The 141932-nt window shown below is 47.2% G+C and overlaps 4 protein-coding genes across 6 annotated transcripts in view; 3 read left to right on the top strand and 1 right to left on the bottom strand.

Annotated features, from left to right (window-relative positions):
- Positions 1-32313: 32313 nt before the first annotated feature.
- On the top strand, positions 32314-67574 carry CCDC148 (coiled-coil domain containing 148; the record flags this gene model as incomplete). Its single annotated transcript, XM_079539292.1, has 14 exons — positions 32314-32344; positions 35743-35861; positions 36677-36780; positions 37510-37592; positions 37755-37918; positions 38185-38280; positions 38369-38550; positions 42010-42148; positions 44235-44441; positions 55624-55764; positions 60454-60572; positions 64494-64611; positions 65687-65827; positions 67428-67574. The coding sequence occupies 14 exons, from the start codon at positions 32314-32316 to the stop codon at positions 67572-67574; spliced, it is 1791 nt and encodes a 596-aa protein (XP_079395418.1).
- A 4294-nt stretch (positions 67575-71868) lies between these two features.
- Positions 71869-79188, bottom strand: UPP2 (uridine phosphorylase 2; the record flags this gene model as incomplete). Its single annotated transcript, XM_079539206.1, has 7 exons — positions 71869-72041; positions 72424-72570; positions 73914-74123; positions 74617-74731; positions 75607-75765; positions 76319-76436; positions 78941-79188. The coding sequence occupies 7 exons, from the start codon at positions 79186-79188 to the stop codon at positions 71869-71871; spliced, it is 1170 nt and encodes a 389-aa protein (XP_079395332.1).
- Positions 79189-91554: 12366 nt separating this feature from the next.
- ACVR1 (activin A receptor type 1) lies at positions 91555-121950 on the top strand (the record flags this gene model as incomplete). 3 transcript variants are annotated; one of them, XM_079538812.1, is made up of 10 exons in its annotated part: positions 91555-91776; positions 102177-102253; positions 105088-105342; positions 105535-105752; positions 108729-108828; positions 111372-111518; positions 113527-113802; positions 116540-116737; positions 120977-121107; positions 121816-121950. In XM_079538812.1, the coding sequence occupies exons 1-10, from the start codon at positions 91700-91702 to the stop codon at positions 121948-121950; spliced, it is 1614 nt and encodes a 537-aa protein (XP_079394938.1). In that variant the 5' UTR covers positions 91555-91699. The 3 variants fall into 3 exon arrangements, with proteins under 3 accessions (XP_079394938.1, XP_079394939.1, XP_079394940.1); XM_079538813.1 differs by lacking the exons at positions 91555-91776; positions 116540-116737 and having other exon boundaries at positions 102181-102253; XM_079538814.1 differs by lacking the exons at positions 91555-91776; positions 113527-113802; positions 116540-116737 and having other exon boundaries at positions 102181-102253.
- Positions 121951-130340: 8390 nt separating this feature from the next.
- The window catches only part of ACVR1C (activin A receptor type 1C), a gene marked incomplete at both ends in the record, with an annotated part of 15912 nt that continues 4320 nt past the window's right edge, over positions 130341-141932 (top strand). Inside the window, 2 exon segments of the mRNA XM_079539195.1 lie at positions 130341-130413; positions 135994-136224. Of these exon segments, the coding sequence (XP_079395321.1) occupies positions 130341-130413; positions 135994-136224 (304 nt within the window).

Consider the following 141932-nt stretch of genomic DNA (forward strand, 5'->3'; position numbering starts at 1 on the left):
AGCCACAGTGCCACCTCCAGGTGCCCAGGCAGGTTTACCCTGTGCTGAAATGCCTGTGGGTGAGTCTGAAGGTGACTTTCTCACAACTGGTGCCAAACTTACCCTTGGAGAAGACACGTAAAACGCTATCACACTGTTTGCACGCACTATGTTATACGTGATACTACAGACTACCTGCCTTGCCAAGTGTCACCAAATGAGCATCTGCCCACGCGTGTCTATTTTTGACAGAACATTGTTATCCATTATCCATTTCAATCTTTTAATACAAAGGCGGCCACACCAGAATCTAACCTTAACCCTGACACACATCTGAAGTGTCAAAGACCCTGTTTCTATAAGAAACAGTTCAACAGCATTACAGAAGGCGTAACATAAAAGTGCTCTGAGGGTTATACAGAAAGGTTTTGAAGAGCCAAAGCAACGGATTCTAGTTAAGATTCTGAAAAGAAAAAAGTAAGTTTTTAAGTAAGAGTCAACTCTTTCACTGAGCCATAGTGGCCCAAAGAATTGTGGAACATGTTTGGATTGCCCAGGTCCTACCTGAAATTTTAAATCACTTTTCACAGCTCTTTTATGACTACAACTCAGCACTGCAGCTTTCCAAATGGATTGTTAAGTTTGCAAGCATGTTATGAAGTAATGAAACTACAGAGTCAAGCTCTTCCTTAATTTAGAAGCATTTGTTAAGAGATCAGAAGGCCAAACCTCAAAAGCCCTCCTGAGTTACAACTGTGGGACGCATCCCAGTGCGTCCTGACCTGAACTGCAACCACGGGGCACCCACTGGGTGTCAGGAGAAACGCAAAGCACAGGCAACTAATACATAAAACCACATAATTTAGGAGATGCAGCACTACTTTCTCAATTGAACAGAGTTACACATGCCTGTAACTTTAGCTCAGTTAAATATTTAGTGATCACACTTTTACATCTTCAGCTCTTTCTGAAGGTTTACCTATAGGTCACCGGAGATAAGATATATCTTAAAGCATTAAATCAGTGTAATACTTATTCCATCAAACTAAAGAGATTTCTTGATTTTCTCCCCTTTAAGGCAGAAGGGGGAGAAAAGTGCAGTAAGTCTCTACGTCAAAAAAAAAAAAAAAAAAAAAAAAAAGAAAAAGAAAGAAGAGATGAGCATGACAAGGTCAAGCTATGAGCTATGATGTCCATGGCTTTCAAAGTACGGTGTCCAAATGAATACTTAACCAACTAAAAATCTCTACAAAAATACAGTGTAACATGCACTGGTTTTTCTCCTCTGTAATTTATTTGGTCGCTTCCCACTGTGACACTGAATTAGATACCCTGCCAACCGCCTGTAATAAACTCGTGTAGCAATGCAGTCAAGGAAACGGACACCCGGAAGGCACAGACATTTCCCTGATCAGGAAACATACATTGAGATCGTATTCATAAAAATCAGGTGAACAGGAATCAAATTAATTACTAATGACGATATCAGGGTTAAATGTACATCTGCCTCAGTGTTAAGAGTGTCATTAGAGAGATATACCTTACCAGACTGGCAGCTGTTTTAACTGCTGCCCTTTCAATTAATGCTTTCCTTGGCAAAGTTATCGACTTTCTAACCTCGATACAAAGATGAGCCATCTGCTGGCTCAGATCCTACACACAGCTGGGTGCACAGCTCACCTCACCCAGCAGAATGCTCACTGCCTGCTGGGGCAGCTGGGCAGCACAGAGCGGCACGGGGCCACGCTGCAGCACAGCCTGCAGAGCACAGCGCCGGAATGCTGCTGGAGGGAGGGACCTCACCTGGATTCCTAACGCCTGCTCCTAAGTTTGAAGTTCTGCACCTAAAAGTAAAAGAGAGAACAGAAATGGTGGCCATCTAGCTGTTGGCTGAATTTCCCAACTAGAAGCAAGCCAGAAAACAAGTAAAGCCATTCAGTTTGAAGTCTGTAGTCTGAAACACCCTGCACTGCTTTTGAAAAACGGCAGCCTTCCCTTCCTCTTCACTATGGAAGCTCCTTAAATGGTTTCATGAAACCATGCAGCAAGACGGATCGCTGCAAACGGAGCGGAGACAACTGCCTGGACTTGCTGGAGTAAACTGTCTCTGCAGAGGACGCCTATTGCCTCCACTGTGCACGGTTAGCTTGGTCACCCAACACACAGAAGCACTGAATCCCGACAACCTCCTAGGCATTCCCCTTGCCTACAAAAGCAGCAGACTCCTTGGCTCCCAGCATACAGCGGAGCAGATTCATCAGCTCTCTTTAGTAGCTTGCCAGTCCTGGTTTTCCCACTGGACCTCTGAGCATGCAGTTAAGTTCTAAGTTGCCAAAATGGGTATTTCTTTCTCTTGTGTCTGTTCGAATAGTTAAACAGCTGCAGAGCAAATAGGTCTATTGAACTGATCCAACACAAAGCTACGCTTGTTCTCTGTTCTTCCTTCCCCCCGCTCTCCCAAGGTGGGAGGAGTTGGGTGGTATTTTTCTGTCCCAGCTGATCTTGCAGCCATATAATCATTGACAAAAGGAAGGACCCAGAATGCATGATTGAAGAGAAAGAAGAGATATGAGAAATCACTGGACTGAGGGTAGGAACCCACACATCAAATCTTTCTCTCTAGTTTCTGCTCCCCACCTTTCACTGCCCCTCCTGCTATTTTCACAGCAATATCCAATATATTTGTGAGAGCAATCGCTGTCCTTGGGGTGCAGACAGGAGAACCCAGACCTTTCTATTTTCTCTGCAAGACAGTTAAAGTGGTACTTTTCCCCCACAGCTTCTTCCTTACTTCCTTTCATATTCCTCTTGCCTGCCTTATTCTCATGATTCTCTTGAATTTTCTCCTTGCCTTTGTTCCCTGTTTCTGAGCCTCCTACTGCTGACCTGAAGTCAAAGTACAATAAAAGCCAAAGCAATTCCTGCTGAAGAGGCAATGCAATTCTTACAAACAGCCAACTAGCACGGACTGACAGTATGTATCACATGGCAGAAACACAAGGAAAACAGCAAGCAACATCTCAGCACTAAAAATCCTCAACATTTCATCCACTTGCACAGATCACAAAAGCAACAAAAAAATGGATTATATAAAAGATAGCACTACAAAAAAAAGAAGGGCTTTAAAATTTCCAGACAGAGCAAGAGTCAATATACTTCAAATATCACACGGAAGGCTAAGCATTCTGTTAAGACATGACCTTTCTATACGGACACTGCTAGTGCATGAGTTTTGTGCAAATGGATTTAATTATCCGACGAAAACATGGAAGAAATTGACTTTGAAAATGACAGCATAAATGGTCGAACAATTGTACAAACTGAGGTCCTCATTAATAAAAGAGACCTCTGTGCAACTGAAACGCCACTTGAGAGATGTAGATAGTTTTACTATCTTATTATAAGTTAGCATTTTTTTCTTCTTTATCTTTTCAAGATATATTTTCTCTTTCAACCTTCTCTCTCTATGTCCATACAAGTTTAAAAGATATCTGGTGCTACATTCTTTTAGAAATATTAAAAGAGTCACCCCAGCTTTTGGGTAAACAAGTATTTGTTACAGCTCCTAGTAAAAGACAGTATTTTTTTTGCCGATGGCAACATACTTCATTCTAGTGAGCAGGCAAGATTCGACATCCACAAATATCCAGTTGTAACACGCTCACACCATGAGTGTTTTTACAGCTTTCAAACCAACCGTTCAAAAGAAGAGATCAGACAGGTACAGCGGGGCGGCCATTTTGAATGAGCGCCTGTTTACGATCGCATCTTTTGGGGCCTGAGGCACCATCTGTGGCTTGCCTTAAAAAAGAAGAATTCTTACATCTGAAGGATGTCTGAGGAGCACTCATGCTTCACACAAGCCACTTGGCAAAAAGTAGAGTTTCAGTAGGTTAAGCCATCAAGGCTCCTGTGCCTTTAAGATGACACAGACCTCGGATCTGAAGCCCTCCTCTGGACCTTCTCCGATCTGCGTTGCCCAGCACAGTTGGGGTTGATGATGTCTAGGACAGCATATTAGAGCACACTGCTCAAAACTGGTTACACAGGCTAGAAAAACAAAGAGGAAACTTATCTGGAGTGATGAAGGCCAGTCTTACCGTGGCACAGACGGAGGGGGAAAATGGCTATACGGTGGCACAGACAGATTTGTGCATTTTTTTTTCCGCAAACACTATCAAATGACACAGATATTCATCAATTATTAATTTAAAATTCTCAGTGTCGTGTTGGAACGTTCTCAGTCCTGGGTATGGAGCTGCTCAGAACGAACGCTGCACCACGTGTAACTAAAACACTTCTGGTTTTACCCGGATACATTTACAAGTTCCTTAAGGCGACCGATGGGTGCTCCTGCTCAAATGACTTCCATAACAACATCATATTCCTGAGTCCGTGTTGTCCAAGAATAACTGCCAAAAATCATGGCTATGATTAGCAAGAACCTTGAACAAAACAAATTTTTCATCAACTGCTGAACATTTTACTCTTAGTGTTTCTCTGAAACAGAACTACACAGCAAAACTCAGCGCTGCTAAGAAGGCTCCATGTGCAAACTTCTACGCACAAGTTAATTTGAAATTTTACACTTAAGGAAATTATTCTCTATTTTCCAAGCCTGAAACTTAAAAACTGTGCTCAACCATATCCATGTAGGCACACTCAGATCAAGAAGTTTTGCCATGCATGAAAACCTCTTTTCCTGATGGCACTTCTGCAAAAAGTCAGGTCAACGCTACATTAAATAGCACCAGTAATTCTAACCGCTCTCTGAACAGACATCCACGAGCGCCAGTTGTACACAGCAGTCAGAAAATTCATACTGAAGGAATTTCAGCCTTTCAAGTGGCCTTCCTGGTCTGCTAAGTTAAAGAAGCACACCCAGCTTTGCGCACTGCGCTCCAAGTTGAATGGATCGAAAAGTCACAAGAGTCCAATTGAGGCTACGCAAAAATATCTGTGGGAGTCGCCTGTTCTTGGATATAAAATAGAGACTGAGGGAGAAAACTGATTAAGAGCTGAAACATTGAAGTTACTGCATGAAAAGCAAAACAACCAACAAGGATAACATCTAGAAGCCACACTATCTTCTTACCAACGATAACAACTGTGTCAGTATCTTCTCAATAGGATACTGTGGTACTCTTTCTCCCTTCCAAATTCGGGCCAACTTCATGTTTATACTTTTTCATAATTACTCATAAAACAACATTTCCATACTCATAATTATGATTTAGACATCCCAGACAATTAATACAAATATATTTAAATAAGCAAATCTATTTACAACCAAAAAGGATACAAACACGACCAGTTAGTTTCACCACACTTCAACGTGAAGCTCAAAACGGGGGCCTTAAAACACAGCTATCAAAAGCAAATCCTCCCAGTAACATGAGGTAGTTGGAGAATTACACAATTCTTAGTCTTAGAATTCAACAACTAATTACTGGTCTAGGGGATTTCCACTTTCAAAACAGAAAAGCATAGTGCAAGCAGGAGCAGGCAAGTCCAGGACAACATCAGTATAATAACTCAGGAAATGCACTCATGGATGACAACAGCAGAAAAGAATGCACTTCCAGACTTTGCAAGATTGCTATTTCATATAATGTTTAAGCAGTAATTGCAGTTAGAGGCATACCTTTCCATTTTTAGAATGTCTTACTTTTGCTTTATAAAAATGCCTACAATTTCAGAGAGCTGATAGTGAACTAAACTGCAGACACCAAAGCAAGGAACAGCAAGCAGCTGACAGGGGCACCCCAAGCCAAACAAAGCCTGAATACCCTTCAGCAGAAAACAGTACTAAACCAACTCCTACTTTAAAGAGAAATAAACAAGAAACACATGTACTACAACGCCATAGGAGTTGAGAGTTTTACATGTACCATTTGTACCTGGCAAAAAAGGAAACATTTCACTTATGCCACTTATTAGTTATCTTTTCAGTACCATATGCAGCAGAACAAATTACAGGCATTAACAGGATCCACCTAATTGCATTTTTTGTTCCCCTTTTTGTAAGAGAGACTGTTTTGAATCCAAAATTTCTCAAATGAAGCCTTTCAAAGGCACGGAAGAGGAATGAGAAGGTTTCACCTCTCTTTCCTTTCTCTTTTAATGCTCACCTAATGAGTTCTCTGTTGGTTAAGTTTGCACAGGGCCAGATAGAAAAAGCTGCCAGCAAGAGAGCAAACGCTGTCTCAACATGCCCAGCAAAGGAGGGGCACAAACAGGGCTCAAAAATCTGCCATACGCTTCTTCCCTTTTACAGGAGTATATATAGTACCTCTTTTTTTTTTTGCCCAAGGGAAACACAACAACAAGTAAATGAAAAGTGTATCCATTACGTAGCTGGAACATAACATCTGCATATAAAAGATGTTACTTGAAGAAATAATTAAAAGGTTTCTTGCTCGCAACAGCAAGTACAGTTTGTAACTTGTTTCTCTACAGTATCTGCTAGTTAACTCCAAATAGCTCTCAACACACCTTCTGACAAACATTTTTAGAATTTTTTTTAATGTGCTTTAAAAATAGATTTCAGTGAGGCCAGTAATGCAAACTTCAGAACAACATATCCAAATACGGAGAGGTAAGCTCGTCACCACCTCGTCCCGTCTTTGCCCGGTTTTAATACTGATGCTGCTTGCCAACATCCTCCCGCTAAGGAACAGAAGGGCTCGTGCCGACAGTTCTGTTAACAGTTTTGTCGGACATGGAAACAAACAGACGTACCTCAACTTCCTGTTTACAGTCACCTGAAGAGGCGGCATTTGCTCGAGCTGAACTGATGGCAGAACACATCTGCGGTTTTCTGGGTCATTTCGGTCTCAGCCCAGCAAGGGGCCGTGGGGCCCAGAGCTCCACCAACACCTGGCAGCTGCCCGCTGCAGGATGGTGCTGCTGCTGCAGGCCCATCGCTGGAGGAGCTGCAAAGGCCTCCCCTGAGACGCCTGGTGCCACAGCACCTGCGAGGCCGCGCCGTGTGCCCAAGGCTGGCTATGGCCCAGGCTGGGGCAGCGCAAGGGAGCCAGGCCTCGTCTGGGAGAACAGAGCTTGTGGCTTCCAAAGCCTTCAAAGGCAAGGTTGCCACCACCACCACGTCTACTTTCAACAGCAATTAGAAGTATAAATGTTTACGCTAAGGAAAGGCTGGTAGTACTGTTATGTGAACATAACAGAATGAACCACGGCACCAGCTTGCGCACTTCGGAGAAGTCTTCACAAAAGAAAAATGTCATTCAGCAAGACAGCACGACGACCTTCAGCTTCCCACTGAATTCTGATGATCTGATGACCTAACTTCGGTGATGGCCTATTTGCAACAGATGGAAATACCTGGGGCCATGCCAAGTACAACAGGCTCTAAGCTAAAATTTCAACAGGAAAGTTCTCCTTAATAAGCTACTGATTCTGTGTCTCTACAAAAGATTGTGCCATCACATTTCCAACGTAGTAGTTATAAATTAATGAATAAATCAATCAGCTAATTTTAAGACACAGAGATGAAAGCTACATTCCAAGGACAGGAATAGTTGCGTTATCAGCCTTGAACCTTACAGAGATGTCACCTCTCTGGAGGCCGCACTGTAACCAGTCGTACAAATGCATTCCTTCACTTGGGAAAGGACAGAGCTTAGAGCACAACCATTAAGCACCTTCGTGAATCTGCAACAGCAGAGAAGAAGGATTCTTGTGGCAACCTCTCTAAAACTTCAGGCTGGAGTCTCTATCGGAAACAAATAGTACTGACAGCTTTTACTTTTTAAGATCCAGCTTCTCTAGACCCATTTGTGTGTGAATAATCAATCATCCTAATGGTGGAGTGCAGGTTTTTCATGCATATGGTAATTAAAGAGCAACTAAACCCACAAATAGGTTACTTAATTAACAAATTCAAGCCTGAAAGATTTAACAGAAAAATCAAGTTGCCTACAGAACTCTTCTCCTCAAATGAAGCTGTAGGGCCGCCCCATGGCATCCCCTCAGCCTCCTCTGCTCTGGGCTATCACACTGCTACCTCCAATTTATTTTTTCTTACGGCAAAAACGTACCTTAGTATATAAATAAAATAGCATCTACCATAAAGGAAGTCAGGCTACTTAAATCACATCAGTTAAAACAGCAAAAGGCAGCCAGCTCCTCTGAGATGTGTTTAATTTACAGTCAGTATAGTTTTGATTCATTTCCCACTGGAAAATATCAATATCATGGTGATCTGCTTGCCTTCACACTGTGGCAGGACCATTTTAATTAGAGCTCTTAAATAAAATATATACAAATAGCTTCACATAATAGCTAGGCCTATTAGCCTACATTCTTACATTTAGCATCCATCCATAGCATTACAACAATGACAAGTACATCTGGACAGACACAGAATTTTTAGAATCACACATTCAGGTCCCACACACAGTTGAGTACTTTATGCACAGAAAGTTTGCTGACATTTCTGCAGACAGAGGTGCACTCGTGCCATTCACAAACCATCAGGACGGACAGACCAAGTCACACACCCGCTGTCTGCGTCTGACAGGATACTGACGGCAAAAACAGCAACCACAACAAATTTAAACACAAAATCTTCACGGTTGATATCCTACAGGACCCAAACCTGTGACAGTGATATAAGGTAACGAGTTAGAATCATAGAAGGGACCTCAAAGGCCATCCAGTTCCAAGCCGCCTGTCACAGGCAGGGCTGCCAAGCGCTGTAGCAGGCACTGATCAGGCTGCCCAGGGCCCCATCCAACCTGGCCTTCAACACGTCCAGGGATGGGGATCCACAGCTTCTATGGGAAAACCAGAGATGCAAACCAAACTGAAGGTGACATTAACCTGCCTAACTTGAGACCTCGCCCCAGACCTCACAAGAGGTGAAATAATTTGTAGAGTTTTTAGTTAAATGGACAAGCCGGTTATCTTTCACTTACGACTTTCAGTTGACCTTACAAGCAGCACACTGATACTTCAAGATTAAAGGTGCAAACTGACGTTTGAAAATAATTAGTTCAAGCTACTGCAGCTCCCTCTTCTAGTCCTATGATAAGAATTCACATTTTACATTCATCTGGAATAAAAACGGGACCCCATCCTGTCAGTGTACAGCTAATTAAAATGGCTAAGTCCACAGCTACTGTAACCAACCCAAAATAAGCAACACAAGAGGAACACACAGCTGTAGCTCCCACAAGAACTGTTAGCTTATAGGGGTAGGCACTGAATGCCCATTAACAAAGTGCACACATAAATGCACACATACATTCATTCTATCTGAAGAGAAAGTACAAATCTACACAAGTTCTACACTGTGAAATGTTTGACATCCACACATTCTTTGGTCTAGATGAAATGAACTTGATGTTGGCCAGGTGAGATGCACAGCCACCAAATCTCCTAACACACACTCCTAGATAGAACAAGGAAACAAAGTCAGCCATTAGTGCTGCATCATACAGTGTTTTGGGGTCCCCTTCCAAAGTAATGGAAGGAATATACTATACCTGCAAGGAAAAGTAGAGTAGAAAGCTGATGTGCACTTAAAACCACAGAGCAGTTTCTATTTGTATACCATTTAAGATGCAACTCTTACAAATTTAACATACTACATTGTGAGACCCCACCACACCAAACTGCTTCATATTCACACACACACATAGAATCAATCAATGAAACAACACTAATGGGGAGTCTGAACTCTGGACCTCATTAGCCTGTTCAGCAAGGTCCTTTTCAAAGGAAAAGGCAAACGGAGTCACCGGTACTAACGAGAAAACATCTGCTTACCCCAGCACTGCACAAGAGATTATTCAATGCATTAAAATAGGAAAATATTACATATTAGGCAATACCATATCCTCACATATAGGCATTGTCTCAGCTTGGATTGTCTTCTTTCAAACAGAGCCTCAAAAAGTCTAAAATTAAATGCATAATGAGTAAACTTGTGTACCCATGAGAATGTAAGAGCTACAAGGGCACCAAGCCAGGGGTGCAGCCAGCACAGCAATCCCAGCCAGCAACGGCCTGGAGCAGAAGCTCAAGGAAAGTGGAGAAGTAGCAGCTCTGTAACCCAGGTTTATTTCCCAGTCATCAAGTATCGGATTCAGCTGAAGTAGAGGAACTTCATGCTAAAACAGATAAAAAGTTCTAATTTGCAGGATCCTTCTAAATGTTATGTTAAACAAAGGAAAAACATTCTGAAGGAACACAGAATTTAAGGTATTTCTCAGATATATATTTTTTTTAATATTCTGTAACAAATTTCATTTTACAACCTTTAAATATTACAAATGCCAGACTCTTGCAGCAAAGGATGCAGAAGAACAGCAGTTATTCATCTGTTGGCTGTAACCAACATTTGACTTTGAAATTATTGTTTTGAAATACACTTAAGTGCTTTGAATTTCAATGGACTACACAATTCCATGCAGATTTTGCTGCCTTAGTTAAAAAACAAAAAACAACCAAAAAAAAGCCTGTTGATGAATATAAATATAAAAGAGTACTATGTACGCTGGGAAGGTAATGAAATAAAAGTTGTAGTAAATAATCTGCTTTATTTTCTATTTAGTTATTTTTCCATCTTTGCTCTCCTGTTCAGTGCTGCTATAAATTGCCAAAGGTTTTGTAGCTGGTTGTAATTTAGTTAATGCCTGTTAGCAGAATGCCATTGCACAAGTCTCACAGTTAACAGTTTTCATACTGGGGGAGAAAAGCACTCACTACAGCTCAGTTTTTAGTATTAGAAGGCCTTTTTGCACTCAAGATAGAAAGCTCTAGCAAGGCTACAATTCTGTGCAACACACACCAAACTTCAGCAGGCTACAGACCATCTCTAAGTTAAGAGAGAGCAGCTAAGAGAGCCTGGACGAGGTGCTGGGCAAGGAGGGACACAGAAGAAGTGACGCCTGCTTATTTCAGTGCAGCGGGGTGGAAAACTTCGGTTAGGAACAACCTAGGATTAGCTCAAATTGAGGCATGGGAAACTGAAGGACTCGCACACCCAGCGTCAGCAGTTCTTGATTTTGTAAAGACCGCCATTCCATATAGGTAAAGGAAAGCATTCACCTGCTGGAGCACAAGATGAAGCGTTTCTGAACTGCTACCACAGTGACAAAATGCAGCTGGAAGGGGGCTGCCATAAGCTTTCATACAATGACATTTTTTTGTAGAACACTCAGACAATCTCAGCAGATGCAAACCGCCATTCCGAAGGAGCAGGTGACGTGGGGCAGGGCTGCAGAGTGTGGCCCTTCATCTTCACAGCCTCAATCATAACCTGCGTGCCCCAGAACAATCAGCACACAGGAGCATCTTCAGAGCTACCAGGAAAAAAGCCCCAGGCACTCATGAAGCAACTGAACACCAACCGCCCTAGAAATGCTCCACTGGTGACAGTATTTGTTCGTACTGATACATTCTGACACTGAAGTTACACCTAAGTGAACTTGTCTCCTAACCCGGTATCCCTGTCAACCACTTCAACTAGCGGAGACTCGTGCATGATGCTGTGTGACCAACAAGTGAAGTCCGACTCAGATTATCTTACTGGAACTCCTAAAATCTGAACGTGTTAGAATAACCTCAGAAATTATGTGATGCTATGCATAAAGCCTTCTTTCCTGTACAAAAATTACCTGGAGTATTACCAGAGTATAATACCCTTTTTCTGTTTTAATTCCAGAAACCAAAACATCAGGAAAACTTCAGAAACTGATACAGGAACACTTGGAATTCCAAAAAACAGCCTTATTGTTCTGCAAAGAACTCAAAACAATGCCTTTTTTTTTTTTTTTTTTTTTTTTTTTAAAGTAGCATCTTCTAGAGAAGAGCTGATTTAATTAGAGCAAAATTTCCCAAATCTCAAAGTAGGCTGTCACCATGATTTATGCTAAGAAACAATGGCAAAACCCATGGAAACTTACTTTTGTTTCTTTAACAGGTAATCTAAATAGCGTGGAGGAAATGGACACAGCTCACATGTCTGAGAGCCAACCTGAAACTTTTGGATTTAAGATTTTTCATCCCACGTACAAATACACTCCCAAAAGAGGATGCACATATCAACCACCCTAGAACATTATTTCCAAAACATACCACCTATTTCCATTATGTTACCAATCAGAGCAAAGCTCGACATGAAGCGTATACAGAAGAAACAGATGGAGGCACCTACAAATGCTGCCCGTAACTCAGAGGGAGGTTATGTCAAACAACAGGCCGACAGCTCAGTGTTACCGCCGGACACAAGCACCTGCGCTACCAAAAGCCCCTTACCTGGGACCTTCTCCCCTGCTTACTTCATCTAATTCTGTCCTTTGGTTTGTGAACTCTACAGCCACATCAGCGTGGTGTTTATGCTCTATGACAGTACAAACCTAATTTCATTTTACCATATGCTTAAACTTATTTCTCAACAACAAAGTCTGGTGGTTGTGTTCCCAAAGAACAACAAAGCAGGAACGTTAGCTCTGAGAGCCATCCCCGCATTTATCTTTAGATAGGTGCAACACTTGAGTAGGAATCTACAAAAGACGGTCGTTGAATGGTGCCATGTGTATGCAATACTTCTGCACACAGAACTCCTCCACTGATTCACTTGTTTGGAAGCCCTCAAAACTGACTGGAATGACATACAATATTTTGTTTTCATTTTTGTGAAAGATACAAAATACTTACATTTTTAAGCACATCACAATGAAATGGAATTCAAGGAGCTGTCACTGCTCCTAAATTCTTTCAGAGATCGTTGGGTTTGTTTTATTTTGCATCTTTATACTTCCACTGCCATATATGAAAGAGCTTAGTATGCTGTGTTCCACAGGAACAGGCTAACAGAAATGATTACAAGTTTATTACTTCTCACCATTTAGATTTACCTTTGTGATACACAAAGACACGAATATTCAATTCACGTGTTCCATGATAACAAAACTGCCAATGCGAGATGATGCAGACCACGTTGCTTAGGAATGAAAAGGTTTCCTTTAGGAAGGCTGCAGCCTTTTTTTTTTCTTTTTTTTTTTTTTTTAATTTATTTTGCAGGAAAAGAACAGCAATCAACAACAAATGGAAAGTCTCCTATTCACGTTATCTTTCCAGCAGAGATGGCATGAACAAATAGCATCAATTGAGATATAGATAATTTCTATTTGGACACATTTTGAGCACCTTTTTTCATTTTAAGTGCAGCATAGTGACAGCCTAAGACTTTTCAGACCACTTACATGCTGTAACAAGGCTTTGTTGAAAGTAAGATTTCTTAAGACTGTTTGCACGCAGGCAAACAGAAACCTAACCTTCCCCCCCCCCCCCAACAGCTTCTTCCCTGTTTCATAGCCGAACATCTCCTGAGCAAACAGCAACGCCTGGCACCGCGCAGCACGGCTCCTCCCTTCCCCTGACCTCTGCCACCTCTGACCCTGCTTGGCACAGAGCCGAGCAGCCCTACCTTCCTGCCTGCGGCGGCTCTCCCCTGCTCCCGTCCCCGCAGCCGGCTCCAGCGAAGCGCAGGACGCTCACCGACCCACCTGAGGCTGTGCAGGCTGCCGCCGTGCATCCTGAGCTGCTGCCAGCTGACAGACACGGCACTCCAAGCGAGCGCCGCAGAGCTCTCCCGCCGAGCGCTCTGATGCAAAGCACTGCTAAGGGAAGGGAGAGGTGCTCTGAGCTCCTATTTACAAATAGGACAAGCAGCAAAGGCTGGCCAATTATACAGCCTACACAGTATCTACGAAGCTTTTGCTTCGCGGATCCAATAGCTACAGGGTAAATTTCACTCACTGCCCATAATTATTAGCCTGTGGTTGCATAAACAGTAACTACATTAAAAATCCCCCCATTGAGCTGTGATGCAGACAACAAGTTTCAGCTCGTATGTCTTCAAAGGCCTTACAACAGATTTCTTTCTTCCCTTTAATAACAAATCACAATACTGATCAGAGTTAGGTTAGCCATGGTTTTGATTTAAGGTTCACAGAAACTCACTACGTTTCAGTTAAAGCACCCAGGTAACGTCTCATATAAAGAACAGATCCCACTAATGGAAGAGGAGAAGAGAAGAAGGGTTAACTTCAGTTCTTCGTAAGAACAGATCAATCCCTTTCAAAAAGTAATAACTCGTGGTTTTATTCTGTGCACTAAAATAAAGGCATAGTTATACTGACTGAAAAAGCCAATTAGCACAAGGTCGGCTGGTCTTTGTTTTCCTGTGCTATGCAAAATAAAGAACAAGGGGTGGGAAGGAAGATCCATGAGAGATGACCATGGAGGCATTCTGGAGAAAGAACAGTATTTAGCTATTTTCTCCTTCTGTAACTACAGAAGGTGATAGGAGTAGTTTATTAAGCTCTTCTGTTTGGAGGGAAGAAAACAATAATGGGGAAAAAGATGCACGCACATCAAAAGTACCTGAACTTAAAAACAAACAAAACCAACAACAAAACTGTTCAAAAGTCATCCTGTTTAAAAACACTAAGAGTGGATTTTCCCTCACTTTCCGATTTCCCTAGCTTGCTACTTTGCCTTCCTTTGCCTGTACGAGAGGGAAGCGACAAGGCCCGGGAAGGTGAAGGCGGCAGTGAGCTGCCCTCGGCTCGCTCCACCACGGCTCCCGGCAGCCGCAGCAAACCAGCCCGACTGGTTGGAGCCGCGGCCCTTCGGCAAGAGCTGACTCAGAGCAGAGCTGCACGTCACCTGCCGGGCTCCGGGCCTTGGAGCGCAGCTGAAGGGCTGCCAGTTGCCACGGAGGGAACTTCCACCTTAAGCCTCTCCTTTCCGTGATAGTTTCGGGGCCTTCGTTATTCAAAATGAAATAAACAAGCAAAACAACAACAAAAACGTCACATCAGTTGACTGAAAATGAAGCGGTACTTCCCTCTTCCTGAATAGCACGTGGCTCCCCTTCCTCGGGGGAAGGAGCGAGCTGCTAAGGGCGAAGACGAAGAGACAGCCAGCGGGAGAGGAGCTGAGGCCCGGAGGCCAAAGCTGGCCGCAGCTGACATGAAGCCATGCTTCGGTCTGCTCACAGCACAGCCCTGGAAGGTGACTGGGGGCAGCTCCTGGCTGCCCTCATTGCCCCCCACTCCTTCTGTGAGCTTCACCCAAAAGAGAACAGGCGGGCGTTCTGCCGCACAGCAGGGCACTGGAGGTCATTCCACACACCTCAGGCCAACAAGGCTGCTAGCAGCAGAAACCGACCCGCAGCCCTCTGTGCTGCACCCCAGCCACTCCCTGCCAGCAGGGCTCAGGGCATGGCAGAGCAGCAGAGCAGTGCCACGAGCCGTGCCCACACCGTGTCACACCCAGCTCCCCATCCCCGCACACACACTGCCGTGCTCGCTCAGCTCCACACCGCCGTAAGCCTCAAAGCAGTTCCCATTTCTCTTGGAGCGACAGTTCACATCCAATCCACAGGGAGTTGCTATCTTATTTTCAGTGAGGGTCGGGGGAAGGGAGGAATTAAAGAAAAAAAGAAAGAAAATCAGAAACTAAGGCAAACACTCCTGAAAATTCCAGAAGTTGGAGCCACTGCAGCAGGAGTTAATCACAGAGATGCACAGTGCTTTTCATACATGGCAACAAAGCCCTTTTTCTGCAGTAACTCTTACAAGATGTTTCCCATCAAATGTTTCTGTTCCCACTGCTGCTCCCAGCTCACCTTTCCAGCTGTCCTTCACCCCAGGGCACAGCCAGGGCCGCCCTCGGGTTCAGAGCAGCAGCCCGGCACAGCAGGTGACAAAGGGCCTCATCGCCCCAGGGCTGCTCTGCTCCAGGAGCCCTGGGAGGAATCAGAGTGAGAGAAGCTTCTGGCACACACAGGTGCTAACCTGGACACTGACTCGATTGAAAATACTAAGAACACAAATGGGAGATGAGAGCAGTACAAAACACAGCTGACATCAGGCTCACAAGGACCTCTTCTCAAGCACCAAGAGCTATGCCTGCTTTTCAGGAGACTTCTCTATGTGGTATCACAGTGATATCACTATATTCTGGTAACAAACCCAACCGTTGTTCATGCTTGTAACAACAGCCTCTTCCTGCTCACCCTAGAACAGGTGCTTTCTTGCACCCAATAAAGAAACAACCAGAGAAACACTTGCAGAAATTGCTCATTTTCAGCACAACTGAAAAAAATTAATGAATAAAGCCAACCAAAATCAAGGCAGTACTCACAAAGCCATTCGAAGTTGCTGAAGTTACCGTAGCCATCCAACCTCTGTGTGTATATTTTAAAGACATAAAGTAAAGCAGAGATGCAGAAATGCTTATTTATGCTTCCCATCGGTGGGAACACAGAGCAGCCCATTGCCAGCACCGACCACTCGACACCACTCACTAATGAAGGCCACTGGCATTTTCACAAAGCACACATCAACATTCAACCTACGAGATAACTCAAAACATGCTGTACTGATGCCCTGCTGGTAAATGAAGCTACTAGGAGCAAAATAACACATCAGACCACTCTCCTTGTTAACACTGCCTTACTGAACTCGCTCATCTATTATAACAGGATCCTGCACAGTATTATTAAAGTAGATAATAATAGCAATCAACAGCACAGCTTTCGGCTTTTCCTTTCCATGCTATTGTACGTACACACACATGCCCTAAGAAGAACTGGGAGGAGTTGGTTGGACTGGATGATCTTGCAGGTCTTTTCCAACCTTGGTGTTTCTGCGATTCTGCCTGCTTACAGGGGAATACAGCAGGACTTCCACTACCGATCCCACTACCAGCCTACAACACCTCACAAGACAGAAGGAAAAAAGACATTCGGGTCGGTGCTTAACGAGGTCCCACGGACAGCTGCTCCCCAAGCAGCAGGACGGACCCTGGCCAGCAGTACAACGCTAGCAGCCGAAGGGGAAACCGTAACTATCGCCGCGTTCTCTTGACCTCTAAAGTGCAAATCACCCCTAAAAAAAAAAAACAAAAAACACAACAACACAGAGAGAGAATGCCGAAACGTCACGGAAGCATGCAGCGCTACCGCAGAGCCGACCACACCTTTCGGCCAGCCCTCCATCCCGGCTCAAAGGTCCGCGCGCGGCGCCGCGCTCAGATGGCGCCCAACGCCCGCACGTGCCCGCGGCGCTCCGCCTCAGCGCCCGCCCAGGGCCTCGGGGCTCCGCGCTGCGACGGACGGAGCCGGGCGGGGGGCAGCGGAGCTCGGGGGCCGCGGCGGCCGGCCCGCCGCGGCCCCGAGCTCCGCCGCCTCCCGCCCGAGGCTCGCCTCTCCCCCGCCCGCCCGCCCGCCCGCCCGCTCACTCGCTCGCTCACTCACTCACTCACCGCGGGCGGCGGCGGGCGCGGCCGCCCCCTCAGCCGCGGCGGGCCCTAGCCCGGGGTCTCCATGGTGGCGGCGGCAGCAGCGCTGGTGGCGCCGCCGCCCGCTCCGCCTGGCCGCGCTCCGCCTCCCCGCCGTACGTCACGCGACGCCCCGCCCCCCGCCCCGCTCCTATTGGCCCGACTCGAGGCGGGGCGGCGGAGGATTGGTTGACGCATCGCGCCGAGCCGGCCAATGGCGAAAGGAGTTGAGGTTGCTATGGTTACCGATGCTGTTAGGCGGGTGAAGGAGAATGCCGGCAGTGCCCCGCGGAGGCGCGCGGCAGTGAGGACGGTTTGCGTGTGGCTGCTCTGACGTTCGGTCCGCGCTGCTGAAGGTGCCGCGAACCTCTGCTGGGAAAGGAAGGGCAGCTGAGGTGCCGCTGCTGCACTCGTAAGCCCGGAATTCATCTGCGTTACCCGCTTGGAAAATTGTCTCCTACCCCTGGAAGATTCTGGTGTGATGTCTGTGATAGCCGTTGCCATTTGCATGGATTAATACAGTAAGTGCTGCTGCTTGTGCTAAACGCAAAGCTCTTGGCGTATGTAAGTCTTGGTTCCTGGCTGCCCTGAGCATCCCATTATTCATACTGTGTTACACACAAAATGTTACCAAACCAGAATGGTGACCTCCTTCTAGGAAACAGAGTCCAGAGGAATAAAAGCTTAAGCTTTGTAAAGGAAGAATTAGCAAGGGTGGAATAAGAACATAGAATCATAGAATGGCCTGAGTTGAAAAGGACCACAATGCTCATCCACTTCCAACCCCTGCTATGTTCAGGGTCACCAACCACCAGGCCAGGCTGCCCAGAGCCACATCCAGCCTGGCCTTGAAGATAAAAAGTGGGGGGAAGGGTCAAAACAGAGAGAAGAGCAAAAGAGTAGGAGAAATAAGATGCAAGATCAGAAGAACAGACCTAGAATAAAGGGATGAGAGAGCACAGAACCTCTGAGAGTGATGACTTACATTGCCTGCAAGGTTGCTTCACCCAAAGGTGCACTGGATTAATTAGATCAACTTCCAGTCTAAACTGGATATAACCTATAATTTGGATGTTGCTACACTGGCCTGGCTTCTGCAGATGACAGCGTTTAGAAAATGAAAAAGCTTACTCGCCTCGCTTGGCAAACGGAACATTTCTGAGTGTTACTGTTGTGAATACAGAAGGCACAGTCTACTGGCAGGCTGTGAAAGGTGGCTTAATGCCATCTCTTGGCCTTTCAGATTCTGGGTGGCTCCAGGTGGACAGCTGCAACCTTCAGTGTTATTTGGAACAGGCTGTTCCATGTGCCCTGTCTCCCTGCAGAACCACTACACTCAGTTCTCTCTGTATTTTGGAATTTACAGCTGGGGCTAGATGGGAGTGAGGAACAACAGCAAGAATGAGAAAATGCTCTTCAGCCAGTTTATCTTGGCAAGATAGAAATACAAAGAGTTAAAAAATAGTTTTTTTGACATCCTATAAGATTTTCAAATATATTGAATGACTGTCAGTGAAGAACAGCAATTTCATTCTAATTGGTATTAGTCATACAGTCATAGCTTTTTCATATTTATTTTGGCACTCACAGCAGCCATTGCGTTATCTAATTTGACCACTGTGTATCACAAGTCATCAATTCCCACCCATCTATCCCTGTACTGAGCCCCGTAGGGACAAAATGTGTTGTGGAAAAGCATCTGAGTTTGACTTCCAGTAAAAAGAGCTTGATTCTCCTGATTCCATTCTTCTTATTCCATTAGCTAGTAGTTGCCTTTATTAAATACACATTTAAACTCTTACAGCAATTTTGGGATCAGCAACAAACAAGTACTGTTTCTTTTTATCTTTTTATTTTTCAGAATGTGACTTGGAAGTAAGATTTCTTTCTCATTCTCAGTATCATCTGGAAAGTGCCAATTCCATTATGTTTGCAAATCTTTTTAAAAAAATCTAATGGCATATTTTCCTTCTGAAACTTCCTTGTTTCTTATGAGCCTTAAATCTGTTCTCTTAAAAGGTTTATGCTTGTTCTCCAGCTTTTTAGGCACACAATTTACTTAACGGATATTTTGCTGCTGCTGTGCTCCTTCAGTCTTTCAAGTCATTAGTATGTTTTTCTGCTTCATTTAATCTATCCTGAAATTAATCCAATTTATCTTTTTTGTTTGTTTTTGTTTTTGTTTTCGTTTTTAGTTCTGCTGCTATGTCCTGTCTGGATGACCTGCAACATCCTCCCACCACAATATCTCTTGTGTGAACTTTTCATAGAATCGTAGTATTGCCAGGGTTGGAAAAGAGCTCCAAGGTCATCCAGACCAGCTATCCATCTACCACCAATTTTTCCCCACTAAATCATATCCCTTACTACAACATCTAAACGCTTCTTGAACACCTCCAGGGGCAGTGACTCAACCACCCACCCTGGGCAGCATTCCAGCACCTGAATGCTTTTTTGGAGAATAAATTGTTCCTAACATCCAACCTGAACCACCTGTGGTGCAACTTGAAGCCATTCCCTCTCATGCTGTTGCTAGTTAAGCTGGAGAAGAGACCGGCCTCCACCTCGCCACAACCTCCTTTCAGAAGTCGTAGAGAGCAATAAGGCCTCCCGTGAGCCTCCTCTTCTGCAGGCTGGACAATCCCAGTTCTTTCAACTGCTCCCCATAAACGTGCACAGCTCCATTGCTCTTCTCTGGACATGTTCCAGGGCCTCAATGTCTTTCTTGTAGTCAGAGGCCCAAAACTGAACACTGCACTCGAGGTGCAGCCCCACCAGAACTGAGTACAGAGGGACGATCACCTCCTGCTCTGCTGGCTGCCCTATTTCTGACACAAGCCAGGATAGCATTGGCCTTCTTGGTCACCTGGACACACTGCTGGTTCATGTTCAGCCGAGCATCAACCAACACCCCTGGGTTTGTTTCTTCCACATGGTCTTCCAGTCACTTTTGACCAACCCTCCCCTAGAGACACCACAGTCAGCTCCCTGCAGCTCAGACCTCCCCAGTACAGGGGCTCTTCTCCTGCCTGCCCATCTCTCCCGAGCAGCCTAAGCCACCAGTCTCAGCCCTGCAGCAGTGCGAGTTGTCCTGCTATCTCTCACTGAGCCTGTGGTATCATAACCCGAAGACTGGGCCAAAAATTCCAGTTTCCCTTGCTCATTTCCAATGCTACATGCACTTGTGTAGAGGAGCAGTATGAGGAGCAGTTCAGTTTGTTTGGCCCAGAGAAGAGGAGCCTGAGAAGCCCACAGCTCCTCACAGGGAGTGGAGAAGCAGTGCTGAGCTCTGCTCTCTGGTGACAGCAACAGGGCCAGAGGAAACAGCTCAGAGCTGCATGTGGAGGGTCAGGTGGGAGTGAGGGAAAGGCTTTGCTCCAGAGGGCAGTGGGCATGGCCCCGAGCTGCCGGAGCTCAGAGAACATTTGGACAGCACTCTCAGCCATAGGGTTGTGTTCAGGTGGTGCTATGTGGGGCCAGGAGTTGTGTTTGATGGTTCTTGAGGGTGCCTTCCTACTCAGGATACTCTGTGATTCTATGATGTTCACAGCCCTTGCAAAACATCATCATGCCTATCTTTAATTTGAGAGATAGTTTCTCTTTTTTCAAGATCACCCTTGCTTTCTCATTTGAGGTAAGCACACAGGAACCATGGCTTTGTTTAGAAAGTGGAAGCTGTTGCCACAGAAGTGGGAGCTGTTGCTCCTTGGAAATGGAGGACTGGGAAGATCAGTACTGGGCACAAAAACAGTGTTGTCTTTGTCTTTTTTTTTTTTTTTCTGGAAACTGTTTAGTGCTGTCTCTTATCTGTAATTTCTTACAGATGCTGAAATTACAAAGGTTTGGAAAAAAATTACTGCAGAAGAGTAATGTTCATGGCAAGGTTACTGAACAAATGAGCAGCTGCTTAGCATTCACAATGGAAATCATTCAGATGTGTGGGGCTTTTCCCCCTCATCACTAAAACCTATAATTTGATTTTAAAAGTTACTGCAAAGCATTGTGTTGATGTCACAACAGCTCAGTCATGATACAGTTGACTTTGGGTAGCTTCTAAACTGTATTTGCATCTGGTTTTAGAAAGCAGTGTGCATTCCCATGCTTCTTTTGTTGTAAACTAAGGAGATGTGGGAACTAATAGAAGATGTATTCCTGGAAGAGTCATGGAGTGACATCTTGCTGTTTCAGCGAGGGGTTTTTACAGAAATAGGTAGTCTTGTATGGAGACATATCACATCATTGCTCTGTCTTTGGTATGGATTTCTCCTTCTCCCTTTAAAAACAAGTAAATGAGGAAAGCTGTTTGGATGACACCAAGTTATTTGCGTTTCCGTTTTTCTTCTTCTTCTATTTCCGTGGCTTTGCAGGGTCTAGAATCAGAAGTTCATACCTGGTGCTTCAAGCACTCGTCATGATCATTAAGCTTCTCAAGGCACAGCCTCTTCAGTCTGGCTGAAGCCTAGGTGTGATGGAAAGGGGAAATGCTATCCTGTCATGTTACCTCTCTAGCTTTCATTGTGCCAGCAAGCATGATTGCACAGCTGTGCAGTCAGCTAGGTTGGAAAATTGATCCAGTTTTCCCCAAACTCTCCACAACATAGCTTCTTTTTCAGTTGTATCAATGTCCTCGTCCAGCTCGCTGTTCTGGCCTTCAGTGCCCACACTGAAGCAGTGGGCAAGTAGCCATGTGTAGAGTGGATGGGGGACCTTCTCTTCTGGCAGTGATGTGAAATGGGCTGCCCTGAGCATCTCTGCCAGCAGAACTGAGGTTTGAGGAATAACAGCTTGCTGGACTGCAATATAAACTCAGTTGCTGAGTTTAAGAAAAGTAACCTTTCTTTGGCAAAACAAAAGGTGTCCATATCAATATATTGTCCTGGTTTATAGGGTGAAACGGTGAGTGCTCATTTGGCAATGTGGAGGGTACAGCGTGCTGCACCACAGGGACATCTATAAATCAGGGCTGCTCTTGCGTGCTGCTGCATCTGACGAAACCGGGCAGCTCAGCAGCAGCTGAGTGGGCGATATGGGGAGGGAATGTGAGAATAAGCTGTGGGAATGTCCAATAAAGAAAAAAACGATTAGCAGTCACTGTTTGGTGGGTTTTCATGTTCTAAGCCTGTAAGCATTATCTGTGGAAACTAGCAACCTATTTTTAAAAAATCAAGACCAAAACCAAAAGCCCCAGCCAACAAAACAAAGCCACCAGCACTGACAGAAATGCCACAAAAACTCTGGAGGGTGCAAGCACCAAAATCTGTTCAAGGATAGGTGAAGGCCTGCTGGGATAATTTGCAGTTCCTATGGGACAAAACAGTGCTGGGCTTTATTTGTGGACTGGAAAAAAACTTGGGAAAGTTACCAAACTGTAATCTTTCTCATCAATCTAGGAATGCAGAATTTCAAACTGGAATTCAGGCAGCCTTACCAAGACAACAAAGAAAATACATAAGCAAGAAGGCTTTTGTTTATGGACTCTGCTTTTCTAAGTGTTGAAATAAGAGGCTTTCAGAAAAATATCTTTGTGTGTGACTCTGTATCTTTCCAATCGTTGGAAACAAAATCGAATCAGTGGGCTTACCTGGTGATCAGTGGGGCTGTGATCTGATGACAGCAGTCCAGATCCCCGTGCAGAAATTTATACTCAGTGATCAGTAAACGATTTCTTTCTCAGTGGATTGATGACTTCTGCACACTCTGAGTGACATCAGGTGTCTTCTGCTGAATTTCTGCTATTACTTGGTATTGATTTATTTCAGTATCAGATGGCAAGGTAAATGTGATGGTACTCAGAGTTCTGCTGCAGCTCCTTTAAGCCCAGCTCTCCAGCTATCCCTGCCTGTGAAATAACATCCTTTTCCCATTGGCCCTGTGTTGCTGTAGATGGAACATTGCTCCGAAGCACTGGCTGCTCTCACCCCAGTCTTTCATTCCATGTTGTTAAAGTAACGTGTTTTCTTTTCTCATTAAGCCACCCCTTTCTTCTACAAAATCTGTACAGAAGAGATGCTTCTTTTCTAAAACTTCACAGCTTTGGGCTTCTCTTCAGAAAGATATTGCTATCTTTGGATATAATAATGCTATTAGTCCTGTAAGACCTTTCTTCCTGGTTATTTCATGCAGCCTTAGGTTGGTTGGTTATTTTAAATGTATTCTAGTTCCCTTAGAAAAATGTTCTTTTACTTCCTGTTGTATATTTGTATAGTATCAAGAACGTGTGATACCAATTCAGACTTTTCTAAACTCCTTGTTTTGGTATGTTTAAGGTTATACATGCCGCTGTGTGGTCCTTTGGATCCTGACCAGGACGGCCATAGCCTTGCAGAGCAGAGTCCTCAAGAGTAAACCTAAGTCTTTAGGAAGGAGGATGGCACCAAAGCTTTTACAAATAAACAAACTGACATTTTTTTCTTCTACAGTTTGGAGTGATCTGTATGGATCATAAGTGTGGAAATAAGGAACTATGCAGTGTTTTCTTATAGATTCAGTTTGAAGTGCTGTGCCTTGTCTAGTTCTGGGAGCCACCTGTTAGAGAGGTAATGCATATTTTAGCTTGCCAAGGGAATTGATTTTGTTTTTAATCACAAAGTTAAATGTCCTTGTGACATAAAAGCATGAGAAGGGTTTACTTGGCTCACTTCAGTGTTTAGAAGGGAGGTTAAATTTTGGGCCAGGAGCATCATTTCATTAGTGCTCTTAAGCAAAGAAACCCTAAGTAAGAAGGCTGCTTTTCTTAGGGCTTCTCTGCTCTGTCTGCTATCTGTGTTTATATGACTCAAAAGTTTTCTGGTTTAAGAGAAAAATAAGACAGAATCAGTTTTGTGTGGGTGGCTGAAATGCTCTTTTTCCAAAACTGATGAGCCTGAAGAGATCATGAAATTGCAATATTTTGTTCCCCTAGTATCTCTCTCCTTGGAGTGCCTCAGACTTTGTTTTCCACTAGCAGAAAAAATGTGTCAGGCAACACCGAGATGCTGTGCTGTAATGCAGGGAATGCTGATTCCACTGCAGTTTTCTGTAACATCGTTTTAAGCTCTGTTATGTTAAATGAGTAATGTAGATCCACGTTTTTTATAGGAAGGACGCCAGAGCAGCATAGTATTATGCTGTTCTATGCACCATTGCAAATATGCTCCTTTCCACCTATGGTAGTGAATGAGCAGACATGCTTTGCAAGCCTGCTAATTAAGGGTCAATTTTACTGTACGTTTGTTGCTGCTTAAATAATGGAGGAAATTATAGGCTGCTGTGATGGATAAATTCACTTGCTTCTTCCAGCGAGTCTTTAAATAAATGTGTCACAGCATATGGTTTAATTTGTAATATTTTTAATGCTACACATGGAGGTAATGCTCTTAATTTCAATTATGCTTTGATATGGACAGGTGTGCTGCCTGCAGCTGGCTAACTTTAAATGCTGCCCTTGGTCAGTGCAGATGGCCTGTCCGTGTTTGCACAGAGCAGCACAGCCAAATGGCAGCTGGGTCCCTCAGCTCGTGGCTGCCTGGCAGGCATGGGTGACTCCATTTCCTACCTTCTTATGTCCTTTGTCCACTGTCAGACATTTGGTTTCCTTTCTTTTACGTCATCGTTGCACTGAAAACATTTTTTTTTCTACGTGAAATTTTCTTCATTTTATCTTGGGTTTGCTAATTAAGATATTTGAAGATACAAGAGGGAAATAGAAGTCCTCTTTCACGTATGGGTGTCCAGAAAGGTTTTATTTCACTTCTGTTCTGCTCCCTTGCAGCGTCACAGTCTTCCCACAGGCTGATTGCCCAAAGCGCTCCTCAAACTGATCTTCATATTCTGGATTAACATTTACTTAATGAGGAAATAACGAAGTTACGTCAGACAAAGAGGACTGTGTCACTTCTGGGAACATAAAGGTTCTGACACTTGACTATTTCAAACAGCTCCGCAGTCCTTTCATGAAGGAATGACGGTTTGATTGATAATCCATCTATGGGATTTCTCTAACAGCTGTTTTGACACTGAATGATGAAAGTATTATTGTGTGTTACTTTTGGTGGAGGACCGAGTGCTGCAAGATCTTTGAGATCAAAATGTTGTGAACGGGTTTTCAGCACTCAGTTTGCTGGTAGGAGGAAATGGGTCTGATTAAAGGGGGTTATTTTTAGTTTTTACTCCATCCTATACAGTGAGTGACTTTTCTGCCTCTTTTTGCTAACGGTGCTGAGGATCAGAGCGCTCAAACACCTGCATGTCAATATTCCTTTCCTTTGGATGGAAACATGCAGAAGCCAAGAAATTAATATTTCCTTCTAATATTTAGTGGGAGGTTTGGAGTTTTTTTTCCCCTTAGATTTTAAGAGATGTCTAGACATTAGAAAGTGAGAGCACTGACATGGAGGGACTTGAATGTTTGTTTTCTCCTGAGTTTGTCAGGAAACATCTGTCCTGCTCCTGTAATCAAAGCTGCTATTCATTCCTAACATTTTTCAATGGAGTCAGTGGTTCATTTCTGGTTTTTATTTTTAACTGTGTACGTCAGTAGTGATTTACTTGAACTGCCAACACCTGCTGCTGCAAAATTAAGAAACCCTTGTTTCCCCAAAATGCACCTATTAAACTGTCAGTGATTCTGCTGTTAAATTGTCTTTTGCATAGAGTTGATACGGCTTCATATTATTGATTTTACATTTATAATACATCTGATTTAAAACCTGCTTAAAAGTTTAATTTTAAATAGCATGTCCAGACCACTAAATGCCACCCCCACAATAATTTTACTCTTCTGTCAATTAGTATCACTTTAGCCAAGAAGGAAAAATGATGGCATCACCTCAATCTGCAAAGACTTTTGTATGTAAACGATGTGTTGAACGGAGGCAGGGAGATCCAGACTCCTTTGAAGTTAGTAGCTCAGTTCTTTGTGAAGTCTCATGCTTGTGGAATTGGGACCTTCGCAGAGGAAGAAGCACCAGAAGCTGTGATGTGTGACAGCCTCATTGGCCAGCTGTGCAGGCTTGGCTTGCTGCAGAAGTGCTGAGTAACACTTGTGGAGTTTAATTTCTATTTAAATGAAAGGGAACAGGATCTTGCCTTCATGTTTGGCATTCCCATTTAAGAATATGCTTAAGTCATGTGCTTGAAGCACAAGTACTTACATTAAGATAAGAACATTCTTAAACGTTTAGTGAAATTGGAGGCATAATCCTTCTTTTAAGAAGACATATTGGTATTACCTTGGAGAGTTCTGAGCTGCAGTGAAGCACTGACTTATCTGCAGGAGCAGAAAAGGACGACTGGTGTGCCCTGTGCTTCTCACTGTCACTAAAAGGTTTAGTCACGGCCGCTTGTAGACATGGCTGATTTAGCAGGCTGGGGGAACAGTTCTCTATGTAGCGATGGCTTCTGTTCAATGCCTCTTTCTTCTTTTGTACTTTTTGTTTCTAAGATGCATCGAGGCTTCCATCCTGGAGGCTGTATTGAAGTTAGAACAAAGCCTGAAAGTGTGGTGCCTGAATCAAGGCTTAGACGGACTTTCATAGCATTGAAGAGGTTTTAAAAACATCAGCATTACAGCAGAAATAAATGTAACTTGCAGTGCTTATGTAATTCTCCTTGCTACATTCTCTAGTTACCGAGGATTAAACATGGGTTTGAACAGATCCCGCCCTTTCCAAAACCATCTCAACATACTTATTTTCCATTCTGTAGCAGTCATAACATCGAATCTGTGGAATCAGAAAATGATTTCAGTTGAAAGTCTGAGATCAAATAGAAACGTATGACGTGATTGCAGAAGAGGTTGCAAGAGAATTTGTTCTTACTTAATAGTAAGTAATAACAGAATACAGTAGCCTTAAAATTGCAGAAAAATGGCCAGATTGCTGTGGGGTTTTGGTTTATTTTATTTTTTTGGATCAGTTCCCTCAGGCGTACTCCCCTACTTTCTGACCAAAAGGATGGAAGCTAATGGGAGTATGTGAAATTTTGCTGGACAAAAAGTTGTTGGCTGAAGGAAGAGCTGGAATGTTTGTCAAAGGGAAAATAAATAAATCCGGAGGGGTAGCTCTCTGCACCGCTGAGGTTACCAGGATCCACTGTTACTTTCTGAAAGGGACAGCATTCCTTGTGGTGGGGTTTGTCACTGAGGAGATGCTCTGTAGAAGGTGATCTTCACCTGCATAGGGCATAGCTCTGTGTCTGCTCAGTGCTCTCAGGTCTCTGAGCTGCTGCTCTCAGTCTGCCCTTGATGCTAAAAACAAGCCTGAGCTAAGACCTCATCGTGTCTAAACTTTTTGGAGACAAAGTCTCCCCCCACTGTAAGCTCTGGAGCACCTCGTAGACTGCAAGCTGAGGAGGAGGAAGGTCCTGGCTTGTGCTGCCTGCCGGCTGGGACTGGAGCTTGTGTCTGTGATGTGGGAGCACAGCCATCCGGCACGGCCGGCTCCACGTGCTGGAGCAGTGCTATCACCAGGCAGTCATCTAGCCACGTCCTGGAAGGACACTCACCTGACACAGATGCTGTCTGGGAAAGCATTAACAGTTGTGCAGGTACGGGCCAGGATCAGTGAGCAGCGCGTGGCACGGCCAAGCTGTTGGTCAGAGCCTTATGGGGCACTGGGGGCACTGGGGGCACTCAGCCACGCTGCTGTCCCAGGGCACTGCTGGAGCTGCTCTGCTCTGTGCTGCAACCAGCATGGGGCAGAGCCAAGAAAGGCAACGCAGGTGGATTTCTGTTCTCTTCGGTTTTTTGAGTGTGAAGGATTGGGTAAAGTGTTCTGGATTGAATGCTCAAGTGACACGACATCTCACCTTGGTTTAGGATGTTTGAGTGGTAGGCACTGCCTGACAGCAGCCAGAGGACGTTATCCCTTCAGATGTACAGACTGAAAGGACTGACCAAGTTTCTGGAGAGTGTGCTTGATCCCAGCTGTGTTTAACAGGCATTAATAAACTGCTGAAAAAGGCCACAGAAACAAACCTATTCCAGAAAAAATATACAATGACTCTAAAAGCAGGACAGCTTGCTGCACAGTGAAGTTACCCTTGTTCCAAGCTGTACTACGTACCAAATAGCTTTTCTTTACAGAAGAAGTGTGTGAATTGAAGTTACTCTGCTGTACAGATGAACAGATTTCTGAAGCGCTGCAGTCTTACAGAAACTGAGACTTTCAGTCTGAAATTTCTTTAGGTTCAAAAACAAGTATATGAAAAAAAGGAGGCAGATGAGATATCAGGAATAGTTTACTTGCTAGATCTAGTTCATTATCTCTGCTCAAGCAGCTGCAAAACTTTAAAATTAGTCATTTTCACCATGAAACACAAATTCTAGATAATAAGCTGAAATAGTTGCTACAGATTTCACCTGCAAGTTAGACAAGGCTGCAGGGTAGGCCTTGAGTGAGTGCTCCAAGAATTAACCCACAGTTATTAAATATATTTGTCATCTCTAGGTGCACAATAAATTCAGTCTTGGTGAGATTATCATTATGATGAGAATATTCCCAGCCCTGTTCCCCTTTACATGCAGACTCCACAGCTAGAAGTGCTAACAGGTCATAGAATTTAGTGAAGCAGGATCACAGTGGGAACTACTTTTTTAAGGTTATGAACTGAAAAAATTCTTATGGTCTCCTCAAGAGCGAAGGGAGGAGAGTGCTTAAGGACACTGTCACGTGTACCGAAATGCAATTAATATCCCTTGAATTCTTGCACTGCCTTTTGTGAACTGGAGTGGAAATGCAAGAGGAAGTAGACAATATTTCTGCTACTTATCACTGTCCATGGCTTATGCTTGTAAGCGCAAAAATGGAAGTGAGCTTTCTGCTCTCTGAAGCTGCACAGCTCATTCACTCGGCAGGGATTCCCTCGGGCAGCCGGCACTGCTCCATGTGCTGTGCGCAGTGCTGGCGTGCCCTGCCTGTGCTGGGTCGCTGCTGCACACACAGGTACGGCTGTGCAGCTCTGCTGGGTGCTCAGCGCTTCTCAGAACCCTGTGAAAACAGCCCAGCTGGAGAACCCTTGGAGGTACTGATTCCCTCTAACATCAGCACGGGGAATCGGGGTGCCAAGAATAGCGAGAGCAAAGAAAAGACATCCTGCTTTGTTACAGATCTCTCAGTTTGACTAGAACTTTGTAAGGAACTTTGGCGTCTCACTGCAGTTAGAACTAACCCATGCCCTTGTGGATGCATTATGCTGGGCTGGTACAAGTCTGAGAAGTCAGAATTCTGTTCTGTGACTTGTTCCACAAGGCACGTGCAGTCTGTGCTGTGTCCAATGGAGATAAATGTGTTTCTGCTTGCAGAATCTCTGAATATGGCATCCTTGCTGTTATCTCTGGCAAGGGAGACGAAAACTACTGTGTAAATATTAACCACAGCATGCAAATCCCTGAAGAGACATTGCCCAGTGTGCTGCTGGGCAGAGCTCGGGTGGCTCCGCCGACAGTGGTCACAGCCACATAGAATCATTTGGTTGGCTCTTGCCCTTCTTTTCTTGGCCTCAACCGATGCAGCACGTGTCTGGTGCTATTGGAAGAGGCCTGGGGCAGTTTTACCATGCTGTCATGTCAGGAGCAATGTCTGTAGGTGATGGTAATAACTGCTGAGCATCTCCCTGAATGAGGCTGGGGTTGTGATAGCTGGTGATTAAGTATTTCTTGTCCCAATTGTATTTCTGCTGATTCTTCCAAGAAGTAAAGGCTATTCTGTGCATAGCTGACCTTTTTAAGAAGCAGCAGAAAAATGTATTTTGTTTTAGAGGGGAAAGAAGAGACATTTCAACTTTGTGTGTCTTGACATACTAAGTAAGGGTGTAACTCTCATTCTGTACTGTTCTGCAAGTCTCTAAGTAGAGAATTTACATATAGAATGGATTTGATTTTAAAAAAAATCAATTCCAACTGAAATATATGTGCAGACGGAGAATGATGCAGAAACAGGTTGTTTTGTCCATAAAACATTACCATCACAAATAGGCCAAACAAAGCAGCTTCTTCTGGGCAGAATTACTCCTTTGGCTGGATGAATTTGGCCTTGTTACATGGTTACAGGTTAAACCCAAGCAATTGCTTTAAGGAGAGAAAATGCGATCAACAAAATGAATATGCTAATTCTTTTCTTTCTTTTTCCCTTGAGCAGTGTGTAGACTTTGGGATAGCACCGTGAATTTGTTTGCAAGTGACTACTAGACTGTAAAATAAACATTAATGTTTTATAATAAGAACAAACTCCCAAATGTATTATCATATTTTCTTCTTCAATTTCAGCCCCTGTGATCAGATGTTGGCCTTCAGAGCAGCTCCTGACCCACCGATACTGCCAATTTCTTCCTGAACAAATTTGGAAAGGTCCCTTTCTTGTTAATGTGGTTGCTCTTGAGTAAAGGTAGATGATGTTTAGACTTGTTGATTTTGGTTCATTGCAAGGCAGGGTTTCTTTCACTTAAATAACATAGAAGAATATGCACTGAGAAGCACTGGGAAATGTCATGCCATCAGTGAGCGTTTGCTATTATCTACTTGCTGCCATCATCCAATATTCTTTGTACAGCACCTGATAGCCGTGATTTTTCTTTGCTTTCTAACTTTCATCGTTAACTAAAATACAGTAGGAATATCAAACAGTGGTTTGGAGACACAGGAATGATTGTGTGCAGTTGTGGCTTAGTTTCAACTGCATTTGCTTTTTTTTTTTTTTTGCAGTGATAATGGTACTTCGTTCAATGAAACTTGTCCATCTCGGTCAGATTTTTACACTTAAGCTGTTTTTGATGATTCTGCAATGCAGAATGTTGTCAGGAAGAAATATAGCTCACAGGAACACACAATACTAAGTATCCTTGGTTGCAGTTGCAGAGTTTGGGTAGACTGAAATTAATAGCTCTCTGTCACAGTCATTCCCTTTCAATTGCTTCTGCTGCTCTTCTCTGCCTTTCTCTTTATGCGCTGGGCCATCCTCGGAATTTGTGTGGATAAGCTGGTTCAACTTGCTAGAACAGCAGAAAAATAACTCCACAAAATACAGATGAACAGACTTTGCTGGTCTGCTATTTACTGTGTTGCTACTTGCTGCAGGAGCAGCACGTGCCAAAGCTGCACCACATTAGGTGGAATTTGTGTCTAGGAAGCAACGGTGAGGTGAAGCTGGGAGTGAGGGGGAGGGTTTGGGGCAGACTGGCTGCATGCAGCCTTTCCCTTCTGCTGCGGTTCGGCCGTTCATCCAGATCTGCTGAAACACCCCACCTCTAGCTTTGCATGCATGTTTGCTTCACACGCGAAACCTGTGATAGTGCCTAACTGAAGTGGAAACACACTTTTAGGACATCAAAGTTGGTTTGTTTTTTAACTGCACTGTAGATGTTATTATTTATGGTTGGACTAGATGGCCTTGGAAGCCTTTTCCAACTTTGGTGATTCTATGACTGCAGTGTAAATGCGAGGCTGATCCCAGCGTGCTGTAGACCCTTGATGTACATTGTCTGTCCTCACTGCTTATTAAGAATTAAGCCAGTATTACTGAAACAGCTGGGTTGGATTGGCAGGTGTTAATGCAGAGGCTCTTGAAGGAGTACAAAGAGATCTAGATTTAAACTATAGTATGTAAGTACAAAATCAGAGAGGCCTTTCAGGCTTCATTTCTAAAAATCAAAGAGCAGCTCAAAAAGCAATCTTCCATTTGGACCAGTAGGACAGATACATTTCAAAAAGCATAAAGGATGAGTGATCTACTTGGTAACAGTGTCACAGATCCATCAAATGAATCACAGTTTGGTTTCCATTTCTCAGCTGCTCCGTAAATAACATGAGAGATTTTTTGAACGATAGCAAAAAAACTGAAATCTTTCTTAAAATGGAAGATGAACGTGTGTAATTTCTAATTACACATTCACTCTGATATGTGCTCTCCTCTTGGAAATCAATGTGTGTTTATTGTATGTGTATTTTTAGCACCCTCAGTGCTGGTGTTCTCAAGACATGCTTGTTTCTCAACAGATGCTAAACAACACGTAGAAAGAAGTGAAGCAGACCACAGAACAATGTCTGCAGCTCAGAGGATTGGTGATGTTGGTATGTACACTGTCGAGTATAAATTCAATTGTAAAAATAGAACAGTTTATACAATATGTGATTTAACTGTGACGTATGGAAGCTGCTCCAGTATTTTGATGTCTAATGCAAAATATGTTTCCACAAAGAGCTGTGGGGTCATTCTGTCAGATTTTCTGTAGGGCATGTAGCAAATGCGAATCCTTCGGAGAGGCTTGGAGGAGGGTTGTGAGATAGCTTTCAGGACTTGCCTTAGGATTTTATATGGGGTCCTTCTGCAGTGCTCTAGAAATATAGCTTCGAGCCATGGCGTGCTTGCTGATGAATGGGGAAAAAGTTTATAGTGATATTTAATGGCAAGTTTCACTATTAAAGATACCCCCCCCCCCCCCAAAAAAAAAAAAAGGGGAAGGAAAACCTCATTCTCTGATTCTATGAAAATTCCCAGCTTACACATGAAATTACTGAAGGTCTGAGTGCTGAGCCTTACATTACCTGGGCAAATGTTGAAGTATTTTTGTTCACTATTAAAACTGTATCTCAGGTTTAGCCAGTATTTATTACAGAGAATCGTGAAAAAATGTTAGCTTAGTATTTTTCACTAATGTGGATATGTATGTATATATTTTTGGATGTATATTACATATTAGGTACATAAAGGAATCTTTATATTTGTAGACGGAAGGCACATCCAACACAGAACATATTAAATGTAAAGTTTTCATCTGATATGCTAGCAACCTCATTTTGGAGTTAATTGTACATGAATAGATTTAATTGCCTTCAGAAATATCCTCGAAGAGGAAGGTCCTCAGTAAAAGAAGCTGATAAAGATTACGAGTGGAGATTCATAAGGTTCAGATGTACAAGGCAAAGCAAAAAGCATATCAAAAGCAAAGGCAAAAGTGAATGACATGGGGTGAGAGATTTGGGAATTGACCCTGTCTTCCATCCCTTCTGATTCTTGCAGATGTGAAGGAGCACCACCAAGTGTAACCTGTATGTGTTTCTCTGATGCACTTCTCTGTGGTCAGACTAAAAAAAAACAGGGCTTTTTTCTTTTTCTTTTTTTTTTAATAACATTCCAGTTTCTTTTCTGTTCATCCAGTGGGGTGACTCCTTCTCCTTTCCTCACTTTCTGCACTGAGCTCTGTTGCTTCCCCTACATCAGTATGTCCTTTTACATTTTTCTTCCTGTTCTTCCATTCTTTTTGCTGTCTACCCTTTTCACTCATTTAATATCATGAGAAAGAAAGAGAACAAAAAAGATGTGTTTGTTTTTTTGATCACACCCTTATCCTTGATACACCTCACTGAGGGATAAAGCTGGCATACAGAAAGCAGGGTTTCAAAAGCTGATGGTAAATGGCAGCTGTTAAACAGGGACACCAAGCTGTAATTTCATCAAGTGGCTTAAGGAGAATGACAGTGCTGTTATAGGCCAAGGAATACTGGTCAGGCTATTGCAGTTTTGACCGTGACACCCAGGTGGGTTCCTCACCCTGGATATCTGTACAGCAATTTGGAACAACTGGCGTGAGAGCTTCATGCTAGTGAAATGATTTCAGAATAACTTCTGATTCCTGATCAGAAGGTGACACTGTCAGCAGGTGAAGGTCAGCAGTGGCATGAGAACAGCAGCAGCTGTAACAGGCACTGCAGGGAGAGAGGCGGGTTGTAATATCCTCTGGAAGGTGGCTGTCCCAGCTTTGTTCTGACACTTACTTGCACCATAGTAGGCTATCCTGGAATTAAGTGAGGTTCAGGAATGCTGGAAGGCAGAAGATCACACTACTGTGTATTTCTGAGATCACGAGATTTATGCCATTTATGCTGTATTTGACTTCTGAGAGTAGTTAGTATCAGTTATTGATAACAGCAGCAGTTACTGATTCATTTCGGATGAGTATGACAGGATGAAATTGCAAACCTGGCTTATCTCCCAGGTGAAATGCCTGCAGGGAGCCTTAATTAGCTATGTTATGGAAATGCTCTGAGGCTCTTGCTGTGTCCTGCTGCTTCTGAGAGTGGACACCAATGCTGCTACTTGAAATGACTGCAGACTGGCAGTGATTTAAAGGTTCAGGAGCAGTAGTGAAGAATTAACAAGCTTAAGAGGAAGAACTGAACATGTACTTGTTCAAAGGGTTCGTCTGCTAAAATTTTCCTTCTTTGAATGCATAATGATGGTACACAGAATCACAAATCATTTGGGTCAGAAGCTTTGGGTCAGAAGGGACATTTGAGATCACCTCGTTCCAACCCCTGCTGCAGGCATGAACACCTCCCTGCAGCCCAGGCTGCTCACAGCCCCATCCAGCCTGGCCTTGAGTGCTTCCGGGGGGGGAACATCCACAGCCTCACTGGGCAGCCTGTTCTGTGTCACCCTCACAGTAAAGAATTTCTTCCTAATACCTAGTCTACACAATCTCTGATGGACAAAGTTGTAACCAATCTCAAAAGCAGGGAAAAAGTGTTCATGTAGAATCTTGCTAACTTAGGGAAGAGGATTTCAAATCTGGATCTAGGGGAACAAAAGACAGTAGATGAACAATGCTTCCTACAGGACTAAAAACCAGGGGAAAAGAGTTGTTCATACAAAGATTACAGGAAGGATAAAATGGAAGAAATTTTCCCTCTGAGATCTATTGAAGGGAGAAGCGTGAGTTAGCTTCACTGTGTGGTGAAAGACCAGCTTGATTAATCTTTATCAAATGCTTTTTCAGCTCAGCTGCCTCCTCTGGGTTTTTGGACAACAGACTTTCAGTACTGAGACAACCTTTCAAATAGTGATGGGGATAGACAAATCGGATAGGGATATGGGTAGAAGGTGGGCATTCTGAACCACACCAGTGTGACAGGAGCTAAGCGGAATGCTCTCCTTGCTTTTTTTAAGGAAGTTCTGTAGGAAAGTTTTGCTGTTCTTGTGGCTGGAGATTTGATGAGAAGAGTGTCTGAGACTGACCCAGTTTACATTCAAGTATTGATTTATAGAGCTTTTCTTTAAAAAAAAATCCTATTAATCAATTCATACAAGACAATACATGTTGAGGTGGTATTCCAGTTGGTGTAATAATTATGCCTATATTGAAGCTTAAATATTTCTGTGTTAGAAGTTACTGAAATTCCAGTAAACTCAATTTGAAGTGAATTATTCTTTTAGTTCACATAGAAAAAAAGAACTGCTTTTACTATTTATGAAAAGACAAATGGTTAATTTTTCTTACTGCTTCTATCTTATCTAGCTTATGTTTATATCAGATTCCTATTCAGCACCTACAAATCTCTGTTATGAAAACTTCTAATGTTTTTATTGTGCTGTCTCTAATTTCTATGCATAATGCTTTCATTTTTTGGCTCATACTTAAAATATTTCTTGAGAATTTGACATGGTTGTAAATGTTTTATGTGATAACTAGAAAATCTGGTGAATCCTATGAGAATGCTTTGCAGTCAGAAGTACAAACCCATTGACTACAAACGTCTGTGTGAACTCACTGCAGCAGAAAAAATGGCATCCAGAAAAATTCAATTAAAGGTATGTATTTTTTAATGTTAATGTTTTTGTGTTATCATGTTTTTAATACAGTGATCATATTTCTTTTCACTGTCTGCATGGGATCTGACAGCAAAGAGGAGAGTAGGGGGTTGGGTGAATCAGGGCATCCTCTGCAAACAGGGGGGGTTTTGAAGCAGCTGGCTGGGGAGTGCTGGGGTTGGGTGGTACAGAGGGAGCTGTGGTGGGAAGCAAGAAGAGAAGTAGCAGGAGAGGAGCAAATGTCTTCTGGGCGTTCCATTCCTTCTTTCTTCTCTGTCGATTAGCCAGAATGTCTGGCTGCTACTTCCTCCACTGTCCCATGATGGATTTTTAAGAAGTAACTCCATCTCTCTGAAAGCACTCCTTCCTGTTCTCCATGAAGTTGAAGCAATGCCTTTGTGAAATCTGCAGATAAATTCAGAGCATCTCTAATTGGACAGATTTAGAAAAGTCCCTTTTTCAGTAACCAATTTTTAAAGTAATTTTTCTTCAGAGATGTGCTTTCGTTCTTACATCTTCTTCCCACCTGTAAGAAAGTTTGTTGCTCTTTCTTTCTCTTACTCACTCACTCTCTTCATCCTCTAGGAAATAGGAATATCAAGGCAAAGAAGTAAACGGATTACACTTCTTTCATTTTTCATTTTAATTGCGACTTGAAGTGGAATAAAAATTTTCATGGAAATTAATTACCCCTCGTTCTTTAGAAAACAGCTTTGTAAAGAGCTGTTAGGTTTTCTGTTCTGTAATTCAGTTTCAATATGAAGAAATTCGATATTTACGTACCAAAAATACTGACACTCTTAATCGCCTTGCAGATCAAAAAAATGGAGCAAATTTCAAAGGTTAGCAAAGAGCAAATGCTGCAGAAACAGCACTGCCGAGTGTGGTGGCAAGAGTATAAGAGACTCAGTGAGAACAGGTAGGAGCTGAGGAATTCATTGTTAAATAAATACATCAGATGGCAGAGATTCTTGTGAGGCACATGGGATGAAAGGGACATTAGGAGGAGAAGACAGATCTTTGTGCAGGCAAAAGAGTTTGTGACTGCCATTGAAAGGGGACTGCAGGTGCAAAGAGAACAGATTAAAAATGGGCAGAGCGTGGTGGATGTTCTGCATGCACACAGGTCACTGCAAAAGTAAATGGAGAGACCTGGGGCTTTTCAACCTGGAGAAGAGAAGAGTGAGAGGGCCTCTGATCAGTGCTTGTGAATACGTGAAGTGTGAGAATCAAATGGGTGGTGCTGGGCTTTCTTCAGTGCTGGGCAGTGGCAGGACAAGAGGCAACAGGCTGCAGAAGCTGTTTTCGTGCCTTTTGAACGATGGCTATTATCCCAGAATTCTCAGGAAGAATACTTCTGGTATCCTGATGCAGTTCTTTTCTCAGAAAGAATTTGCTGCCCAAACCACAGCTTTGCTGCCGTATGTCCACCAGCTTGCATGCTATATAGCAGATCTCTTACAGCATGTTTTGCTGAAGGAAGAGTGGCTTCCATACCTCTCTCCCATCAAACTCCTGCCCTTAGTACCTTCACACGTGGAGAGTCCTTTTTGTTTAATGAATGAAATGTCTGAGGTTTATCATTCTTGCAAACTTAATAACTAAGAAATCAATCAAGTCTTCTGTCAAACTCATTCACATTTTGCAGGGAAAAAGCAGAAGCAGAAATACAGGCTCTTCTTGATGAAGGAAGTCATAAGTACGACTTTTTTTTGGATATATGGGACTTGGGTAAGAATTTTCAATTCATTTATTGATTATTTATTACAGTCAAAATTATCTTCATTGCTTGTTGAGTTTTTAAATACCGGTCATGACAGTTAATGGTTTAGGAAGCACAGTGCTGCATAATACTTTGTGTTTTAGAAAGCTTTATGTTCCATTTGCACATAGAGCATAAATTGTCCCAGGAGCGGGATGCTTACCAAACTGATGCTGTGGCTCCTATCTGGCAACTAAGAGAGAATCTGAAGTTCTGGCTGTCTGAAATGCAGCATTACGTCACGGAAGACTCATCTCTGAAAAACAAATTCAGTCTAGCTGAGAAGTTACAGCAGGTTGGCATTTTATCATCACTTGTCCGATTCCTGATCATGGGCTGCTTAGCATTTATTTTGTACGCAATGTTTTGAGGCTAAAGCTGACTTTCAGACTATTTAGTAAGTATTCAGTAAGTTCTGCACTTGCCACAGTGCAAATCTGTTTCACTGAAACCTGTAAGAGCATAGCAGAGTTAAACTGGAAATCAAGTTTTTGTTTCTAAATCAGAAATTTCGTATTCCAACAATATAAAGAAATAACAGTAATGTATTTCATGAAATAGATTGAATCTGTGAAGAAACAATGGAAAACAGTTTTGGAATTTCTTAACCTTGAAAGTCTGGCTTTGGAAAGAGAGCTTCAAGACTACAAAATAGAAGTAAGCTTTTCCTTATAAATGTAGTTAATGATGTTGGAGAAAAAATATAATGCAGAGTAGTGTGCTGAGTAGCATTTTTTCATCCCAGGCCATAGTGCATGGTTTTGAAGAGAAAAATGGACTTTTCCATGAAGTTCCTTCAGATCTCCTGTCTTTGAAGTTCCCTTATCCAGACTTGAGGAGCTTTGTTATCAATGAATACCGTAAGCTTGCAAATGAATACTGGTCTAAGCTGCAAGAGATTGATCAACAGCTAGACGTCATATATAGGTAATGATATCTGCTTCTGGATTTCTTTTGCAGAGGACAACATAGACTTCAGTGTATTTTGCAATTTACAGGTTCTGCAGTTTCCTTTACTATTTTATTCGGTGCAGAGAACAGTTGACTCACTGCCCAGCTTCTGGGGCTAACGTCAGCAGCTGTTTGCACAGAGCTGAAATGCTTTTGTCTATAAAGCTGATAAATAGGTCTCGTCTTTTAAAGAATTTTGGATCACTGCACTAATTATCATCATAAATAAATGTAAGAATATATATAGATAAAGAATGGTTTAAAGAAGGAGAGGTTTTTCTGTAAATGAAAAAGTTAGTAGAAAGAACACAAATATTCATAATGATCTGGAAATGTAACGTAACTAGAAATGTAATATGTAACCTAGAAATATAATATGCTAATGGGAGCAAAGATCAGCTTTCCTGCTCCAGCAGAGTCCAGGAGAGTGCTGAGTTGCATCTGTTGTACCAGCCTTGGCTTCTTTTTGTTCTTTACTGATATCACCCAGATTAAAATGATGTCAGGTTTTAAGAAGGAGGAGAGTGGGAAGGCCAGAGGAATTATTTGGAGCCTGGGAAGAATAAACTGGAGAGAGCAGAAAAAACACTGTTTTATTGGTAAAACAATCACAAACGTGATCTAAGCTCCCCCTTTTCCTACACACTCTTGCAGTGCAGCGCTTAAATATCCTGCCACTGCTGATAAATTAGTGTGGGAATGCTCAAACAGGTGTAAGATGTTGCATCCCCTAGAAAGTGATGTTATCTACATATCTTTTATATAAACTGCCTGGATATTTTGTAGGGCCTTCTCCTACCGTTATCTGAAACCAGTCTATTATTACTATACAGTCCTAGGTGTTATAACATGATACTTATTAAAAATTGTCCTGATCTTTCCAATTTTTATAGCATTTATAAAGCAGCAGGTGGCAAATTTATAGCAGTTTCAGTGTTCATTGCTTTTAGAAACTGAAGATTTTTTTTCAAGCATAATATAGGATGATGATGTTTGATCAGTCAAATTCACTTCCTTTATTTCTGCTGAAACACAGATTTTGTTTTTGGGAAAAATCCAACTTCTAAATTGTCCCATAAATCGTGGACTTGGAACTGATGCGTTATAGCTGATGATTCTCTAAGCACAACTATATTTTTGCCACAACTTCCAAGGATATCTCAATTATTTAAATAGCTGAAAGATGGGTTTCGTATTACATATTCAGCACCATATCCTCAGCAACATCCTTTCAATGAAAGGGATATTAGGACTGTGGTGAGTAAACGTGGTCCCTTTTTTAAGGCCCATTAACGGGATGTTTCTGGTGGAACAATCAGCAATGACATAATTGATGGCCAGGGGAGTTGACATCTCATTTGGTGGCACTGATCATATCATAGAATATAGAATCCTTGTTGCAGCCCATCTGCAGATTCCACAACACATCAGTGCCTCAAGTTTATGTTGTCCCAGCTATTGCAAAGGATGTGTGGGGATTATAGGGCAGCTTCTCTTCCGAGTCCCTTTGTGTTCTTTAAAAGCATAAGGCCAGGGATTAACCCTGGGTAAATTTGTTTCAAAGGAAGCAGCTGCCCAAGGCTTGCTGACTGTCAAACCATCTCCATGTTTCAGTTCTGGAACAGAAACAAGATTGAAATGTTTTCTGGAAACAGAATTACACAGAAGAAAAGCAAGAAGGATGTTTAAAAATTGGGTTGTGCCATCAGCTTTGTAAATGTTTGCCAACATCCTGGTGCTGAAGAAGCATACTACCTTAAATAGTGATGTAAAGAGGGATGTCAAATTTCATTTAGATGAGGTCTTGTTTTATGTAATTTTGCAGAAGTTTAATTAAGAAAATATCTTGCATTTATTGAAGCTAGATATTTTTCTAATTCTCTGTGCATGTAATGGTTGCAAATGCACCAGACTGATCATGTTTCCTTTAGCTATTTGTCTGTATACAGCTGACCAAATCTCTTCACAGCTGACAAACCAAGACTTCTGTGTTTCCCTGCTTCCAATAACCCACATGTGGCTCCAGCTGTTAGCTCCCTGGGCCATCTTCCACAACTCCCAATTTCTCTGTCATGCTCCTGAGCAGCACAGCATCCATCATTAGCTGGCCCTGCTCGTGAGCAGCACAGCACCCATCATCAGCTGCCATCACAGCAGCGGACTGTCAGAGGGATCCTTAGGGAGGTGAGAGGGCTGAGGCAAATGTGGGTGCAAGACCTCGCACGCCTTTGTGCCCTGCAGATGGGGGGCACCAGGCCGGCCTTCTGAGGCAGGGTCTGCGCCGGCCCCTGCTCTCAGGTGGGCAGTGCAGTGTCTGCTGGTCGGGATGTGCTTTACTGTAGGCAAAAGACCTCTAGATGTTCATCAACCTGCATGTTTGGAACGAATGCTATGTTATCTTAAGAAATGCAGTCAGTTAAGCCTCCATGGGAGCAGTTGCAGTTGAAGAGGTTTAAGTCATAGCAAAGGATAATTAATTTGTTCATTAAGGTTATTCTTCAGAATGCCTATACCTCAAAATACCAAATTATGACACAGATTCTAAAATTAATAACTGAACTGATTTCATTGAAAGCACTCTCTAGAGAAAAGAAGAGGGGGGTGATGTTTATAGCACTCATTTCTAAGGATCAGTTGCAAGGCAGCTTTCATAGAGGCTGCAGGAATAGCACAGCTTTCCATTGCCTTCTCTGTGGCAGCTCAGGAGCTCTTGGCTTGGAGACCCGCAGCCCAGCCTTGCAGTTACAGGACTGCAGCCATTCCCTTTTTGGTGGGTTCCTTAATTCCTTTTACTCTGTTGGGCACTATTTCTTCTTTGTTCCTAGAAAATGAAAGCACCATACGCTCAGCAATCTGCATTCATTGTCTTTCATGAAAAATTAAGGAGTAGCCTATAAGGAAGCACTTTAATTGCTAGACAATGTCTGCTATACTGAAGTTATTTCCTGTTTAATGCTGTCTCCAGCTTGCACAGTAGCTGTCAGTCATTGAAAATAAACTTTTTACAGGAGCTGGATCTTCTCTCCCTCCCATTTTGAAACCACCTCCATTTCTTTTCATGGTGCTGGATCTAAAATTAAACAGCTGCGTCTTGGAAATAGTTTGTCAGGTATTTCACACAGTTTATGAGAAGTTAAAAAAAAAAAATGAGTGGAGAATAAGAGAAACACAGGTCTATCTCAGGTAAAATTGCTGAGGGAAAGATTGCTCTGTCTACCATTTCATTAATTTTAATATTAATCAGTGTCCAAATCCATATTATTATTTCAGTATTCTTAGTCCTAAACCGGTATCTGCAGACGTATCTGCTAAGGCCCTTGTCCTTAGCAGCTCAGGCTGAGGTGTGTGAATGCATCCCGCGGGCAGTAGCTGAGGCACTGGGCAGCAGGACAGGCCTGGCTGGGCACAGTTACCAGTTGTTCTGGATTTCTGCAGGAACACTGACTGGAAGGAAGAGGATCGGTGGGTTTTTCAGACTGTCATCAATCAGTATCCGAGTGATCTCCAGCAGAGAAGGACTCTGTACCTTGATATGCTGCACAGATGTTTTCCTCACAAGTCTAGGCACGAACTGGTTAGTAGAGCTCAAATGTGTGCATTCCTACAGAAAGCTTCCGGTAGCGTTTGTATTAAAAATGCCTAGCAAAGGTTTTTCTTTCGTAAGTTCTTAATTATTGGTTTTATTCTGCACGGTGAAGATGAGATGTCCCTGTCTTTAAAATCCACGAACTTGAAAGCCGTTCACTTCTTGATCGCGGCTTCAAAATATGCACTGTGGGGATTTTATAGTTCCACAAGCCCTTGCTGCCAAGTTCACAAAATTAGTTTGCTAGCATTGCTTTGCTGTACCATTTTATAGCTATGTCACACTATTCAGCTTCTCTTGTTATTTTTATTTTTTATGAGGATGTATACCACTGTCACACCGTCTAGGAATAGTTATTTTAATTGGCTTGTGGCACACATACAGCAGGAAGAGCGAAAAGATATCTCCTGCTCTCAGGGAGAGGCTATTTTTATATTCATAATGTGCTTCAAATTGATTGCTGATTCCTTTTACACTCCACAGTGAATAAGCACATAGCGGGTAATGGAGAAACCCAGTTCAAGGCCAGAATACTTCAGGATGTCATAGGGAAAGCTGGAGTCTTTTTTTACCTCTGCATTTATTTTTAGACCATCTACTTTCTTGTATTTGAGGAGTGCCTGCTACAAAGCAGTGACAATGAAGTGATAGAGATTTATGGCATGCTCTCACTGACGGCGAAGTTCTTGTGGACTTCGGAACTTTTGCATGTGATAACTGGGCTAAATAATGATGTGCTTTGTACAGTGTTTGTGTGTTTTTCACCATAGACATTATTAATGGGCCTCTCTAATTCTTTGGGGGGGCATTTAAAATTTAAAAATCGTAATTCCGCATTGAATGCAGTGTTTATATTGTCATAACAGGTACAGAAACGTTAGAACAGTACTAAGAATCTATTCTTAGAACGTTTATTACATTAGCATAACTAACTAAACTTAGAACCTTGTCTACTTCCTTCTCTCTGAAGAAGAGTGGGTCACTGGACAAGCAGTGGGTGCTTGATTCAGCAGCAGGTCATCAGAGTGACCTGCTTTTAGATGAGCAACCTGCTCATTTCAGGAGTTTCTTAGTGTAGTTTAGCTGCTTGCTAGCAAGGCTCACCTGAGTTTGAGGCAGCAGTGATGGCTGTGTGAACCTCTGATGAGGTGACCATATAAACAGCTGAGCAGAGAAGAGCTCCAGAGGGAGGGATACATTTAATCTCCAACCAGCTGCAAGCCCATGGGAAACCTGTGAGCCAGGCACCAGCTGAGTCAGCATCCCCTTGTCTTCTGCTAAAAGCCTGGAAGGGAGCATCAGGAATGGGCCTCTAGAAGCTTGTGAGCAGAAGGCCATCTCTAGAATGTTCATCCTTGTAGTTCGTATTTTTGGGGGATGTAAGACAGGTCCAAGTTTCTAATGCCACAGTCCGTGCAGCCTCACCCATTACTGCTTCTGTCAACGGTATGAAGCATGAATGTTCTTTGGAACCTCACTGACTAAAATCAAAGAAGGAGTATTTAGGATGAAAAACTGTATTATTAATGGCAGTATGCTGCTTGGCAAGCTAAAAGTCTGTTTGTAAGTGTCCTATTGGGAAAGAAAAAGTGAAGCTAATTCTCATCTGTACTACATCAATGCAACTGCTTTACATGGTGTTCTGTTTCTCTATAGGAGGTCATAATTTGCTATGAAGAGCCTCATCTAACTAAAAGCGCTTGGTATTTTTGATGATGTATTGAAAAGACCTACTTGCATTTTATGTATTCTATGACAGCATTTGTATTCTAAGAAAGCATTCTGTTTATTTGTGTTCCAAAAGTACTGTTCAGAAAAGAACAGTGGGATATCAGAATACTGAAGTGCTGTGTGGTGGAGGAGACAACAGGAAGGATGGCAGTGCTAGGATGGCCTGCCAGTGTTGGAAGGCTGCTGCAGAGCTAGCATCAGGCAGAATGCTTTCAGGCTCTCGATTGTGATTCCATGCAGATATTGGAGATACAGTAATTATGCCAATGATACTCAAGATTTGCAAAACATTTTATTGATTTTAATTTTCAAGCTTGTCTGAAATGCATTACTTTTTTTTTAGGTTACTCATGAGAAAGCTTGGGATTGTTACAATTTCTTTAAGAATCAACGCAGAGTCTTGATATTAAGTTGGACTCAAGCTAGGAAAGCATTCATCCTGAAGGCGGTGATGGCTGTTGCTGAAGCCTCTGCTGCTCGGGAGGCAGAAGCGGAATCAGCTATTAACAGACAAAAGCAACAGGAGATCTGTGCTGAGCTGAAAGCCAAGGTAGGATCTGTTATAAAGATAGCTCATACAAGCTCGGTTTTTACTGCCAAATTCAAAATGAATAGAAGCAAAAAGTGTTCTAAAAGTTACTGGTTTTAGATGAAAAAACTAAGATGACCATCCTGTTTTCACCAGTGTTATTGAATCACTTCGGCCAATTTAAAAAAAACAAAAACAAAAACAAACAACAAACCAAAACAGAGAACAGGGTGAACCGCAGTCTGTTGGTGCAGGTCAGTGCGTTTGTGAGGCTTGACTTGAAAATGGTTTTGAAGATTCTCCATTTCATTACCCATAGGGATCCTTGTTAGCATTGTATTCCTTCTACCAGCTCTTGAAATTAGTTTGTCTTTTATTGATTAAGAATTTGATCATCTAGCTCAGTTTAGGCCTTACTATGAGTTTCGTGCTGTGGGTATAATCTCTGTATAAACAGGAATCACATTTGTTTTGGTGGATTTTTAGCACCACCTCAGAGTCTGATGAACTACTATTTCTGAACTATTGGAAGAACAAGATCTATTCTGCTGTTTAGAATATGAGAGGCTGCAAGCAAGCCACCAGGCGTGGAGGTCTGCCACCATAGTCTGTTTCTTTTTAACCCTGACAAGCCACAAAATATTTTAGTTTTAGTTAAACCTCATGCACTTTGAGGAACAATGTCATAATTGCTTTCAACACTAGAATCTTCTGAAGTGGTAGTGAAGCATCACTTTCACCAGTCTTTTAAATGAACACTGGTTTGTTTTCAGAGGCATAACAAGTACGTGCCTTCCCTTCTGTTTACTTTTCAGGTTGTAGAAAGAATTCTTAAAAATTGGCTCCATCACTTTTGCCCCTGTTGTGAAACAGAGGTTTCGCAGTATTCTGAAAGGTGATTTGCTGTGTGAAGAGGTGAGAAAGACTTATAGGGCAAAAGGGCATTTATTCCAGAATTTTGCATTTTATGAGCCAGTCTTCTTTTTCCTCCTCAAAAAGTAACAAAGTGTTATGTTACCTCCACCTAGCTGAAGATTTTCACCCATGCGTTGAACATTGCCTCCAAGTCCTTAGGTTCTGACCTCCTGTTTCCGTAACCAGGAACTGTTTGAAACTTAAGCCTATTAGTGCTATGCTTCTCAAAAGCTGCTTTCAAAGGTGACTTTGTTTTAAAAAAATAAAAGAGGGTGAAAGTCTGATCAAAAACAATTCACCCCTTTCCCAGAAGAAAGGAATCGAAACGGCGCAGCGTTTCCGCTAAAGAAGAACATCATTGTGACCTGCAGCTGAAGGGCTGCAGGATGGAAGGAGAAATTGGGCAGCTGTTCTGAGGGAAATCATTCCGAACGTATGCATCTGTGTGTTTTGTCTGGATTTGAGGCTATATGCATCTGAAAGTTTACACATTACCTAGTGGCAATTCCTTCAGCTGGCTTCTGCTTGTAGTGTGAAGTGTGCAGCTAAGGAAGGGGTGCCACAGAAAGGGGCTACTAAGAAGTAACTCTGGGAGTTAAATATTCATAGAGGAAAATCCATCCTGATGAGCATCGTTGAGGTGAGATTAAAAATAAATTTGTCTCTGCAAAGGAAGGCCTGTAGAGCTGAAAACCAGGTGTAGGATTGTTCTAATCCTTATTGTCATTAGCTGGCTTACTGTTCTGCATTTCAGTGAGTTCAGCATAAGGAGGTCTCACGCATACCACTTTCCCAGAGGGAAAAAATGTACTTTCTGAATGATTTATCTGTCTACATATTTTTTTTATTATTGTCAGTAATAGCCACATAACATCACCCAACATTTATGCATATTCTGTGGCAGTAACAAACCAAGGCATAGCAAACGACCTAATGAACACATGATTTAAAGCTGGTTTAAATGCACAAGAGGCAACTGTGCCATCGATGAGACTCAGCCTCGTGGATGACTGTAGATGGCACAATGATTAAAAAGTAAAGCAGCAGAGAAGTTACGTTCTTTCTTGCAGCAGTTCTTACTTGGGAATGGGTTGTTAAGTTTGTATCCCATATTTCATTTCCCAGAAAATCTCTGAATGTCCTCACCAGAACTCGGGAACTTCTGGTGTAATAAATCATGAGAGCCATTCATCCAAGTGAAATACGGTGTGAAATGAGCAATGCTAATGAGGATAAACTCTCTTGTCCTTAAAGATCCTTAAGTTTCTGATATCTGTCTTTAACATCTCCATTTGTCCTGGGGAAGGGAGACAGCAGAGCCGTGGGGGGAAATGTACCCTAAATGAGCAGTAGGGTTACATTTCATGTTCTTTACAGTGTGTGCATTTGGGTTCTGTAGAAGACGCTGTGTTTCAGTAAAATCTCTCTTCCTAAACAACATAAAGAGAAGCAAATTGTTCTGTCAAAAGGCAGGTAGGCAATGAGGTGAGAGTGACCTTTTAGGAGGATTGGCAGAGTGCTCCTCACAGTTGGTGCTTGATGGCCTGAACTACTCACTGTTCTGCATCTACAGATTGCATCCAGGTGTTGTGCAGGTATTCAGAATGTTATATTCTATTGAACTTATTTTAAAATATTTTAATCCAGTTCTCTGCACCTTCATATAATGCAAGTTATAAAGGACAGTCAGCAGAGGACCTGCAGAAGTGCACAAAAGGGCAGCTCAGTCTCAAGTGAATGGTGCACAGGGTGAACTTGTTCTTCCTTAGCATAAAGCAGAGCGTCAGTTTTCCTTTGTATCTTTTCTCTCTTTGTGCTCTGGGGTTAATCCCCACTCTAGTGCTAGAATCTTTTACAACAGGCTTTTAATTTTTGGAGAACAATTTATGCATTCCTTATCCTAACAGAAACTAAGATAATAAATTGATTGAAAAAGGAGTCTAGTTAGGTGGAATTAATGGGAGTATTAAAATCATGTAAAGCGTGTTGAATATTGGCTTTCTTCTTTTCCTTTCCTGTATAATAAGAAGGGATTTTATTTATTTTTTAATAAAATATCAGTAAACTTAGAGAGAAGTGTTGTACCTCCTTATTCAGTCAAATCACTGATTTGAATGAATGACTACCAAATGAGGTCAGATTATGCAACAGAATGTTTGTCTGCTTTTAAATTCTGGATATCTGTCAGTTGTAATGCTTTGTCTGTAATTTGATAATTTTGCAGGAAACAATTTTTAAAATAAGTAGTGGGACATCTGTAATTCATAACTTATTATTATTTATTGATTGATGAAAGTGTAGGGTCTGAGTCCCAAACCAAACACATCTGGCTTCTACAACTGGGAACCTTTCCTGGCATAAGAAGAGACTGAATGCTGGATGCAGCTCATGTTAGCCAGAATGATCTCATTAAGATCTATAAAGATTGGCTATTTTGCACCAGTTCAGGACTTTTTGCTTGTCAAATTTATTATTATTGTTATTTCTGTGCAGTATGTACAGTACATAAACCACTTATAGGCTTTGTCGGTGACTTCTTAGTTCCGCAGTGTAATGACTGGAGTTTACAGACATCTATGTTATGTCCAGGACTCCATGATCCCTGTGGGTCCCTTCCAACTCGGAGTGTTCCGTTGTTCTGTGATTCTGTGGATCCAGAGTTTTCTTTCTCGGCAGGATGGAGCAATGGCCGTTGATGCACCCAGTTCCCTTCCTAGAAATGATAGATACAAGGAACTTTTCATAAGCTGGTTTTCAAATACAGGTGTTCACTCAGTAAGTATGTGATAAAGCTGAGGGCTGTAGGACATTACAGCACTTCTCCATACCCAAGACTTAGAAGCTCACCAGAGATGAGCCAGCTCTTGGCTCTGAGCATGTTTTCAGTCCAGAGCTAATCAACCCAGATTTTTTAGCTTGAGGTTAGTAAAACATTGACAAACTGCACAGCTTTTGGGTCAGATCAAGATTGTACGTTTTAAGCTTGAAGCATATGCAGAGTTTGTCTCTGCCTGCTTTCCATGCTTTTCTTTTTCCCCTCTTTTTCCCTGTGCCTCCAGTATTTTTTCAGTTAATTATGTTATTTCTGATTATCAACCTTTCTGTTGCAATCTTCTTGCAATATATTATGTAACGTTTTATCTGAGATTTAAGGGTTTAGTAGCTCAGATGTTTTTTCTTACCTCCTGGTGCAGTTCACACCTCTTTGTTATGGTGATGTTACTGTGAGGCCAATTTATAACGGAGAGAGTCATTTAACTTCGCCCTTGTTCCATATTCGCACAGTAGAAGGAGTTCATAAAGCAATCTGTAGTGTGTAGAAAGCAAACATTCTTGTACTGCAAATGAAGAAATAATTGTTCTTTTTTCTAATTAAGAAAAAGTCATTAGGAGGATGTGAATATAAATAAACAGATGGTTATTGGGTTATCCAGATCTTTACATTTTACTTCAGAGGGACTGAAGAAATACTAATCTGAGAGAAACAGAAGTTCAGGCTTCACTTTTTGCTTGTTCCATGAATTATTTACAGAGTAATTTATAACCACGTGTTCTTTCTACTTGCAGTGATTTACTCCTGTTGTTAGTTGCACACAACATGTTTTATGTCTGCTAGTTATTACAGGCAGTGCACAGGGACTGCAAGCGATCAGCTCAGTGTAAGCGCTGAGTTACCAGATGAGCCACAGCAGTGGACACCCTGCTCTATGCCAGTGGGAAGCAAATTAGTTTTAACTGCCTTTCCAGTTTGCTCAGGCCTCATGACCGTAATTAGAATTCACACTATAAAAGTCAGCATACAGATTTGAGAACACATTTTTGTTGCAGGATTATGCTTTCATATCCCTCTTTCTGCTATAAGCATTTTTATCGCTGAAGAAAGCATCTATGGTTCTATTAATTATGAAAAACTACTTTTATTCACATTCTGTGTTTTAAATTAGATCTTTTCTTGTGGCAGATATGGACTTTTATGGGACAAAATTAATGCTAGTGCCAGTAGTTTTGATTTTCTCTTTTATTTCTTGCAGACTTTGCAGAGAGAAGCCTGTGGAGCACAAGCTGCTCAAGGGTACCAGACAAACTCTACTAGGGGTGTGAACTTTTGTTGTTAATGTCAGAAGAGAAATTCACTCTGTGATTAGAAAAACAAACTTGCAGATGTATTATTTCTGAGTTATCTCATTACCAAATGCTCTAGCAAAGGATTTTTCATAGGTCTCATGTAAGTCAGTTGAAAGCAGCTTGTCCCACTTGCCTGGGATGTCGTATGAGGCCCTGTGGAGTCTGGAGGTTGCTGTTCAGAAGAATGGGAGGTGAAAGAACTCCCGCTCTGGAGGAGAAGAGGGAAGGGTTTGGTTAGAGGTGAAAGTTACTGGAGATTTCAGCCCGCCATCTGTTAGTATCACAGTGTTTTGTTGTTCACATACTGCTGACATCACTGGCCACTGTTGCTGTAACTTCTCACTTCTGCTGATCAGCCCAGGAGATGATGCGCTCTCTGAAAGGAAAGGTGCATACAAATGTTCCAGATACAGCTCTAGGAGATTCTGAAAATGTGTTGCTAGTTTGGGTGATTTTATAAGGTTGAAAGAATGAACTCTCAGGATATGGAAATGGAAAAATTTCCCTTTTTTCCCATTTTTTGTTATGACTTAAAGTACTGACTTCATCACACCAGCAAAGATTATTAGAAATTCTTGCTTAGAATGTGAATTCTAGGTGCTTGTTTTATCTGTGCAGCATCAGCTCTGGAGCTGTGTGCAGTCATCCTGTGGCACTTCTCCTCTCAGCCATTCTCTGAGTTTTGCTTTGTAGCAGCCCAGTTTACAAAGGTGAGTTTTAGTTTGAGCTGTTCCATCCGAGCCTCTGAATGCGAGTAGTCGTCCTCTGCCCCTGTTTGTCTAGCTAAGTAATCCAGCTGCTTGAAGGATCTTGGGGCCGAGTTTGTTGTTATCACCTAGGCAACTTCAATATCTGCTTCTAATGGCAGCCAGTGTTTCTTAGTAGGAAACACTGTATATGGTGTAACATTAGCTTAGTTAACTTAGTGGGAATTCCTAAGGAAAATCTCCTCAGAACTTCATCTGTCATTAAAAGAGATATATCTGTAATATTAAGTGCATGGTAAATACGTTACTACTATTCAGACTTCAAGTAGTTTGCAGTGTACTTTACATGATTGCAGTATAGAACATTGTAATAATGAACTGAAAATAGATACGTATGCATTCTGTTCAGCACAGCAATTTAATAATTCACTTGGCAAGAGCTCCTCTAACAGCACATGGACTGTGAAACATACTTGAAATGCCAGTTGTAATTAAAAACTTTCCAAACTGAATGTTGGCAGTACTTGTACTGCTAAGATGCAAGTTTCTTTGTGAAACAGACAACAGGGGATCCACTTTTCAGTGTAACTTTTAATATTAGTTTAACCACCTTTTTTTTTTTTTAATTATTAAACAAAGCATTTACTGCTGACACAGTGAGATCTCCTGTTAAGTTTTTGCACTCCTAAGAAGGGAAGAATGCAATTTTTTTGGTGCATTCTATGGTCCCAGATTATTCTTTAGTGGATCATCAGAAACGCTGTTAAGGGTTGTTTTTCTTCTTCAGACCTGTATCTGTTCTCCTCTGGAGGAAAATCCCAATGAACGCAGTGGTTTTTCTTGAAAAGCTTGGAAACTGAGTGTCCTGTAGTCACTTGTAAACTATTGTAAAGTATTAGAATGTATGCCACAGAGGTTCCATTTCTCTGCCTGCCCTTTCTTGTTGTTGACTTTGCAGCAGGACCCAGAGGCTCTCAGATAGGATTGGGCTCCACAGAGTTATGAGCTGTACAAATATGTAGTGAAGCGTAGTTTGCAAAGTGAATCGCAGAACTGCACAGTGACGGGTTTGCAAAGGACCGTAAAGCCCATCCAGTTCCAAAGCCCCTGCTGTGGGCTGGCTGCCTCCCAGCTCAGGCTGCCTGGGGCCCATCCATAGTCTGGCTTACCTCCAGGGATGGGGATCTCAGCTCAGGGCAGTGCCATGGCCTCACCACCCTTTGAATAAGAAATCTCTTTCTAGAATCTAACCTGGATCTACCCTTTATTACTTTAAAGCCATTACTTCTTGTCCTATCAATGCAATCCTTGATGAAGAGCCCCCTGATGTATTGAAAGGCCCCTATGAGGTCTCCCTGGAGCCTTATCTTCTGCAGGCTAAACAACCCCAGCTCCCTCAGCCTGTCCCCACGCAAAGCTGTCCCAGCGCCCTGAGCATCCCCAGGCCCTTCTCTGGACCCACTGCAGCAGGTCCATGTCCTCGTGCTGGGGGTCCCAGAGCACTGCAGGGGACTCAACAGAGAGGCACGGCCACCTCCCTGACCTGCTAGCCACACTTCTGTTGATGCAGTGCAGGATACAGTTGGCTGCATCAGATACACGTGAAGGTTTGATTTCTACACGAGGCAGCACACCAGGTCCCTTTTTGTCATGAGTCAAGGCAGTCTAGCTCCTTATTTCACAAGCTGTGCCAATGCTAGCCGGAATCTGATTTGAAATCTGGCCTGTGCCTTCTTTGGGTGGTGCTTTCTGAGAAGTTCCCCTATACAGGCATTCTGACTGCAGCGTAAGGTGAGACCATGAGACCAGAACTAGCAGAAAGATGGTTGTAATGCTCAAATGTGGTTTAAAAACTGAATCATTTTGACGTTAGACTCAGTTGCTCAACGCCTAGTTTTTGGAATCTCTTACATAATAGAGCATTTTAATTTAGCTTAGTTTAGTTGAGAGCATTTTATCCTAAATGACTTCAGCAGTTCATTTGGGGCAGACATGACATAGTGCCAACCTACTGAACCGCCTCTCAAAAATATTTTGCAAACAGTCACTTTCTGCTCTTGCCAGTTTTTCCTTTTTTGTTGCAACAGCAAATCGCTTTTTAAGGAACGTGACTCTTCTTTTGCCTTAGTGGAAGGCATTGATCGGATGAATGTGGGAGTGGGCAGGGATGGTGTAACCTAATTTCATGTGCTGCCTCCTGGAAAGAGTAAATGGGTATTGAGGGGAAGTATGATATAATGAAACTTTCCTTCCTTCTGCTCATTCTGTTCTATCTTCTTGTTCTGCAATGCACTCATACACCTGGAAATCCTAACTAGATTAGATGAAAGTGGAAAGCAGATTATATCCACTGAGTAAATGCTTGTGTTTAGTAGTGATTAGGGCAATGCAGATAGCACTGGGGAAAGCAGTGGAGGTAAGCACTGTATTTATTATTGATGTGCATCAGTTTTGGCTGGTAAACATTTTTGCATGTTTTGTGATGCAGATGAGTGAAATCCTGTATTTGATGCTTTGTTATGCCCACTTATTTGTATGTAACCTGCTGAAAATCTCGATCATACCCTGATAGTGATCTCTGCCATGAATGAAAGGACACTAAGAGAAGAGTTATATGCATGTAACTAGGGAGAGACTACGACTTGTCATGAGGCTGGTGTAACATACGTGCCATGAGTGCAGTTGCTAACCAAAATGAACAAGTAAGGAAGCTTGAGATGTTTTCAGACTAGTTTTGGTATCTTTAGTATCAGATGCAATGTACTGATTTATTGCCATAGGCTTTCCTTTAATCAGTTACCTTGGTGACAGGCTCTGTGTTGGGACACTTCTGATTGTAAATATGTACTGAGATAGATAGAAGTTCCCCTGAAGTTTCAGTTAACTGCAGATTTAGTAAAACCTTTTTAATGGTTCAGCATGCTAACTAATGGCTGAAATAAAACAAATGAAAGAGATCCTGGTAAGTAGGTAATTAATATCTGGAGAAGGTCAGTCAGGCATCAGGAGGGTTCTCAGACTTAAAGGAGGCTGAAGCTGCAGCACATCTTGACCCCACTTAGGCTGGCACTTGTCATTATTCTAAGGAGCTTGAGGCGAATGCAAAGCAGGGATAAGGAAAATGCAAGCTTAGAAAGGCAATTTTTGGATATGTATTTTAACTCTGGCTCACTTAAGTTCAGAGTATCTCAAGTAGTGTTGTTATTACAGCAGTTTAAATTTTCTGTCAGTTTCCCAGCAGTTTATTTTAGCCCCAGTCTGCACACACGTCTCACAGATTTCATTCTTCCTTTGTTTTGTTGTTAGATTTGAAAGCTTCATGAATGTGTTTTTGTTTCAGTCTGTTTTGCTGTTTCGAACATGAAGTGGAAATGGCTGCATGTTCTTCCACGTTCATGTTCTAACGCTCCTGCTTAAGCTCTGGCAGGCTGAAAGGGCTGGGTTTTATGCTTGTTTTTTTTTTTTCTTTTTAGGAGTGAAAGGGTAATTTTACCACTGCCAAAGAAACTGCAGTAAATGTTTTTTTGTTTGTTTGTTTGTTTGTTTTTACTTATATAGCCAAGATATGAGCTTCTACTAAGGGAATGTTTTCAAAATTCTGAGGAGAAAGATCATCTATAAAGAGTAGCATCTGTGCTGAGGAATACAGCAGTAATGTTTTAACATTTTCTTTCCATAGTATACAATTCTGAATTCCAGCTCAAAATCCTTTCTAAGAATAGCCAAAATAATAACAGTAAAAAAAGATAGCTGTCTCTGTGCTGTCTGCCATTATGTGAGCACACACTCAAATCCCCACTGGTGTTTGCTGGCACAGCTTGGTCCTGTGCATTTCAAAGTATAAGACTCACTCACTCCCACTGCAGTTCTTAGCTTTGGGAATGGAGCTGAAGCTGGAAAAGGTTGTATGCGCTCTGGGAGAATAACAACGCAATGGGACATCAGCTTGAAGATGCCCTGGGTCTATTGGCTGCAAAGAGGAAAGCAGAAGTGCTGTCTCAGCACAGAGGGGTGAACATGGGATCTGTCCTGCAGAGATCTGCTCACTGGGGGATACGGACCGCCAGCGCTCTGGGTGTCCAAACAGAGGCCTTGCATGGGAATGGGAGAGAACGAATGGTGCGCGGTGCAGCCGGTGAAATGCATTAAAGATGGCAAAATGCAAACGAGATGCTTTACTGCCAGTATGCAAGTACCCCCAGTAGTATAGAAAGCCAGGTGAGGAATGGCTGCAGGCTCACTCTTTTGAGGAACGTGGAGGTCTGCTAACACTTCAGAAAACCATTGCCAAAAGAGCTGGCAAGCCAGCAGCAGGGAGACAGCGTTAATCCCATTGAAAGCCACGCGTAGCAGATGAGCTGCTCGCGACAGCGCCGGGGGAAGTCGGGGCTCCCCGCTGCGAGCAACGCACTGCAGGGCACGGGAAGCAGTCACTGCCTGCTGACACGGCCCGTTCAGCAGCACGCAGCGGTGCCTCGCGGTGGATTCGGGATGCTGAGCAGGATCCGTCCCGCGCGGGCAGCCTGCCACAACGCGGGCAGCCGGGGCCGTCAGCTGGGGCTGCCGAGCAGCGCACGGCTACGGATCTGGCTGGGGCCGCGCAGGGCATCGCGTCCCACTGCTCTGGGCTGGCACCGCACCGCGTGCTGGTCTACTTGCTCGGGGATCTTGGTACAGTCGTTCTTCTCTGGTCCTGAGGCTGCTCTGTTAGCTCGCTCCCCAGGTCTCTTCCTGTTTGCGCGTCCGCTTTACACCCACAGCGTTAATGCCTGTGCTGACTCCTCATTTCCGTCTGTTCCTCTCATTTGCTGGTTTTGTGATCATTTTCACTTTTCCCTGCTTGACTCACGGTCAAGTACTGCACGGAGCAATCAGGGCACTTCCGTGGGGTTGGGGTGGGGATAGTTAATGACAGAGGCTCAGACGATCGTTTGCCATTTCTCAGGCTACAGCAGCTTAATCCCGACTGTGTCCGTGCTTTAGAGAATGGCTGCAAGGCAATCAGCTGCGTTTTGCTTCTGAGGAATAACAGCTTTCCCTTCCTACTCCTGGGCACTGGCAGCATCTGTCAGGAGCGTTTCGCCAGACTGCCCTGAGTGCCACAGTACAGATCCCTTCATAAAGGAAATGATGGGGTCATTAAGAAACTTAATCATCACTGAAAGTCCAAGAGCTGGAAAGATTTAAGATCCGATGTTGCAGAGGTTCCTTTGGCAATTTTACTTAATCTTTCAGTATGTGTTCTTACTGCATAATACACAAGTCAGCTGTGATATAAATTAATATGCAGAAAGACAATGCTACCTGAATGGTTACGTATTGCTGACAGATTACAAATTTCAGTTTGAAAATGGATCACACGGGTTTCCTTAGCAGTGTCAGTTTAGCAGGATCACAACATTGCACACATTCTCCTGCACAGCTGTTTAAACAGTCTTTTCAATTCTTTCTCTCAGGTCCTACAGTGGAGAGCACAACAGGAGGAGGCAGCTGAGCTGGAAGCTGCTGTAGCTGCTAGAAGAAAAGAAAAGGAAGATGAGAAAGAAAGGCTACAGAAAAAGCAGGAAATGATTCGCAGAGCTCAGGAGAAAGAAGAAGTATGAGAAACTTTTTAAAGTATTTCTGCATTCGTGATTTACAACTGCCGTTAAAAGCTTTAGCTGATCTCACTGCTCTGTATTCTTGGAGCAGATTTAGTGTCAGTACGGAGATCAGCAGCCCGTGGAGTCCCGGTGCCTTCCCTTTTAGCCTTAAACCTGCCTCTGCTTGTGCATCTGTGTTACTTTGCTCCTAACAAAAGGGTCTCACAAAGACAGAGTTTGGAGCTATCTGGGTGTCACCCAGCCTCAGCACTGAGGCACCAGAGGCTTTGGGCTCTTACAGTCGTGTGCTTCTCAGCAGTGTGGCAAAGACTATGAAAGCTGCAGTTAAATATGCTGCAATGCAGCAAATGGGCTTTACAGCATGTTGTCTGCAAGACAGCGCTCTGCACTTTGCAGCACAAGGACCTTAAAAGTGAACCTGGAGCACAGCGATGCTATTAACCAGCTCAGGGTATCACAGGTCTGCAGGACATTATTCTAAGCACTTGTGGTCACCACTTAAATCTGAACTTCAACTTAATAGAAATCAGAAATAGGGAATATGGAGTGTTTATAAAATCAAATTGTCGCGTCTGTATTTCTGTTGACCTTTCTATTTGATGGATAGGAAACAAATTCAGGAGGTTTTAGTATTAAAATCGTGCCCTTTTTTCTGATTACTTTTGCAATGAAATCTGGCTTGCATAGAGTCCAATTTACCTGTGGAATATTTGCTAAGACTGCAAAATTATTTCTGGAACGAATAAGTAGGAGAATATTATAGGTTGTTATTGGCTGGTCTTTCAGATGCTGACGAGTGAATGAACTCCTTTAATGTAATGGGACTTCTCATGCTAACGTGTTTGTGAGGAGAGGCACTAAGAGCTGTGTTGTTATAACATGGCAGTTAGAAGAAGAGATAAGAAAGGCCTGAACTGTTTCAAGCAGAGTTGCTTTCAGGGTGTGTCTTGGAGGCTGTAGTGGCATCAGTCTGTGCCTCACTGCAGAAAGCTTGGGCAAATAGGAAGGAAAATGAAATCTTCATGTAAGTTATCATGTTTTCTCTTAGACTTTGTCTTCTTTTCTTTATGTACCCTCCTAGTTTCTGTGTGACGTGCCTTAGTGGGAGCAAATGTTTACTGATGGGACTAAAACATGGGCAATTAGACTCCCTAGTAACTGATGGAAACTCATTTCAGTAGATGTGTCTCTTGCAGTGATAGTCCTTGCAGAAAAAACTGAAGCTATCTATTTTTACAGCAATTTGCTTAAGTTATTACTAAAGCAATTTACTTTACAACACTTAGTAAAAGCAGAAAGGAGATGATAGCAGACCAGAATAAATGACTTGCAGGCTGCTGGAAACAAATGCCTTAGCAGAAAAACGGAAATAAAATCCTTCACCACTTGGATTTTCCCTATCTACTTTTATAGCACTCAAATATTTTTTCTGTGCTCTGTTTGAAGAGACACGTCTCTCTGCCACGACAAACGGGGCAAAAGCAGCAGCCCGTGCTGAAGGCTCCTGCTGGTAGTTGTGCACGACTGCTGAAGGGTTGTAGAGACAGTGCTGCAAAGGAGCACCGGAATGAAAGTGGCACCTGGAGAAAAGAAGCCGAAGCTTTGCTGAAGCCTTGCCTGCAGGTGGACTGCTGTCCACTCGTTAGTTCTCCTTGTTGTAAGTCCCCAGAGCCAACATTTGAAAAGCTGCCTAATTTCTGATCAGTTTTATTTGATTTGTGACTTCGCTGTTCTTGTCACGGCTTTGCATTTGCACACATCCAGGTTCTTGTCTAGCTGAAGAAGTTTCTGCTTACATTTGTCACCCGATCTTCTTCCTTTCCTGCCATGTATCTTAAAGATTATGGATGCATTCTTGGCAGAATACGTCCTCCTGCCAAGCTATCCTAAATCACATAGTTAGAAAATTGTCCAAAAGTCACTTCAATGAGATGTTTCTCTTTCCTTCTTAATACTCAGAATGCTTTCACTTTTCTGAAGAAAAAAAATTCAGATTAGAAGGGACATCAACAGCTCTTTAGTTCTGCTGAAAGTAGGGTCTGCTCTGAGGTCTGACCAGACAACTCATGGCTTTATACTTGTTTTAATTTGTTTTATTTATCCTTATTCTATTTATCTTTAAGACTATAATTTAATTATTATTTCAATTATATTTTATTATAATAATTTATGTTTAAGAGTATAACTTCAGATTCGAATGTGCAGAAAAGAACATTTATGTGTGTGAAAAAACAGACAGAGAAATCACCAAATCACAGAATGGTTGGGTTGGAAGGGACCTCAAAGGTCACGGATCTCCAACCCCCTGCCACAGGCCGGGCCACCAACCTCCACGTTTCAGAGCAGCCCAGGCTGCCCAGGGCCCCCTCCAACCTGGCCTTGAAAATCTTTCTCTTCAGAGCAGTCTCGGGTCAGCTTCAGTCAGTCTGGATTTTCTCTTTACTTTTGCTTTGCTTGTGGTAGTAGACACCATAGCTGAAGTTTAAAAACAGAAGTTCTACAAATACACACAGGGGAATTTTTCAAGATTATGTGCACTGTGTTACAAAACCACATTGTGCATAAGATTTTTTTCACACTGACATTTATTTCTGTGTAATTGCAGTTTGCTGATATCTTATTGCCCATTTAGGCTCTGGATTTAAAGCTACGAGCCAAGCAGGAAGCAGAAATCATGAGAACTTGTGCTGTTGTTATCCGCAGTCACTTTCCATATCGGAGTTTGCAGGGTGAGACGTGGTGGCATTTTGGCTGTGTCTGATGAATAGCGTGTGAGTGGGCTCAGCTGGACGTGTGATGGTGAGCCTCTGTGGTTCCACTGCCAGCACCACAGTGAGAGGTACAAAGGGGAGTCCGGATCTAATGGCAGTTTGCTTCTTTGCTGCAAGAAACGGTGCTGCTACTTTTCTTTTTGTTAAAGAACCAAATGCCTGCTCTTGCATTAAATGTGGAGGTTGGTGGCCCTGCATGTGGCAGGGGAGTTGGAGATTCATGATCCTTGAGGTCCCTTCCAACCCTGGCCATTCTGTGATTCTGTGATTAAGGCTTGTTCTGTAGAGCTGTCTGCTCTCACGCAGTGTTTATAGTGGCAGGTGGCTCTGTGAGCTGTGTTGACCTGACTGCCAGCAATGTTAATTTCATGAGTAAATATTTTACTTGTACATGTAGTTGTATACCTAGTTGTATATATTTTCCACCTTCCCCTTGCCTGTGGATAATGTCTGTGTGGAACAGCTCTCTGCCTATGCGCAGATGGGATAGCAGCTGTTTGAGGTCAGCAGTCGTATGTTTCATTTGAGTAAATGACATCTTGGGCTGCAAGGAAAGGCTGCAAACACGGCGTGTGGCCGCTTCTGTGTGCTGGGACAGCAAACCAGGAGGTGGAATATTTGTGATCGGTGTGACCGGGTGGGCAGGCTGCGTCAGATGCTTCCACTCCTAAATCTGAGAAGGGGTACAATGGCAATAGGTACAAATGCTCTGCTTCTTCAATTAGTCTGCAGATCAGACTTTCTTCCTGTGTATTTAAATACCGAATTTCAGAAATATCCATTGGCCTCTATTCAGATTATGAAAATTCCTTCAGACAGTGTGGGATGCAGAATAATTCCAAAAGAGAGAGTTTTGTTTTAAAAGTATTCCAAACAGGATTTGATAACCATTTTTATTAGAATGCTTCTCTGCAGTCCTTGTTTTCATGTTCTCCATGCATAAAGAATGCCCTAAGGAGACAAGTGACTTGTAAGTTAGCAATGCTGAAATAGAAGCACTGTTGGGAAGACCTGTGTTATTTTGAACCAGAACAGTTACAAATTTTGCTTCACGAGGTATACTGCATAAGAGGAGGAACTTTGCTGCGCCAGCTAACATCTCCAGGAGAGGCCTAAATTCAGTGTGATCAGTCAGTGACACAGATGATTGCAGCAATTGCCAGGAAATCCACTGCTTCTAACAGGTCCGGGGCTTCCTCAGTGAGCCCTGTGGCAGGGTGATGCACCATGCTGTGCTCTGGCTGTTTTTCTGTTTGTTGCTGATTTGAGGCACATCAGGGCATGTCATTATCTCTGTGTCCCAACTTGTCTTTTTCTTCTGGTACCTGCAAGTCGACTGGGAAGAAAAGGTAGAAATGAAGGAGTGGTTGACAAAGAGAAACTGCAAGTGTTACCACTTGTAGATCTGTCATGTCACCCCAGCTCTTCGTGGCTTGAGCAGAGGGCTCAGTGTAATGCAGAAAAGAAAACAGACAGTATATCATGGAGAGGGTGTGGAATCTGGCTTGTATTACTACATGTTGGTACTACTGTGTGTTACCAACAGGTAGAGGCAGGCCAGGCCAGCTGTGCTTCGTGCTAACAGGAGCCACGAGGTCAGGAAGTGCAGGAGATCACGGGCAGCAGCGTGTTGGGGTTTCCGTATGACAACTGACTGGAGGGCTGTGGTGCCAGTATGCATAACTGTTACTTCCCACAGCCAAATTAAGGTGCCATGACTGTCCCATCACCTTATGTGGGTTTAACTGCTTTATGTTATGAATGTAATCAAAGACTCATGGCACACACAGTACATTTTTCGGCCGCTGAACTTGGGCTCGTACACAGATTCCTGTCTACAGGTGTCCGAACTCTTCTTGGAAATTAGGCTTATGGACGGTCGTTGGTTTTTCACTGTTTGTTCAACTTCTAGGTTAAAAAATACTTGGCTGAGAAACAGCTGAAGTGGCAAGAACAGGAAGAAAAAGAGCTCCAACATTTGGAGGAATTAAGGAAATTAATGGCTAAACAAGCAATTAAAGACAGACAACGGTAAGATACATGACATGTGAATATACTGTCAGTAGGGACTTTTTACAATAGAATTTGTTTTGTTCTCCCTACCTTTCACATTAAAACAAAATCAAGTGCTTTTTTTCTTCCTGTTTGGTGGTTTCCCCACTTGACACGTGAAGGTTGCATCATGGCTGTATTCTGAATGCAATTTATTTCTCCTTTTAGATTAATTCAAATCAGTCACAGCATCAGAGCCATGTAAGCAATGAACAGCTGCAAACAAAGCAGGGCACACACATGAAGTCCAGCTCCCTTCATGCTCGCTGTGTTGTGGACGGGTAGCTGAACCTTCTGTGCTATTTTCCAAATTGATCAGATGTGTTTTTGTTTGAAGGCAGCAAGGGGAGCACACGAAGCATCTGCAGCCTTAAAGACACTTACCATCCTTTCAGAGAACCTTAAATTGTGTCCCTGAGCTTTGAGATAATCAAATAATTACTCAGTGTTGAGTATTCAGACCTAGTTTTAGTAAAAGCTGTTGCTCTTGCTCTGCGTGAAGAGCTCTCAGTTGTTGACACAGTAAATGGTACTGCACTGGATCAAGTATTTCCATGGAACTCTTTGCTTTCTTCTTCTCAAGCAAACTGCATTTAGGATTTTAACCAATGCCAGTGAGAAAATCTTGGTGGTGATTTCTGTATGTGGGAACCAGAATGCTTCTAAGGGTGGAACTGAAATACAAACAATGTACGTTGCAGCGCATTCCTGGTAGCTGCTGTTCGCTTGTTTGATGAATGGGCTGAGCCTGTCTGTGTTTCAACCTGTGCCAAGTCTTCTCTGCGGAATGTGGTCTCTAATGACCTGCAGAAGGAAGGAGGACCATTAAAAAGCCACTGTATGCAGTCTGGTTATAACTGCTCTCGAATCAAAAGTTTGCCTTTTTTACATGAAATGAGTCGCCAGGTGAGCAGACTAGAAATGGAATTAAAATAGGGATGAGGTTCAGTTGACTTTTAAAGACTGAAATTTATCGTAGTCATTCATGGTGAAACACTGCTTCCATCTGACTTTGCTACGGTGCCTCTCTGACAGCTGAGTTTAGGTTTATGCTGGGAGCACTCCTACACCTTGCCTCAAACGTACCTGGCACTGGTTTTAGCCAAGAGCAGAGGAAATACAGGGCTTGAATTACTGAGTTTTCAGCAGAACAGAATAGGAGAAAATGACTTTTCTTTAAACCTGTGCACTGCGGTGTGCCAGGCAGTTGGGGAGCGTTCTTTTCTTATGGTAATAAACGCTGCGGGATAAAATATAAGGAAATGGCACAGTTCATGAGGAATGCAGGGAGGAAACAATCATACCTTCAGGCTATTATGAATCAAAAGTCAGCAAATGCTCAGCATTATGTTTCCCTGAATCGGCATACTGTACAAAATAAAACAGTTTAAAGGAAAATGCTTGCTCTTTGCGGAGATTAATAATGCTCTGTGCTTTTCATCTCCGAAGCCTTCACAAATATTAATCAAATAGGGGCAGAGAGGTGTTTCTGTTACTAGGAGCTGTAGTGCTACTGGCACAGTGTCAGGCACGTGTTGTACTGAAGGCAGGGTGCTGGTGTAGTGATTTCACAGTGAAGAATTGCAGTCCTACAGCAACTCATTGTATCCTCACATGCTTAGCCTGTTCCAGAACACAACACGTCTTTAAGTCTTTGCAGAGCTGATTGTAAAAGATGGATCAGAGCAGCACAGCAATTGTGACCTGATATGTCCTCAGGCTCTTTTGGGAAAGGAGAAGGTTTGGTGTGAGCCAGCTGGCTGTTCCAAGGAGGAGATACAGCCTGGGCAGACACAGAGCATTTCTAATGGGTGCAATCGGATACCAAAAAATGTTCTGCCCCTATCCCGAATTGTTTCTATGTTTAATTTCAAATTAAGCAATTGGGCTTATAAAATAATGATTGAATATAAATATATATCCCAGACTTGCTGCTGTGTTCAGGTCTCACCGGGTAAGCATGAGATGCTGGATAACCAGGGCTGTGACCAAACTGAAGGAGTAAAGGCCCCGCAACAAGGTGCTGGGAGCACTGCGTGTCTGCATGTGGCCCACTGAAAGCAGAGATTTAAATATGAATGAGGTGTTTATTGAACTGACACAGGGAATAAGGTAGGTTCTGATACAGAGCAAAAATGTCACCTGTGTTATAAACCTTCTCCTCCCCTCCCAATTCCAACTATATCTGTCCCAATAAGCTGTAGTCCATTTTTTTCCTGTTGAACATTTATGAGGTGTTGTGGTGAAGCAGAGTTTTAGTGAAATTCTGCTTATCCAAAGTTACATAAGTGTGTGCCCACCATACTTCAAGGCGGTTTTACTGAGCCTGAGCAGCTCAGCTTGTTTTTCAGCTGGAGATTTATTAAAATCAGTACTTAGAGTGGTACTTAGAATCAAAATTGAGTATTGAAATATCTTAATTTTTAGCTTTGTGTAAAATCAATTTTACTTAATTTTATACAGCAACAATACTCTGGGGTCCCTTCGCTGCCCCACTCTGCCTGTTGGCTGCCTTGCTATTCATTTTCAGTCACTGGCACCTTCACACTGGGTAAAACATTTGGGTTTGATTTTATCGCAGCTTCACACCCTGATGTGAATCAGAATTCCTGCAGCAAAACGTGTGAGCTTAGACCTGAATGAGTGCCCTCAGTTTTAGAAGTTCCCAAGCGGCTGAATTTTGTATCTGATAACACTGGAGTATTTTAGAACTCGTAGCAGTTGGCTCAAGCAGAGTGAAGGATTTTTTATGTAAAATAATTTTGCCATTTTCAAAGAGTATTTCTGCTTTTTATTAAATATTCTGCATATGAAAAACTGATTAAATTTTCTCCCAGGGAAAAAAAAATGACCTGTAAAGATTTCCATTGCGAGCGTTGATTCTATAAAGCGTTTGGATGTGGTGCTGAGGGCCACGATTTAGCAGAGGGCTGTTAGAGTTAGGGCAGTGTGGTTGGGTTGTGGATGGACTTGATGATCTTTAATGTCTTTTCCAACCTGAGCGATTCTATGATTCTATTCTATTCCATACAGGGATGTGGAAAGCCTCTCCAGGGCATCCGTGGGCTGCTTCGTACTGCTCTCTTAGCACCAACATATTTGTCCCAGTAGTTGTTATTGGGCTGTGGCTGCAGTGCTCTTTTGGAGCCACCAGCACAACTATGCATTCAGTTGCAGTACGTGCAGTGCACAGCACGTGTGCTCCTTGGAGCAACGAAACATTGAGAGCAACGACAGCAGCTCTGCTGCCTTGAAGCAGCCCTTATTTCTGTGCTTCCCTGAAGGCAAACCGTGGCAACAGCAACTTGTGTGAAGGGCTGCCAGTGATGCACCACAGAACATCCTGCAGCTTCGTGAGAAACAGACTTTGGCAGCGGGCTGAGAAGTAGAAGGAAGCATGGTGGTATGGTGGCAGTGGTATCTCCAGGGCTGTAAACACCTGCTGCAGGAAGCTGACCAGTGAAGGCAGTGCCGTAGGTGAAGATTCGGGATCTATCTGTGCTGAGCTCCGTTTGTTCCTTCGGAGAAAGTTTTTAATTCATGAGTTTTCTTGCTTCTTGGAAGGGATTTGTTTCTTTAAATGAGAAGGGCTATAGGGAGCAGTTGTGCTGCCATACACAGATGTCAGAGAACATTTCTTCTTGGCAAAGAAAATGGAAAAAAGTGAGTAATGGTGCTATAAAGCTTAAAGCTTGCTAGAGAAGAGCTAGGGTTGTAGAAATGAAGTCTGAAAGGTTAACCAACTTATAAAAAATATATAAAGGGAACGGCATTCTTTGTGTTTGTCAGGAATTTTGATGGTGGGCATAAGAGAGCATCAGGCTAGTTTTCAATTGGAAAGTAACAACTTTAAAGTGAAACTTGACCAGTTTTCCTGTTTGTATGCATGCTGTTTTACAGGGTGGAGTTTAGGCAAGGGCTGCTGGAAAAGCGGATCCTGGAGAAAAAGGAGGAGGCCCTTCGAGAAGCCTGTGCAGCAGAAGAGAAAGAGAAATGCCTGGAAGCACTTCGACAAAAGGTGCTTCTATTTCTTACGTGTGGTATTTTCAGATGCAGTAGAGACAGAGCACATACTACATGGAAGGTAAAACAAAATGTTACACCACAAGCAAATAAATGAAGGAGCTAAAATGCACTCCGGGTCTGATGTTAGTGTTGATTCTGTCTTGCTATAAATCTTACATGCTTTGTAACCGACAGGAAGAATATTAAGAAGTTAAAGTGCACTGAGATGTCCAGAAATATGGACGGGGCTAAACTGAGCCTGCTGGCTGCTTCTGGTTATGGGCTGTGAACATCCGGTCTCGTGTCGATCTGTGCTAGAGCTGCAGATGCTGGCGCTGCTGTCGTACCACCCCTGAGGTCTCCTTTGCACCCAGGGCCATGCACTGCCCTTATGGCACGGAGCAGTGGTGCTTGTCCTCAGGAGGGGCTGTCCTCTGGTCACCTGGAGTTCAACATAGGCTTATTTCCCCACAGCATTTGTGAGCTAGCATCATGAGCTCTCTCTTCATAGAAATGCCATTTGGCTTTCAGGCTTATTTCAGTTTGTAAGGACTGGCATTGGCATTCACAGTGTGCAGGTGCTCTGTGTGCAGCCTGCCCGTGTAGCAGGCAGTTCTCCAGGCTGTGGCAGCCCTGCACTTACCAGTCACGCACAGTGCTATATGAAGTCTAGGCAATTAAATTGTCTCTATCGGGAAGCTGGAAAAAATCTCCCTGAGTTTCACTGCATCAAAGTGGTTTTCAGTGTTTGGTCTGAGGCAGTTTTCCTGCATTGACACCTTGCATCTTCCCCTCTGTTCTGTGTTACAGCACTTGGAGGTTGCTGGCAGGGCCTGGCTGGGAGCTGTGCTGCTGGCAGCATTCAGAGAGCGCAGGGCTGTGCTGGCGGTGGGACCTGGTCCTGTGCCCCTGGGGGGATGCTCTGGGCTCTGGGTTCAGCTTTCTGGCTTTACAGCACTTACGTATGGAGGCAGGTCGGTTTAAGGTTCTAAACCATGTCAGCGATGGTGTTCTCAAGGGCCGTGTGTTACTGATACCACCGTGCCCCTGCACAGACTGTAACGCTTGTTTTCATTTGTGTGCTTTAGGTTTCCATCGTAGCAAAACCAGACCCAGCGAGAGTGGTGGCTGATACTGCAGCATCTAAAGCTCGGATGGGCGTTGGGTCCACAGAAGAGTTTGTTCTTCAGAAGCCGCTGTTTCAGTTGCAAACATACAGTGAAGAGCAGGTAATAGCCTGTCCTTATACTGCATGCTTTATTGTATGCAACCGTACTGTGAGAGCAATAGGTGGTAACGGGTGTGTAGCTGAAATAGTAACGCTAATGGCAGAACACAGAACACAATGTACATGAAACTGAAATCCTTAGGAGCAATGGGTGGAGCCAGCTGTGTGCCCAGGAGTCTGCAGTGCTGCAGCACACAGCAGCATACGCACACACACACACACACACAGTGCCCCAGGGGCTGTGCTGCTGTCCCTGAGCCACATCTCCCACCAGTGGGGAGGATGCGGAGCTGGGCGCCGACTGCTTGCTGAGTGCTTTGCTATTGCTCCATTTCTAAACTCACCCCGTTCACGCTTTTACACGCTCACTTTAAAAAGTGCCTCCTATTCACCTGCTCCTGCAGGTGTTGTGCTAAGTGTCTGATGTGAAATAGAAGTCCTCACTGCATTGGCTAAAGGAGAAACCAGTCAGGGGTAAGCAGTGAGGTGGTTTTCAGGTTGCCTGCTCTGCTGAGGACAGTGCTAGCTCTATTTCAACTGAAGTTAAGCGACACAGGGAGAGATGTTCTGTTTTTTTTTACTACTCTCCATCTGTCAGTGTATGCATTCGGAACTGAGAAGCCCTGAAATGTCTTAAAAAGGGAAGTGCTGGGCAAGCATGGTAATAGACATCATTACATTTCAGCTTATTCAACGCTAAAATAAAGCTTTTATGCCACAGAACTACATAATAGCATTCTTCTTTCTGTCAGTATCATTTCCAAATTCCAGAATGGGAATGATTTCGAATGCAAGGCTCTTTGTTTGGCTAAGAAAATTTTCGCAAATCCAATGGATGTTGTGAGGTTTGGAAAAGCCTGGCTTGAGTGTGCTCTGAAGAGGTGCGTGTGAGGTTGATTCGTGGGTTCTCAGAACGCGCTGCCCACTTCAGCTGGTCGTGGGCACTGCTCTGCTCCTGCCAACACCCAGCACCCGGCCAAGGGAGCTGAAAGGGGCCGTGCATTTTGTCAGATAACCTCATGGCAAATCTTAGCGTTAATTTCCCTGGGCCTTACTTGCTGTTACAGATATGGAAGTGGTACTGCCATGCAGTCACTAAGCAGTGCAATGAAAAAAAATCATAAGTGCGTTTGAAGTGCTAATATCCCATAGGGAAAAAGGCAAAAAAAACCAGGAAGAATTAAAAGTTTTGTCCTGAAAGCAGGGTTGCATTGATGGAGAACATCAGAGAAGTCAGAATCCTTTTCCTGAGCAGGCTGAGTTCACTCAGTTTCTCATCTGCACTTTGAACTGAGCCACAATGAGGACTGAAAACCAGAGCTCTTTGTTTACACAGATTGTGATCATTAGTACTTAAAAAGAATGATATCAAACTATGTGTAGTGAGTTATTCACCAGTGAACTTCTTCGCTTCCAAAGGCTCTGTTTGTGACCAAGACATTTTTAATCACCTTCTGAACCCTTCTGTTTCAAACATATATAGCATATAATGTATGTGTCTATATGTGCATTCACAAATAGCCTTTCAATTTATCTTTACTTGCAGTGCAAGTGAGGAAAGTAGGGTTTTGTTTCATCATTGCTGTGGTTTATTTTAACAGATCATTTCTGACCCCAGGCTTCGTGTCGAGTTAGCTCTTCGAGAAGCTGGACTTCATAAAACACTTTATGCAAAAGAGATTTTGCCAAAAATTCCTCCACTGAAGCTTCCAAGAAGAGACATGGAATCTACAGTGTTTAAAATGTAGAGCGCTTTGTGTGTCAAGAGCAGAGAAGCTTCAGAGGTGTCATCTGGGCCGTAACAGTAGAACTCTCAATAAATTCTCACTGGCCGTGTCATGAAGCTGCTGGGTTGTCACTGTGTGCAATCATTCAAGAAAAGGACGTGCCTTTCCTTACAGCGTTCGGTGCAACATCTGAGCCCTGCCTGGGTGCAGGCTTTGAGGAGCTCTGGTGGGTTGCTCTTCAACTCCCCATGCTGCAGGATTCCCCATATTTCTTCCCAGCAGGAGATCAGCACTGATGGCAAAGGCCTCTGCCAACTCTGCTGGTCAATTTGCGTAGCATGGTTTGGAATGCTGATTTTTAATTGGCCACGCAGACCCCAAAGGCTTTGCAGTGAGTTGGATTGTATCGTGGTGCACAAATGCATCCCACGTGGCTTTCATTCCAGGTTGCCTGAGAATTTGATTCTTTTAATTATAAGATCTTTCTGCTATTCCTTGATGACGATCAGAAGGAACTTAACCTTTGTCTATATTTAGAAACCAGTTTGCTGCGTCGTACTTACTGGAAACCAGTCATGCAAGCAATTTTGTATTGGCAGTGTTTCAGAATGAATTATACATCATAAACGCCATTTCAGATCCGGGATTTTTATTTTGGAGTGGACTCCACTGCGTGCGATCCTCTTCAATTAAAGTAAATTGATGTCATTTCATTTCGTAACTGATTGCGTTTTCAAGCCTCACATAAGATGGCTGTAAAATGTATTCTGTATGTAAACAAGTTACAGCGAGGAGCTTAACCCAGAATTCCTAAGGACAGTAAATGTCAGAAAGATCTGAACATCCGTATTTGCATATCTAGTTAACTAGAGGAACTTAATTAGCCTAATATTGTGATGCTTTACAGGAGTTAATGGGACACACATCCTCAAGGCCCTGTGAAGCAGTGATTCCTTGCTGCCCAAAGGAGGATCTGCGGGTGAGGATGTTGGAGGCCCTGCCAGCAGAGCCCGTCTGCAGAGCTGTGCTGGCTGCTGCCCTCCTCAGCAGGCCGTCCTTCCTGTTGACTGGTTCAGCAGCTTTGCACCGAGCGCCTTGCAATCTGACAGGCGATGTTCCATTTTTCACACCTTGCACTGAAGGTAATGCTGACAACATGTAGCAGTGCATCCTGACCTCAGGAGGGGGGTTGGTGCCCAGGGAGGGAGGTTTGCTCTGGTGTGGGTGGGTGAGGCTGTGAAAACAGAAGCAGAGAACTGAGGAAGGGATCACAAAGCCAGGGGAGGGCGGGCGCTGCAGGCTGCAGCAACGGGCAGCTTTAAATCGAAGCAAAGTAATCCGAGTACTGAAGTGAATCTGAATTATTTCGCTTGGGGTAGAAATGATGCAGAGACTGCTTGCTCAAGAGCAGCGGAAGCTGAATATCCTCTGCATTTTGTCTCGTTGCAATTCAGTGCATATTTGTGCATTTTACTTTGGTGTCTTGTTCGAGGTAACTCAGTATTTTTAACACATGCTTGGGCAGCTTGTTGGTTGCTCCAGCAGAGGAGGCCAGCACTGCTTTGCTTCTCTTCTGGAGACCAGATTGGCTCCAGGGATAAATCCTCCTGATGGCTTCCCAAGAACAGAAGGTCTCATACTTAAGGCAGTGTTTTTTTTTCTCGCCTTTAAAGGCAGATCCAGAAGACAATCTCAGTGGTGCAAAATCTTGTAAAACTGTAATTGTCTCTAGTAAGTAACTAGTGAGATGCTTATGGAGAAACAACGTTTACATGAAGCAGAAAATCGTTCTTGAAAAAAGGGACTCTGTTTTATAAGCAGTATCGTGGATGCTGTCACATGTGCTGCTTTGCAGAGAATGGGCTCAGTAGTGTCATCTGAAATCTGGGAAGAACTCTCTAACTCCAGTGTGGTGTTAGAAAGAGGCATTCCTTTATTGCTCACCAGGTGCACCGGGCCAGGTGACGAGCAGTTTGATCTTCTGGAGTTCAGGTTCTACTCTGAAACAGTTCAGACGTCCCTATGCAGCACACTGGCATACAGATTCATTCTTTGTCAAGGACTCATTAATACATGCTAATGCACCTTTGGCCATGCTCGGTGATATCTGGGGTGGCCAAGTGCCCACCTGCTTCTTCCCTGTTTTCCACCATCAGCTTCGTCACTGAGACTTTCCACTCTCAGCTGCTGGATATTCTGAGGCCTGAGAACATCTTTATGAAAATGAAGTCACTCCACTTTAAGATGTACAACTCAGCTGTCAGTTTTGGTCGTCAGAAGTGGCTCAAGTGTTAACTGGTGCCTGAAAGTCAAGTATGCCACAGCTGCAGGATGAGTCGGTGCGATACCAACTGCTGCAGAAACACAATGCTTGTGCCAGCTTATGTGCACATAAGCTTATGTGTGCTTTTGGGTTTGTATTTATAGAAGAGCAATGTGAGTGGCTGCAGTGCTGGCTCTGATCCCTGGGAAGCGGGCGGCTGTGCTGGATGGTTTGCATTCTGAAAGGAGCTCCCAAAGACGGAGGTGCTGAGCCCTATGAGCCATTAACTGACTGATGCGAAACCCTGGGAGGGTGTCAGAATGTGCAACAGAGTAAACATTTCCCAATGTAATCATTAAGTTAGAAGCGGAATGATTGAAGAGTCTTAACTGCACCACATTGTAGAAAACAAAGAAGTGGCTGTGTCCTGCAGAGCAAATGATCAGGGCTGTAGCTGTGTCAGCTGCAGCAAAGCAAACCCCTACCAAATTGGGCAGAATGTTAAACATCGTGTTGCTTTTCCTGGAGTAGTTTTCACTAAGAGCTCAGGTACCTTACGGTTAGTACACGAGGTTCTTGAAGTGAACGTTGGACTTGAACTGCGGGTTAAATTGCATGTCAGTAACGGGTGACTGAAGGACACTAGCTTAATTCCTGCTCTTCCTTAGCATTCAGATCAGCATTTGTGCCTGAAAACTGAAGTCCAGGAAGGCAAACTCAGAAACCAGGCTCCTTCTCTGAAACAAGTGAAGTTTGTGTGCTCCCAGTGCTGACCCAGCGTGATGGCAGTCAGAGTGCTGCTGGGAGGCTGCGATGCTGCAGGGAGCTCTGCAGCAGAGGGTGAGGGTGAGGTGGTGGGGAGACCAGGGTGAGTGGGGCCCAAGTGGGCCATCAGAGGGGGCCATGCAGTGGGAGGAGATGGGGTAAAGGTTTGAAGTTGAGGGAAGATTGAGGTTGGATGTCAGGGGGAAGTTCTTTGCTATGAGAGCAGTGAGGTGCTGGAACAGCTGCCCAGAGAGGCTGTGATGCCCCGTCCATCCCTGGAGGTGTTCAAGGCCACGTTGGATGGGGCCCTGGGCAGCCTGGGCTGCTATGAAATGTGGAGGTTGGTGGCCCTGTGGGTGGCAGGGAGGCTGGAGATTCATGATCCTTGAGGTCCCTTCCAACCCAACCATTCTGTGATTCTGTGATTCAGGTGTCACTGAATCAGGTCGCGGGGTGAGACCGAGTACTGCACAAATGGCCCCTTGGAGAATGCTGATAAGTGTCCTCAGACTGAAATGTTTTGTGCTTTTAATAATATTAGAGATACCATCTTGAGTTTCTGTAATATGTAATACTTTTATTTATCTGAACTCTTGAATCCTGTAAGTCACTGTTCTAAAAACACCAAGATTTATTTGCAAGCAACCTTGTAAGTGAGCCTTCAAAACTGGAAGCGGTGTCAGTGGTGAACTGGCTGTGCTATGTGTAACCCCGGTGCAATGCCTTCCACCCCACCCACGAGCAGTTTGGCCTTCTTACAGCATGGGGCAGTGCTCACAGACCCTGCCTGCATCCCTGTCGGTTGGTGGCAGAGATGCTCCCTGCCCACTGGGTGCCTGGGCTGGGCTCTGGCCCCACAGAGCTCATCAGGCCGCATGAGTCAGAGAGCCCTACTGACTGCAGCGAGGAGCAGCAGCCCTCACAGAGCAGATTAGCTGTGTGTGCCATTTGCTCAGCTATCAGCACTGTGCCAGGAGCGACGTGTTCCCCTGATGAGGGGCACGGGGCAAGGGCACCCTGCAGGACAGTCCTTCCATCCACAGGGCAGGAGCCAGAGGGGCACACTCTTATTTCCTGAGCAGCACTGATGCAATCCCAGCAGTTTGAGACCCACCACGCCAGCACAGCAGTGTTTGCAGTTACACCTCCCCTGCTCGCAGGCAGCAGTGCCTCTGCAGCTCTGGGGACGCCAGACTCAGCGGCCCCCCAGTCTGTCTTTCCTGCTCTCCAGGTCCACTTGCCCGTGGTGCGGGTTGGTCCCCCGGTGGCGTGGGGATGGCAGTGCCCTCAGTCGCTGGAAGGCCGTGTGTTCCCTGCAGCAGCATGCAGCCCCAGGCGTCTCCGGATGAAGGCCGCCACCAGGCGCTGCGGCCGCTGCTGGTATTCCTGCAGCACCTCGTGGGACGCCCGGATCTGGTCCCCCTCCAGCCGGTCCAGGAGCGTTACGCAGACCACGGCAGCTGCAAGAAGGCCCAAGTGCTGCGTTGCAAGGGCGGCTGAATGCCCCTGGGCTGCGCTGGGAGCTGCTGGGGGCTGCCTGAGGCGGGGCATCACAAGGTGTGGGGTGGGCGCGAGGCTGGTGAGCTGGGACGTGGCTGCATCGCTGCAGCTGAGGGTGCACCCAGGCCACAAGAGGGGTGAGGCAGTACTTCCTGCTCTATCCAACAGGTACTTGGGCCTTTTGAAACAAACTTGTTTTTTTATTGAGCCGTGGCATTTGTTTCAGTGTGCTTTTTCTAATGGAAATTGCTAGGAATGCATTTTGGCCTTCATATCAGCTCATAACACACCAAAGCCCCAGGCCATGCAGGGAGGAGCAGGGCAGCCCGGGGCAGCACTCACCTCTCAGCCCGCACAGCCCACACAGCGCGGCGAACGCCGTCGACTCCATTTCAATGTTTCTCACACCAGCATCATGAGCTCGCTTTAAGTACTCCAACTTTTTTTCATTGGAAAAAGAGCACAGAGCTCCATCTAATCTCCCTTGACCTTGAAAGGAAACAGAACCGTCACGGCTTGCCCTTGCAGGCAGCAGGCTCAGTGACCCAGGCTGTCCGCAGTGCCAATGTTTTGGCTGGAGCTGACCGAGTTTTCTTTTGCACAGTTACCTCACTCATGTCCCAGTTAACCTGAACTCCAGGCCAGCATACTATGTCTCTGTATAGAAGAAAAAAAATCAGTGTAGGTTTACGCTGTATAAAGGAAGACCCGGCTGCCGAGCAGGAGGCATCTGGCACTGTGCTGGGGCAAACGAATGGTCGCAGCCTCTCTGAGGCCTGTGATGCACATCAGGTGGAGGCGTGCCAGGTTAAATTCAAACAACTCTAAGTCACTGTGGGAGAGGCATAGCAAGTTGTGCAGAAAATCAGGGAGAGAAAAACCCCTTCACTTAGGTTTAGTTCTTTTAGGGACTGAGTCTGGCAGCAGGCAGTGGGAGCTGTTTGCACGTGGCATTACCAGCTTCAGAGGCACTGCTCCCTATGCTGCTCCCTGTGAGCCTTCATCAGCCCTACGGGTCCCCAAGGACCCACTGCACACGGTGCCCCCTGGCCCTGGGCCTCTTCTCCCCACACCTGCCCTGCAGCCAGTGCCCTGCACCTTGTGCAGCCTCCTGCAGTGTGCAGTCTCACTCCTTGGGGTGAGCAGAACCTGTGGCATCTTGTTGCTGTTCCTACTGTTAATCCCCTTAATGAATTTCTATTTAAATAAAATGTGGCCTTGAGGAACACACAGATGGTTGCATTCACAAGCAGAGGTTTACAGATAGTTTTCAGTCGATTAATTCTTCATTTATTACATTTCATCTACTCTGTAATCAGCACTTTGTTCTGAAAAGGAAACAGTTCCAGAGTAACCAAAGCTTGTTTGCCCAAATGTCACACGCTTCCTGACATGGCTATTATGAACTTACAGTCCTGTCCTGAGCAGCAGAGCATGGCTTGTCCGCAGGGATGGGCTATGGACCAGGACTGCTTCTCTGCAGCCTGAAGCCATCGACCCCCCACTGCTAGGAGTCCCTAAGCACCTACACTGCCATGCCACAGCTGGGCCGGGCAGCAACTGCCGGAGGGCTCTCCCTTTGCTCCACCACCACCTACAGCAGTGCCAGCCATACGGGTGACACTACGAATGTAACGAGGTGCCAGGTGCACGCAGGTCCCATCCGCAGAGGAACTCTTGGCCTGGCTAAGTGCTGGGATTTGTAATGCATGTTCTGAAGGTGCACACTGCTCTGAACTGACCCTGACGCACCGGTGGGACAGCTGCAACCCGTAGGACTGGCTGCACAGATAGCTCTGCCCATGGGGAAGGGCAGCCAAAGCACGTCTTACCTTCATAGAAGTCATAGGTGCACATGGTGTGCCCGACGAGCGTGGGGAAGTCAGGAATGGCCTTACTGCAGGCCAGCAGCTCCTCCACAAGGCCCCCGTCCAGGTCGGTGCCCCGCACCACCACGTCGCCCAGCACCACCTGCTCGAACCGCGGCTGGAAGCAGGCGTCCACCGCCCTGTCTGTGATCACCACGGAGCCGGCCTGCACCCCTGGGAAAGCAGAGCCCGAGGCTAAGCCTGAGCCCCCGTTGCTGGTGATCTGCTGCAAGGCTTCAGCACCACAAATACCTGCAGGTATCTGTGCAATGGGTTTTTAAGTGAGTGAAGCAGATGTGAGGGAATAATTGGAATTTGTGTGGTGGCACAGATGTATCAGTAAAGTGCACAGAATCAGCACATGATGAATGACTGGGAGCATGCTGAGTGACGGCACTTGAATTGCTGATGGATGCAGAGCCATGCCCTGGCACCAGGCCGTGCAGGTGTGAGCAGCACCGTTGCCCCAGCAGGCATAACAAAAACATGCTCTGCTAAGCTGGTCACCAGGATTGTGCTGGGTTTGAACCCAGAATAAAGTATCATGTTATCTGACACATGGGGGCCTGATGAAATGCAAAAGCTCATAGTGACATGACTAATTGCTGGGAAAAAAAACTGCTAATAGCCTTTTGCCTGGAAAGAAAGAAGTCGTGGGACAGCTCACCTAAGCCTCCAGAAGTGCCAATGCGTATAATGGTGACATCTCGGCATTTGGCATGGTGCAGCAGTTTGATCAGCTCGTGAAGCATGATGGACACAGAAGGGATCCCCATTCCATGCTGTTGAGAGAAGAAAGAGCCATTCTGTAGGTGCTGGATGGGTGACGGCAGTGAGCTCAGCATCACACCCTCTTCCCACTGCAGAGGCCAGCAGGCATTATCGGGGGGCTCTGTTCCTGCAGCCTGCCCAGGCAGAGCTCCCGGCCCCTCCTGCCCTCAATGCTGTGTTGTGGCCCCAACGCCGCCACTTGGGGCTGGCGGAGCCCCTGCAAAACTTGTGCCCCCCTGGTGACCCTTGTCCTGTTCCTATGCCTCCCATCTCAGCTCTTTGCACCACTGTAGGCACCCACCTGCTCTTGGCTTGGCTTTTAGAAGTACAAGATGCTCAGGAGCATGGCCTTTTTTCCTATGATAAAGGCCTCCACTTTTTTTCTTTTAGCCAAGGCAGCAAGCAGCAGGGTCCAAGGAACACCTGCAGAGCTGATCCCCAGGATATCAGACTGATTCCCTCAGCCAGGTTGGACTTGGCTTTGTCAGAGGAATCAGATGGGATCCCTGCCATGAAAGCAGCCCCAGGCCCAGGCACCCTGCAGGCCAGCCCAGCACCCAGCGCTGTCCTCAGGGAGTAACCACTAACAGAGGAGGTTCTGACCAAGCAGCTCATGTCAGGGGAATACCTTCAGCCACACTTCATAGTTTGTGCAGGGTGGGAAGGGTTTTTACCAGGAACTGTCACACTGCTCATCTCACGAGCAAAATTCCTGCACGCTCATTTTGAATACCATGTTTTTTAAATAGCGAACACAACTGAGCTGAGAGCCCGTGCTGGAATGAATAGCAGGGACGGGTCGGTGGCTGGACTTGATGCAACCCGATTTACTCTGCGAGAAGCTGAGAGCAGAGGACAGGGCAGGGCTGCACGGCGCTGCACTCACGCTGATGGACAGCAGCGGTCCCACGCGGTACATGGCGTAGCGGTCCGTCCCCGCGCAGATGTCGGCCAGGTCCTCCCCGTCGCCCTCCAGCCCCAGCTCCTTGTGCATGAACTGCGCAAATGCCCTCATCCTGTTCGGGCTGCCGCCAACGCAGACGAACTGGGTGTAAAACGCAGATGTGTTGGCAGCGTCGGCTATAACAGGTACCGCGATTCAGCCTGCAGCGCGGCGGAGTCCGCAACGGGATGCTGCCTCCTCGGAGCAGCGCAGGGCACTGCACCGGAGCCGGCAGGCCTGGGCCGGGGCAGCCTAGCCGCCGAACCTGGTTGGGTATCGCTTCCAGGGCAAGAAAATCTGCAATAACTCCACTGCCGTACATTCAGCAAATGTAAGCTGCCGGTACGCCTAGTGACAGCAGAGCCAAGCCAGACGTTAGCTTCTTGTCTAATTTATTCTATCAGCAGCATCAACTGCAATTAGAGAGCGCTGCTGATGGCACAGAGGCCACGGAGGTGGGGAGAAAAGGGACACGTTTTCACAGCGTTCGTGCTAAAACAGTGCTGCCCAAATGCTGGAGCGGATCGACCCTCAGCTGCAGAGCAGCTGCTCTCCGGCAGGAGCACACACCGCCGGGGGGCCGCACTAAGGGACGGCAGCACGGTGCGACGAGAGAAAGGGCAAGCCGCCGCCCGGTTCGGCCCCTGCCGGTTACCTTTACGTCCCCAAACATTGCCGGCAGGTCGTGTGTCTTCGTTCCTAAGTCCAAATGATACAGGACGTCCTCATCCATCGCCTCCAGATGCGGGTTTTTGACGTGGACGAATCCACCGCTGCGGGGAGACGGGGTGAAGGTGGGTGAGCGGGGCAGCGGGAGGGCGGGCGGCCCGGGGGAGGCGGAGCACGGCCGGGGATGGGGCGAGGCGGCAATGAGGGGCAGCCGCCCTCCTGCCAAGCCCTGCTGCCACACGGGGGTCCTCCACGTTACAGCTCTCGATGTCGGTAACCCCTCCCGTGTCTTTCGTCTTTGGCAGACGGGATTTCTCAGTATTTGTCGTCAGTTCGTCAGTGGCGGCCCCAGCTCCTCCTGTGGAGGAGCTCTGCCAGAAGCGCCCGGCAGGTAACACGCTGTGCCACATCACACGGAACGGCTTTTTAACGGGAACTGTATATTCGCGTGCCCAGCAACGCAAGCACTGAGAATCGGGACTGTGCGGGCGCGGGTAGGTCGGCTCGCCCTGCCTGTCCCCGTGCTTTAATAAACGTAAAGCAACAACCAACGGAGAATGATTTCGTAAATCGGGCTTAAACAAACCCAGAGAACGTTTTTCCCGTCCCAGTCACAGCAGCGCAGAACCCGCCCGGGACTCACCCCGAGTAACGCGTCGTTTCGGTCATGACGGCTCCGCCGAAGGCGACCCAAAGCGGGAGCGGCGGCCACAGTGCCCGCAGCGGCTCCGTCCGCGGGCTGCCGGGGCCGGGAAGAGCCCCGCAGCGCTCCGCACGGCTTAAATGCCCCGCTCGGCGCGTTGCTCAACACCCGCGGCGCACCCACCTCCCCACCCGCCTCCCCCCCCGTCCCCCGCGGGGCCGTTCCTCCTCCGCCGCCGCCCGTTGGCCGCGGAAGCCGCTCCGCGTCGCCGGGAGCCGCGGATTGGCCGCCGTCGCGGGCTGTGCCGCCACCGCCCCGGCCACGCCCGCCGCGTGTCCGCTCGCCCTTTGCTCGCCGCCGGCAGCCGCCGCGTGGCCGACACATGTGCGGAGCGGAGCGGGGCGGCTCTGCGGGGCGGCTCCACGTGACGGGATCGCGCCCCGCGGCACCGCCCGCTGCCGGAGCGCCCGGAGCGCCGCGCCGCCGTCCGCGCCGTGCCCCGCTCCGTGCCGCTGCCAGGGCCGATTTCAGCGTGCGGGGAGCTTCGCCGCTCAGAACTGGAAAGTTGTCCGAAAGTCGAGCGACCCGCGCGTCGGGGCCAGCGGCAAAGAGACGGAGTGCGAATCGGCGCCGCGGGGCTGAGCGATGACCGTGCGCCGGGCGGCTTCGGGCGAAAACAAAACGAAGAGAAGCCCGTGCGCGAGTCGAGGCGCTCGTACCGCAGCACGCGCCGCAGCCGCGCCCGACAGCCGCCATCCGCAGCCGGGCAGCCGCTCCCCGACGGCTCTGCATCAACGCGCAGCGCTTCTGCAGGGCGACGATTAAAGGCGCGTTTTGCGTTTTAAAGCCCTGTCTCGTTTCTCTGTTGCCTAACGGCCTTTTCCTTCGCCGCTTCCAGCTGCGCTCCGCTCTGCGCACGGGGACCGGCGGAGGGCAGCAGGAGCGCGACTCGTCGAGGCCGAGCGGGCGGCCGCCGCTTCCCCGCGGCTCGGCCCGCGTTCTCCGGATCCCGCCGCGCAGTTCCGGCGCTGGACGAGCGGACGGGGACGCGCGCGCCTAGCGCCTAGCGCCCCGCGGGACGCCGGGAGCGCCGGGGGTCCCGCGCCGCCGGCAGGGGGCGCTCAGGGGACGGGCATCGCCGCGTCGCGTCGGCGGCAGGAAGTGACGCAGTGAGCCCGGCGCTCATTGGCGGACGCCGCGGACGGGTGACGCCCCCCGCCCCGCCCCGCCCCGCCCGCCGCCGCCGCCGCCGCCGGCCCATTGTCAGCTGCGCGCCGCCGCGGGGCATGCGGGGGGGCCGCGCGCCCGCTCAGCGCCGTGCCCTCCGCGCGGCCGCTGCGCCGTCGCCGCCCATGGCGAGTCCGTCGTAGCGCCTGCCGCAGCGATGAGGAGGTGAGCTGGGGCCGGGCGGGGAGCGGCGGGGCCTCGTCGGCCGCGGGGGGAGCGGCGGGGCTCGCGGCCTGTCCGAGAGGCGGCCCCGGAGACGGAGGGCGGTGCGGAGGCCGGGCCGGGGGCTCGGAGAGGGGCCGGGCGGCCGCGGCCCTGTGAGCGCGGCCCGTGCCGGTGTGCGGCGCCCAGGGGCCGCTTCGCTCCGCCGCGTCGCTCTGCCCGGCCGTCCCGCCGCCTCGGCCGCACACAAAGGCGCTCCGGGCTCCGGCCGCTCGCCTTCCCGCGGGCCGCGGCTCCTCGGGCGGCCGCGCTCCCTCCGTCTCCGGAGGCGGCCGAAGACGTGTCGAACGGAGTCGTTCGCCGCAGCCAGGCTGCGGTAAAATGGAGCCGAGCGCTTCGGCGGCCCCGTCAGCCGTAGCAAAGCGGCCCCGGCGGGCTGCGGCGCTCCGGGCGGTGCTGGGAAGTCGTGAGATGCGGCCCCGGGAGCCGCGCTGCGCTGTGAGCGCTTATGGAGCTCCAGGAGCCTGAAATTCCCGTCTGCTCTCAGTGATGGTCTCCTGCGTGCCGCCTTCCTACCTCAGCTCCGAAGAGAGCGCGGCGCATCGCGGCGCGGCGGGCACTTTGCCGGCGTCCTCCCACTTGTACGCTCCGAGCTCTGGTGCTGCTTGACAAGTCTCGGATTGCCTTGAGGCTGCGATGGCCGAAGCCAAGGCCGGGGATGAGGACGGGTTGCACTCAGCCACCCGGCCCCTTTGGCTGTACCGACTTGTGGAAGGCATCCCCGGGTCTGTGTGGGGGAGCAGGAGGTGCCAGAGGTGCCCCATCTCCGCCACGCTGGCGGTGGCCCTGCAGCCCCCACCGGCAGGACCGGCCTGCTCTGTGCTGACTGCTGCCGTTCCACCTCGGGACGAGCTCTGCGCCTGTTGCTCTGACTCAGATCAACCTCTACCGTCTCGGCTTTTAAATTGTCAGTTTTTACATTCTGAGCTGTAGTGAGGCCAGCAGCTGGAAGGCAAAGCTGATAGTTAAATGAAACAGCCAGAGGGAAGAAAGCTGTTTCAGAGATTTCTTGTTTTAGTTCTTACAGCATGGTATTGAAATTACAGCTGAGAAAGGGAAATCCTGCTGGCCTTCTGCTGGCCTTCTGCTGGCGGTGCTTTGGAGATACTGTTCACAGCCTCTCCCCGGGTTCTATTGAGCAGTAACTCTTGAAATCCAGTTCCTTCTAAAGCTTACTTTATATGTGTGTAGTGGGAAGCATTTCGGCGTGCAGCTGCTGAGGCTGTTACCTCCTGCTTGTATTCCATAGGAAATACTGGAGCTGTGTTGGTTAGCGTGAAAAGCATTTGTGAGGGTAGCAGTGGTGTCTGCAGAAGTTCAGCCTCGCCTTCCTCAGACTAAACTCGCACAATAACTTTGGTCACGTTATCTTTTTGGAGCTATTTAATGCATTTTGAGAAACCAGAGTTCTCCTCATGCCGTAGTAGTCAGATACTTGATATTCCTGTGGTTGTTTACACTCTTCTATATTAACATGCATTAAGTTGGCTGCATTTTTTTCTGCTGAGGCGATGTGTTAAAGCTGACCTCTAGTACCGGTTATTAAAGTCCTTCACTAGGAGAAGGAGAATGTGTTGAGGAGCTGAGGTGAAAGGGGAGGGCTAAATATAACCATTTCCTGCAAAACTTATCTATTTTTGAGAGGGCTTGTCTTCCCAATATACAGAAAGGCTTCCTTTTGCTGCTTTGTTGCTCGTGCTGCTGTGGCTGTCCGTGGTCTGGCTCTGTTGGTAGGTCCCAGTGTGTACAGGGAAGCATCACCGGTGCTGTGGGGAGAGAGGTGTGGGGCAGCCCCTCTCAGAGCAGCACCATTGTCCCATGGCTGCCCAGCACAGAGCTGCCTCGTGTTGTCTTGCCCAGGTTGCACAGCACACTGCAGCAGACACATGGAATCACAGAATCATTTGAGTCAGAAGGGACCCTGAAGGACACGTAGCCCAACTCCCTTGCACTGAACACACTGAACAGGGATGCCCACAGGTGGATCGGGAGCTCAGAGCCTGGTCCAGCCTGACTTTGAATGTCTGCAGGGATGGGGCACACACCACCCCTCCGGGCAATCTGTGCCAAGGCCTCAGTGCACTTATTGTAAAAAACGTCTTCTTTGTATCCAATCCCAATCTCCCTCCTTTTGTTTGAAGCCATTTCCCCTTGTCCTGTCACAGCAGACCCTGTTGAAGAGTCTGTCCCCTTCCTTGTTGCAGCCCTCTAGGTACTGCAGGCTGCTCTCAGCTCACCTCAGAGCCTTCCTTTCTCCGTGCTGAACAGCCCCAGCTCTCAGGCTGTCCTCATAGGGATTTTTGTGGCTCCGCTCTGGACGCTCTCCAACAGCTGCATGTCTCTCCTGTACTGAGGACTCCACATCTGGATGCAGTGCTCCAGGTGAGGTCTCACAGCGCAGAGCAGGCGTGCAGGATCTCCTCCCTGACTGCTGGCCTCGCTGCTTTTGATGCAGCCCAGGATCGGGTTGGCCTTCTGGGTCACGAGGGCACAGTGCTGGCTCATGTCTAGCTTTCCACCCACCGGCAGCCCCAGCTCCTTTTGGGCAGGGCTGAAACACATCACAGGGCTTATTTGGGAGGAATGCAGGTGAGAGGGATAAAATTGGTTCAGTGTTCCCACAGCCCTGCTCTGGCCTTGCTTTGCTCTCCAAATCCATATACTGGGGAAGGGATGAGCAGTGGGCTCCTCATCAGTAGCAAAGAATCTCCTTGGAGGTAGGAGGCAAACACGGGCAGTGAAACAACATCAGTGTGGTGGTGGGTTTATTTTATTTGCCAGCTGGTACTCTGAAGCAATGCTTAAATATAATGAAGTCTGATGTTAAAATAGGATCTAGGAACAGCCGCCATAAATAACCAGGCCCCCTTTTTAACCCCTTCACTCCTGCCCAAGGGGAAGAAATAGCACTTGAATTTGTTCCCATTCTTAGGTATTTGGGCTCTCAAAAGAGGATTGCAGTATCTGCCCTTATATCTTTTAGTCTCTTCTGTGTATAAACAGGTTAAAATCTCAGCCTGCTCGTCTTTGCAGCTATATACAGCGACAGGAGATCACAGCAGTGTGCCAGATGTGGTAGATTTCGGAGTGGCTATTGCTGTCTTCCATCCTTAATGTGAGTGAGGATTTGCAGGGCTCCAGTGGGCCAGGTTGTGGGTTGGCCCTCACAGGGGTGTGCCAGCGTGCTTGGGGATGGCTTGTCTGAGACCTGAGAGTAACCAGGAGTGAAAGAAAGAGGAGCATGTTGGTCACAGTGTGCTCTGATGGGGGCTAAGAATGCAACTTCCAAGCATGCCCTCCATGGAACTGAAAAGCCATGTATGTGAAGTAAGGAATGATGGATTTCTTGGTGTTGGAAACCTAACTTCACAATAGTTTGGAAGGTTTTTTGAGATCATCAACTTAGAAACAGCTGTTGACTGTAAAATATAGAGGATTTTGTGGAAACGCTTTCAAGAAGCTCTTCTTTCTTGGCCATTTTTGCAGTTGTAACCCAGTTTTAGAGCAGTGCTTCCAAAAGCACGAGCTCTAGGTGGATGGGAAAGTGGCTGTAACCGAGGGCCCTATGGGCCGGGCTGTAGGTGTGCCTTCCTGGAGATCCAGCCCATCTCACACTGCTGGCTGCCTGCAGGCGCCCCCCCCCCCCCCCCCCCCCCCCCCCCCGTGGTGTCGGTGGGCCTCGCTGCTCTCCGAACTTTGCCTGGCTGACGAGATCAGCAGATCAGCGTTGACTGTGATTAGAAAGGCTGGGTTAATTGCCATTGCTTTTGTGTTAATTCTGTGGGATGCTGACTTTTCTGGATGGATCGTCAGGACTGCGTTGCTAGTGCTGGTAATGCAGAAGAAGGATTTCAGAAAGCCGCTGGTGTTCTTTATGAGCAGTTCAGGCGCTGACCGACCCTGTGATTCATCTGCTGGTGAATAGTCAACATCAGGTGCTGCATCACCGTCTCAGCCGGTTATTACAAGATCCCGCCTTCAAACGGGGCTCCTTTGATCTGTGCTTTCCTTTGGTGCCGCGCTCGTCCCGCCCGCGGGCACGGCTCTGGGCCCGGCAGGGAGAGCGGGCCGTGTTGGGGCGAGGAGCTGCCCGGTTCCGACGGGACGTGTTCTGTGTCCTTTGTGCCTGAAGCAGTGTGCTGCCCATGCCTCGGCACCTCTCCAGCCCCGGCGACGTCCCTCACGGTATGAAGGCAGCATCGCTCTGTAAGCAATTCGGGTAACTTGGGGCTGCTCGGCTTTGTTCTGCGAGCTGCTGTGAGCTGCTGTGGGAGCGGTGTGGCTGAACTTCTGCTGGGGAGAGAGGGTCTGAGCGCAGATCCTGTGGAGATGGCTGTAATGTGAGGCCGTGGCCCCACGTCGTGTGGGAGCCGGGAATGCAGCCTGTAGTCAGCCGTGTTGAGATGTACGTCTGGCTGTGAGGGGTCAGGTACAGAGAGACTGCTGTGGGACATCTGAGGGCGGTTTTCTGGTTTATTTTAAGAATGGCATTAGGTCTTTTCCTGGGCCTGTGGGCAGGCCTTTGGGTGCAGAGGACTGGATGCAGCGTCAGGCTGGGGAGCTTGCCTCGGCTGGAAGCGTGGGGCAGAGGACCTTGCCATGCTGTGTCCTCGTTGCTCCTCCCTTGGCCTCTGCTCAGGGACACTTGTGTAGCCAGCAGGTTAGTGTGGGTCGGGTGTACCTCTTGCTCTCTTTTCTCCTGGTGAGCTGAATAGGTGACTGAATGGTTGCTGATAGAAAGTGGCTTATGTGGATGAGCACGTTTCCTTCTTCAGTTGCTCCTGAGAGTGTCTGACCCTGTTTCTGTTCAGCCATGTGCCTGAAAAGATGTGCGGACACACCTGAAACTTGTTGCTAGTTATCTCAGGTCTGTTTTAAAGGAAGGAAGACCTCCAGCTTGGTGGTTGGACTCTGTTTGCCTTGGCAGAAATGGAATGAGCTCCACCTTGAACCAAGATGGGCTGAGTAGAGGAGAGTGCTGGCTGCTGTTAGCTTTTTGGCAGACACGGAGGTGATGCACAGCTCTGGGCTGTGCTCTCCATGCCTGGAACACTCCTTTCTGCTGCACTGAGCCACAGTGCCACCTCAGTTGAGGGGAAGTGAGCAGGAGGAGCTCGTGCTGCCGCACAGGGCGGCCGTGCCCAGCAGCTCTCGGCAGAGGTCAGGCATTTCTTAGGACAAGAAACTGCAGACCTTACCTCTCTGCTAATAAGCTGCAGAACGGAGTCCAGCAAACACCTCTTCCAATTGCAGGTCTGCTGCTTGTCTGGCGTGTATCCTGTAACTGCAGGAGCAGGTTGGCGGCCCTTCACCGGCTTCCTTTGGCTGGGTGGATAGCTTGGAGGCTAGAAGTGGCTTCCTTTTGAAGTCCTGCAAGCTGCTGATGGCTGCTTTCATGACTGTGTGCCTCAGCAGGCCCCTGCGCCTGGGCTGCTAATGGCCTGGGGTTGCGGCCTGAGCCTGAGCACTCAGCACCGCAGCTGTGCAGGGCTTCAGCTCGGTGTGGGAGCCGAGGAAGCAAGCAGTCCCGCTCATCCTCTCCATGTGCTGTTCTTTCTCCTATTCTGGTGCTTCTGTGGCCATGTAAGGAGCTGGGTAAGCGTGTTAATTTTGTTAAAGTTCAACTTGGCTTTGCTGGACTAGTTCCAGCAGGGATCGATTCGTGGCTCAGTTCTGCGCTGCCCAAGCTGGGGTTGGGTGGCTGCCTGCAATGGCTGTGGGTGTGGCGTGGGAGTAGAGGGGAGGTCTGCATCCCCCTGGGAACAACCGTAGTGTTAAACAAGATGTGTGTTTGTATTAGTCAGTCTGAGCCAGTCTGTGCTATTTAGGGCTCTCCACTGCAACGGAGTTGTCTCTTGTGTTTATGTGGGTGGACTGGAACAATTAAGTCCTTTCAAGGCTGGATCTTGAAAGAGAAAATGAAATGAAAAGATAGTGGTTTGGTTAGGAGAGGGTAAATTAATTGTAACATGTTATCCTAAAGAAAAGATAGCTGGTATCTTGCAGGTTGTTTATTACTGGCAAAAATCACATTGAAACTCTTCTTGACTTCATTGCAGTGCTTTGTTGGTCACCTGAAATGCTGCTCCTGGCAGGACTGGGCTGCAGTGTGACACAAGGCTGTGCTGGGCTCTGTGTGGCTGTGCAGCCATTGTGTGGGCAGCTCCCCACTCCTTGCTGTTGGAGTGCACAGCTTTACCAGCAGTCCTGTGCTGTGCGGGGACTGAAAGCAGCACAGGCTGCTCTGCTCTGCTCAGCGGTGGGTGCTGTTGAAAGGCCATTGTCAAAGTACCCTGGCAGGACTATTGTCACCCTGGGGCTCCTCATCTCCAGGGTAACTAGGTGTAAACGTGGTGCTGGAGGGGCCATCTCTGCTTATCTCTATGCACGGCCTGCTTTCTCTGAAGACTTGCATAGGGCCTTCCTTTGATGTGAAGTTCCCTGCCCCTCTGCCAGCAGGGTGTCCCATGTGCAGGTGAGCTAGCTGGGCACAGGGCTGAGAGCTTTGTGGCTAAGATGAGGGCTACGTCACGGGAACATCAGCTGTTCTCCCAAGCCCTTGCATAGTTGGAGCCCTTCTCTGTAAAGAAAGAAACACACAAATTGAGTCAAACCACCAGGATTAGAAAAAGCCCCTCTCAAGTTAGCAGAGGAACACGCGGTGTGGCGCACAGCCGGTGCCCTGGTGCTGGCCAGGCACCATGCCTCGCTCTGTTCTCATGGTCCCTCCCGTGGGCTTCTGCTGTCAGGACACTGCTTCTTAAAATTTCTTCCACACCTCCTTGGCTTTGCTTTTGCTCTTTTAACCTCAAATTAGTTGGTTGTCAAGTAAGCCTGTATAAATGTGCCAGGAATGCCATGTAGACACCTCTGCGTGTGTTTGTGGACCCACATGTTTGCATCAGCCTCTAATAGAGAGCAAGCTAAATGAATAACGTGTTCCAGCTTGCCTAAACAGAAGACTGGTTTTCTGTCTTGGTGGAGGCATTTTACACGCATGTAGAGCTCGTGTCCTTTTCTCTAAAGCAAACCTGTGCATATCTGCTCTGCAAAGGCTGTTCTAAGGTCTGAAGCTGTTTATACCCTTTCCCCACTCGTGTTCCTTGCACCTGCAGTATTTTAAGGAATGAGTGTATCAGTATGACTATTCTTAAATAGTGGTATTCGAATCCCAAGCACCGCTAAAATACCTCAAAAGAAATGCAGTATTCCTGTGCCTTGTGTACAAGTGGCTTTTTGGTGGAAAAGTCTTGGATCTGTTTAGTTAGAGTTTGAATGGCGGTTGTTTGTCAGACATTCAAATAAAACACTGGACTCTGATGTACAGCAAAGTGCAGAATTCCAAGGGAATTTTATTTTTTCCATTAGAAGGGGCAAAGTGATGAGCAATTGAAAGCCAGAAGACCAAATCCAGTTCTAGGAGGTATTAGTTCTTATAGGGTTACTGGAGTCTCTGGTGGGAAACTGGCATTTGAATCTGTGTTGCTGTTGTAGGTTTACTTTTGCAAAGGGCCTGCTTGGGGTAAATCTGCCTTTATTCCTGGTCAGATCGTGTTCCTGGAGTACGTCAAACTTTGATGCATGGTCTGCTGGTAACGATGCTGATTGAGCTCCCAGTGCAGATGTCCTTTATTGTAAGAAAGATCCTGTTGTGTGTAGATGAGAGTATTGAAGGCAGTGAAACGTTACCTATCTAATTTTAGTTATCTGCTGGATACAGGGCCATGGGGAGTGAAATAGAGCAAATGGAAGAAGAGAAAGAACTTGAAGTTGTTCTGCAAGCTGAGTTAACAGAGCCACTGCTCACCCACAGCAGTGGATTGAGATGAAAAGAGGAGATTTGAGGATGTGCTTGTATTTCGAGGAAAGTAGGTGCAGTTCATGGTATGCCGTTGCCCTGCACCAAGCCTGTCCTTAGCCCTTGCTCTGCTGCAGGAGTCCTCACAAGCACCTAGCTCAGAAATGGCGAGAGCCATCCCTGGAGCTTCTCTTGTGCAGACAAGCCTTTAACTTGCAGCTCTTGCAAGACTGCTGTGTTTCCAGTGCATGTCCTTCTGCCAAGTCTCGTGGAACTTAATGGCTCGTCAGAGACCTGGCTGAAGAAATCGGAAGGTTCCTCTTCAAAGAGTGGGAGAGGTAGGAGGAGAGATATCCATGGTCTTGGCTGTGATTGGAAAACCTGGAAAGAAGAGCAAGTGCACTGCTTCGGGCCAGTGTGTGCCTGGAGGTAACTGGCAGCCAAAGCAATGAGCAAAGCCCACTTTTCTTAGGGAGGGGAGGAGCTGATCTCACTGCTTTTGAGTGCATTTGAGTATTAGGATTGGGGTCTTGTGTCAAGGTGTGTGTGAAGGCTCTTCCATTCCTGCTGCAGTGTAGTTGAATCCTTTTCCTGATGAGTACTCTGTCCTCTTTTTGCTCCTGAGGGACTTGTCACAAGGCAGAGTGCTGTAGGGTTATGTGGCTGTGGAAGTGGACTTCATGGAGAATCTGAGCGAGCGAAGGGGCCTCCTTCAGGAGGAGCCACGGAGACCTGGGGGGGCGCTGGGAGAACAGGGCTGCAGAATGTGGGTGCAGGCAGCTGAAGGGGGGCAGGAGGCAGCCTGGCACTCAGGAAACCAGCACAGGCTGTAGGGTCCCACCCGAGCAGCTCTGTTAGCAGCACGGATGGCTGCTCAGAGCCGTGTTCTGCTGCTCTTGGCTGTGGGCTGCGGCAGTGGGGACCCTGCAGGCCTGGCTGTGCTGAGCCAGCATCGCTGGGGCTCTCTTGTTGGCTGTGCTGTCTGGGAGAGGCTCCTTGCTGAGCTGCTCGCTGGTGTGAGTGTGAGAAAATTAAACCACCACCAAACAGAGGCAATGCTCAGATGCACACTGTAACCTTTAGAGTTTTGGTGTGCCAACAAAGCGTAAAAGGATATGAAGTGTGTATATTTTCTCTCTCAAAGTTCTGAAGTAAGTACTGAAGTACTTTAAAGTAAGGCTTTTGACACATGTCGTGATGACTGTATGAAACAGGTGTTTGGTTGCATGTGAAGTGTTCTCCTGAACACGAACGTGTTGTGTTTGTAGAAGTTGGTGCATCCCGAAGCCATCCTGCTTTTCCTTAGTTCTGGTGATGCTGTGAGAACAGATCTTGTCTTTCTCCAAAATTCCTAATTTGAAATCGCTGTCTTCCTGTAGTGAATGTGCAACAGCTCATTCTTTGCTTTTGTGCTTGCTTTATTTGGGAGGTTTCTTGTTCTCTGTGTTGAGCTCCAGGAGGCTCTGCAGGAAGGTGTCAGTGCCTTAGGATGGTTTGTGTGCACTGCTCTGGTGCTGCTGTAACATATGGGGGGGGTGATATTTATGGGAGTCTGCTGATTTTTCTGATCTTGAAAGTCTGTCTTTCCTACAAAAGCAAGCAAAACCAAGAAAAAGTTTTCTCTGTTGCAAGTGAGTAACAATATTTAAGTAGAACAAATAAGCATAGTAAAGGTCTAAGCATAGTAATGCATGTAAAAAAAAAAATAAAATCCTTTGAGTTAAAACCTGTGAATCTAAAACTTAGCTGTCTGAGGGAGATTTTCAGGAAGCCGATGGGACGTGCCCTTGAGAGATGCTCGGCCTGGGGTCTTTAAGAAAGATTTCACCTTTGCTCCTGTGCATTTGAAATCTACAATGTTCCAATTAACCTACATGGCTGAACTGTTTGGCCTTTTGTTGAACTTGCGTTTCTGCTTTTTTGTCCTCATAAGAGCACATGGCACGTTGTGAGTACAGCTGGGTGAACGCTTGCCCTGGCTGTGTGCTGAGGGTGATGGATTGCTGGTGATGAATGCTCCCTCCCATCCTGTGACTCTGAGATCTCCTCCGAGCTTGCACAGTGTGCTGATTTGCTGCAGGAATGTCACCAAGGTGACACACGGGTTGCTGCTGCTGGCACTGAACCCTTGTGTGCTGCTGGGGGGAGGGGAGGCAGGCTGGGTGCTGGACAGGCGTTGGGCCTGCTGCTTTGGGTGGTTTCTTTCTTGCAGAAATAGCACGCTGCTGCTATAACCTTGTCTTCCAATAGTGATTGCATTCCCTTTGATTGAACTCTTGTTTGGGATAAGCAAAGATTCACAGCGTTAGCTCTGGGGACTGTCCCTCCCCATTACTGCATGCCAGCACAGCGTGCGCCCAGTAACAGTCAGAAGTTCTATTCTTCCCTTTCATCCTCTGTTGTTTGTTATTAACAAGGTTGCTTTTTTTCCTGGGAAATAAAGTTAGCATTTAATTGGTCTTAACAGTATCTTCATTTATGTTGGACAGTGATTAACCTTTGTTAGAGAATAAAATATAAGTGCAAAGCCAGACGCAAAATCCATCTTTCAAATTGTGACTCAGCTCAGTGATTTTAGTTGCCTTGATCACTGTTCAACCTGGAAGCATTGAAATACCAAGCCCCAAAGAGTGCAGTCCACCATGCAGACAGACTGCTGTCCTGAAAGCTTCAGAAAACCAGGTAAAATTCCAGATAGGGTATTTTGACCTTGAATTTTGCTTAGCTTTGCTTTGAATCATTGTGCTAATACAGTGACTCAGGATGGTTCATCTTGCTTTCTGTAGCTACTTTTTTTTCTGGTAGTAGCCTGAAGAAACCTCCATCCTGTGCATCCTGCTGAGTGCAGAGCTCCCTGTCATGTACGGCACTGGCTGTAATCAGGAGCACTGGGTGTTCTGTCGTACCCAGCATACAAGCTGAGCAAGGAGCACTGGGGCTATGAAGTGCTCTGAAATTACCTCTTGCTGTCGCCTTATGCATTTCTAAGAATAAGATTTGGGGTTGGAAGGAGGAGACGGGAGTGAAGGTGGAGTGCAGTCATACAAGTGTGGATGGACTAAAGGAGCCTTTTCTCCCCTCCAGGAGGAGGCTGCTCTGATGGCCGTGTGGTATATCATCGCCCCTGGAGCGGTCTGGGAAGGATGGAAATGTTCAGAACAGGGCTGAAATCACCCTGGGCAGCGCTGCCTTCCCAGGGCAGCCTGTGCAGACCGGCTGGATTTTCAGGTGGCCAGGGATGGTTTTCCCTGCGGAGCAGTACAGACCTGGAGAGATCACCAGCTGCTGTGGATCGCCCCTCCCCAGCACTGCTGGTTTGGCAGCTCTGCCCCCAGCGCTCACCACAAAACGACTTTGAAGCTCTTTGATTTCTTTGCCGCCCCACCTGTGGGAGCCGTGTGTGGGGCTGGCCTTGTGTGACAGGGCTGCTGGAGCCCCTGCCTGCAGCCTGCCTTCTGTGCCGCCCGTGGCCGAGCTGCTGGCTGCCTGCTCCCACATGGGCCCGGTGCCTCTGCTCGCTCAGAGCTACAGCAGTTGCTGCTGGACTTCAAAACAAGCAGACAATGCAGAAATGAGGCATGTAGTCACTGCTGGAAAGTAACGTGTAGTTTCAGGTCCCTCTAAGCAGCTTTGGGTAAGAAGTCTCTTATGAAGGATTATTGTTTAAAGATCTGTTACTCAGAGTTTCGTGTTTCTTGCAGCAGTGTTTTTTAAACCCCCAAACCAGTGTTAACTTGTGTCCAGCGATGCTTGTCTTCACTAAACCCCACTGCAGCATTGCTAACGCTCTGTGTCACAGCCAAGGGCCCTGCTGTCTCTTCAGTGGGTAGTAAGGAAGAAAGGAATGGGATTGTTGATCCAGCTACAGAAAGTGCTTGGAGGTAGTGGATTGCATTTAGATTACCTCAAGAGTAAATGAAAATGAGCCAACTGACTTTCACGTTGTTCTGCTGTGAAGCACATGCATGAAGTCTCAGGCCCCAGGTCCCTGTTTGTCATACAGCAAGAGTACATGGTTCAGGCACCATTCAGTGCATGAATGCTTGAACATCAATGCAAATTCTGTCAGAACCTTTTGCAGGAGAGTTGCAAATGCCTGAAAACTACCTGCTACGTGGTGTATGTGAGTTCATCCGGTGTGGATGATGGCTGAACTGTGGCCAAAAGGAGTGTCTGTGGGCTGGAAGGCAAATGGAGAGGGAAGGATCGGGGAGATTCCAGAAAATGGGGTGAAAATGATCCCTTTGAAAGGCTGCAAGTGTGCGAAAATGGTCATGGTGGCAAAGCACAGAGAAAGAGGAGAAAATGGTGCTTTTCCTTAGTTAAGTGATTTATGCCATGCAGTTTGTGTAGCCTGTTAAATTTAGCTTTAGTGTGTGTCGTAAAGTAGATGTTAAGAGAATGCTGCATTGTTCTTTTAACTTGGGGAAATTCTAGGCAGAGAAAAGGTTTGGGCTGTGTGAATGGCTCTTCGTGGATATCAGAGCTAACCAGTGGGTGGCTTGGTGCTGTAGCTGCTCACCGGGCTGAGTTCCAAGCTTACTTAGCTGTGGTCTTGGTTTTTTTTGCTTTGGATATCCATGAGAAATACTTACAATATTTTCTTCAAAATGCTAGCAGGACAAGAAGGGAACACCTTCCATCAGACAGCGGGAGGGGATGGGGCTCAGGGCTCCAGCAGAGCTGAATGCCATCTTAGCGCGTTGGTGGTGAGTGCGGCAAAACACGGCGCAGTGCTGCTCAGCAGAGATGGGTGCTTTCACTAGATCAAGCAGTCATGCTGTTTAGTGAGTTTGGGAGGTGTTTTAGTGACTTGTGTGTTTGTTCAGCCAACTGCTACAGATAAATAACGCGTTTAGGGCAGCAGTGGCCATCTCTGTGCTCACCTGCAGTATGCGTGGTGCTGCACAGCTCAGTGTGGGGCAGGGCGGTAACAGGCTCTGGTGGGAGCTCAGCATGGGGTGTAGTGGTGACCCATGTAGGAGTTGTCGACACATTCAGTCTGTTCCTGAAGCCACACGCTTTATCCCACTTTGGTCGTTGTGATGCATTGAAGGTGACCTCCAGCGCAGCACGGTGCGGCAGCTCCCTGCGGCCTGCACTGTGGCTGGGTGGGCCGGTGCGCTGCCCGGGGCTGGGCGGGCAGAGGACATCTCGCTGTGAAGGCAGGGCTGTCCAGGCCGTTGGCTGCCCTTGGTTGGTACGGAGCTTGGCCCCTCAATGTGAGAGCTGGTTAGGGAATAACCAGCAGTCGTGGCTTCTGTTAATTAACTACCAGGAGTTAAGTAAATGTTGGAGCAACTGGTCTGTGTGTGTGCTTGGCGTGTCTGTCGGCAGGGAGGTTTGTGCTAGCTGGGACACGTCTTGGCCCTGCGCCTGTCTGCGGCGCAGCTCTCTGTTGCTCTGCTGGTTGTGGGGATGTGCTGGGCATGGCCTGAGCCCTGGGTGTGCTCGGGGGGCTGCCGCCCATAGGGGGGATGTGTGTGAGGCACCAGGAGCTTCCCATGAGCTATCGAGTAAGGCGCTGGGCCGTTCTGTTGATTTCCTTCTGTGGGTCAGTGTACGTCACCTTGTTTTGCTATAAGAACCGCGCTACATTCTCACTCTTAACTTTCCTATCAGCTTTGTTCCTGTTATTTTTCTGATAATCTTTCTTGAGGTTATTTTGCAGTGGAAGGAGTTTTATGTTGTGTCTGAGTCTGTGCAAGGGACTTTTTTCCCAGCAGGGCCGTTCTGGAAGGCCTATATGGGAAATGTGGATAAACACGGTCGCACGCAGTGCTCAGGAAGCTCTGTGCAGCTTTCTCCAGCTTTAATCTGTCTCCCTCTTTGTGTAGCACACAGAAGTTCCAGATGTTGTTTTAGCTTGGAGATACCAAATGGGGAAAAGTGAGTGATCTTAACGTTCACGGAGTCAGCCTGGCTGGTTCTGTATGGCAGGAAAGCAGGGAGATAAAAACTCCATTAGTGGTGCATGTGCTGCCTAGTAGCCATGAAATAACACTGTCCTCGCTGGAAGCAAGTCCCACGTTGGCGGGGTCAGTGCCAACTGTGTGAGGAGACAGCTGTGGGGTGTGAGCAGCATTCCAGTGAGAGCAGTGTGAACCTGCTGGGATGGCAGGGGGGTCCTGGTGTGAGTGGGGCAGAGAGCCGTGTCCTGTGCTGCTCCATAGGTTGTGTGCTGTAGCTGGGCAGGACGTGAAAGTCAGATATCCTGTATCTCTTCGTGACTTATTTCTAACGTGTACAAGCAGTTTATTTTTGAAATTATTGCTGCAGTTCTACTTATTTCTTTAAGAAGAAAAATGTCTGCTTTTTTCAGTTGCTGAGACTAGAAAATGGGAAGCAGTCTGCTTTCCCTGCCATTTGTCCCTTCCACTTGGTGCAGATGTCCTTTGGCCTTTTGTTTTCACTTTGGTGAGCAGCTTCCCTAAGTGCTCTGCTCACTTACGTGTAATGCTGCAATGCTCACAGTACTTACGCTGACTCACAGGGCAGAGGAGCCAAGCTTGTGCAGCTCTCCCAGTGTCTGAAGTCATGTCTGTGTTTGCTTGGAACTGGGAAGGACTTGTCCGCATCACAGTTTGTGCACTTATTCAAACAAGGGCTTGGTGTTGTGTTCTGGTTGGTTGCAGAGGAAACTGCTGTGTGTTGGTGTAAAAGACAGTTGGAGTTGTGCACAGTCATAGCTAGCTGGATGTGATTGATGATTTAGCTTGCATTGCTCTGGTTTTGCATCAGAGGTGGGTTTGTGGTGGTTGACTGACCAGCTCTGGCTGTGAGCATGGCCCAGTGCCCAAGTAGCGACTGGAGGAGCCCTGATGTCCTGGGATGAAGGGGTGGCTCAGGATGTATGGCTGTGGCAAATGGGAGATGATGGGAAATGTGGGAGCTGAGAGGAAATGCGGGAGCTACAGAGAGGCAGCTGGGGCTGAGAAGCTCTGCTGCCTACCTTTGTGCTGCTCAGCATTCCTTCACCCGCTGCCTGGAGGCACTGCTGGGGTGTCTTGGTCATGTGGTTTATGAATCAAGCCAAACTCAGATGTTTTCATGCCCAGTCTGGCCTATTTTCTGAGAATAGCTTTAGATGTCTCAGTCCATTTAATTGTGGTTTCCTTAGCGTCTAGTCCAGCTGAATTTGAGATGGTTCCTGGCAAAACTGTGTGCTCGCAGGCAGGCATGGCAGCTGCTGCTTTACCTCTGCAGCCGTGCTCCTGCAGACCTCAGAGCTCTCAGAACTAGATCTGTGCTGGTGAGTGGGAAGTTCTGCAGCACAAAACCCAGTCTGTTCGATGGCCAGGAGATAGGTGAAAAGCTGGTGCCTTCCTCTGGAGGTAGGTCTGGCTTCCCATTTCCACTGGGTGGCAATAAGAAGATGAAAAGCTTTTTCTTTTGACTATTGGGTGCCTTCATCAACATTACCAACTGCACTGAGAGGCTGCTGACAGTAAGCGGACATTCAAATGTAACTCACAGTGTCTTTGGCAGTGCTCTTTTCCCTTTTGTCTTGGGACAGCTGCCATTGAAGGATTTTTGGGTGAAGTATATTCATTCCTGTAACTTGTGCTCTCTCACGCTGGAGACAAATGGATTTATGCTGAACTCTTCCTGACACTGAAAAACAAACAAAAAAACCCAACAGTATGGTCGTGCTCTGTTTATGATCAAATGCCGTCTTTTCTTGTATTGGGCTCAGAACGGTCTCTTAGTCGTGTCCTGTTAGAGGTGGCTCTTGACTGAGGGCAAATTTGGGCATCCCGTTTTCTCTCTCAGAAGCGGTTGGTGGAGGTTCTCTCTGACTTGTATTCAGTCTGTTATGTTAACAGTTGTGTCTGAATCCTCTATGTTAAGGTGCTGAGCCTTGGGAATTGCCAATGGATGTATGTCATAAGCTTACTTTAATCAAGAGAATACAGCTTAGTTTCTGTGTGATCACAGAGGATTTGCTTCTAGGCAGTCTTTCATTCAGAAATCCAAAGCTAGACTTGCCTGTAAGGAGACGTAGCTTGTGTTCTACTTCATGTTTGCAGCTAGAAGTATGTGTGAGGTCAGTCACAGTAATTGAGCTGGTGGATAGTAATTCGATTGCTTTTGGCATCTCTGACAGCAATTAAAACAAAAGTCTGAGTAAATGTGTGGAACAATTTTCTGAAGACATGCGAGTACAGTCAGGTTTGGCAGGGCCATGTGGGAGGCATGAATTTGGAAGCATGCAGCTAGCGATGGAAAAGGAAGATGCAGCACAGAGCTCTGGAAAGGAGAGTCAGAATGGTAACTGAAATAAATCAGTAGGGAGAAGTGATAGGATGCCAAGTTATCAGGCTGAGAGTTGTTTGTGATGGCAGTGCTGAGTGTCTGTTGTGGTGATGCAGTAATTCTGTTACCAGGAGGGGCACAGAGGTTTTGGGCTGGAGATGATGCAGCCATGTGGCGCACTGGGTGCTTTTTGGACACCAAAGCAATAGTTAATGAAAGAATCTGATGAAGCAAAACATCATTCAGAGGCACGTGCCCACAGAGCATTAGGAACTTCTGTTTTCCATCTGATTGCTCCAAAAATATTTAGGTAACTTGTATTTGGCTTCCTTTGGCTAGCTGACACATGGCTGTAGTCAAGCTCTAAGGTGTGCCAAGCAGCAGCCTGGCTTCTGCTCGGAGCCCCCAGCCTCGTGCTGCACACAGGCCTGGTAAAAGCTGTGCTCCTGGTGTGCAGAGCTGCTGCTGGATTTGACCAAAATACCACAAACCATGTCTTGGTTAGGGTGCTTGGGCTGAGGGGCTGTGGGTAGGGTGGTGGTGTTGGCATTGCAGCCCACATGGAGGTTTGAATATGCCCAGGCAGGCGGGACCAGTGGGGCTGTTGGTGAGTGGATGGGCTCATGGCTGGCAGTGGCAGCACCAAAATAGATGGGGGTCCACGGAGCGCTGCCTGCTGTGCACGTGTTCCTTGGGTCTGTTGCTGGGTGTTTGACTCAGTGAGCCAGCTCAACGGCATTGGGCTGGAATTAAAAAGCACTTGCACCTTCCGAAGGTCCTTGCGTATTATGCAAACAGCACTGGCTGGTGGAGAGACGCTGCTGTGTACGTCTGTGGGAGTCGGGCTGCATTTGTCTTGTAGCAGGCTTGCCAGAATGAGAAGCGATCTTGAAATGCTGCTCACGTTACATCATCAGGCCCTAGCTACTGCACTGAACCAAACCAAAACACAGCGCCTGCCCACGGCCAAGAGATCTGTGTCTAAAACTCATGGGAAGGAACAAAAAGGAGGGGGCGGGGATCCAACCAAACTACCATGACATTGAGAGAGCAGGATTTTTCTTCCTGAGTCCAGAGCTGAAGATTTGTGTTCAGAACTGTTTGTTTTACACTGTTTATGTTGGTGGAAGCATTCAGAGAAACGGTTGAAAGGAACCTTTTTGCTACTGGAAGGTAATAAAAAGCATTTACAAACTCTGATCTTAGTGCAGCAGTCACTGATTTCACCTACACCATGGATGCACTGTTCCTGCTTCTGGAGTGTAGCTGCAGGCAGCAGGGCCGTGGGGCTGTGGGGCACTGCACAGCCTGTCACAGGGCAGCAGTTGGAATGCCTGGGCTTAGTCTGGCATACTGATGAAATGCACTTGATGGGGTAAAACAGCAGGGCAGTGTGAGCATTTTGCTGTGCTTTCTGCCTGTCGTGCAGGCAGTGCGCTACAATTTTCCCAGAATTGGTTCCCAAAGTTGATTGGGGTTGTTGAAATTTCCAGAGCAGGATGCCATCGAAAAGGTTTGCAGGATCCAGCCTGCAGGGGGCTTTGCTCAGGGCCGTGTCTGGAGGGGCAGCCTCTGAGGGGTGAAAGGAAAGCCAAAGTGAACTATAGAATGGGAAACTTTATTATAGACTGAAAACAACACGAAGAGCTCTGGAGAAAAGCTCTGGTGAGCGTATCTTTATGCTGCAGGTGGTTGGTTTTGCTGAAATGAATGTTTCACTTGGGGGGCCTGGGGGCAGTGCCTGGGACTCCCCCCCACCCCCCATGCCACTCCCATGCAGGGATGGAGGTGTTGGTACCTCTCTGGCTGCAGCCTGGTAGCTGCTTGGAGCAGGATGGAGGAGTGCTTGGTGGTGGGCTGGGAAGCACTGTGAGCTGTGGAGGTTTGTTTTTCATTGAACTCTTTCATCAGGTGTTGCACAGATGAAAGCTTTATGAAGTAAAGGAGTGCCTGCTGGGTAGTGAGCCAAGTCTCAAAGAAGTCAACTTCGAGTGAGTAAGTTAGAGCTACTAGGTGTTAGTGTGCACTTTTTCTAAAGGCATAGAAAGCTTACATGTGCAACTTCTAATAGCTAGAAGTATTTGTGCTTGGATTTTACACAGAGCTTGTGGATCAGTCCAGGCTATTGATGGATGGCAGAGTTCCTGTCTTCCATTCATGTTGTGTTGGGATCTGAGAGCTCCAGGGGAAGGCCATGCCTCCCACAGCCAGTGCTGAGCTGCAGATAGTTCCGTGTTCTGTGCAGATTGGCTCGCTGGGTGCCAGCTGAACTTGTCTCCACATGGGGTGATCATCTGGAATGGTGCTGGCAAAGTGACTAGTGCTTAAGGTTGTCTGTAACTCTCAATTGTTTTTAACAGGGAAAATGTCCAAGAGAATTTCCACTGCCCACCTGTGATGCAGCCCTTCTGGTGGAGAATGCCATGCTCCCCTCTGCAGGGAACTGTGCTTCCTGTAATACCTGTGCAGAAATACATTGCGTACCATGCATCTTAACATCCTTGTTTCGTCTTCATGGTGCTTAATGAGTTTCTGAACTGTGCGTTAGGCATCAATAATTGAGATGTATCTAACACAGGTGTTGTGAATTGATACCTGCTTAGTGCCGCAGTTGTGCACTGAGGTGAAGCTGCTGCATGCTTGGCTGATCACTGACTGCCTGATGGCACTGTGTCCAAACACACCTGTTTGCCTGTATCAGTGAGACCACGTGTGAATTGCTCCTAACTCCCAGGGTGCTAGGGATGAGATGATCAGTGAGCTGTGTGCAGTATCATAGGGTCTTACGGAGTGTCACCGTGTGCAGGCCCTGCAAAGGCAAGGTGATCCGCGGTGCGGTGTTGATCCTTGGCAGCTGCCTGCAAGGTGATAAATAATGGGGAAGGATGGCTGAGTTTTCCAAGGCACAAAGAAGTTGCGATATAGGATGAGGCTTTCAGGTCAATATAGAAATGTCTGGGATCAGTGGAGCAGGCCATCCGCTGCTCAGTTGCTCGGGATGCCCCACCGATGCAGTGTCTGTGCAGCTTTGCAGCTGGGCTCTGGCCATCTCTTTCACAGAGCCCACAGCCCTGCTGGGTTGTTCAGCCGTCCTGCAGGGCCAGCCCTGCCTCGTCCTCTCCCTGCCCTCCTCTTTTTCAAAGGCAATGAGAACTGTGTTTCTGGCCCATGTCTTTGACCTAGATAAGGTATTTTTTCCTCTTGGATAAATATGTGTTGTTTTTTTTTTTTTCCAGACGTTGTGGATATTTCTAATTTGTTCTCCCATGCTGTGCAATATCTGCAGTTGTGGCAGCTGAGGACAGGGGGTGACAGCATAGACAACAAATGGATTCTTGCTTGTGGGTGCCAGGAGGGAGGCTGAGCAGGCCTCTATTTCTGTAATTGCTTTGTTCCCTTGCTATTACATAGGAAAGGAGTGGATGTGCACGAGCGTATGCAGAGCTGCCACTTTGTGAGAAGTCGATGTTAGATGTGTTTCCTCCATGTTTGATGCTGTACGGGTTGTTTGCTGCCTGGCAGTTGTGTTGGGAGTTTGCGTTGTGTATGATGTGTGCGTGTGGGTGTGGGAGGCCCAGCACCTCTCACACTTGGTTGTCTCTGTTCTTGGGGTGATTTGGGACATGCGTGGCCTTGCAGGGCACTGCCCTCCTGGATCTCGATGTGCTGCTGGGTGCCCTCTGCCCACGGGCGGTGCTGTGGCTGGGTTTTGTGCTGCTGGCATAAGAACACCCGGATCTGCCCTTGTCCTGACACACGGAGCGCTGTTGCGGTGCTGCTCTGAGGAGGTTCGCGTGTTCCTGTGAACTTGGATTTCAGAAACGGCCAACCGCCGTGCGATCTGTCAGTTTTAAGCGCCCATCTTTGCTTTTAAAGCTTGTGCCGCTGGCGAACTGTGCTCATGTGTGGTGGTTGAGGATGGCAGTCGCAGCCCAGCGCCGGGGATGTTTTCTTTTGATAGCGATCTGGTGAGGCGCATGCCAAATACGCGCGGCCCTCGGGGCCTTGGCCTGCTGCCGCCGGGGCTGCGGGTGACAGCGCGGCCGCCTGTGATCCGGCGGAGCTGCCCCGGGTCGGCGTGCCGCGTCTGCGCTGCATTCAGATGAGCTGTGACCCCGTGTCTGCGGCGCCGGGCCGCGCTCTGCCTGCTGCTGGCGCTGCGTGTGGGGCTGTGCTGTGCGCGGGGTGGGGGCTTCTCGGAACCTGTCCTGCGGAATCTGGGGCTTCATGAATGCAGGCAGAACTTAGTTGTGCCCCGGTATGGTGAGGTGGGCAGTTTTAACTGCAGCTCCTCTGCCAAGGGATGTGTTTGCTGCTGCTCCTCTGCTTCTGGGAAGCTCTCCTGACCCTTAGGCTGAGTTGCTGCAGTGCCTGCCTGGGCTGGGCTTGCCCTGTGGCAGCAGGTCAGCAGGCCTGGGTGGATCTGCCTGCTGCCACCCCTTGGGGATGTGTCTATGGTGACCCATAGCAAACTTCCCATTTTCTAATTGTGCTTTTCTGTAGGTGAAAAAGTTGAAACAAGCAATGTTTTTCCTTGCATGCTGATGGTAACGTGCACAGTACTGTATCCTGTTTGCAGCTCTGCTGTATAGTAAGCCCTGGGCGGGATGGAGTATGTCACGAAGTGCCCAAGGCACAGGCACTCGTGTTCTGAATGCCATCTAGTGGTAACTGACATTGCAGTCGTTCTCAGCGCTGGGCGTGCCAAAAGTTTGCAGTCAGATGTCAACAAAGGCTGATCCACGGAGAAAGGAAAATAAATGGTACATGCTATTTGTTTGCTGCTTTCCAGTTCGTCTCCTTTGGGATTAAATCCCACTCTCTCCCCTTGGGAAAAGTTCTCGTGGAGCAGTCCCCTCTGGTGTTTTGGATCTATGTCTTAGGTTTCTACGGTGTTTTGTTAAAGACTATTTTGTTCTTTATGTTAAAAACTTATTTTCTTTCTCTGAATAAACAGTAGGTGAGAAAGCATGCATGCTGGTGTTACCTGAGTTTTTTTTTGGTTCTCGTGTATGTGCAGTACGTGCTTTGCAGACAGGTCTGGCTCTTTGCAGCCTTGCTCTGTGCTCCCTCTGCAGTGCACGCTCACTGGGTACCCGGGCAGCACCAGCCTGCACAGTGCTGCAGGCATTCTGGCCCTGCTCTTGGAGGCATCCAGGAAATGAAGGTTCACACAAGCCGGGTTTAACTTCTTGGTATTTGGCTTTTCTCTTGGAGAGGACAATGCATGAGGTCTCTTTGTAGCCTGGGTTTTGCTGTTTGCTTTGCCGATAGCTGAGTGCTGGCTGTCCTGCAGCCTTTGGTGCTGGGCTCTGTGGGTGCTGGGCATGGAGCCCTGGTGGGATGGTGGGCACGGTGATCCTAGAAGCCATGGTGGGTTGGTAGGCATGTTGTTGGGGGAAGCAAACGGCAAGTGTGTTGCTGAGTGAAGTCATCCATGGGTGCATTAGAAAGAGCGTGGCCAGCAGGTTGAGGGAGGTGATCCTCCTTAATATCTGAAGGGAGATGGGAGGCAAGTGGATAAGGCTAGGTTCTTCTTGGTTGAGTGTAGCAATAAGACAAGGATCAGTTGCCTCAAACTTCTGCATGGAAGTTCTGTACAAACATGCAGACACCCTTATGGTAAGGGTGAGGGAGCACTGGCACAGATTGCCCAGAGAGGTTGTGGGGTCTCCTATGGAGACATTCAGGACCCAGCTGGACACCTTCCTGTGCAACCTGTGGTAGGGTACCTTCTATAGCAGCAGTTAGGACTTGAGGATCTCTTGAGGTCCCTTGCAGTCCCTGCAAATCTGTGATGGTCTGTGCTGCAGAGCACCCTTCCACGGTCCTTTGGATGAGGGATTGAGAGTTGAGGGCTTACTGGAAGCCCTTGTGTAGCCAGTGCATCACTGCTGGCCTCAGCACTGTTACTGCTCACTGCTGGGGGAGGCTGGTGTCTCTGCTGGGGGCAGTTTGGTTCCCCTCCTCCTTTCTGGGACCATGCTTGTGTGTGCTTTTGGCTTTTGTCAGTCTTTTGATGAATCATTATTGAAATAGACTGCTTGAAAGGAAAAACAAATACTTGCAGGCTTCTCCTGGTTTCAGCACGTAGGTAGCATGCCATTATCTGCTTTCTCTGTCTTCTGTCCCTTCAGCATGTCCTGAGCACACACTTCACGTGTTCAGCCTCATTTCTCGCAGAGCTGAGCAGCCTCCTGCTGCCACTGCTCATGGCCCCAAGCAACAGCTGAGCCCGGCTCTGCTGCTGGGGACGTGGGGACTCTGCTGTCCCCGTGCTGGACCCTGGGCTGGCTGCAGCACTACGTACTGGCTGCTCCAGGGCAGCTTTCTCCTAGCCTGCACCTTATCCATGAGTGCTCGCTGATCGTGCTGCATGTAGCCTTACTTGTGTTTTGTGATTGTTGGAGGTGAGGTACTGTGTGTTGCCAGGTCTTTCGACAATGGGAGTAGAAAGGCAGGGTGGGTGCAAGCAGTGGGAGGTGGGTTGTGCCAGAGGCAATGATGCTGGGTGCTGCTTGCTCCTCCCTTCAAGCAGGGAATCTCAGAACTGGAGCGCACAGGGTCACAAATCCTTGACCATGTTAACTGGTCACAAAACAATCCCTGACATCTTTCCAAAACTAATCTGTGTCAGGAAATAAATACAGAAATGATTTGGCTTTAGTCACCAAGCATACAGGCAGCCTGTTAATGGTATGAAAAGGCAGCAACAGAAGATAGCTGACGAAAATTGAAAAATGTTGGTACTGTCATTTTTCTGTCTGCTGCGTTGGAATGCAATGTGAGTAAGCAAATGTAAGTGCTGCTTGCCAGAGGCACTGCAGCAGCCCTGTGCCTGCTCACCAGAGCCATGTTGATCTGGGTGTGCTCCCTGCTGCTGTGTTGTGTTTGGGGCTGGGGCAGGTGGGTGGTTTGGAGTTGGAGACCCATGCGGCTGCTTGCCATTCTTTGCTGTTCTCTGCAGTCCCAAGTTCTCCACCTCTGAGACGACCCCTGCTACAAAGAAGTTCCTTGTCAGTAGCCTGTAAAATAGCTCTTCAAAGTGAAAAGAGAGCTTTTGTGTTCTTGTAAGGAGCAAGTATCCTGGAAAAGGTTTGAAGTATGTGAAAGAATTCACTCCTTTATTTACTTCCTTAGAGGAGCCCTTGCCTTTGCTGGGAACACATAAATTCTTGCACAGGACGTGGGTCAAGCAGACGGAGCTGGGATGGCTCTGCCGTACATGCAGTGCTTTCTCTGCCATCCAGTGCCGGTTGCTGCTGGTTGAAGAAAGTTATTCAGCAGTTTCGGCTGAGACCATAGTGCAAACAATGCAGTTTTACACAACTTCCTTTGAAGTTCATAGCAGTTTAACTCTTTAAAACCTGGTTGGTAAAGCAGATCTTCTATGTTATATGCCTGCTTGCTGCTGAAAGGTTGCATGCTGTCCTCTTGGCACACTTTGGCTACATGCTATAGTTGCAAATTATGCTTCTGTGACTATACAAGAAAAGTATAAATCTCACTAAGAAACTGTGGTAAAATAGAAGTTTTGTAGATGTGGGAAACGACTCATTTAGGAAATGAGACCAAACTTGGTCGTCCTGCACTTCATTTATGGAGTTGATGGGAGATGTGGAGAGGCGCTGTTTTGGGGTGGTTACACATGGAGGCAGTGCAAGTGTGCCCAACTCTCACGTCTGTCTCTTCCTGCAGGCCTACAGTGACAGATGGAGCCATGGCTCTCCCCGTGCTGCTGCTGCTGCTGGCCCTGCCCTCCCGCAGCGTGCAAGGTGAGTGCTGTGCTGGTGATGGCGGGGAGAGCTCTTCTCAGCACTTGGAGTTGCTTCAGAGCCTGCTTTTTGCCTGCTTGTGTACAAAATCTACAGCGTGTGTGGTTGACATAGGGCTTAGCAGGACCTGTGGGGTGGAATGGGAAACCTGACTTGAATGGCAAAGTTTTGAGCAGCTCTTTGCAGCACAGCGGGCTGAGGTGGAGTTGTGTTACTGGGTTGTCCTCTGGAGGGCTCTCATGTCTGGGCTGTTCAGCACGGCGCTTTGTCTTCTCCGTGGCAGCTCCAGTCAGGTCTTTGGAAATGCTGAGTGACTCCAGTTGTTGTGTGCATGTAAGGCTTTCAGATGTGCAGTGCGTGTAAGGTTTGCTTCAGCAAAATGGAAGAAGGGTGGTGGTTCACCTGAAGGCTTCTGGATGTTGTGTGATAGCTGCTTCCAAAGCTGCCTGCTGTCAGCGTGCAGGGAAGGCTTTCTGCCAGTGACTTCCTCAGCTGTGACTGCATTCCAGGTGATGTGTGACATGCACAGAGTATCTGCTGTGGCACATAGGTGCTCTTTGCCTTGTCAGGTCCTTCTGAAATCCCCTGAGTTTGTTCTCAAATATTGATGCAAATAACAAAAGCGCATGATGACTGGATCCTTGGAAAAGACTGTGAAGTGGGGAAATACATGTGTGCAGGTTTGGTGGGATTTTATTTGTGTTTACAAAGCAGAGATTAAGGCACGATTGGAATAGGAAGCAACTCTAGACAGATCTTAGTGGAAATATGTTAAACTATTGTTTTTGTCCATACAATATATTCTTTTAAAATAAAGTTTGATAGCAGTTTTCATGCTGCACCTCCTTATCACGCTTGAAGTACAGCTGGTTCTTTTCAAATAAAATGTTAGTAGCTTTCAGAGCCATTAAGGAGTGCAGAGCAATGGCAGGCTGGGCTGGGGCTGTGCAGCGCTCGGAGCAGCTGTCTGGGGGCTGTGGTCCACCGACCCATGCCAGCTGAGTGCACAAGGAATGTTTTCCTGTTTGTGAAGTGGAGCTTCCTGTGGAAGTGCCTGCAGAAGAGCCATGCCAGCTTTGCGCTTCTGTTTGCTTTATTCTTTCCCTTCTCCTCTCCCAAATTTCCTATGGCGCATTTTTTTTCTCTGTGCACTTAATGCTGCTGTTCTCTGGGGCCCTGTGAGGGATGGATGCTGACCCTGTGCTGCCTGCTCACCTGCTGCCCTGCCCCCATTTGCCCCCAGAGCTGCTTAACACTTGTTGTTTAAAAAGAAAACCAGAATTGTTGTTTTTAAATATTGTGACCTTTGTGCTTGAAGTCCCTGTCGTGCTGAGTGATTTCAGCAGCCCTGGGCTGGCTCCGTGTTGGGTTTGTAACCTCTTCACATGCTTTGCCAGTTCCCCCACTGGGAGTGGGTTGTCCTTAGAGAGGAAACGGAGACTTTTTGTGCTGCATGTTTTGACTTTTTGTACGTTTGTTTAGTTTGTCGTTTGCTGACCATATGACATAGCTGACATAGCATTTATTTTGAGTCAGAGCTGAAGAAATATCAGTTAGTGGTGTTGTTGTAGTACCAGTGAGACGAGGTGGCCCCGTGCCTGTTTCCTTGGCCGCTTGGGCGGGAAGTGGAACGTTCCTCTCAGTGGAGAGAACATCTCAACTTAGAGATGCTACAAGGAATGCATGCAGTGTATTTTTCCACGGGAAAACGTGGTGAGGACAGGCAGCCCTGTGGGTGGCTTTGTGCACGTGAGGATGTGTCATTGTGGTGCAGCATCCAGCCTATGAGCACCTGTCGGGGCATGGCAACCACTGCTGGCCCTGTGCAACCTGCACGGCCTGTGTGCTGAGTGGCACTGCAGGGGCATACATGGGGGACAGGGGTGGGCGGTAATGCACTGCGAGGCTGCAAAACCAGCTGGGTAAACTGAGGAGCAGTTTGGGCATGAGGAGTAACTGTTGTGAAGGAGAGTGTCTGTGTTCCCAGCCCAGAGGTTCTTTGCCAAAGGGGTGGCTTTCTGCTCTCTGGCTGGTGCAGGCTGCCCTAGGCCTTGAGGGGTCCCTGGGTGGGAGGTGGGATAGAACAGGATGCGAGCCACAGGGGCTGTCCGTGCACTGAGCAGAGTGTGGGCTGCAGGGAAGCTGGCTGACTTCAGGCAGTTCAATAGTGGAAAACTATACTTATGTATTTGTTCACTGTGGGAGGGCAGAAAAAAAGCAAGAGGAAAATAAAAAGAGTTCTATTCCCAGTGGGCAACCTCCAATGATAGGCTCTGAAAAGTTGAACACGTGGTGGCATGCTGCTGTGTTAGGAACATCTGTGTGCTTATGGCTGGAAACGTCTGCTAGAGCTGAAAAAAGAATGTGAGCGAGTCTGCTGTAAGAGTCCATGCACCCAGGGAGTGTGTGCAGGAGCAGCCTCATCTCTGTTGCCCTGAGCAGAGCAATGCAATTGAGTTTAGCAAATCTCCTTTACAGTTACGGTTGGTTTCTCTCTGCTAACTGCCCTTGTGCAGACAACACTTCCATGCTGTACCCCTGCAGTAGTGCCTGTGGGGTGATGTAAAGCTGAGCCCTGGGAATGTGAGTGCTTGGAGTGGGCAGATAAGACTGGTATTTCTTCAGTGGTGCGGGCTGGTATCTCTGCCTTGCTGAATCAGATAAATGGGTATTGTTAGCTCCTACTTGGTAGTTCCTCTGTGATAGCTGCAAGCAATATCCCTTCCCTTAAACAAAGGATTTTTATTGTCTTATTCTATGGAGATAACTAAATCTCTCTGTAAAAGTAGTTACAGAATACGGTGTGTTTTTTCCTCACCTCTCCCTTTTTGCAGACGAGGAGCTGAAGCTGAATGAATGTGTGTGTGAAGGCATGTCATGTGGGAATGGAGACCGCTGCCAGGGCCAGCAGTGCTTCGCCTCCCTGAGCATTAACGATGGTGCTAAGGTTTACCAGAAAGGCTGCTTCCAAGTCTACGAACAAGGGAAAATGACGTGCAAAACTCCGCCATCTCCTGACCAAGCTGTGGAGTGCTGCCAAGGATACCTGTGCAACATGAATATCACTGCGAAGCTGCCCTCTTCTAAAGGTGATGGTTAACTTACAAAGAAGGAATTCTGAGCAGCTGAGTCATGGCAGCACACCTTGTGCAGGTGTGCTGCTGCCTCGACTGTGTAAAAGCCTCTCCCAGTGTGAGTGGCCACCGAGCAAACTGCTGGTTGTGGAAGTGTTTTCTCCAGGCGTTCTAACGTTTTTTCTTTTGTTCTTTCTCTTTTCCAAGGGCAAACCCTGCAAGGGGAAGCTGCAGGTTACAGCATGGAAACGCTGATCATCGTTATACTGGCTCCCGTGGTAGTGCTGGTAGTTTTCTCTGTGGTAGCTGTGCTCATCATCCGGAGAATACAGAAGAACCACATGGAGAGACTCAATTCTAGAGATGCAGAATATGGCACAATTGAGGGACTCATTGCTTCAAATGTCGGGGACAGTACATTGGCAGTAAGTAACCTTTGTGAGTGGTAAAAACTTTGCTTCCAAATGCCCTCACAGCCCCTCCAGACATGGCCATGGCTTTATGCTGCCAGCATGACATTTAAGTGTCAGGACTTGTGTGGGGATGTTACTGTGTTCAGAAGCCACAGTCCACAGTTTAAATGAAACTTAAAAAAAAACACAAAACCCAAACCAAACAAAAAACAAACACTTTTGCAAGTATAGTCTCCTTGACTTGGAGAGTTGCTGTAAGCTCTAGTCAAACATTTTCTGCTTCTACAAACAACATCTAAAGCCACTGAGAAGCTTACATATCAGCAAAACGTTTGTACAGTTTTCGGGTAGCCTAAAGTGATATGAAGGTGTAAAAATGTATTGTGATTTGATGTTTCAATGACAATTTGAAAGACTGAAAAGGATGTGATGATGGGCAGAGAAGAAAATACAGGTTGTCTCGACTTAAAACTTCAGATCTGAGTCCCGTGAACTTGGTAAGTGGAGGAGTAGGAAATCAGTGAATTTTTTTTGACAGAGGAGAGTAGCAGCACTTCTCATTTTCTTTGGACATCTTGTTCAAAATTTGATTTTTAAAATGTTTCAGGTCACTCAGTCTATGGAAAATTAACATGGAGAAGTGTTTCCTTGTAAAGTTTTGAAGTATTGTACCTTGGCCTTATTTTAAGTAACAGTAATTGAAAATGTTTCCAGCAATGTTCGCATCAAAACTGAGCATTCATGGCTTCAGGAGTACATTGAGTGTTACTGAAACCAGTGCCTTCCTCCTGAGCTTGAAGTATTGGGTGGTTGGTGTGGCTGGGAACAGGCGCTCTGTAAACTGCAACAGCTTTGTGTCACTGCTTCAGCTCAGCAGTATATAAATTACACGTGGTAACTTTTTTTTTTAATGTCTTTGGCTCTCTTGGAAGGCTTGATTCTTGGCCTTAAAAGAGCCGGTTTGATGTGCTCCCCACAGATTAGGCAGGTATGCAACTTGATCGTCTGTAAGCACTGTCTTCCAGCTCTTATCTCTTATCAGTGCAAGACTGTTCCCATTCCAGTTGCAGACCTTTTGCTCTTTATTGTTTCATGATCCAAGGAAACAGCAGTTAAAGCCTGGGAGAAATAAATTAAAAAACTTTCTTTCAAAAGAAATTGGAGAAGTTGCTGGCTGTGAAGTTTTGGTCTGCTGTCGTTTTGTTCACAGCTGTGTAACTCTTGTAGCTCTGTAAGCATGGTGTCTCTGCCTCTTGGTGCTGGTGATGTAAACAAAAAATAAAGATACTGGTATTTCCTTGTCTGTACATGTTCATCTACACAGGAAGTCTTTCATGTTCTGGATTTTTCATGTCAGCTGTGGGATCTAAATCTCCGGTTCTGTTACACTAAGTTTGTTTGCATTTAGGATTAGTCTCCCTAGTGCAGTAAATACAGCCCTAAGCTGAGCTTCCTAATGCAGAATAAAAGAGCTGTGGCCTCCTCGATCTTGTTTTTACAGTCATTGATGTAGATAAGATAATGAGCTCTGTTTCCATCAGAAAAGCAAAACAGCAGTCTCCTGTCACTATTACACAATCTTTTCTTGAGAACTCACTAAAAAAATTGTGAGGAGAAATGAGATTTCATTGGATCTAGTTGAAGCCCAGCAGTGCAGCTTCCTGAAAATGCTTTGTGGTTGATTGGGCATATGGGTTTTTTTTATCCTCTTTTCCTTTCTACAGAGAAAAAAAGCCCGGTAATACGGAACAACCAGGTGCTAATACTTAGAACTGTATAGGAGTCCTAGCTGTAAAAGTAGCTGTGTATTAGCATTTTTTGTACACTAATAGGATTTTAATGTTCAACTAGAATTTTCCTAACGTTTGTTTTGAACAGAAAGCTCTGCAAAGCACAGCCCTTCCTGAGCCATGTGTGGAAGCCATTGCTCCCAAAGCCCTCTGTTTTTGTGCAGTGCCCTCACAGCATCTCCCTGTTCTGTCTTCAGCCGCACGCCTGGCTGGGCACCAGCGTTTGTCTGCAGACACGAGTTAGAGGCTGTTGGAAAAACAAGTTGTTGCATGTTTCTGTTCCAGACTCCATCTGTGGCTGGGTTTTTAAGTATAGAAGTTGTCAGCAGCTCTTTCTAATGCATGTTTATTCATGGGGATGCATAAAGCAGACTTAGAGGATATGGGATCCCCAGGTCAGTAGATCTGAGAGACAGGCTAAGCTCTAGACAGTGAAAGCCCACTTGCATGGGTGTGCTCTTGTAGTCATCTTCAAAAGGAAGAGACCACAAGGAGCTGGAAAAATAGGTAAGGCTCAAGAGAAATATTGCTTCTCCTTCTGCTGATTACACAGAGGTGAAGGTGTGCCTGAGAACTTAGGTCTCATTGAAGCGGTTCAGGTTATTGCAAGGCCTAGAAGATTTGGGGAGGGGGAAGGAAGTTTCTCTTTAAAATAAGTGACAAATGCACATTTGAGATAAGGAGCTAAGAAGGATAAATTGCTGAAAAACCAGAGGAGGCAGAGTCTGATGGCAGGATAGATTGCATGCTGCAAGTGAGCATCCAGGTTCACAAGCACTAAATGTCATGCTCTTAAAATAAACAAATGCTTGTCTGGAAGAAAATGATACTGGAACAGAAAATAAAGGATGGGGACAGAAAAGGAAATGTGAGCGTGAAGCAGTGCTTGATTTGTTTGCTATTCCTTGCTGAGTTGACTGTAAAATTTCTGAGATAAATTGGTTACACGCAACTTTTAGTTCCTCTCTTCTCTGGTATGCCTGGGATGGCCTTTGCAGTCGGAAAACCCTGTGCAGGTTTCTCAGCCCTCTGTAAAATGGTGGCTGCAGTGTATTCTGATTCTGCATGGCCACACTTCCCCATGTGTCTGATACTACCAATAAGCTTCAATTTTATGAAGAGATGCACCTTTGTGTATTTAAGTGGAAAAAATGCAGCTTAGTTTATGTAGTAAAATTCTGCTCTTGCTTTTGAACAGGATTTATTGGACCATTCCTGCACATCTGGAAGTGGTTCTGGACTTCCATTCTTGGTGCAAAGAACGGTGGCTCGCCAGATCACGCTTGTGGAGTGTGTAGGTCAGTAGAAATCTTGTTTGCCTTGTGCTGGGTCTGGGTAACAGATGCAGGCAGAAAGCTCAGTGTGGCATCCTAATTGTTCCTCAGTTGTGCTTATGAAACTTTTCATGCTTCAGCTTACAGAATGCATTTCTGCTTTGAAAGTGGGATCATCCTTTCAGGTCTATGCAGAAGACAGCAAATATCATCTGTGCTTTATAAGGAAAAATTGACCTTTTTTCAGGAAGGTAATGCTAGAGAATACAATTGAGGAGCATTTGAATGGGCACCTTGTAAGCTAGATGCAGTGTGTGTTAAGAGAAACAAATGCCATTTGGAGTTTGAAACTGTCTAACACATTTGTAGAACAGTAAATGGTGTTCAGTTAGAAGGCTTTAGAATTGGAAAATGATTGTTTGGATTCCAGGATCTGGAGCTGAAGCAGCAAGTGAAGTAGCTAAAATAGCACTTACAAAAATGTGATTAGAAGAGGAGATGCAAATAATGTGAATTTAAGCACGTTCAGGCTGCAGAAAGCAATACCCTGGGAGTCTGGTATTCCTTTGAGTGTTCTCAGCAGCTGGGGATCACAGGAAGGCGGCTGCCACCAGCCTGACTTTCACCTGGAGACCCTGCCTCAATTCCTGCAAGGCCTCTGCAGCCATGGGGCCAAACCCCCTTTTTTGTGGCTTAGGGTGTCAGTTGGTGCCGTGGTAATGTTCCTTGCAGCTTTCCACTCACACTAGTATTTTCAAAAGGGTTTTTGCTGGCATACTTAAATATTTCTGCCCCTTCTGGTATATTTTGTGCCCTGCTTCTCTGCGGTTGCTTTGGGAGCGTGCAGGCAATGCTGTATTGGTGCTGCTCTGTCCTTCCTGAAAGAGAAATTCTTTCTAGTGATTATTTTTTTTTAACCAGGTGTAAGTAACTGTAAATAATTCTTTCCTAAAACTCCTTTTGATCTTTTTGCAGAACTTTAAGTGTGACGTTAAGGATCTTTTACATTTTCCTTGAGCCTGGGCTGACTTTTTGCCGGTGTTTCTTTGCTTCTGGCCTGTAGCGTGCCTTGAGTAGGCATGTGTCCACACTGACATTAAATCTTAGTCTACATGTTGAGCAGTTCCTCTTCATCAGAAGCCATAGAATATTATATGCACAATGATTTTAAGAGGTGTGTAGTCTGGTGCAGAGGTGTGTGTGTCTTGTTGGACTGATGCCTGCTCCCGAGGTAACACAGGCTGGTGCTATTTCCAGAGCCCTTGTGTGTTTGCCTACGTGGCAGAGCCAGGTGAGAGCACTTTGCAGGAGTTCTCTTCTGGGTGACAGCATTGAGATGTCACTGTTGGCTATCTGTGTGCAGCTGATCTGTACGCGTCCCTCTGGAACACTGAATGGCACAGCCACGAAGGGCAGAATTTGGGTATTTACAGTTGTCAATTCCAGCAGAGTGTGTTGTGTGAACACTGAGGCTGTGGTGTTGTAGCTGTGCTGGAGATGATGATCAGGAACTTACCATTGTGCCTTCTCCAGGATGTTGCTTTGCTTCTGGGTGTTTAATAATTTAGGTTTAATCAGTTTTCGGGTAGAAAGCTTGAGATGCAGGCAGTGTGTCTGATGTTTTGGTGATGGTCTTCAGTGTTCTTTGTTTTTATTGCCGTCCTTCAATTTTATGCCTGGCTATGCTTACTGCTTTTGCAAGGGAGGCACAAAGGCTTCCCCTGGTGTTTGTGTCCTTTCTGTCCTCCTAACCTCAGAACTCATGGGTTTATTTTAATTGCCTACAGTGACCTGTAGTACATTGCCTAAGTCACTTAAGCAACAGCAGTGCTGTCATTGCTGGCAGCGGAATCATTTCCTTGTCCAATACAAACGCTGGATGCAGTACTGGTGTGCAAGGAGGAGAGAGCTGTATTTATCAGCACGTGCAGCCTAAACATACAGGACTAAACAAGGGACAGTGGAACACACTGTGTGTGTAGAGTAGTAAAATGTTCTGCAAGGTGCTGAAGTGTCATCAGTGAGCTGTGACTGAGAGTGGGTTTTGTTGAGAGAAGTGGGAATTGAGAGTCAATGTTCATCTCTTCAGTTTCGTGCCCTGACTGCTTCTGGCATCATGGGGCTGAGGTACCCCCGCTTCAGGGAGTTGTGTGACGTGTTGTTTTCTTTCTAGATAAAACAGAAAAGGAATTACTGCAAGGAACGCGTTGTGGGGGATTTTAGAGGCAAATATGTCAGATTGCAGAGAAAATACAAGTTTTACCGTGTCCTGTAGATTTGTTCAGCTGTGGTACAGCTGACACCCACAGTGTTTGATGTGTGTGCATATGTACCTCTGTTCATGCATATTGGCAGTAATCTCGTGCTGTTGTTAGGAACTTGGGTTTAATAGCAGATGTGTCTCTGCATGTTGTCCTGGTAATATCACGTAAGGTGAAGGGCAGTGATGAGCACTAATTCTTTAGTACCCATATTTGGGAGGGTGGATTTTGTCTGCTTGGCTGCTTCTGTCCTTAATCCTATGAGGACTGTTAGTTTACAGCTCTTTGTGTTTCCTCCCTGACCAGGAAAGGGCCGTTACGGAGAAGTCTGGAGGGGTCAGTGGCAAGGAGAAAATGTTGCTGTGAAGATCTTCTCTTCTAGGGATGAAAAATCCTGGTTCAGGGAAACTGAATTGTATAACACTGTATTGCTGCGGCATGAAAATATTTTAGGTAAGTAGAATAATTGTATTCACATAGTTGACATGAAGGTAAGTTAACCAAACTGTTGACTTATGTGACAGTTCTGTGCTACTTTACATCTCGCAGTTCTCAGGAGCTAACTCTTGTGTTTGTATTCAGTGGTTGAAGGGAATTTTAAGCAGGGGGACTTTCAGGAAGGTGCTGAAGTCTGAGTCCCATAAATGGAGGAAGTGTCCCAGCAACTGTGCTTCATTGTCCTGCAGAAATGCTCTGGCACAAAACAGTCAAGTGGATTAATTGATTGTTGGCACTATAGCATGTAGAGAGGGAAGGAGGTGCCACGGCCCCTCCTGCTGAGGGTTCAGCCTTGCAGCAGTTCTTGCAGGGAGGTGAAATGGTGAGGAAGAGCGTTGTGCAATGTATAGGTGAAGAGGTTCTGGTGGGTCTGGTGTTGTTACAACTTGAGTTTACCTGGGAGGATTGAGAGGAGAATGATTGGGGAGGAGTTTCTCTTTTCCCTTGTGCCTGAATAAATGGACTCGTAGCAGAGTTTATTTTTTGTTAAATTTGATTGTTCTGCTCAGAGCTTAAGTCAAACTTATGAATCTTTGGGGTTTAACTTCGGTTATGGTTGCCCTTATCTCATTTCCCTGTAAATAGTCAAGTGTGATGATTTCTAATCTTGTGCATCCTTTGAGCTCTTGAGTCCAAGAGCTTAGGTAAAAAGGGCTTTTGATGTTATCAGCTGTGGCTGAAGCTGTTTTTATTCAGCTGGACACAGGCTTCTCTTCTGGGGAGTCACCTTCACAAATAAAAGCAACACCTTGTCTTCTGCTCACTGCCTTACCTCACCCACAGTCTGTCGTCAGACATTTTTATTGGGGCTCCTTCATCTTTCCTGTCTGAGAATATTCCTTGGCTGTGTGGCTCACTCTGCTAGATGCTGCTCTAATGTTTCCTGAAGCAATTCCTTTGTTACTACATAAATAATTTGGTGAACTCCTGAGATGTGAATTATTGAACTTTCCTTTCCCAGAGAGCAAGGAACTTGACTGAAATTACATTACATGTTTCCCATGTTCCTCTCTTAGTGTTTCGTCTGTCTTGATGACTGTCAAATTTGCTGGCTTTAAACACTTGTCATCTATGATATTGTCGTGTTGTGGAGAGATCTGACTTCCAGAAGAGTGCAGTGGGTGTTCTTGCTGACAAATGTCTTACACAGGCTTTTAATAAACCCAGTTTGTTCCTCTGGCTTGAGAGCAATGCTTCTGCTGCTTCTTGGCCAGCGCAGGTGAGAGCACAGCAGTGTGCTGATGCCCAGCTTCAGAGGTAGCAGGAAGGGAGCAACGCCTGACCTTTGGGTGAAGTTTTAAGAACTCATACTTTCAGAAACAGTCCTTGAGGTTCGTGAGCTTAGAAGAGAAATTCCTTTGTCCCCTTCTAGCAAGCAGTTGTTAAGTACAGCCCTGATGTGTTCAGGTGCTCTACCTCACTTCACTGTAGAAGTGGTGTGCATGCAGGTTGAAGTAGAACTGCTGTAGCTTGGTTTTGGAGTGCAGATCTCACGGGACTGCCACACTGCCTGTAGCCACCTGCTGTGCTTGCAGCACAGAGCAATGCCAGCTGTGAGGGCTGCTGTGCGACCGCGGCCTGCAGCCCATCAGGTGGCTGGGGTGGTTGTGGGGTGGGATGGGCTTTGTCAGTCTGCTCAATCTGAAGGATGTGGTGCTTCCCGTGGGACTACAAAATGTATTTGTTTTGGACTTCAAAAAATATATGGTCCTGACAAGTAATTGTTTGGCGTGACTCCATACAAAGACATCCTTGTGCATGGACTTGAGCTAGAGTTCCAGAACGTATGAACTGTTTTTTTCCTTGTGGTAATACCTGCAGTCTGTTTTCAGTGTTGTATGCTGGTGGTCAAGTTTCAGTTCAGTTGAGTTTTAAAATGTACAAGAGGCCTAGTTGTGTTGGTTCTTTTCTTAAGGAAGTCACTTAGTCACTCTTTTTTTCTCTCTTTTTCCATCTTTTCTAGGTTTTATTGCATCCGATATGACTTCCAGAAACTCTAGCACTCAGCTGTGGTTAATTACTCACTACCACGAGATGGGGTCCTTGTATGACTACCTGCAGCTCACCACCCTGGACACTGTCAGCTGCCTGCGGATAGTACTGTCCATAGCCAGTGGCCTTGCACATTTGCACATAGAGATATTTGGAACGCAGGGGAAGCCTGCCATTTCTCATCGGGACTTGAAGAGCAAAAATATCCTCGTTAAGAAAAATGGACAGTGCTGCATAGCAGACTTGGGTGAGTTCATTTCAGTGCTAATGCACTCTGTGTTCCTGCAGCAGCCAAATCTATTGGATAACTCCTACCTCAAATAGCCCTGAAGGAAACTCAGTGTGAGAATTACTGGTGTTGCCCTGAAGGTCTGGCAGCCGCTAGGTGGCACTTCTAACTTAGAGATGCTGCTGTGCAGCTGCACAGCTCCAAGGCCCAGGGCAGAGTTCACAAACAGATGGAACGTTTAGGATTTGTTCTTGGTCTTCTGTTGCTGGATGCCACTCACAGGTCTACACGGGCAGCGGTTGCAGTGGTTCTGATCCTTCAAGTGCCCTTCTGTTTGTGTGCTCACTATTCCAAGCCTGTAGGTCTCCAAGATGTCTGTCCAGTTGTGCTTTTTGCCCAGGTAACTCAGTCGAAGACAAAGCCCTCCACAACAGCTGGCTTGAGGCATCAGGCTGGTGGGATGGCTGCGGCAGTGCTCACACCAGCAGGGCTGTCTGCAAAATGCTTTTTTTTTATAAACAGAAGGGAGAAGCATTGGAGAGTCATGGCCTATCAAAAATTGCAGAGAAATAGTAAAACATAGAGCTGTATGTTGAAAAACAGAACTGCAGGGACTGGCTCTTGATTCATGTTCGTACTGAGAAGGGGCCAGCACGTCCTGGCGTTGATTAACACTACACTAACCAAATGAAATCCACTGGGTGATCTACCAGGTCCCCCCAGCCCAAGTCATACTATGGTTTACCTGGAAGCCTTAAAAATCAGAGGGATTCTCTGAGCAAGGACAGTCATAAACATTTCCTGAATAACTTTTGTGATGGTAAAATACCTATATTTTAAATGTTTAAAAATGCAGGCGTGTATTTGTCATGCACTTTTTGCTTCTTATGTGTAAGGAGGAGAGTTAGCAAGTATGTCCTAGCTATGCAAAAGCTCTCATGAAGTTCAAGGACAGATGTCAGTGTTGCTTCAGTCTGTCAGTGCTGTTAGGCCTGAGAAAGCTCTGCCCTGTAATTGATCTATTCTGCTTTATAAAGCAGTTCTCGTACATGGTCGTACATCACATATGCAACTTTATAAAACTGTGGTGTAAAGCTTATACAAAAAGAAAAATTAAGAAAAAACTCAGCTCTCCTCTTACTCCGTCACTGAACTCCTCCCTTCACACTGAGCAGTGAACCTCAGCTTGAGACAAGAACTTGTATTTGTAAGGAAGGTATGAAGAGTACTGGCAGAACACATCTACTCACTTTCTGTTCCTGGAAATATCCCAGCATAGTAACAGTGATTCTTTTAGCAACCTGAATGTCGGTGTGTTCCATCATTTTTTCCCTGACACTCTTTGTTTTTTAGAGGGTTGGTATCTTACAGTAAGAGCTTGCTTGGTTTTAATGTGCAGGGGGGTGTTCTGTGGTGAAGGGGAAGTGAAGCAGTGCGATGTCTGTCTTCTGAGCAGCACAGATGTCACTGTGATGAGGACTGATTACAACATGGCTGTCTCCTGACATGATTGCAACACGTTCTCAGTTTATGGTGTACTGGATGCTGACTCGCATCCCTCAGCCCTAAACTTTGACCCATCAATCTATTGAATCTGTTTTGCCCTATTTGGATGGAACATTATGAATTTTACCAGTGTCCTCCAGAGTCTTGACATGTGTAGAGGTTGCCAGGAAATTTGTTTTCTAACCTCTGTTTCCAGTGTGTGAGATCTGAAGAGAAAAGAAAAAAACAACTAGGACAACAATGATTTTTATCTGGAGGATAGGCTGTTCAGCTCCATCTCTGAGTGGCAATGGGGCAGTCAGTAGATAGCATCTTTCTCAAGGTGCCAGGAGCGTTTTCTTAGCAGTCTGAAGTCACTTGAATTGCAGGAGAGGATTTTCCAGATTTTTGTTCCTGTGAAGTTTTGGTAAGGAAGAAAAGTAAAATAAATGGCAGGTGAGCTAATGTTTTTTGGGCCTGAAGTAAGGGCTTCTTAGTTCCATCTAAAACAGTCGTGCTAAATGGAAATTAGTAAGGAGTTGCTGAGGAAAGCCAGGAGTCCGTGCCTTTTCTATTGCTTAGTTATGTCATGCACCTGTAGCTGCTCAATTTGCAGTGCTGGCTGTTTACCATGGCAAAATGAGTACTTTGTGCGTTTCCGAATTTACAGTAAATTAGACCCTCACATAATGTTCTTTGCTTAAATGTTTGGTAATTAGTAGAAGCCTGGTAGAGTGGTTTTGGCTGACTCATTTTGGATCACTTGAGGATGTTTATTTTTCAAGATACTACAAATGCGGTGGCTTTTATTTTCCAGCTTTATTTTTTAACTTGTGTATATCTGTCATGCAGTGTTTTTCTTCTCTTCTCCCACAGCTCAGATGCATCCACCTACCCAAAAGTTCTATAAATAAATTTGAATGCTGGGTAGAATTGTTTTCTTCTCAGTAACAGCTGCCCAGCCTTGTGTGTATACGTGCCTAGAGCGCCGGTGACATCCAGTGGCTGCAAAACATTTAGTTCTTATAATAACAGCATTTTAGAGCCGTGCAATAGCGTGTTTAATAGATCAATACCTCCTGAGGGATTACTGAGACTGTGGACACGAGGCTGTTTTTGAGGGCTGCTGTGGAACTGACCCAGTTGGTCTTCAGACAGCTGGACTCTGAGTTCCTTCTTTTTAATGAACTGTCTGCTGGGTGTCGCTCCTGACGTGTAACTTCTAATGTCTGCTTCCAAAGGGGTTCAACAGTTCTTCTCTGTTGTCCAGGCCTTGCAGTCATGCACTCCCAAAGCACGAACCAGTTGGATGTGGGGAACAACCCCCGAGTGGGCACCAAACGCTACATGGCGCCGGAGGTGTTGGACGAAACCATCCAGGCTGACTGCTTCGACTCCTACAAGAGGGTCGACATCTGGGCCTTCGGGCTGGTCCTGTGGGAGGTGGCTCGGCGCATGGTTAGCAATGGTAGGTGTTTGGGACCCCAGTCGTTGTGTTTGCAGTGTGTTAGGCAAATAACTGGCTGCGGAGAATCTGCCACTGAAATGCACGGGGGGTGCAGCAAAACACTGCACCTCCAAGCCTGCTTGTTCTTGGCACGTTGCTGCCTCCTTTGAAGCTGCCGGTAAGCTGGACACCGGAACGTAATGTGGAGGGGGGAAAAAGGGGTCCCTTCTGAATCCTGAATAATGACGAGAAATATTTTGTCAGATAGTCAACTAAACTAAAATCTTAGGCCGTGGAATCTGTGACCTTTTGTATGTGCCATTAAATCACAGTGAACGCTTTCAGGTGTCTGTTTCACGCAACAAAACCTAAAGAACCTAAAGAGGAGGAAAATGTAGAAAGTTAAGAAGTGAAACAATTGGAATTCAGGGATGCTCTTGCTATACCAAGTGAACCACTCCCAGAGCTTTGGTCAGAGTACAGTTCTGTTTTGTAGCACACAGCATTACATTGTTTCATTGGCAAGGGAGTCTGAATGTAAAGACCCTGAAGCTGGGTATCTGCTCGTGTGATTCCTTGTCATTCAGAAGTCCTCTCTGGTTTTTGGACCTTGTTTTGTTCCCAAAGGACTTTGCCAAGAGCCAAAGGAGAGAGAATGAGTGATTTTATTGGAGAGAGTGAGGTATGAATGAGCAGTGGGTGTTCAGAGGTGGGCTGCTGTGAGGTGTGATGGTGAAGACTGCTGGTAGCTCATCCAGTGTAACAAAGCCTGGCCCACGTGCCAGTGAAAGGCCAGGTATGTGCCTCGTGATGTTCCCCTGCATCATCTCCTCTCTGCCTTTCCTCTCTGGGATGCTGATAAGCTGCCTGAACAAAGCTGCCTTGCAGATACCGAAACTCAGAGGTAGGCTCAGGCATGGGCTTGTTTAAGCCTCCTTATAAGGCTAGATGCTACTTTTCCGCTTCTCAAGTGACCTAGAATGGAATCTCCCCTAGAGCATAAGATCAGGGTAATCGAGTGGCTTCAGAGGTCCTGCTCTTCTTTTTTTAATCAGTAACTATATTTTTAATATACTTTGTGTGTATTTGGTAGATAACACATACAGTCCTATGTTGATTACCTCTTAAAATGAAAGTTCTGTGTAATGGTACATATCGAAACGTTCCCATGCTGAGACGTGTATTTATACGTGCAGTTGCAGTAACAGCAGTTCACAGGAGACCTACTTGAGCTAATGTTGAACTAGCAGGTTTGGATTGTGCTGGCAGCTTAACTAAGATAGCAGAAAGCTCAGCACAGACTGCAAACCTACGAAGAAGATAAGGAAAGGCTTTGGGAATTTACTTCAGGCCGAGGTTGATGCTGCCATGGAAGCTCTTGTAACAGTAATGTGGGTACCTCGTGGCATTAGTCCTGCCAGTGAGTCTGAAGTTGGAGGCAGCAGTGGTACGAACTCAGCTGTACTTACTTCCATTGTTCTGTATTCCAGGCTGTTGCTTGAAAGTGATTACATTTCCTTGCACTGGTTTGAGGTGAAGTAAACATTTTCTCTCAGAAATCCAAGTGATTGACTGGGTGGAATTCATCAGATAACCCTGTCTGGTCTGTAACAAGACTTTGGTACTTGAAGTGAGCTTGCGAAGATGGAGGCAGCAGGGTTCATGTGAACTGAGTAATAAGATGTGAGGTGAGCATGGGGCAGGTGTGCCTGGTGTATGTGATAATAGGGCTTTGCTCATCCTCCTCTTCTAGGAGGATGTTTGCCATCTATTGCTTGGTGTGAACTTGAAATCTGCTCCATGTCAGCCTAAGTACATTCATTCCTGGAGAACCCAAGGTTGTTGCGATTTGAACCACAAATCTGTTGCTTTTCTTTGGTCTACAAGGCAACACCATGATTCTCAATGCTTTTCTGTTGTGGTTTAGCAGGAGGAGGAGAACATTACGAAACTTCTCCACAACCAAGAGTGCTTGTGTGCTGTCCCTGTGCTGCAGCAGGAGCCCCTCAGCAATTCTCACTGTACATAAATGTGATTTGAGCCCCCCAGTGGCGTTTCACTCTATGTCAATAGAGCAGTGCTTGCTCACTGCAGTGGTTACTCACGGCTGTGGAATGTGCTTCCTCTGCAGTGCAGTCTGTTCCTTAGGTCTTAGCTGTCATTTGCAATAATGTGATCGTATTTGATGTGAGACACCAAGCTTGGAAGGGCTGCTGCTCAATGGCATGTGGTCAGCGCTGTGCCCGCGGGGCTGTACCTGCAGCCTGGGGGTTTGCAGAGGTCCTACATTGCTCCAGCAGTACGCTTCTGCACACAAGATAAGCCTTCATGTAAGTAACAAAGGATAAAAGTGGAAAAAACTGCTGCTCTGTGTGAGTTGCACTGCATTTGGTTAGCAAAAACCAGCTCCTCCAGAGAGAAAAGCGTAGGGTATTGTCAGTGACAGAAGTCATTAAGGCTGTCCCGAAAATGGCAAGCTGTAGGTTGTGCTTAACGACTTCGGGGCCTCTTGTGGTAAGAGGTTCATTTCCTTTCCTCTGGAAGTGGAAAGGGAAGCGTGTCACAGTTCAGGATGGCCATCTTGCTGGGAGGAGGCATGTGGGTGAGAGGTGGCACTCAGTGCCTGTGCCAGCCAGCTGCTGCTGCAGCCAGCAGCCGTCCCTGGGGGATCAGAGCGCTCCAGTGACTGTTGGAGTAAGGCAGGACTTCACTTTGTGTTCTAATACTGTGCTGTACCTCAGATAGCCACCTGTGTGTTCTCTTGTTGGAATGCCTCCGTGAGTGTAGGAAGCTGAAATAGAGCTGGGCTTGTTCAGTGATGGTCTGTCGGTGTCGTAATGCCACTGGCTGCGCCTCCAGGACTGCACCGTGTAGCTCTGAGGGTTTGCGTGTGAATGGTGTGAAACCACTGCTGTCTCTGTGCTTCCATTTCAAACGATACTGATGCAAAAGAGCTTATTTGTGTTCTTGAATTCTCACAGACTTCATTTTGTGTTCTGGGAGTATGCAGGAGGAGGATGTGACCAAGAGTTCAGCCCTCTAGGTGACGTTCAGTAGATGCAGTTAGAAGTTGCTTGGAAATGGAACGTGGCACACATGGCATGCATAGCTTGTTGTGAGTCCACGTGGCAAACCTGTGGCTGTCAGTGGCTCTGTTCTGGAGCATCCCTTGGGTAGCCAGGTCTTTGAGCTGTCTCCTACGTGAGCTAGGATTTGCTGAAGTCCAGTCCCCACAGGCAGATTTACAGGCTTTTACAGAGTGTCTGTGTGAGTTCAGTCTTAGTCTCCAGTAGAACAAGAGCATTAAATCCCAAGCGCTGTTGCAAAGCTTCTGAGAACTGTTTTTCTACTCAGGTGTGTCTGAAGTAATAAAAAATGTCCTGAATTTCACGTGTATCTGATTATAGGCCAGCTGCCGGGCTGCTAAACAGCAGTTTTAGCTTCATTCTGTCCACACTTCCACTGTACACAGAGGACTTCATTTGCTCAGTATTTCTCCAAGCTGCTGGTCCAAGTGCCTGACTTGAAACACCAGTTTTTAAATTGATTTCCAAAGAAAGCTGAGCTCCCTAGATCATTGGTGAGCTTAATCCACAACAGCAGCAGTGCTGCACGCATGCAGTAGTGAGTAGGCAAAAGTCTTTTAGCCTGCTGCTCTTATGTAACCTGGGGGACGAAGGAGAGACACAACTTCTTGTTCGCTCACTTTTCAAGGCAGAAAATGCATTCAGATACCACAGCAAAGCCTGTACCTGAAGATATGTGGCGCCACTTACCCTAAGCATTTTACTGTGTTGTAGAAGAAATGATTTTATGTGAAGCAGCGGCGTGAGGGCCTGTAGATGCTGACATCCTTGCTGGACTCTTTCATGATGCGTGAAGCAATGCAAAGTGTGTCAAACCCATTGAAAACAACAGTGCAGATGTGGAAATTTGATGCTGTTCTAGTAGAAATCTCAGTTTTCTGGTATCCTGTAAACCTCCATGCCTTACGGAAGATGACTTTCCAGCAAGTGAATTTTACCTCTTACTTTGGCTCAGGCATCTCCAAAGTGGACGTAGCTTTTAATTTGCAGAATGGTAGGAGAAACTCTTGCTGTGACAGTAAGTGCTGTCCTATGTTTTTAATGACTGTTTAACACGGAGCCTTAAAACTATTTTTGTGCTTCTCAGGCAGCTAGTTTGTGTGTGCTGGCTTTGCAGAGGTGCTCTTTCACTGACAGCCATTTAATGATGCCTCTCTTGTTTGTATCTCACTAGGTATTGTAGAAGACTATAAACCACCGTTTTATGACCTGGTTCCAAATGATCCCAGTTTTGAAGACATGAGGAAAGTGGTCTGTGTAGATCAGCAAAGGCCAAACATTCCCAACAGGTGGTTCTCAGACCCTGTAAGTGGACGTTCCTGCGTATGGTTTGTAGAAGCCGACCCCGTTTCTGAACTGAAGCCGTCCAATCTGCTGCCATAGCCACCCGAAGCTGAGATGATCTCAGTGCTACTTGCCAGGAGAATTACCCATATAGGTTTCAGACACGTAGGTGTGGACCTTGATGTTGCAGAAGGAAGAAGAATTGAGCAGACTGTTAAATCTGAGCTATTCTCACACTGGTCCTCCAGTAATAAGAATTAATACTTGTTTTCACACGACTCCCCCTTTGTTATTACTCACTTTCCAAGGGTGTATACACATAGGGGAAATGCAGCCTGTTAGGCCTTTCTGTGGCTCATAAGCATACAGACTTGGAACAAAGTTCTGATTTCTACACCGCACCACCCCCACCCACATGATAAGGGACTGTTCGCTCTGAAAGGCTGCTGCTGAAGTTTTCCTTCATCCCAGTCAGTCCAGACCCCTCAGACTGCTATTCTAAAATTACGGTGCTTTGACACTGCAGTCAGCCATTGTCTTGTCACTTCTTCTCTTTAATTATCAAACTCTTATTTTTCAACACTCAAAGCTCGTATATTTGAAATACTGAACGGGTGATGTGTAAGGTAGTAAAGCCACGCCGTGTTAGGGCCCAGCAGCCCAATCTGTTGCTGCTCTGGATTGTGATTTGTGTACTCACGTGCGTGTTTTGTTCTTATTCTTTTCCAGACGTTAACATCTCTTGCCAAGTTGATGAAAGAATGCTGGTATCAGAATCCATCAGCAAGACTAACAGCCCTGCGAATCAAAAAGACTTTGACCAAAATTGACAATTCCTTAGATAAACTGAAAGCTGACTGTTGACCTTCTTCTTGTGGTGCTTTCCTGACAGGAAGGCACCTGTCTGGCTCAGAGGCAGCCCGGCCAGGCAGCTCATGTCATCGGTCCCCACGTGGCTTCTTCCAGAGGCAGCAGCTCCTACCAAGCCGTCCGCCTGGGAGACACCGGCACCATACGGACTTTGCTCAGTGACTGCGATGGGCATTTCACAAACGGTCAAGCTATAAAGACTCATGCTGGATGTACTGTTGCAAAGGTAGTGGCCTGAAGGAAGACAGAGAAATCCTAAGACGAGATCAGGGCATTAAATAATGGCTTTGAACAGCTTCCCCCCCTCCCGTTTTTTTTCCTTTTATTTTTAAATTCTCCTAATCACTCCCAGGGTGAACACGCGGAAGTGGTAATTTTAATCAGCAATATTGCCTGTGCTTCTCTTCTTTATTGCACTAGGAATTCTTTGCATTCCTTACTTGCACTGTCACTGTTAATTTTAATGACGTGACTTGCCAAAAATACAATTGGCTGTAAACTGCGTTGATCCATGCCTGAATAATAGGAAAAGAATTTGGACAAAGGAAAGAAAACGTAACCGTCAGATTTTAGCTGCATTTTACGTGTACTGATGTTTACAATAATGCTGAACATTAGGAATTTCTCGTTTATACAAAACTTGCAAATTATTTATTACAGTGCACTTGCCAGTTTTTAAACTGTACAGTGAGTGCATAAAGTTAAAGCTTATTTTTATGTGGCCTCTTTCATGATTTTACACAAACGTTTTTGTAACACGATATAACCTGAAGCATAAATTGTTTTCTGTATTATCTTATTACAACTCAATAGTCACATCTTAAGTGCTTCACATTTGTAGGTGTGTGGTCTGTAACATATTTTCAGTTCAAATATGGAACATATATATAGCCATTACTCACAGGACAGCGTGTCCAGTATCTTACCGAGCTAGAGGAGGAAAGCAGCGGAGGAATTAACTAGAACTTTAGGTCATGAATGCTGTGGGGAGAATGCATTTTATTTCTTCTAAGCTATATAATATGCATTTAAACTCTGCCAGAAAAATAACTATTTTGTTTTAATCTACTTTTTCTATTTAGTAGTTATTTGTATAAATTAAATAGAATGTTTTCAAGTCAAGCGAAGGCGTTTCAGTTCTGTTCCTGCCTCTTAGCCACGCGTGCTGCTGCAGCAGGGCTGTGCTCACAGGTAGGTGCGGTGGGCCGGCGGTGCAGGGCTGAGCTCGGAGCAGCTGAGGCTCGGCAGCCGTCGCTGTGTGCTGCTGCTGGGCAGACTCACAGGCACGTCCTGCAGGAGCCGCTCCCAGGTCCCTGCAGCTGAGCGGGGGGAGCCCAGCTGTGCTCCTGCAGAGCCCTGCCTGGCTGCTTCCCCCCATCTCGCTGCGTGCGGAGCGGCAGCCGGTCAGTGCGTGTGCTGTTGTCTGTTGGTGAGCTCCCTCGTTCAGGGCCTTGAGATGCTGCAGACGATCCCAGGAACTGAAAACACGTCCGTTATGCCGTGACACCTCTGGATTCGCAGTTGTCAGAGTTCCCTTCTTTGCTGTGTGCCCAGCAGATCCCACTCTCCTGTTTCTCTGCGATTCCTCCTCCTCGGCCCCATCTCCGCTGCCCTGCACGGTGTGGTGTGTCCTTGGTTCCTGCTGTTTGGACTTGGCACTGCCTCTCATTGGGTGCTGTGCCCCGTTGGGCTGGGGGCTGGCCTGGTGTGACAGCCTGCAGTCACCAGTGGCCATCAGTCACTGGATCTGGTAATTATTCCTGGTGAGGATCTGAGCAGATCTAATGCTGCTGCTGCTGCCAAAATGTGGGATCTGATTTTTCTTAATAGGAAGTCAAAGGCTCTGTTGGCTGAGTGTGCTCTGGTTTGCCTTGAATTGGTCTGGGTGTTCGATGTGTGCCAGGTGGGCCGTTAAACAACTGCAGCTGGGGAGGGAATCCGTCTGTTGGACTGGAGATGGGATGCGAATGGAGCAACAGGGGATGAATGGAGGTAACAGGGAGCATCTCAACCGAGATCAGCAGTGCTAGCGATGCTTTCTGGTACCAGCTGTTGCCCGAGGCTCCTTAGTTCTTGTTGCCTGGTGCACACGTCTTGCCACGTGCGTCTGTGGCAGAGCTCTGCTGTCCTCTGAGTGTGGGTGGGCCCTCCTGGATGGGAGAGCTGCGATGTGATAAGCCTGGAGCATGGGCCTTCCCTGTCAGCAGAGCAGGGGTAACCTGCTATGGGAAAACAAGCCAGAAAAAGCTCAGTAACCACTCATTTATTCAGGCTTAGGTAGAGATTATCCAAGCAAGCTGCTGCCAGGGTAAAAATAAATTATTTTTTAATTAATTTTTTAAAATCTTGTTCAGTGCCAGGCACTGGCTGTGCCAGAGTGAGCCCCTGTGGTTGGAGCTGCTGCTGGAAGCTTCCTTCAGCGTGTGGAGCTGCCCAGGGCTGCTGCTGAGCAAACCTACCTGCATGCCCTGCAGATGAGGTGTTTTTGGTCTACGCTTCGTGAAATGTCAGCTATCATTTTCATTGATGGACCTTCAGACTTGCATCAGGAGAAGCTCTCTGCGTGGGGATCAACAGTGAGAAGAGATGGGTCAGTGCTGTGTGTCCCCAACACACAGCTGCAGGGTGGGGCAGGGAGTACAGCCGTGCTTCCAAATGTGCAGAAGTGGGGGTTTGGAGCAGGATCCAAGGAGGAAGAGCTCAGTGCTGGGTGTGGGTCATTGCTGAGGGTCGGAGCAGCGGGGAGATGCTGCTGGTGCTGTCAAGACTGCGGGGGATGGGGGTGATACAGCTCGGAGCCTCCAGTGCAGCGTCTCAGGCCAGCACCTCCCCCAGCACACACTGTGTTTCTCCCGTGTGCTTGTTAATGGCTGTTCCTCCGTTCCTCCCGTAAAATATAATCTTCTAAAGGGATTTGGAGCGCTGATACGCACACAGCGCGTTGTGCCATTTGTTACTATGGCGATGGCCCGGCCGCGGGCACGGGGAGGGCCGGTGTGTGAGAACGAGTAACGCGGGGCATCAACGCAAAGCTCCACGGCCTGACCTGTGCGGCGCAGCGGCGGCACGAAGAGGTGCTGAGCTTCGGCACGGGCTGCGGGACGGCTGCGCAAAGCGGAATCGCAGAGCCGTGAAGGTGGAAAAGAGCTCTGGGACCACCGCAGCAGCGCTGAGCTGTGACACAAGCTCCCAACCGGGAATAACGTGTGCGCTTTGTCCCCACTTGGAAGGAAAATCCCAAACCGTTTCGGAGGCGGTGCCTGCAGTGCCGGGCGCGGAGCTGCCGCCGTGGAGCTGATGCTGCTCCGCTCGTGGGACGCCGCTTTGCGCTGCGCGATTCCCTTCTCTCGTCGGTCCGCTCCGCCCCGCGCTGAGGGTGACGTCAGGCGGGGATTTGGGTCAGCGATCATCTCATTTGTGTGCTAAAAGCGTCCTGCAGCGCGGCTCTGGCAGTGCCCGGCGGAGCTCCGCGCTGCGACGGCGCCCGGAACGGCCGGGAATCCTCGGAGTCTTTTCCCCGCCGCTCTCAGAGCGGTGCCGTTCCGCGGACGTCGCTCTGACGGCAGCTGTGCGGATTCCTGGGAGCTGCGAGGGAGCGAAGCAGGACGGCGCAGACCCGGCCGTGTGCGCGGCGCTGCCCGGCGCTGTCTGTGCGCTTTGCTTCGTTCTGCTCTCACTGGAGTCCCATCGGTTTTGTCGTGGTGTGGAACAAAACAAATTACAGAACAGAATTCTTGTTTTCCCGCCAACCCCAGAAGTGCTTCCAGTTGGTAAATGCTTTCACGGTGTTACCCCTTTCCAGAGGCCACTACATCCCTCAGATACACTGTTTCGGTCCCCTGTGAGCCATGCCGTGCAGACATGCAGCCTGGGAGCACGTCTGCCCCACGGTGCCTCAGAGTAGGATCTTTGTTCTTCTCATCCTTTGTTTGGTCGGCTCGTGTTCCCACTGGCGTTTGGTGTGTCAGAGGTCTGATGAGGACAGAGGGTGAGAGATCAGCGATCGCAGGTATCGTATCATAGAGCAATAGGATAGCTCGTGTGGAGGGGACCTCAGGAATCATAGAACCATGGGTAGTGGTGCCAGAAGGGACCTTGAAGATCATAGAATCACGGAACGGTTGGGTTGGATGAGACTTTAAAAGTTCCTTCCATGATCCTGGGCATCTCCCAGCCCCTACTGCCTCAGCACAGCAGGGGCTGCTGTGTCCCCGTCCCCAGACCCCAGCTGGCAGCAGGGTGGGCGCCCAGCATCTCCACCTCTGTGCTGAGTGAGCCTCGCTTTTAAGTCCCAGCAGTGCAATTTAAATTCAGGCCACAGCATTTCCCCCTTTTACTGCATCTCAAACAGCTTGCCACACTAATGCCTTCAGAGTAAAGCAATGCTGGTAATCTTCGGAAAACAAGAAAAGGCCAATGTTCAGAGCAGCAGTTTTGTCACGAGGCTGTTGGCTATTGCTCCAGCAGCGGGCTGCCTTTTGTAGGGTAGCAACTCTGAGTGCCTCCTGAGCAGTGACTGGGTTAGAGTGGGAGCAAACAATGGGGAGCTGAGGGGAGAGAAGGGCTGAGAAAACAGCAGTGTGGGGTTGGCTGGTTCTTAGTTCTGTTTCAAAGCAGCTCTGCAATGGCATAGTTTGTAATTTTGTATCAATAATAATTACAACAATTCTGATGTATTTATTTCCATGAAGCCTTCCAAAGTTTCAGACCCAAGGGGTGATTTGAAAGGCAATATTCCAAATCATGCAGGCATCTTAGACCACAAAATACAGTAACGTGTGGAATGTCCAGACAATTAATTTTTAGTAGCTGACATGGAAGCAAAAGGTCTTAAGTGTGTTTTGAAGACACACAGTGTTAGCGTTATTATAGATCAGGGTTAAAATAGATAGCAGTGGCAGCGTTGTCATTCGATGCATGAAAAAGCCGGACAGAGAACTGTGCTAACACATACACCAGAGCCTTATTCCTATTCTGATACAAAACCTCTATTTTATAAAACCCGGCTGGTGATTAACTGGCCGAAAACTGCCCGTAGTGACGTGGGTCAGCAGCCTCAGAACTTCTATTTTCTAACAGCTGTGCACCCCGGTCCCAAAGAAAAGCCTCCACTTCACACACAGCTATTGGCACTGCTTAAAGAGGCAGGGCTGCACTTCTTTGGGGCGCTCAGTCTGTCAGCACTTTGCCCTGCTGGGGTTCTATAAAGCCTTTTTTACCGTAGAATCCTAGAATGGCCTGGGTTGCAAAGGCCCACAGTGCTCACCCAGTTGCAACCCCCTGCTGTGTGCAGGTCACCAACCAGCAGCCCAGGCTGCCCAGAGCCACATCCAGCCTGGCCTTGAATGCCTGCAGGGATGGGGCATCCACAGCCTCCTTGGGCAACCTGTTCCAGTGCCTCACCACCCTCCGGGTGAAAAACTTATATCTAAATATATATATTAATTTATGTCTCCAAGCTGTTAATTAGTCTTAAACCATATTGTTTGTTTGAAAATAAAAAACCCCAAAAAGCCAGCAATCCAAAGCCCAGCACAAAACCTCAGAGCAGAGATTTGTCCCCAGAAATCTCTCCCCTATTTTTCTTTTCTGCGCATTTTCTCTCAGCAGTGCATTAAAAATAACTTACCCCATCCTGTGTGGGGTTCTGTGCCATTGGTTTTGTAGATGTCATGTTGGAACAGAGCTCATTTTGTGGCAGAAGAGAAAACAATTTCAGTGGAATGGAAGTATTTTCTGTAGCACAGCATTGAGTGCTTTGCATCCTGTCTGCAGGCAGCAGTGCCACCTGGCCGGGCAGCTCCCTGAGCTCCGTGGCTGCAGTGGGCTGTGAGCACAGCCTCACTGCAGTGCTGGGGAAGGGGCAGCTCCTGCAGTGATCCCAGCAGCCCTGCACGTGTGAGCGGGGCAGCTCCGGGCTGGTTGTGCCTTTGCAGGCAGGCAGCCCCTAACTCTTCTCATGCCGTGGTGTTCTGCTGTTACCATGAAATGAGGATTTCTCATCTGAGCGCTTCCTGCTGGAAAACACAATATTGAACCAATGTTAGGAGATGAGAGCTGCCCTGGAAATCAGGAGCCCGGAGGTGCTGGGATTTCAGGTCAGTTCCTTCAGTTCTGGGAAGCTGGCGCTGCTCAGGGCCGCTGCGCGGTGGGCCCTCCTCTGTCAGCAACGGCAAACAGGGCTGTCCTGGGTGGCACTGCTGGAGGACCTCGTGCAGAGCCAATGAAGGGCAGCACCCACACCTGCCTGCTTTTAAGTTGTCCGCTTGGTTTTGCAGCTCAGCCTCGTGTGGTGCCGTCACAACGCGGCTCGCATCGCGCCGTGCTCTCACTGATGTCTGAGGGAAGGGACCTCAAATCCTTGTGCCCCATCTCAGTCTGATGGCTTTGGTTTGGTGCATCGCTGCCAGGCGTCACCACCAGAGTTATGTGGGAGATGTTGTATGGAACCTGGCGGTTACATAACAAACCCAAAGCGTGGTATTAAGTCACTTCTTACCCTTATCTCTGTGACAGTGCAGTTCTCAAGAATATCAACTGCTTGCATGTGCAGAGTAAATTTCTGTCTATAAACTGTGCTCGTAGGGTGAAACTGTAGGAGAGCAACTATTTTTGGTCTCAGCCAATGGCTGTGCAATTCTGGACGTTTTGGATTTTGTCTTTTCTGTATCTTAAGTTTTGTTTTGGTAGAGGTTAATTCATAGTCTTTCTAAAAGTATTCAGTCAAGCGATATTTCTTGTGACAGAGCGCTCTTAAAGCACTGAAACCAAATAACGTTAATCTGAGCATTAATCCAGGTGAGTCCATGATGAAATTAACAAACCTACAGCACTGAATCCAACAAATACACTCTGTTTGCTCTACTGGCTCCCAAGCTGGCCTCCCAACTGGAGCCCTCATCCTTCAGGTCTGTGAAGGTGCCTTTGTGGGGAAGGAGAGGAGCCAGCATCCCTGCATCCTAGGGGCAGTGCGGTGTTCAGTGCCCTGCGAAGGGCCCTGGGGTTGTGCTGGAGCGCAGAGGCAGCGGGTGAGGAAGGTGATTGTGCTCCTTTCATTGCATGCTGTGTTGTTGTTTTCCTTGGCGCCCCTCCTCAAGGCCTCCTCCCCTGGATGCCCCTCTCATAAAGGGACACACAGAGCCCTGCGCTGAGCCGGGCTCCTCCTGGGGCTGAATGTTGCTTCCAGCTGCAGGGGGACTCATAGAATGGTTGGGTTGGGAAGGACTTGGGGATCACTGAGCTATAGAATGGTTGGGGTGAGAGGGTCCTGAACAAGTAATTAAGGAAAGTACACAATCAAGAGCAGCAGATTTTTCTTTTAATTTATTTGTTTCTGTTTGTCCGTGTGTCTCATTATGGATCCTCTATGAGCTCACTGGGACAAGTCAGTCAGAGCACTGTGGGCTGCAATAGGCCAGAATGGAATTGCAGAACTGATTGATTCAGAGAGAACCAAGGCTGAGGGGAAGCAAACCAAGTGGCTTTGAGTGCTGTTTGGGTGAATGAGTTGATTTCAGTTTTATTTTGTTATTTTTTTGACACGAACCACAGGTGCTTTGGGTTTTGTGCTGGTGATATGGCGCTGTAATTTTCTGTTATGTTCAAAAGACTTAATGGAGATATAGCAGTAACAGTAAGAACTTCATAGAAAGTGCTACTTAATTGGCAGCAGTAGAAATTCATTAACAGCCTGTGGGGAACCGGGCTCTTGGGAGTGGCTTTATCTTACAGCAAATACAGACACACGGAGCATACAACACCTAAAGACTTAGGGTACAGCCTGTGCCTGTGGCCCTGTTAGAATTTCCTTGGCTACGTTTGCAGTGTGATTGACTTCTGATGGTACCCTTCGGTACTGACGAGGCACAGAGAGGTAAAAATCTCCCCGGCAGTTTGCGGCATACGGGACAGCTTGTGAGGCCGAAAGGAGAATTTTTCTGAGGCCCTCAGCACGGATTAGATAACGGGATGATGGAGAAGCGGTGCTTGGACTTCATGACCGTGGCGGTGTTTTCCAACCTGTACGATGCGGAGAGCGGTTCGGCCGCCGAGGCGCGTCGGCGTCCGCGGAGCGGTCTGACCGAGCGCCGACCGGAGGGATGCTGAAGCGCATCTCCGTGCAGAGCCGGGCACCAAACCGACGCGCGGCCCCGCGGCGCTGCCCTCTGCGGTGCGGAGCGGTGCGGTGCGGGGCCGCCCCTCCCGGCACTGCCCGCCCCCAGCCCCGGCCCGGGCGGGGCCGCCGGCAGCACCTCCCGCGGGCGGGTTCTGCCCGGTGGCCGAGGGGAAGGTGGTGCCGGGCGGCCCCTCCCCGCCGCGTATAGCGCGGAGCGGCCGGCGGGACGCGGGGCTGCGGGCTGCGGCCCCGGCGTGGATGCGCGGCGATGCGGCGGGCACCGAACTCCGCGCTGCGGGCGGCGCTGCCGCTGCTGGGCGCCGCCGTGTGGCTGTGCGCAGGTAGGGGGCGGCGGGGGCTGGGGGGCCGCTCGGGGTTGTTTGGTTCCCGCGACCCCCGGCCCGGCACTCCGAAAGCTGTGCCGCCGCCTGGCCGGGGTCAGCGTTGTTTCTCGGGAGGTTAAAGAGCTTAATGCATTTAATTATGATCAACGTGTATCCGCCAGAAATAGGTCAGGTGGGATTTACGGGGAATTGCCGGTCCGGCGCTGGTTCCAGCCCACGCTCCCCGGCTCTGATGTCTCTTAAGTTCCTGAGCGGGGGGTTCTGACTGGCTGTACCTGCTGCACCTCGTCCCGTACTGTTCGCATTCACTCGGTGTTCCCTTGGGGTTCAGAGGTAGTGGTGTGCTCCATCCCGTGCCATTCCATCCCATCTCATCCTCACCTGTCCTGCTCTGCCCCCTCCCAAGCCAGCTGCTTCCCTCACAGCACTATGGGGTGTTCGCTCTACTCGTTCTTTCCTTTAGAAGCTAACCCTGGGTGTCAGCTGCAGGCTTATAGAGTGACCTTTATCTTTAAGGAGCAGCAGCACAGCATGCACTAGAACAGATCTGAGTTACTCCGATAGGCTCTCTGCAGTTTGCTTTTCTCTCAGTGTTTCCACCGTGGGAGTTTTGTGGTGTGATACTCAGATTGCTGCCACAGAGGTGGTTGCAGCCCCAGCTGATGGGAAGGGACGAAGCCTCTCATGTCGAAGGACTTGTGTGATCCTCATGGGAAAGAGGAGTTGGCTTTATCATTGTATTCAACCATCTTGCATGGCTTTTTCTCTTGCGTTGCTGTGGGTTTGTTCTCTGTTCTTCCCACCCTGTTGGTTGTCTGCCTCTCCAGCGAGGCTGAGTGCTGCACTGGGCACTGCAGGGTCCTGAGGAGCTATCAGTGTATCTCAGTGCTTGGGAATGTTTGTAGGGTTAAGAGGAGAAGGGTTTTGCTGCAGACACGGTGAGCTGTCCCACTGTTCTGTATGTTCTCATCCCTTGGGTGGACTCGCTCGAAATTGGGGCTTATTCTCAGGTCTGCACTGGTTTGGTGCTTGGGTTTATTGGCAGTTTAATCCTTTGCTCCACCGCCTTTGCTATCCATCTCCTCTGTCTGCACTGTGCTCGGTGCCAGCAGTCCCTCCTGTGCTGCTCGGGGTGCCTGAGGGGCTGTGGAGTGAGGGGTGGGAGCTGCACAGTGCTGCCTGGGGGCTCACCTGGCACCCAGTGTCAGCACTGTTCCCATTTCTTGAGAGACTCCTCGGACACGCTGTGCATTTGGGAGAGGTGGATCCCCGCTCAGAACAGGTTGCAGCTGAAAATTGCTAAACAGGGATAAATGAATGAGAACAGCATAGAACTGGGCTCTTGCTATGCAGTAAGTGCAGTGTTAAAATCCAAACAACCAAACTTCAGCTCTTTGTCTTTCCCCTACTGCAAAACACGTATCTGTTGATAAAAGCAGTTGTGGAGATGCCCTGTGGCAGGTTCTGTAGTGGAGTTTGTTGTGGAATGTGGAAATGCCTGTGGTGATGTACCGAAAGCAGAAAGCACCCCTATGTGCTGTGGTGGCAAAGCAGTTGTACCCCTTTGCTGGAGGATTTAATGTGCTGCTCTGTACCAAGGTATGGCTGTGAGAGCTGATGCTCTTTTCCATTGCTTTTACAAAAGGAAAGCTTTAACAATAGTAATATTAATAAAAGGTTTAATAACAAAGCAGTGAGAATGCCAAGTGCTTAACGGTCAATGAGTTGGGTTGTGTTGAGAGCCAGTCCTGGTGATGCGAGCCCTGGGCGGTCTGTGGGGAGCAGTCAGATGAGCAGCTGTAGGTGGGATGTGGTGGTGGGGCACAGTGTGGGGCCGGTTCAGGGCCTCAACAGCCACTGTGGATGGCTGTTTGGGGCTCAGTTTGAACTGGTGTGGATGGCTGTCCGGGGCTCAGTCCGGCCCCGTGCTCTGCCTGAGGAGCACTCGGTACCATTGGGGGTTACAGAGCAGCGACGTGGAAGTGAGCAGGGGGCAGATAACAGGGCGAGCTGCTTGGGTAATAACTCCAACCCAGGTCAGAAATGCTTCCTCCCTTGCAGCTCTCTGCTGTCAGGCTCTGAGCTGCCCTTTGCTGTTCTGCCCTGCAGAGAGCAAAGTCCGAGCTGGAGCCCAAAGAGGCAGCACCTCTGTGCTGGATGTGGCTCCTGAAGCGATCTTCTTCAGCACAAGTGATCTTTGCACATTCTGTTTTTCACGCAAGTGGCATTTTACCTCTCTGTTGTTGGCTCATCTTCAGCTCGGCAGCAGCAAGATAAGTAACACATATTGAAGAGCTGGATTGCAGACGACCTGAGCTGGATGCAGAACCTCAGTGCCTCCTCCATCAGCACGTATGTGGGCACTGTGGAATGGGGCGAAACAGAGATACTTCAGGTTTCCCAGTGCTGATCTGAAATACTTTGCTCTCCTTATTGCAGTAGTTTCAAAACATCCATATCTTCATCTTCAAAGCCAGGTTTCCAAGGGCACCCGTTCTCCAGGGGCTGGGCTGGGGAGGGGTATGGAGATCCGAGAGGGCTTTTCCAGCCTTTATAACTCTGTGATTCTATGATGATTTATCCTAAATGGTGGAGGTAAGACCTACACCTTATGCTGTTGGGAAAAGGGACCGATCCCATTCATCTTCTCAATGTGAGCCACAATTTCTTTATAAGACTCTGCAAAAGAGCCCAGTTCTGAGCTGGTCTCACCCCCCCCACCTGCTCCGTGCCTTTCAGGCTCTGTGCCCATTGCAACACGCCACTGAGGCCAGGCCCAGGGCCGGCAGTGTTTCCCTGCTCCTCCCAATGGGGTTGGGGCCATCGGGCAGCACGGCTGCCTCTGGGCCACCCCTGCCATGGCAGTAGCAGACGTGGAGCCACTGCCACATACAGCTGCACGTGGCTGAGAGACGCTCTGCGCGGCTGCTTGGAGAGGAACGGGATGGCCTCGTGGTAAGGGGGAGAGCGGCTCTGCCTCGTGGCAGCACATTTCTTTGCACGTGGTCAATGTCTGCACTCAGATTTCATTCTGAGGCACTCTGCTGCCTGGTAAGCACAGTCAGGATCTGCTCACCGTTGTGGATACTGCCAGATTATGACTTAATGGAGGATTACCGCTGTGCTGATCTGCATAGTGAGGAATCTGCGCTAAATGCAGAGCTCACGGGAGGCAGCAAGTCCCCTCCTCCTGCAGCCTCAGCCCGTACTTTGTGCCACGCTGCTGGTCAGTCTATGCCACATGTGTGCTCTATTCTTTCCATTTAACTTCCAAACGTGCACTGCGTATCTCTGCTTGCTTTAACTGTTCGCTGCTGTCCTTAAGCCGGTGTCTGAACTCGTGTTCTTCCATCTGTTGCAATTCCTGTAGCAAGAACAGAAGAAAAACACCCTTAACAATGCTGAAGCAGGGAGCACACATTCTGCCCGGTCTCTCTAGCTAGAAGTTGCTTTCCTTGTGAGTTTTGGCACTGTGAACCCACCCGCTGCCCTTCCTGGCACTGCAGCCCCTCTGGGTAAGGTCAGCCCCGACTGCTCTGCAGGGCAGAGGCTGTGCAGCCCCGGGGCTCAGCCCATCTCTGTGAGGGGACGTGGGGCTGTGGGAGGGCTGCGTGTGGGGCCAGAGGCTGCTGGATGCCTGGCATAGCTCTGCGAGGCCGCAGGATTTCGCTTGTCCTCTTTCTCCTAATTTCTCAACAAGAGAATGCAATGTGTTAAGGGAAATGTTGCCATGCTTGAGTAAATAACAGAGCTGTTCTTGTTACTGCATTAAGATTGCCTCGTTTTGAAATCTGGGAGCACGTTTTCTTCCTGCCCCTTTGATCCTTTCCTTTTAAGCCCTTCTTGTCCCTCATCCCTCCTCTTCTGCACACTGTGCAGTACTGCAGGCTGGCTGCAGGAGCGCCGTGCAGCTGAGGGGCTGCTCAGTGGAGAAACGGGACAGAGTGATGGCAGTGGGGACTGTCAGGGCCAGAGCAGAGCTGGAAGGAGCTGGTGGACGGGCTCTGAAGTGTTCTGCTGGGGCGGGGGTTCATCTGGGGGCTGAACACCTCCAATTTCAGAAGCAGTGGTAATAGGATGGGGCTGTACTGACAGTTTGTACCCATAAACTTTTTGTTCTGCGTGGTGTAATGGTGTCTTGCCGAAAGAACTCTGTGGGGGAGAGCCCTGGTTTTAGCTGTGGGCAGCGAATTGGATGGGTCAGTTTCAAGCAGAATGTCCAGAACTAATAGGAAAAATGGACCTGGGCACTCCAACAGAGCGCTCTGAGCACAGCAGCAGGAAATGCCAACCTTCATGCAGCGGTGCTTTGCTCTGCCTGCAGTGAGCTGGCTGTTGGACACTGTGTGTGTGCTCCAGCCCCTGGCCATGAACAGGCTCCAGGTGGAAGGGTGAAGCCCTTCATTTGGGCAATAATTGATGGTCCCAGCTCGGTAAGAGCGGGCACACAGGGCTCCGGGGCGCCCTTCTCTCTCCCTGCGCTCATCTGAAGCCACCCACAGAGTGTCAGGGTATAGATAAAACAGTTATCTACCGTGAATGGCACTGAAAAGACCATTTCCTATTTTATTTTTAGCCTTGAGAAGGTGAGAGAAAGCAGCATAATGGCACATCTGAATCACTGAAGACCCTGCAGCAGCAGTTTGTTTTCATTTCCTCAAGTAATGCTTTTGTTTTGCAGCATCAGTGACGAAGTGTTTTCCCTCCCGATGTCTCATTTCCCTGGATGTGCTGGGTCTCACCCCTGCCCACCCCAGGACCGTGATGATGTATCTCACAGCAGCTCACTGGGTGGCTGTGCTCTCCCTGCACAGAGCTGCAGCCGGCGATGCGCCCTGCCTGCCTGCGGGTGGGATAAACACGGGCATATGGTGCCAGGGAAGTTTGTGGGGCCCGAGCTGAGGATAAACACCACAAGCTGTTCCTTGTAGTATGGGATGAAGATTGCTGTAAAGACAACAAATTGTGTGGCAGAGACAGAAATCTGATTCGTGGTGATGTCTGTCAGAGCTCGCTCTGCCTCGGCTGCGTCCCTCCTCAGATGTGAGCTCAGATGCAGTAGGTTACGTGGAGGGGTGGGCACTCTGTGCTTTCATCTTCCGCAGGCTGGATGTGATGTGTGATGTGTGTGATGAGGTGTGATGGCACAGCCTGGTGGAGCTCCTGGCTAGGGCAGGTGGTGCCCAGCAGAGAGGACTGCAGTGCATGCGGGGCTGTGCTGCCTTCCTGAGCGTGGCTTAGCGATGGAACGGTGCTCTTCTGGCCCTGGTGGCCATTGGCCATCTGAGATTTGAGTCACCTCGTGCTTTTGCTTTTTAGACGTCATCTTTAAGTAAAATAAATAGTGCTCTGCAGCCTGGCCTGGTTCCCAAAGCAACAGGATGGCGCAAGGATAATGCTTTTTTATTCTGTGCAGACCCCAGGTTGTGTCAGAGAGCAGAGTTCCACCTTGCAGGTGCCGCTGACCCAGTGAGGGTGTGCAGAACGCATCCCACGAGTCCATGGTGGGGCAGGGCAGGCGGGCGGGATGCTGCAGGGGCACCGCTGGCCCTGCCCTCACAGAACCGTGTGTTGCAGGGCTGCAGTGCGTGTGCCAGCTGTGCGAGCACACCAACTTCACCTGCCAGACGGAGGGAGCGTGCTGGGCCTCGGTCATGCTGACCAACGGCAAGGAGGAGGTGATCAAATCCTGCGTGTCCCTGCCGGAGCTCAACGCTCAGGTCTTCTGCCACAGCTCCAAGAACATCACCAAGACCGAGTGCTGCTACACCGACTTCTGCAACAACATCACCCTCCGCCTGCCCATAGGTGCGTGCTGCGGCGCTGCAGCGCCTGTGCTGGCGTGGGCAGAGCGTGGCTGGGCGCTGCTCTGGGGGCTGGCAGCAGAACTGAAGCTGAGGGGGGTGGTGTGTATGGTTGTCCTTGCTGGGGGGAGTCCTTGTGTCTCTGCGAGCAGGCAGGTTTGCCTTCAGCTTTTGGCCAAGCGGCGCAGGGAAGCAGCCTGTGGGACAGCCTTGCTCAGAGCTCAGTTGTGTCAGCAATCCCTGCCCAGCAGTCACAAGGTGTGAATGAAATTTCTGCCTTCAGGGGACAGAGGAGCTGAGTGCACCGCACAGTGCTGGACCAATTCCTGTGCAATGGAGTTGGTTTGGTTCTTTAAAAAATGTATGTTTGCACTGGTTTTAGATTTAATTATTGGTAAAATACCTCACCCTTCTCTCCAGGGTTTGTGTGTCTAATCCGAGCTTTACAGTAAGCTGTCAAATACTCAGCTTTATCAGATGACACCTTTTGATGTACTTAGAGCAGTGAGAGATCTTACAGGTAAGAAAGATGTGGATTAATGCGTAATTTATAGTTACAACTTCCACTCAAGCTGCTATCATTAGCAGCATAGTGAAAGCACTCTGTTAATACTTGGCAGGATGAAATGCTCCTATAGCACCATTCAGTATGTGAGCAATAGGCAGGTGACCACAGGGAAAGGGTGGAAGGAGGGCTGTGAATCTCATCCATGGGAATGAGCCGTGCCTGCTGCTGGTGGCTAAGGGTTGTTCAGGTGCACATCTTCCAGATGACAGCAGAAGGGAGATGCCAGTGGTAGCTGAGCTCCAGAAATGCAGAAACAAACCGCCACGCTTGTGTAGGCAGAGATGCTGGGGCCTGGGAGAAGCTGCTGCCTACAGTTGAGAATGGAGACATGTCTGTTCCCAATGTTTGGGCTGGGTTGTGAAACCTCTGGTTTTGTATTTCAGTACCAGAGAAAATTAATTAATTTTTAGCCTGAACCCTTTCCTCTGAACATTTGGGGGAGCTCACGGTAGTCAGAAAGTGACAGTGCCAAGGCCCTTTGTTTCCTGGTCTCCCCTGACAGCCCCTTTCACACAGCCCTCGCTGTATCACAGCACTGCAGGGCTGGAGGGGTTCTCTGCACTCTCTGGTCAACCTGTGTGAAGCAGTTCCCTACAGCAGCTGCACAGGAGTGCACCCCGGTGGGTTTGGGTATCTGCAGAGGAGGAGCTGTGTGCCAGCTGTGTTCAGGCTCCAGCAGAGCAAAGCATTCCTCGGGCCACACCTGTGTGCTGTGCTCAGCTGCACAGTTCCCATTGCTGCTTTGCACGAGAGGAGGCTGCTCCTGTTCTGAGCTGAGCTTTTCACAGTGTGTGAAGGCAAACCTTTCTGGGGGCAGATGCAGGCTTCCCATCTGCTTTTTATGCACTCGCTGCCATGGATTTCATTACCATACTTTTGCATTAGGGGACGAAATGTTCCAAAGAGCAGAAGTAGTTTGCAGTGATGGGGGTTTTGTTGTGTTGCCCTGAATGTACCCCAGGTTTCTGCTATTTAAACCACAATACTGAGCAGCCCTTCCTCACAAAGTGGCAGAGCTTTGTGGAGCAGAATGAGTGGCGTGGGGTTAACAAGTGCTATGAGTTGTGACTGATGGCTCTTCCCTGCTGCTGCCCAGCCGGCATGGAGGCACTGGCAGCACCCATTGCTGCTCACACCTGCAGCGTGGGAATGTGCAGCAGGGAGAGAAAAAGTGGGATAGAGCTGGATTTAGAAATACACGTCCCTTGTGTTTGTCCATGTTGATGGAAAAGGTGGTTTGTACTGGAAGACTAATTGCCAGGCAACGTTCTCTGTCTCTCTCCCTCTCTCTCTCTTTTCAATATTGTCTGTAGGTTTTGTATGAACAAACATATAGTCATAGAATCCTTAGAGCTGGAAGGGACCTCTGAGGTCCATCCAGTCCAACTCCCCTGCAATGCACAGGGACACCAAGCTCCATCAGGTTGCCCAGGGCCTGATCCAGCCGTGCCTTGAATGTCTCCAGGGATGGGGCATCAACCACATCACTGGGCAACCTGTTCAGTGCTTCACCACCCTTACTGTGAAAGACCTTTTCCTTATATCTAACCTAAATCTCCCTTCCCTGAGTTTCAAGCCATTTCCCCTTGTTCTATCACCGCAGACCCTGCTATAGAATCTGTCCCTTCTTTCCTGTCTCTTTCCTTTAGATACTGCCAAGCCGCTCCCAGGTCAGCCCGCAGCCTTCTCTTCTCCATCTGCTCAGCCCCAGCTCTCAGCCCGTCCTCATAGGAGAAATGTTCCATTCTGTGCATAACTCCGTTACATTTACCTGCTTGAAAGTGTCCTCAAGACACCAAAGCCTTTATCTGTGCATTCCGTTCATCTAAGTATTCAAGAAGTGGACACTGCTGTATGAGAGCTTTTACAAATTTCACATTACAAAATGTGAACCTTATAAAACTGGCATTAATTGTCTGTTACTGAGCAGGATGACAACGCTTCACTTTGCTTTCCCAGCACTCACTTGGTCAAGCACAGAGTTAAGTAGAAGCTGCAGAGCAGATAGTGAGTAAAGAGGCTTTCCAGTATCTTCCCAGAACATGCTGATGGATAAGAGCAGGGAGGATGGAGGATGGAGCACAGAGAGGAGAGGCGGGCAGATATTTTGATATATTTTTCTCCCTTCTGCGTGGCCGCTTCGGTTCCTCTGAGTGGATGAGCTCGGGAGCCGATGCTGGAGTGCAGAGCTGACAGCGTGTGTTACTGCAGGCTGTGTTGTGTTGCAGCAACTTCATCCAGTTGGCCGCTTTCTGCTTTGTTTTCTGTCAGAGGCATTTCGGTCTGCGGCAGCCTGGCCATCAGGACGGGGTCAGGACTGGGAAAAGCGGGGGGCATGAGGAGCTGCTGCGCCCAGCTCTCAGCGCCCTCAACCCGAACTCATTTGCTCCTCACGTCCATGCAGCTCGGTGCTGTGCCGCCGCCCTCGGGATGCTCGCCCTGAGAAGCCCTGCAGGCGGTGCTGCAGCCTTCGTGGCCGCTCCGTGTGCCGTGCGCGCTGCTGGCTGCGCGCACCTCGCCTGGCCCAGATCCGTGTCCTCTGCGGGGATTTGTAAGAGCACAGCCAGTGGAAGGGAGGTGGGGGCAGGGGCAGGGAAACAGCAATTTAGATAATGCTCTGTTTATCTCACAGCTGTATCCCCGAAGGCTTTCCTTGAACCTCGGCAGCCTTTGGCAGCCCTTTCCCAGCTGTTTTCTGGATGTCCTGAAAGCCTGCAGTCATGGAACTCTGCATTAAATGCACTGTATTTCCTTACAGCAATGGAAAGAATGGTTTTGGTTTTCTTTTTCCATCTCTGAAAAGTTTGGTAACTTAAATATGAATAGTTTTGTGCTTTCGGGAGTCTTAAGGTGGCATGTCAACATCCAGGCAGGTGCTGTGTGAGAGAATGTCTTTTCCATGGGAGCAAAGGGAACCATCCTTCTTTTTTTCCTGCCTAAAAGCACTCCTGTTTACACCACTTGGAAGAGAGCTGCACCACATTGTGAAATTGCTGGAAGTTGCCAGATGTTCTATTTTTTTTTCATACATGACAACAAATCTGCAGGGCCTATTCCTGATCAGTAAGTCAATAATAGATTAGAAATAAGATTGCAACATGTTTTGATTAATGGTGTTGATTTTAGTGCTTTAGGTATCCATGAGAGATGTTCTTATTTCTCAAAGAGTTGAGTGTTGCACAATTCTGTAAACATTACCACACTTATTTGGTGATTTGGTCCTAAATTGCTGTTTGTACGGCGAGCGCTGTGTGTTTTGCACTGGCACTGTTTGTCCCTCCCCGGGATGTGCTTTTGGAGCAGCCCCACGGGTGCCAGCTCTGAGCCCTGAGGTGGGGCTGTGGCTGCAGGAGCTGTGCTGTGGGGTCAGTGCTGGGAAGTGCAGCAGAAACCACAGTGCTGGTAATTCCCGAGACTCCTATGTGTGCTCTGTGCAGGCCTGGCCAGGACTGGAGTGGCTGCCACCAGTGCTTTGTCTTCCCTACCAGTGAGTGCTAGGAGATGGCTGCTGCGGGCTCCAGCTGCTCCTCCCAGCAGGCTTCCCTGGGCAGGGGGCCTCTGTGTCCCCTAAGAGCTCAGTGCAGACCCCAAGCTGTTCCGGGAACCCCATCCTCCAACCTCTCCCCTTCTGTGCCCGAGCTCCCAACCTGCAGCAGCAATCTCAGAGCAGACCTGTAAGTGTTGCTGAAGTCCATTTCATTCCAAAAATGCTGCTTAGGTTGTGGAGTTGGTGTCTGTTTGCATCCCTGGTGCTGGATGTCAGCCTCATGAGTGGATCTGTCTGAATCTTGTTTCTGCCTTGCGGGCATCTCACTGAGCCCCCATAATGGCCATGAGCGTCTGTGCTTGAGTCCTCCTATGTCCCTGAGAGAGAAGTGCCAGGAAGGGGATGTGTGGCAGCAGTGGATGTATGCGGCAGTGCAAAGCGACAGAGATGAGAGGATAGAGGACCTCAGCTGGTAAAGTGAAGCCTTGTCTGACAGCAGCAGCTGTGTGCATGTGGTGGGGATGGAGCAGGGGGCATCGAGCATCCCACCAGCAGTGCTGCTCGGCCCGTGCAGCCTGCCTGTGCACCCCATCAGTACGGCTGTGCAGCCTGCCATGTGCGTGGCACCCACATGTGGTGGTGCTCAGGGAGCGGAGCAGCTGGGGCCAATGCTTTGCAGTAGCACTGCCTGCACGGCTTCCAGCAGATAAGTGGCATTGCCCCCTGGGGGCTGTGGGAGCTGGGAGCTGTGGGAGATGGAAGGTCCCCTGCTGCTCGTTGCTGCCCGCTCGGTGCACTTCACACCTCCCTGGGCGTTTCCCTTTGGATGCTGTTCGCACCATCCTTAGGACGAGCAAGCTTTTCATTTAGAGCGTTTTCCGCTGTGCTGTTTTTCAGCAGTTGGTGACAGGAACTGATGCTTTAAAGGGTCTTTCCTGTACGCATTTCTTTACCAGCCCCCGGCACTGGGAAGCGCCCGTGTCTGCACAGCCTCCTGAGCGGTATTGAAGGAAAACTCCCGGGCAAGATGGGGCAACTTTTGTTTGCAGAGCGGTTTGAGCTGCACACTGCGAACAGATGCAGACCTCTGCTGTTAACACTCTGTTTCCTTTTTCCCTTGGTCAAAGCTGGGCAGAAGGAAGAAGGCAGCTCTGCAAAGCTGATCACAGCCCCGGCACCTCTGCATTGCCGAGGGCACATCTTGCCACTGTGGAGAAACTGCTGCTGGTGTCACTGCACCTGGAGGAGTGTAACCTTCGGTGCTGGGCTGGGGAGATCCACCTTCCTCCTCCTCCTCCTCCTCCACAACACAGAGCAATGCTGGGGCTGTGCAGCACCCAGAGAGCCCCGCTGCCCCCAGAAGGGCTGTTGCACACTGCTGAGTGCCCTCTGGAGGGAGAGAGGCTCTTGGTGTTCTATAGCTGCCAACTCTGTGGGGTGTGAGGCGCACGGTTCCCCGGGCTTTGATAGCTTGTGGATCTGCCGTGGGGTACTTGTGCTTCAGTGTGTTTTGATTCTGAGTGGCTGTTTATTTATTTGTTTGTTTGTTTGTTTAGATTATTCACAACTCCTTAGGCCTTAGGAGTCTGTGTATGGATGTGCAATCCCTTAATAATGTGTCCCTGCAGACACTTGCTGTGTGCTTTTCCCATATCAT

Source organism: Tetrao urogallus, assembly GCF_951394365.1.
Source record: "Tetrao urogallus genome assembly, chromosome: 8".
Lineage (NCBI taxonomy): Eukaryota > Metazoa > Chordata > Aves > Galliformes > Phasianidae > Tetrao > Tetrao urogallus.